The 101155-nt window shown below is 41.0% G+C and overlaps 4 protein-coding genes and 1 pseudogene across 7 annotated transcripts in view; 3 read left to right on the top strand and 2 right to left on the bottom strand.

Moving 5' to 3' along the window:
• Positions 1-17698: 17698 nt before the first annotated feature.
• LOC142109406 (extracellular tyrosine-protein kinase PKDCC-like) lies at positions 17699-31193 on the bottom strand. 3 transcript variants are annotated; one of them, XM_075193585.1, is made up of 7 exons: positions 30615-31193; positions 27654-27776; positions 26221-26492; positions 25267-25346; positions 25094-25195; positions 22433-22612; positions 17699-19519 (listed from the first exon to the last, which is right to left on the bottom strand). In XM_075193585.1, the coding sequence occupies exons 1-7, from the start codon at positions 31158-31160 to the stop codon at positions 19413-19415; spliced, it is 1410 nt and encodes a 469-aa protein (XP_075049686.1). In that variant the 5' UTR covers positions 31161-31193; the 3' UTR covers positions 17699-19412. The 3 variants fall into 3 exon arrangements, with proteins under 3 accessions (XP_075049686.1, XP_075049688.1, XP_075049687.1); XM_075193587.1 differs by lacking the exon at positions 27654-27776; XM_075193586.1 differs by lacking the exons at positions 17699-19519; positions 22433-22612 and adding an exon at positions 24023-24417.
• Positions 31194-32192: 999 nt separating this feature from the next.
• LOC142108837 (cholesterol 24-hydroxylase-like) lies at positions 32193-50306 on the bottom strand (annotated as a pseudogene).
• On the top strand, positions 45487-75676 carry LOC142108836 (cholesterol 24-hydroxylase-like). 2 transcript variants are annotated; one of them, XM_075192747.1, is made up of 15 exons: positions 45487-45509; positions 57262-57339; positions 58147-58228; positions 60560-60630; positions 60859-60945; positions 61119-61257; positions 62556-62666; positions 63708-63864; positions 65226-65288; positions 65475-65547; positions 67355-67439; positions 68221-68331; positions 72676-72764; positions 73677-73743; positions 74428-75676. In XM_075192747.1, exons 2-15 carry the CDS (start codon positions 57290-57292, stop codon positions 74584-74586), a joined length of 1344 nt encoding a protein of 447 aa, XP_075048848.1. In that variant the 5' UTR covers positions 45487-45509; positions 57262-57289; the 3' UTR covers positions 74587-75676. The 2 variants fall into 2 exon arrangements, with proteins under 2 accessions (XP_075048848.1, XP_075048847.1); XM_075192746.1 differs by lacking the exon at positions 45487-45509 and adding an exon at positions 56751-56978.
• Positions 75677-76032: 356 nt separating this feature from the next.
• On the top strand, positions 76033-86165 carry PSMC6 (proteasome 26S subunit, ATPase 6). The gene is made up of 14 exons (XM_075193323.1): positions 76033-76187; positions 78002-78081; positions 79562-79601; positions 79723-79775; positions 80239-80306; positions 80621-80735; positions 80889-80976; positions 82011-82072; positions 82370-82493; positions 82742-82803; positions 83314-83434; positions 83865-83945; positions 84393-84464; positions 85647-86165. Exons 1-14 carry the CDS (start codon positions 76061-76063, stop codon positions 85763-85765), a joined length of 1212 nt encoding a protein of 403 aa, XP_075049424.1. The 5' UTR covers positions 76033-76060; the 3' UTR covers positions 85766-86165.
• A 4143-nt stretch (positions 86166-90308) lies between these two features.
• The window catches only part of STYX (serine/threonine/tyrosine interacting protein), an 11851-nt gene continuing 1004 nt past the window's right edge, over positions 90309-101155 (top strand). Inside the window, exons 1-9 of the mRNA XM_075193273.1 lie at positions 90309-90477; positions 92523-92555; positions 93518-93571; positions 94801-94898; positions 95350-95410; positions 96253-96289; positions 97886-97976; positions 98680-98752; positions 99146-99239. Coding sequence (XP_075049374.1) covers positions 90421-90477; positions 92523-92555; positions 93518-93571; positions 94801-94898; positions 95350-95410; positions 96253-96289; positions 97886-97976; positions 98680-98752; positions 99146-99239 — 598 coding nt within the window. The 5' untranslated portion in view covers positions 90309-90420. The remainder of the gene's footprint in view (positions 90478-92522; positions 92556-93517; positions 93572-94800; positions 94899-95349; positions 95411-96252; positions 96290-97885; positions 97977-98679; positions 98753-99145; positions 99240-101155) is intronic.

Raw genomic sequence — 101155 nt, 5'->3', positions numbered from 1 at the left:
GCAAATTAGAAGTTCTCAAAGGCCCTCTCAATAGGGAATAGGGACACAGTGCTAGACCATTGGAGGCTCAGGGAGGGACCCACCGGATTGGGGTAACGCCGAAAGTAAGAAGAACTCCACCCAAAATAAAATGTTTTTTTTTCCTGTGTGTGTGTGGATTATACATTAACTTCTGAGCAGCTGTAGTCGGTGCACCGATATTTGAATTGTATTAGTATCTCTTTAGTATAAGCTATCTTATACTTTTGTTTAGTGCTCCATTAAGATGTATACATCATCATCATCATTATATATGTACGCCGACTCTTTTGTGTTTTATAATGCGCTCTTGCATCTGAACCTCATTACGGGACAGCGTCTCTCATAATATTTCACAGCAGTATCTGAGATGAAACAATCATCATCATCATTTATTTATATAGCGCCACTAATTCCGCAGCGCTGCACAGAGAACTCATTCACATCAATCCCTGCCCCATTGGAGCTTACAGTCTAAATTCCCTAATATATACACACACACAGACTAGGGTCAATTTTGTTAGCAGCCAATTCACCTATTAGTCTGTTTTTGGTTTGTGGGAGGAAACCGGAGCACATGGAGAAAACCCATGCAAACATGGGGAGAACATACAAACTCATCACAGATAAGGACATGGTCGGGAATTGAACTCATGACCCCAGCGCTGTGAGGCAGAAGTGCTAACCACTGAGCCACCGTGTGCTGCCCCAATTATATTCTTTCATTCTTGGTGATCATTTATTTGCAAATGCCAGGACTGTGCACCCAGCAGGGGTGTTCACCTCCACTCCTCAAGTACCATTAACAGGTCATGTTTTCAGGATTCCTTTAATCATGCACAGGTGTGTCAGTCTATTTTTCAGGTTTCAGTAATTATCCTACCCATTTCTAGAGCCAGAAATCCTGAAAACATGACCTGTTGATGGTACGTGAGCACCGCTGACCTACCACTATGTTTTTGGACGAAAGGAGGAAATGAAGTCAACATGAACAGGGACAAAACATACATACTCCATGCAGATAGTGCCCTGGTGGTAACTACCAGTACTGAGAGGCAGCGATGCTGACCACTGTGCTGCAGTCTACAGCGGGGTGGAGGGGGATTGGGGTATTTATACATTTTGCTGCGCTATTGCTTAAAATTACACAGCTAGTCCTTGATGACTAACCTGCTGGAAACTGCAATAACTTAAGCAGCACAGACTCATTGCAACAATTTATTTTCATTAACTGAATTCCTTCGGGTTGAAGCTAAATTATCATTGTGACAGATCTTTTTTTTTTCCTTTTTATCTTTTATATTAACAAGCTTGCCACAATGATTTCACACTTCGCAACACTCGGCCAAAGATTGTTGTCAAGATAAACTGCATTAATTACATAAGCACTTGTAGATGTAGCCCCTGGGGATGACTTAGGGAGTAGCAGCAGCCGTATCCCACATGTTTAACATCAGAGGAGATTATGGAAATATGCACAGGTAGCAATCCTCCACGAGCCTGGGGACACGTGCTTCAGTAGTATAATAATGTGCAGGATTACTACCTCTCCATTAAAGGGAATCAAATGGGCTATATATATATATATATATATATATATATATATATATATATATATATATATATACATATACATCTGTACTTTATCCCACCGCTCACCCTCTCTATTTCTGTTAATAACACTACCCTCGTTTCTGTCCCTCAAGTTCGATGCCTTGGGGTCATCCTTGATTCCTCCCTCTCCTTCAAGCCTTACGTTCTGTCCCTCTCAAAATCCTGCTACTTCCACCTTCGGAATATATCCAAGATATGTCCCTTTCTCCACATGGATGCTACGAAAACCCTCGGTCACTCGCTTGTAATCTATCACCTTGACTACTGTAACCTCCTTCTCTCTGGCCTACCTGATTCTCACCTTGACCCTCTTAAGTCTATCCTCAATGCTGCTGCCCGCTTAATTTTTCTCTCCCACCGCTCTATCTCTGCTGTCTCCCTCCAACAGTCACTACATTGGCTCCCCATACCCTACAGAATTAAATTTAAACTCCTCATCCTCACCTTTAAAGCTCTTAGTCAATCCTCCCCACCCTACATCTCCAATCTCATCTCTACCTACACTCCTAGCCGCCCCCTCCGCTCTGCCTGTGACCGCCAGCTCACTACTTCACCGATGACCTCTTCTCACTCCCGTCTCCAGGACTTTGCCCGGGCTGCTCCCCAGCTGTGGAACGATCTTCCACATTCCATCAGGTTAGCATCTACTCTCAAAGGCTTCAAGCGTGCCCTTAAGACTCATTTCTTTATTCAAGTCTATCAGTCCTCCTCCAAACTCCCTCCCCCAGTTAGTACCACCATTTTTGTGTCTCCCCTTTCCTTTAGGGTGTAAGCCCTCAGGAGCAGGGCCCTCTTTTCTTGTGTGCTTCTTCTACTATTCCATCACCCCCTGTACCTCTTAGCCTGCTTCCCTAGCCCTATTTTCTTAAGCTTTGGCCTACTTCTCGCTGATTTCTACCATCACTTTCACTCATTGTCCCAGTAATAATTTGATTTGCATTACCATGTTACCTGCATCTGTGTGTATATATTTTTGTTAATTTTTTGTTCTTCCTGTATCATGTTGTGTCATGGCTCACAGTTTTCTGTATATATCATGTACGGCGCTTAGGATGCTGGGGTCAGTGATAGAATCTGTGTGTGGCTAGGTTGGGGTGTATGTTTGAGTGTGTCTGCGTGAGAGAGAAGTTGGCGTTGCTGAAAGTAAAGTAGGATTTGGGAAGTGGGATCCTACAGTTATATCCGGCAATGACCAACATCTAATTCTTATCCAGCAATTCCAAGTCATCAAACAGCCACAAACCATCGTTGACATCCCCTGACTGCCGTAATTTTGGAGATGGTTGAGAATCCTTGGTCTAGCTCGGTGCTTCGAAACTGAACATTTACACATATCGTTGTGTTGTAACATTCTATATAGCTGATACAGAATATTCTATCTATAGAAGAGTATTCATTTATGTGCAGAACATTATGGTGGAGCTCAGGTCCCCATTGCCGGAGTTTGCTCCTGTGCTGCTCCCCCATACTTCGGCAACTCTCCCGTTGCCCGCTCTGATCAGAACAGGGACTTAAGGGGACACATTGCTTACCCTGTTCCACCGGCCCTGGAGTAATGGCTAGTGCTATATTAACCCAATGTTGCACAACAAAATTACTTACATCAAACCCCGGAACAAATCGATGGAACTAAATGCAATTTATTGCCCTCAGCTTTTGGCCTGGCCTGCTTATTATTATTATTATTATTATTAATTTTTATTTATAGGGCGCCACTAGGTATCCGTAGCGCCGTACAGGGACAAACAAAGTTACAATACAAAGGTGAGACAGCACGATACAGTAAACAAAATGCACAGTAACTCCAACTCAAAGCACAACTAGAGGGGCGGGGGAGGGGAGAGGGGAAGGTCCCGCATACGGAGGAGCCCAAGAGGGCACGGAAGGCAGGGAAACCCCCAGAGTGGAGAGGAGGGAGCAAGAGGGAACGGGGAGGAGGAGGGCAAGGCAGCTGGAAAACAGAGTTAAAAGTGGTGAAGACAGGAGGAGAGATGACCCTGCTCAAAGGAGCGTACAATCTAAGGGGTGGGGTAGACAGACAGAGAGACACGAGGGAGGGAGAGAAGGAGGATAAGGGAAGGGGAGTGAAGGGGAAGAGGCAGAAGATCTGGTAGGGAGTTAAGTGGGAGACTGGAAGGCTTTAAGAAAAAGGTGGATTTTTAGAGCCCGTTTGAAACTGGACAGATTAGAGCAGGTTCTGATAGAGGGAGGGAGCTTGTTCCAGTGGAGGGGGGCAGCGCGGGCGAAGTCTTGGATACGCGCATGGGAGGAGGTGATCAGAGGGGAAGAGAGGCGACGGTCATTGGCTGATCGGAGAGGGTGGGAAGGAGCATGAATAGAGATGCTTATGTTTCTGTTGCATGTGACTTGCACCTAAATTCTGCAACATGCAAAACCGTATGGCTCCCATTTTTGCGAACAGACATCATTAGTTGCAGGAAATAGCTGGACCATGCATGTGACCTATCCTGTGAAATGTAATTCTTGGCATGCTGATATCGCCAGCTAGCGAGTCCTAGCCTATGAATGTCAGTCTCTCCTCTCTGCATGCTTGACCTGAGTTTATTCTGTATTTGCACCTATGTTTATTTGGAGAAGCTCTTACAGTGGACTGATATGATTATAGACAGTCACCTGGAGGTCACCACATCTGCTGGAACACTGTTTGGACCAAATAAAAGGTTTGTCCTGTCAATATTTCCCTGCAAGACTTTGTCACCTCATGCAGTGAGAATCGCCCTAAGAGGCTGGTACACAGAGGGGTCACCCTAAAAGGGGCTTTTTCTATGACAGAATAGAAACGACCTATCGCCTGCACACATTGGTGGAGGCCAATTGTGGCACAAACTAATATTCATCTTATTACTTCCTAGTGAATCAATAAGCAGCCGACAAAATGGCTGCCTCCACTGTGGGGAGACAACAGAGAGATTTAAGGTTGTTTGCTATAGTCAGAAAAGTATTCAACCATGTTTCTATTCAAATACTTGTCTAACAAAGCTTTAGTACCAAGGACCATACAGAGGACAAGGGGTTAGTGACTGAAGAAAGATGGTTTCACCATAAGCAAAGGAAGACAGGATTCTTTACTGTAAGGGTAGTTAAACAGTGGAAACCTTATCACATGAGGTGGTTACAGCAAAATTCTTTGTTCAAAGCTGGATTGGATGCATTACTTACAATAAATGGTGTCTGTAGCTATAATTATTAGAGCACATTATGAGATTGACTGATCCAGGGAATTTATCTAATTGACATTTTGGGGGCCAGAAAGGATTCCCCCCCACCGTGAAGCTGAGCTGGGGCAGCTCTTATACTGGGTGTTTTGTTTTGCCTTCCTCTGGGTAAATACACAGTTTATGAAAGGTTGAACTCGATGGATCGGTGTCTTTCTTCAACCTCACTATGTGTCTCAATAATCTGGCCACTAGGGGACCCTGTTCACTAGGAAACAATTGATGATATTTAATTTCAGACATGCCAAACGAGTAGGGTCTGAATAATCTTCAAACACAAGTCCATTTGCGTGCCGTATCTTGCATGAAATCGCTCTGCCCTTTGCGCCAGAACGGGACTTACGCCAGTGAACGCAACTGCACGCAATTCATGGTCGTAAACAAATTACACGTCTGACTGCCTACAAATTGCAGTTGCATTCATTGTCGTATATCCTGTTCTGGAGCAAATAGATTTCACGCAAGATACACCACGAAAATGGATTTACTTACAAAGATGAATCATGTCCTGTAGGCATACATTAAAGATTCTCTGTTACATTTTGCTGTTCCTGAACTTAATTAAGCGATTTTGGTTGTCCTACCCCATCTGATGGCTGATGATTGTGTTCAAGGCTGCCCCCATCCACGCTTTCTCTTATATCACACAAAATGATTTGCTACATTCCATCGCAATATTAGGTTTTAGTCCACAGTCCAAACCCTCTTTGATGTGATTCATGGGTGTATGTGAGATAACGTCAGGTCTGTTAAATCTCACTCAGTGACATTTACGGGAACTCCGCATTACTCTGTGTTTAATGGAAGCTTCTACAAAACATTTTAAAGTCAATTGTTACAAGCATCAGATAACAAGCAGCTCCTAGAGTGTCCAACCTGCAACGCTTTCAGTGAATAACATATTGATGGATGGATTGGAAAGAATTCAAAATATAGTTCCCTAAAATGAAAATATCTCATCATGTAATTGGCAGGACATGAAATGGGAGCAACTGCTTCTCCGAAAAATAATAATGTAGCTAAGAGTAAGGCTACAAAATGCAGATATATACTGGCGCTGGGGCCCTCATACCCTCCCTTGCTGTTTATAACACCGGAGATTGGAAGAGCCATCTTTTAGCCTAAGAACACAGCCATGAATAAAGAATGGTACGAAAACATCCTCTAGGAGCAACTTCTCCCAACCATCCAAGAACAGTTTGGTGATGAACAATGCCTTTTGATAACTAAGTGGCTCGGGGATCAAAACATTGAAATTTTGAGTCCATGGCCAGGAAACTCTCCATACCTTAATCCCATTGAGAACTTGTAGTCGATCCTCAAGAGGTACCTTGAAAAACGCTTGTCCGGAGAAAGAAAAGTAAGCACTACAATCAGTCCTGTGTCATGCCAACAGTAAAGCATTCTGAGACCATTCATGTGTGGGGTGCTTCTCAGCCAAGGGAGTGGGCTCACTCACAATTTTGCCTAAGATCACAGCCAAGAATAAAGAATGGTATCAAAACATCCTCTAAGAGCAACTTTTCCCAACCATCCAAGAACAGTTTGGTGATGAACAATGTCTTTTCCAGCTTGATGGACACCTTACCATAAGGCAAAAGTGATGACTAAGTGGCTCTGGGATCAAAACATTTTAATTGTGGGTCCATGGCCAGGAAACTCCCCAGACCTTAATCCCATTGAGAACTTGTGGTCGATCCTCAAGAGGCCGATGGACAAACAAAAACCCACAAATTCTGACAAACTCCAAGCATTGATTAGGCAAGAATGGGCGTCCATCAGTCAGTATGTGGCCCAGAAGTTGATTGACAGCATGCCAGGGCGAATTGTAGAGGTCTTCAAAAAGAAGGATCAACACTGCAAATATTGACTCTTTGCATAAACTTAATGTAATTGTCAATAAAAGCCTTTGACACTTATGAAATGCTTGTAATTGTACTTCAGTATAACATAGCAACATCTGACAAAAAGGTCTAAAAACACTGAAGCAGCAAACATTGTGAAAACCAATACTTGTGTCATTCTCAAAACTTTTGGCCATGACTGTACATACTATGCAATATACTATATATATATATTAGAAAGGTGGCACACTGCTGCACTTCTTTACCTAAACAGTGGTCATTCTATGGAACAGTCCCAGAAGACTGTGTCGAGGACTCACTGTCCATCCAAAGGCCTCCACATAAGAAGAGAAGATCTGAGCCATGATTGATCATACTCCCCATTGGATACATGTCTCATATAAAGATGCGTTTGACACCTTCCTGCACTAGTTTGACAGATGCCCCACGTCCCTGCTCTGTGCTCAAATTGACTTTGTCTAGTCCCTTAAACTTTAAACGTATCTACAAATGGGCATTTAAAAGTTGGTTGAGCTAAAACACTCTGTGCTGCTGCTCTACCACTCTCTCTGTGTACAGATTGTTCTAACGGCTCCTACGCTATCCCTTGCTTATATCTGTTCATTGTTGAGAAGAATGAATTCAATAGGAGCTAAAGGCAGCTACAAACGAAAGGGACGAGTGTACGGTTATTTTAACTGTAGCCCTAAAAGAAGCAACAAATCATATAATAGTTAAATAAACAAGGTAATAAAAAAAGTAAACCTGTTTTATGTTTCAGAGATGGACTGATCTGACTGATAATTACAGTTACATTAGAGCAGTCAGTGACCAGTGAGTCTCCAGGCTTCTTATCGTAAGAACACCTGGATTTTTGGAGCTTTTCGTGGGTCACAACCTGGCTACGGCCTAGGGGGGGCGAAGTGAAAGGACCATCTACGTTCATAGGAGCATAAATCCTGCAGAAGACAAGGACACCATTATCATAATCGTTATTGATTTCATAAAGATTGGACATGTTTTATAGTCCTGGACAGAGGTACAAGATAGCACAAGGTGATAGAAAGAGACCTGTTTAAAAAATACTTCGACTGGGGTCCAAACATCTGAGAAGATTTAAGGAGAACAAAGAAAAACTTTGTTTAAAATGCTTTATAAGATACATATTTATACACGTGAAGGGGACAAATGAATATTGCATGCCATCATGTGTCGTACCAACACGTCATGATTTCTCGTTAGAGATATTGTGTTGCAGTTACTGAAAACAAAGATACATACTCATAGGCAATCCGAGGGGGGGGGGGTTCCTAGTGCCTGGAAACCCCCTCCCTCCGGGGGTACTGTATGCTTGAGGTGGCTGGACCCTGCCCCAGGACCAGACACTTTGTAGCTTGTGTGCAGATCGTTTCTGTCTGCACTGTTCACAGCCATCTCTCCCCAACAAGGATTGAAAGCAACAAGAACGGGTAGGAGAGAGCAGGACAGTCTGCCAACTGTTCTGACACACTCATCAGGACTTTGTCCTGATTGCAGGGACAGTTGGGAGGTATGTCCCGCTTCATATGGCTCTGCTCGAAAAGGGTGAGCTGTGTGCCCCTAACAGTAGTACAGGCAGCATTGCCCGTGTATATGATGGGGCTAGGAAGAGTTGGAGAGCAGGCAAACACTGTCTAAAATTATAGCCACACCCTAAAACATGCTGGTCACGCCCACTGGCGGTGTGGCATGGAAACCCCTCTCTACAAATCCTGCATTTGCCCCTGATGCTGTGAAGTATTAGGATGTTAGAAGCCGTGCTTGGTCATAGAACTCTGCTTTGTATAAGGATTCTGTGATCGATTGCTGCATGCGGTACGGGCTGCGCTTCCCGATTAATGTCTGTTTTAGATACATTTTCTGGGAGGAGAAAGGAGTGAAGTGGAGAAGCTGCAAGTATTGTTCAAACACAGTGTATGAGTGATTGTGAAGTATATTAGTTTTGCCACTCTTTTGCATTGATGGGGAATGTTCTAACGTGGCCACCGTACTGAAAGATATTATCTCTTGTGAGTCAGAGAGTGATAAAGTTAAGGATATCTTTTGCAGCTCTTTAAACAGTTATTCACACCGCTCATGTACTATAAAGATATTTATCTATGCAAGATGCCAGGAATTAGAAATGTGTAGGTTTAACTCTTTATTCCGTACATGTCTCATAATATCTCCCAACTCCATTCTGCACAAGATCTACGTCTCTCTTCCACTCTCATCACATCCTCCCATTCCACAGGATTTTTTCCGGGCTGCACCCACTTTGTGGAATTCCCTCCCTCGCACTGTAAGACTTTCCTCTAGTCTTCAAACCTTCAAGCGTTCTCTGAAAACCCACCTCTTCAGACAAGGTTATAATATTCCTCAACCACCATCTTAATTTCCCTAGATTACCCTATTACCACCCTCTACACAGCTAACGCAAGACAACAACCCTCTGACCAACATTGCCACACACACAGCCCACTCAATACTTTTACCTTTGCATTCTAGCTGGTCCGTTGTGCAATATGATGTAGCACGTGCCCTTGTGTTTCAAACTCCCATTGTCCTATAGATTGTAAGCTTACGAGCAGGGTTCTCTTACCTCTCTGTCTATGTATTACCCAGTATTGTCTTATTAATGTTTGTTCCCAATTGTAAAGCGCTACGGAATCTGCTGGCGTTATATAAATAAATGTTGGTGATGATGATGATGATGTGGTCAGTGGCAGTGCAAATTGGAAGGAGTAATAGCAGAGCTTATTTATTCCGGTTGTCTATTTTTTATACAGGGTGCTCTGCAGTCACAATTGGTTAATAAAAGACTGTAGCGTACGTTGTAGGCAGGTTGGAAGCCAGTTTTAGTCTCTACCTACGATACATTCACCATCAGCAGTTTTCTACATACTGTGTTCATATCTGGAAGGTACATTGAATGTTCCAAGAACACAAAATAAATAGATGTAATTAAATCTTCGAGTCTGTGTAATGATTCATGTGAGGACACACTATGCTCAGAGCAAAAGTGATCTTATCCAAATTATGCATGAATTCCTTATCTGATTACCTGTGGTTTATGTACAGCTAGAAACTTAATAACACGGAGATGACAGAGGCGCAGGGGAAAGTTTCCTAACGACGCTGAAAACGGACCTGTTGGTGTTTTTCTTCTAGCTTGTAACACTTTTATAAAATGCTGCTGATATGTTTTTTTACAGACGTGTCATTTTCTTTGATTAAATGTATTGTTTTAACTTTTTACTGAGATTGAGGATAATGTGCGCACCTTTTGAAGGTTAGGGGGCCGCCCATGTGACCTCTGAAATGTGTGAGATTGGCCATTTCTGTTCTATGCGCTAATTCTGATCAGTTTCATTGTATTAAATTGTTTCTGTAGTTCCCTGCATGAAAGAAAAACAAATAGATCTGGATTTTTTCAAGTGAAAAAAAAAATCACAAAGGTCTAAATGTTTTTTGTTGTTGTCGCTTTATATACTTTATTGCGACCTCTTTGAACAAATGTTGTCATTTATCTCTTATTGTTTGTAAAGCCCTTTGTGGGAAGTGTCACAGTCCATCACTGTGATTTGCAAACAAATGGGCCTTGAGCACATAGAGGTAGCAGATCCTGTGGTTATCTCGCACTATTTGCAGGACTTTGTATCTCTCTTGTTTGCTGCAGAGATCATCTATGTGTACAGTGGGGACAGGTCCTAAGCTGACTGCAAACAGATCTAATCACCTATACCAACACAGGGTTACATAACTGACACAGCTGCATGTCCAAAAATAATGCAACCCGTCTATAAACTAAATCTACCCACACCAGCGCCAATCCTGCAAAACGGAGGCAGCTAAAGTAGATAGATTTGGCCATTCGGCACGCTGAGGGGAGCAGCCAAATAACCCTGAAGCCTGTTAGTGCAATTATAAGATTAACAGTAATGTGCACAGATTAATGATCCGGGCTATTTTGATAATTCTTGAGCACCGAGACTGTCCAAAAAAAGTCATTTGAAAAACAACAGCATGACATTTCATGGCAAGTCACCTCCCTGCTCAACTCTAAATTTGTCCACGGAATTTTAAAATTGCCCACCCCCTGCAGCTCAATATGGTTTTTCGAAGATGAAGTGGTTTAGTGGTTAGCACTTCTGCCTCTCAGCACTGGGGTCATGAGTTTGATTTCCGACCACGGCCTTATCTGTGAGGAGTTTGTATGTTCTCCCCGTGTTTGCGTGGGTTTCCTCCGGGTGCTCCGGTTTCCTCCCACACTCCAAAAACATACTGGTAGGTTAATTGGCTGCTATCAAAATTGACACTAGTCTGTGTTTCGGTGTGTGTGTGTGTATGTTAGGGTATTTAGACTGTAAGCTCCAATGGGGCAGGGACTGACATGAGTGAGTTCTCTAGACAGCGCTGCGGAATTAGTGGCGCTATATAAATAAACGATGATGACGATGAATCTTATCTCTAAGGACCATAATCTATAAAACAGCTGTCATAACAAGAGCAGCCAGTAGATGGCAGCATATAAATCCACTTTGTAGATGAGTGAAGTTTTCAAAACTGTTCCGCTCTATATTCATCTCATTCTACATTTGGTTGTAAAATTTCTCACTTGCTGACTGTGTATAATGGCTTTAAGTTCCCAGTCCTAGTCTAAACCCACCACATAGCCAAATGAATTGTCTGTCCTCCCAACTCTGTTCATAGACTATAAATTCTGCAAAATGCAAGTCTACAAAACACAGAGCAGGTTGGCCATATGCAGAATGGCAAAGCAACCGGGGAACGCATAGGTTATATGGCCAGAACTTCAGTCCTTCAGTTCTCCCGCAAAGCTCGTTAAGCAAAAACAGTCGGAGCAACTTTCTTCATCTCTAGTCCAATCACTGAGTGTATCAGTATCCTAAAACGGCCACACGTGTATTCCTTGTACTGTCTCTGTTCAAACGTCATGCTGGGAATTGTAGTTTCACAACAGCTGGTGATCCACAAGTTGCTCAAGCCTAATATAGATTCTATTTACTGATGAGCCTGCAGATTATGTGCTCCCATAATGCCAATGTAAATGAATTATCTCTGTGAATGAAACCTTTAAATGCATCCTGATAAGGGAGATAGATGAGTAATGTGTTGTTATCTCTTGGGGTAATGACACAAAATGTGTCCTATAGCCTGCAGCCCCCCCACCTTGCCCAGCAGGTATTCTCCCAAGACAAAAGCTCCCCCTCCCCGTCACCTTCCTATTTAATACCACTAATGTATATTCAGTGAATTAATTAAGGCACTTCCCAATTCATGTGCTAAGCAGTGAGTGTAATGAATTCTCTCAATAGTATCTTTCAGTACTTTCTCATTACAAAGTAAATTGGTTTGTAAAGGATATAATCAAACCTCAGAATAATAGTTAACCTTTTGCTGATTGAGCAGTGAAGTAAAACAATAGGGATTGAATTAACAAATTAAACAATACAGGACTACAGAATTAACAGTGTGTTTTGTTCCATCACATGAATGGCACATAAGTAGCGTATCTACTTGATATGACATAGCTTGTCCCAAATCTTCAGAGGTTGTCCTCGAAAGTGTCCCTATTTTTCACAATTGACCAACTGCACAGTATAAATCCCTATTATTCTGTATGCTGATTTTCCCACTAACTGTTATTAATTTCTAGACTTTATAAGTTAATATGTTTTGGGTAGGAGTATCCCACATGCTTAAAAAAATATTTTATAATGAAGTTTAGCAAACGTCATTATGAGAATTTCAGTTTATCAAGGCCGAGCCTTAACCTGCGGACCACAGCTTGTTCCTACTTCATTGTCAGAGTTGTTTGTTATAACTTGTAACAATTGTATAAAATGCTGCTGATATGTTATTACAGATAGGTGCCTCTTCTGTGATTAATATATTGTTTTATCATATTACTGAGATTAAGGCTAATGTGCAGATTTTGGAAATTAGAGGGCCACATCTTGTGGCCCCTGAAGTGTATCAGATTGCCCATCGCTGAAAATAATTTTAAAACGTTGGCAACCGTGCATTTGGTGTCCTATTACGATAATACCCATGTTTATGGTACCCACACATTGTATTGGGGTATTTGTGGGGATGGGGCATTGCAGATGATTGGAGGAGCGATGAAAGTTTTTTTAATAGTGCAGAGCTTTTCCATTTAAATTTTCTTCATTATGTATTGTAAAATGTTGTTTGTAGACTATGCTAGGATTATATACTATATGCATATTATTTATATGCTTTGGATATCTAATAAAGTGGGATAGGGTCTCTACTAATATTGGACACTCACAGCGCTGGGGTCATGAGTTCAATTCCCAACCATGGCCTTATCTGTGTGCAGTTTGTATGTTCTCTCTGTGTTTGCGTGGGTTTCCTCCGGGTGCTCCGGTTTCCTCTTACACTCCCATAACATATTGGTAGGTTAATTGGCTGCTGACAAAATTGATCCTAGTCTGTGTGTGTGTCTGTGTGTGTGTGTGTTAGACTGTGTGCTCTAGTGGGGCAGGGACTGATGTGAATGACAAATATTCTTTGTACAGCGCTGCGGAATTGGTGTCGCTATATAAATGGTGGGTATGTTTAACCACTCACTGAAACATTCATAATTCGAGCATCAAATAATCAATAAGAGCATTTTAACAATTACATTGTAATATACAGCAAGACCCACACCTCCAAATCACAGCGCACGTGTCTACTCTACTCCTGCGTTCTGGGGAGTTCTCCCAGAATCCTGGAAGAGCAGGGAACCTCCTGGATACCGCCCGCATTCCTAGTGTGATTTACATCATCACCGACCCACCCCTGCTGCGCAAATACTCAAATTGCTGCATTGCGGACTGGTGGGCACTGCCATCAGGACGCAAATCACGTCACCACTCCCCCTGCACTCGCCACTTCGCCCAAAACTAGGAAGTATACCCACCCAATCATTATTTACCTACCCTTGTCCTTCCCAGATATGCAATGCTGGGTTAACACCGTTACAACATAGTGACAATAAGCCCTTCTTCCAATTTTTATACCACAAGGGGGGCGATGGTGAGGGTAAGTGCTATAATCCAGGACTTCTCCAATCCCACCCACCAGCGGGCAATGACAGCTGCGCGCTAAACACCCACCAGTTACAATGTATCCATCATACACTGGGGGTCTCTATCAGGACAGTCCCGCTGTGTAGCAATCTTACTCTGGAATACAGAATGCTTGGGGGGCGGGCATCCCGATCTTCTCAACCAGGTGCGACCAGCTGAAGGTGGGCCTGTTGTTGCTGTGGGGCAACAGTGTTAACCCAGCAGGACTTCTCACTAGACTCTTTCCTCCTTCCCAAGATTTTCCTGTGCAACTGAGTTTAAAGGGCCATAGCCAACGCCTATTGCTGACAATTTATTGAACAAGTATCACCCCCCCCCCCCCAATTGTTAGTAAACACCTACGTACAGACAAAAAAATCCTGTTTTGTTTTTTAAAAGGACATACGCTATTCAGAATGGCGTGACGTAAATATGTATAGAAAAGTGAATTGCAATGAAATATAATTTAAAGGAGATGCCCCTGATATATTTTTTAGTTAAAGTTGGTTGCAAGATATAACATTATCAGCTTCTAAGCAGCACTAAGACCTCGTACCCACTGGCGTTAATGACAGCGCTAGTAAAACGCATTGTGGAACGCTACAGTGAGCTCCAAACGCGAGTAAAAACACTAGCAACAAATGCTGCAACATTGTTGCAACAAAGTAACAGTCATTTTGGCTGCCTGCCATGTATTATTGTAGTGAATAAGGAACGGGTAAGTTATAGTAATTGTTTTGTATCTTATCATACTGATTTGATACATGGCAGCTAGATTCTCCAGGTTTGTTTAGGAACAATTGTAATAAATATATATTTTTCCTAGCAAATTGCAGAAAAAAGTTAATAATAATATTATGTGAATAGTCAATGTTTTTGCAAAGTTCCGTTTAATAAGTTTGGTAAGTATTAAAAGTTTTTACTATTATTAATAATAATTCACATATGCTGGAGCAGCTCAGTCTGGTCTGCCACACTGAAATAGAATAGTTTTAAATTGAGAACGCCAAGTACCACCAACAACGGAGGGTCTGTCTAGTGGAACACTGGCTCATACTGGTTTATGTTGGCGACAGTGGTTTTGCAGAAGTGCTGTCCTGGAACTGATAATGATGTTTCCTGCGCCAACGTAGAACGTTTAGTAAAAATAAAGAGGCACTTGGCTATTTGTCTGCCGAGAGGACGGCCAATTGTATTGTATATATAAAGAAAATAATTGCAATTAAGGAAATCGTCAGGACATAGTTTATAAATAAAGACAGTTACATAGTAGCAGATGTCAGCGTTTGGAGGGAAGGGAGACTGGTTAGTTTCACTGCATCTCTGATAGCTACAACCCTTCCAGGATGGGAACCGATGAGTGAAATGGGATTTTCTGAGAAATAATATTGTTCTTCCTAAAACCTTATTTAGAACATACTTGAAAACTTCTGTTCCCTGGAGGTGCAAATGTAGAAGGGACTTGGCGCCACCAATGGCATCATTGTGGGTCCGCCCACAAGACAAACTACCGCAATTTCATCATTGCATTGCGCAGGGGTGGAGGGTGACATAATGACATCATAGCAAAGTTGCCCATAAAAAGGGAAGTTGCACCTAAGTTCAAACGATGTTTAATTTGAAATGTGCAGACAGATTTAGAGTTGGACAGATTTAGAGTTGAGGGGGTGTGTCCTAACTCACTTCTAAATTGCATTTTAAAAATAAAGCTGATCAGTATTTGGGAAGCTACATGCAAAAGCAGCCAGTATTCTCCTTACATGGAAATAAATTAATTAATTTGCTCCCCTTGCAGTGCAACATGGATTGCCCAGGAGCAAATTTTTACCTTTTTTTTTTTTTTGCTGTGCTTCTAACTGCAATTAAGGTCCTCCTGTATGTCAGCTATGGCAGCAAATAATATTTTGAGATGTTTCTTCATTGTGCGGGGGAGGGGGGACATAATGACATCATAGCAAAGTTGCCCCCAAAAGCAAAGTTGAACCTAGGCCAAAGGATGCTAAATTTAAAATGTTCAGACAGATTTAGAGTTGAACAGATTTAGAGTTGGACAGATTTGGAGAGAAGGGGCCTGTCCTAGCTCAACTCTAAATTGCATTTTAAAAATAGAGCTGTCCAGTATACCAAATACTTGATAGCTTATTTGTACACTGAAATTTAAAGTTGATATTTGTGTGCTACATGAAAAACAGACAGTGTTTAATGTATGTGCAAAACAGAAAACTAATTTGCACCCCTTGCATTGTTACATGGTTTTGTCCAGGAGACTACTTACTCAATTTTTTTACTTAACTTACCTTAATGAATCAGACCCTATAGACATCAATATAACAGCCTCTCTCAGTGGCCAAATTACCCCAAATGCAGAATATTTGCCTGCCATAAAAAAGCAAAGAAGTGAACAAGCATCTCTCTGTTCTACAGAAATAAAGCTACAGATCACATAGGGGCTATTTCATAGTATGGTGTTATATACAACAATATGTTGTGTCCCTCAGGAACAAATCAGATGTCAGCTAACATTGAAAAAACTGCTAGAAAAAAGGTAGCTGCAATCTGATTGGTTGCTATGGGTTAAAGCATTCAAACGACTAAATGTTTCTGGAAAAAGTACCTAATTATGCGGATTTCTGCATAATGATCCTGATATAAATGTCACAACTTGTGAGCTCTGCTGAAGGCCTTGATTAAGTCTGTATAATAGATTTGCATGCAAGTACTTGAACAGCCTCCAGTAATTAAATAAGATTAAAGTATTAAATGATAGCCTCAGACACTGGCAATAATTAGTAGTGTATCCAAATACTTTCCAACTGTTCCTATAACCAAGTTCAGTAAACATACCAGGATGGAGCTTGTAGTCCTTGAATGTCTACCTATGACTTCTTCTACCAAAGTGTCCCAGTAAACTATTTTAAGATGTTACTATGTAACCATGGCTGATATAGTTCCTCTATTCAACTGTAATATGTGGTCAGCCCCCCCCCCCCCCCCCCCGAACTAATCCTAACCCCCAGACAAAAAAACAAACAGACACGTTCAAAACATTTGCTTACCACCCCAATGGGATGGGTTGGCTAGGTGGGACTGTAGTCAAGCACCCTGCAAATCAGGTCATGCTTGCCTACTTTCCTGGGAGACTCCCACATTTTGGGCCACCCTCCAGGATCCCACCTATCTTTCTTGAAAAGGGACGGGTTATTGATTACACGATTTACATTATCAGGCTGCGTCACATGGCTCCTGATGACGTGATTCATGTAATCATAACTCCGTCCCTGCTACACCATGCAACGCTCCTGTCATTGGCCAGAAGGGAGTTTCAAAAAGTAGGCAAGTATGCTAAAGGTACACTTTAATTCACCCCAACCTTACAGCCCAGTTAAAAATTTCTAACAAGCCTCTTAGTAATGAACCAGCAACATCTGTTCATTTATCGTCTTTACACAGCTATACAACCCTGTTTATCCCTCAGTGGTTTGCCCCCAACTCTCCTTATTTTCAAAATTGGCAACCTTGCCAGTTGGCAAATCCTGGATTACTCCGGTCGTTCCTATAAATTTCCCAATGTCTTTAAACTGGGTTTACTGAAATAAAGTTTATTTTACCATCGATAATTTAATTTAGACGATGTTAATTAAGTTACAACCTGACATAGGAAAAAGAAACAAAAGTGGACTAGCGGGAAGTACGATGAGAACAGCAATGTGGTCTGTGCACTAGGAAAAGCAATTAAACACATTCTATAATTGTGCCAGAATTTCCCCTTTAGAAGACTTGCCAACTTGAAAAAGTCACCCTTTAGGTAACATTTTCCATATAATTATCACCGATACTATAAAAATGAGAAGAAAGAAATAAGTTTTTGAACAACATGTTTTTTTATTGCAATACCAAATATAAATATTGTTACAGGGAACATCTTTCATTGAAAGTACATTTTCCACCTATAAGGCATTAAGATAACATATAAGATAATAAGATAACTACACATACTGGAGATGTAATATATAATGTACACAAGGGAAACTAGTGCTAGTTTAATTTATTTTTTCTTTAAGCAGAGTTTGCAGTTTTGACTTCTGTGCAGGAATTTAATTTAATTTTCCAGACGACTCCAAAATATACGTTGCGCCAATACCTCATTGACGCCAGCAACGTTATTTCCCCCAGAGAGCAAAATAAAATGCCAAGGCATATAATTAAAACACCTTCTTTTCAGCAGCTGTGTACCCAGGAATTGTTGGGGTGTGTTCTTAAAAGTTCTGCTGCCTGAGACGAAGTACACAACTAAGGGTTAATTACTAGCAAAGTGTGAAGCAGCGGTAACCTCTGAGCCTTCACCAGCGGCCCCCAGCTCCGTCCTGTTTTATTGCTAGATGTGTTGTTATAGCTTGTAACACTTGTATAAAAAGCTGCTGATGTTATTACAGACAGGTGTCTCTTTCTTTGTATGTATTGTTTTATGTATGTATTATATTAAATTATGTATGTATTATATGTATTGTTTTAGTTATTACTGAGATTAAGGGTGGCCCCTGATGTGTATAAATTTTCTTATCGCTGATCTAGTGCAAGTAAGACAGTGGGCGTTGATGGCTGGATAGTTGCTATTTGTTACTAAGAAAAAATATTTAGATTCAAAATATGTTGTATTTGATGGGATTTGTCATCACATAAATCATATATGGATTTTTTTTTGTAGCATTTAAAGAAAGAGATCTTTTATCTTCTAAGATTCTTAATTTATTGTGCAATAACTCTATAATAAACTCACTATAGCACTGTTTTCCCCTGTGCTTGTGTCACGCAATGAGGGTTATTCTCAAAAGTGGTCGGATATCACGGTAATTTCTCTTTAATGTAAAGAAGAAAAAAAAAAATCAAATGTCATTAATTTACACCTTGTTTCCTGTTTATCAAATTGAAATGAATAAACATGAAAGGATTTGGTGGAGTCTAAAATGTGACATTATTTCCTGACATATTGATCATTGTATTGTAAAAAAACTAAATCTGCCAATCTGTTTGGAAATGAGATGGGATAAATAATCATCATCATTTATTTATATAGCGCCACTAATTCCGCAGCGCTGTACAGAGAACTCATTCACATCAGTCCCTGCCCCATTGGAGCTTACAGTCTAAATTCCCTAATATAGAAACACACTCACACACAGACACAGACAGACAGAGAGGGAGAGACTAGGGTCAATTTTGAAAGCAGCCAATTAACCTACCAGTATGTTTTTTGGAGTGTGGGAGGAAACCGGAGTACCAGGAGGAAACCCACGCAAACACAGGGAGAAATTACAAACTCCACACAGGTAAAGCCATGGTCGGGAATCGAACTCATGACCCCAGTGCTGTGAGGCAGAAGTGCTAACCACTAGTCCACTGTGCTGCCCAAAATATTGACTTTACGATCTTTTTTGAGAAAATCCCTTTTTGAAATGCAGCAGTAAATTATGGTTTATGGTCACACAAGACCTTTACGCTCTGGACCCTCTATGCCATAGGCATAAAATAATATAATATTTAAAGGAGCGATCTCCCCATTAGTCTGTGGACTGAGTGATACTTCATCCTGTGAAGTTTTCGCTGTTACTCGATCGTTTCATATAGACACAGGAACTCTCGTCTGGGACCAGCTGGGCTGAATTCTTTGTGAATGAAGCAAGATACCGACCTGTGAATAACACAACGCAGCGTCACACTCAGAACTGGGAGTAATTACATTTACAGGTAGGGGAATGAAATTGTGTTTGTGTATTTTTTCGTAATATTGTGCTCTAAACAATGTGATTTTTTTTCCTTCTTTTTCTCTTGAGATAATTTATACCCTCCATTGAATGAGGACATATATATAATACTATTTGTGCTATTTCTGTATTTATTTCTACCCCATATTCTGTAACATCATATCACTATTTCATATTGTTATATTGTCTCCACCTATGTTAATGAGTAGAAAATTGGGTGAGGTTTGGTTAACGCCACAATAGAATATCACCTTTAAAGTAAACACATTGAGTTTGATTCATTAAGGAAAGTAAGGCAAAAAAATGAGTACGTTTTCTCCTGGACAAAACCATGTTACAACGCAAGGGGTGCACATTAGTTTATTATTTTGCACATAAGTTAAATACTGGCTGTTTTTTCATGTAGCACACAAATACTTGATAGCTTTATGTTTACATTGAAATTCAAAGTTGATCTAGGACAAGCCCTACCACAACTATAAATCTGTCCCCACATTTTACATTTACCCCCCCCCCCCCTCCAATGTAACATGGTTTCGCCAAGGTGCAAAGTTACTCTCTTTTTTTTGTTTTCTTTCCCTTGATGAACCAGGCCCATTATGTGGACATTGTTACATTGTCCATTTTAAAGAAAGAGGAAAATTATATTGTCTGAAAAGTATAAAAATGTAAATTTTCTCAAGAAAGCACATAAAAAATGTTTTTTTAAGGAAAAAAAAACAGAGAAATTACTTGATTACAATATTATTTGATAATAATAATAATAATAATTAGGATAATATATCCCGTTCTGTAAATCTTAAGCATATTTGAAGTTACAGAGAAATTCCGTGACTACAAGTTGTGACTATAGGTCATGTAAATCCCAGGTGACCCCTATAATCTGTAATAATTTACGGTATTGGACGTGGATTCTGTATAATAAGGCACAACTTGCCCTAATAAAGATATGACATCAGATCTCACACGTTTTTAAGCAATGACAATAGACAATTGTGTATATTACTGCTACTGTTGGAAAAAATAATAATTCTGGTTTTATGTTAATGTTCACCCAATTTTGGTACAAGCCTGCCCCGTATAATTTGCACCAGCTACAGAGCAGGTGTAAGTGCCGACTGATAGTGATGACTACACCGATGTGTATAATACCCAGATTCAAGTGGAAATGTATCTCGAGATCCGCTTGTATGTGAATACGAGAAGTTACGTGCGGGTTTTCAGACGCAAGATGCGTTCACATTGCGCTGAATTATGAATCAGGCCCTGAGCGAGCAAACTGTTACTAAACACTCATTAACCTCTTGTCTGAATAAGTTCTATAAAAAAGCTATTCTAAGCACAAAGAGACTGGATCCGTGCCCTAAGATCGCTATCAGTGCATTACAGGGAATATATCTATTTTCCTTCCTTTCCTGAATAACCCCAACGATGGGGACAAAAGGCATATGAAATACATTCCAGTATTCTGCGCTGAGCAGTTATCCAAAGATTAAAAAGTGTATACAATGAATTCTCAGCTATTGTCAACACTTGAAGCCCTGTGCCACATTAAGTGTTGGCATCCAATAAAAGCCTTTTTTTAAATCTAATCAAAAGGTCCCCCTGACAGGCTGCATTTATCTGCAAGAGCCATCATACACCCAATATATAACAGGGAAGATAGGTGGGCAAGATACAGATCTTAAGAGCAGGTCTGAGAACTTCAGCCACAATTAAATAAGAATGTGCAGAATTTCGGAACACGGAGACCTTGTAGAATGAGGTTGGCCATCAACCGCAAAACTAAAAAGGGAATTGGGGTAAAATGAAACTAAATGTAGACCCTAGATAGACCACAAACTGCTTTAAGAAGAAAAAATTATTTTGTAACTCTTAAAAATCATTTAAATGTAGATGGGGATGCTGAGGAGTAATTTTTAAACATAATTTAGTAGAGTTTCAGAATGTTCAGCAGCTTCACTATATTCTGCAATATGATTTGTTTGTCTGTTTACAAATTACCTTTTTCATAAAAAGCCAATCACAGCAAAGTGCCGTTGTTATGATCATTTTTGTTACGTGAAATTCTAATATACCTTGTATGATTAGCAGGAAGCATCTTGGTAGATGCATTATACAAATATAAGCAGTATGGTGGCTAGGTGGTTAGCACTTCTGCCTTACAGTACTGGGGTCATGAGTTAAATTCCCGACCATGGCCTTATCTGTGTGGAGTTTGTATGTTCTCCCCGTGTTTGCGTGTGTTTCCTCCGGGTGCTCCGGTTTCCTCCCCAGGGGCAAACGCAGAATTTGTAGAGGGGGGTTTCTACACCACATCGCCAGTGGGCGTGACCAGCATGCATGGGGGCGTGGCTATAATTTTAGACAGTGCTTGGCTGCTCTCCAACTCTTCCTATACCCATAATATACATGGGCAATGCTGCGTGCACTACTGTTAGGCGCACGCAGGTCTCCCTTTTCATGCAGAGCCGTGTGAAGCGGGGGCAGGGTCCAGCCACCTCAATTATACAGTGCCCCAGGCTTGGAGGGGGGTTTCCAGGCACTAGGAACCCCCTTCCCCTTGGTTTGCCTATGCTCCCATACTCAAAAACCATATTGGTAGGTTAATTGGCTGCTATCAAAATTGACCCTAGTCTCTCTCAGTCTGCATGTGTGTGTTAGGGAATTTAGACTGTAAACCCCAAAATGGGGCAGGGACTGATTTGAGTGAGTTCTCTGTACAGCGCTGCGGAATTAGTGGCGCTATATAAATAAATGGTAATAATACCTTTAATTTATTGTACAGCTTTCAGACTGATAAAATCAGGGACCTTTACTGAAAGTTACAGGATACTCACCGGTCCACGTCCTTTGCTGGCCAATTACAAAGTTCCGACAATGCGGGCGACTGTTACAAAGCTCCGCAGCCTCAGTGGGGTCATGAACGGACAACAAACATCCCTGGTAGCTGTATGAGGGCCAGCAGCTGAAATCTTCATCAGTTTCATTAATCCGGAACCCTTGCAGTACGGTATAATCTGGGATACAAAAGCACAATTTCCATTAGGTTCGTTTATGAAGGCAACATCGACCAATCAGATATCTGCTTCATTACTCAAACTTCCACTGTACTGATCAAAGCTTGTTGGTATGGGTTACTGCATTGCATCATGCTAGTAAATCACCCTCAATATTTAGGCAAAGCGATTGCTTCAGATTTATCAACCAAAACTACTCCAACCAGTGGTCGAAGTGGTAATTTTGAAATGGCGGCATGAAAAATGTAATGGGAATGTGATGAATGGAATGTGATAGTGTTACAATGTGGCAGTAGGAGAAGTGAAAGTATGACATACCCCGGTATACCCCCCATTTCCACCACTGATTCCCACTATATATTTCGCACATACAAAGAAAATATTTCTTCCCATTAAATTTAAGCAATACCTGTATGTATGATACATTTTGTCTCTCTTTTTCCGCTAAGAATAAAATGTACAGTCATGGCCAAAAGTTTTGAGACTGACAGAAATATTATTTTTCACAGTCTGCTGCCTCAATTTTATTATGGAAATTTGCATATACTTCAGAATGTCATGAAGAGTGATCAGATGAATTGCAATTAATTTCAAAGTCCCTCTTTGCCATGACAATGAACTTTATCCCGAAAACAACATTTCCACTGCATTTCAGCCCTGCCACAAAAGGACCAGCTGACATCAGATCAGTGATTCTCTCGTTAACATGAGTGTTGACAAGGACAAGGCTGGAGATCACTCTGTCATGCTGATAGAGTTAGAATAACAGACTGGAAGCTTCAAAAGGAGGGTGGTGCTTGAAATCATTGTTCTTCCTCATTTAACCATGGTTAACTGCAAGGAAATACATGCAGTCATCATTGGTTTGCACAAAAAGGGCTTCACATGCAAGGATATTGCTGTAAGTAAGATTGCACCTAAACCAACCACTTATCGGAACATCAAAAACTTCAAGGAGACAGGTTCAATAGTTGTGAAGAAGGCTTCAGGACGCCCAAGAACATCCAGCAAGCGCCAGGACCATCTCCTAAATTTGATTCAGCTGCGGGATCGGGCACCACCAGTGCAGAGCTTGTTCAGGAATGGCAGCAGGCAGTTGTGAGTGCATCTGCATGCACAGTGAGGCGAAGACATTTGGAGGATGACCTGGTGTCAAGAAGGCCAGCAAAGAAGCCGCTTCTCTCCAGTAAAAACATCAGGGACAGACTGATAATCTGCAAAAGGTACAGGGATTGGACTGCTGAGAACTGGGGTAAAGTCATTTTCTCTGATGAATCCCCTTTCAGATTGTTTGGGGTATCTGGAAAAACGCTTGTCCGGAGAAAGAAAAGTGAGCACTACAATCAGTCCTGTGTCATGCCAACAGTAAAGCATTCTGAGACCATTCATGTGTGGGGTGCTTCTCAGCCAAGGGAGTGGGCTCACTCACAATTTTGCCTAAGAACACAGCCATGAATAAAGAATGGTATCAAAACATCCTCTAAGAGCAACTTTTCCCAACCATCCAAGAACAGTTTGGTGATGAACAATGCCTTTTCCAGCATGATGGACACCTTACCATAAGGCAAAAGTGATAACTAAGTGGCTCGGGGATCAAAACATTTTAATTGTGGGTCCATGGCCAGGAAACTCCCCAGACTTTAATCCGATTGAGAACTTGTGCTCAATCCTCAAGAGGCTGGTGGACAAACAAAACCCACAAATTCTGACAAACTCCAAGCATTGATTAGGTAAGAATGGGCGGCCATTATTCAGTATGTGGCCCAGAAGTTGATTGACAGCATGCCAGGGCGAATTGCAGAGGTCTTCAAAGAAAAAATTTACAATTTTGAATAAACTTAATGTAATTGTCAATAAAAGCCTTTGACACTTATGAAATGCTTGTTATATTACTTCATTATACCATAGCAACATCTGACAAAAAGGTCTAAAAACACTGAAGCAGCAAACTTTGTGAAAACCAATACTTGTGTCATTCTCAAAACTTTTGGCCATGACTGTATTCTGCAAGTCTACACAATACATTTTGAGATAAAAATGCAATGAAACATATGCCAAAATACTATGTCACAAAATTTAACATACATGCAGCACCAGATCAAAATCTTTATGTTGCAATCATATAGACTGCTTGGTACAAATACTGTTGCAGAATAAAATTAAACATTTGTGTAGCAGTATATCTGTCTAGGAACAAAGTTATTTATATGCTGGCAAAGTACATAATAGATATTATACCCTCATATTCATATTGTAGCATAAAAGTAACTTTGCCATAACAATATATGAGTTGCAACATTACAAGTATTCTGAAATCTATTTTTGAGAATGTTTTTTCTCCAGCAAAAATAAATTTGTGTTACAAACCGCTAATTAGTATCAATATTTATATTTTCAGCAATAAAATGGATTATGTGACGTGTGCAAAATAACTATACAAAAGGCGGGGATCAGTCTTTTCTGGGACACTGTGTAACTCACCTTTCAGGGCGTGTGACTGACTGTGGTTCATTCCCGACTTGTATAAATCCAACACATCTTCAAACGCCTTCAGGGTCTCGTTGATCCCAAAGCGTAAATCACCTGCAATAGAAGCTCGATGAATGGGCGGAAACATACAACACTCAGACACAGACGACTGTTCTGTCTAATACCTGTTGCGTTCATGATCTCCTGGAGCAAAGGTCGAAGGGCAGGAGGTGAGGCGTGAGGCAGGAGGTACGTGAAGAAAAATCTGAAACATGAGATGAGAAATCTACGTTCCTTATTTAAGAAATGATTAAAAAGAAAAACCTGACATTGAAATTACCACCAAAACCTGTGCGTATTATAGCAGCCATATTGTGGGCTGAATCACTGATCATGAAAAGATTCACTAGGAGCTTGTATCAACAATGAGGCACGAGGCACTGGTGATATCACTGGGGGTGGGACGTGAAATGTCTCACAGATGTCACTGGTGAATTGATAGGCTAAATATTGGTTCAGCACCAATATTGGATGCCCCCATTTTGCTTAGCTTGTGGGGTTTTTAAGTGTTGCCGATAGCAACCAATCAGATTCTAAGGGGCATATTCAATTGTCGGGAAATCCCGCCGCGGAAAAACTATTACCGTTAATACGGTAATAGTTAGCTGGATTTCAGCTCGCGGCTCAGGGAGCTGCGAGCTGAAATCCAGCGAGTAAATTACCGTATTAACTGTTTTAACGGTAAACTGCGGGATTTTCTGCGTTTCCGCCGACAATTGAATATGCCCCTAAGTATCATTTTCTAGAATGTTATGGATAACTTATAGCTAGAATCTGATTGGTTGCTATGGGCAACGCCTCCACTTTTACACCAAAACTCACCAGATGCCATTTACCAAGGTGGTAAAAGTTCTGTGTGATTGGACAAAATAAATGCTACACCTCCAAGTTTTCTCCCAGTAGTAAATGATCCGTATTGGCTCTCCCAAACTGATTCCTTAGAGGGTACAGTGTAAATCGAAAAAGGTGAGTCATTTATCAGCAACATCTGCGAAATGTCAGCCGTTTCATTTGTAGTAAGGACCCCAAACTACTAAAGCTGAAGCCCCTAACCGTCCTTTGTCAACTCCCAATGTTACCTGTATGCGTTGTAGAGATTCCTCTTCTCGTTGGACCCTGTACAGGCCCCGGTAACTGAACACTGGACGGCGAATGTCCTGGCGGGAAAGGTGAGGGCGCAGTCTGCATCTGCTTGACACGGCAGCTCATCGCTGGTAGCGTCGTCCATGTCTGTCACTTTCAGGCTCCCGTTCACCAAGACGAACTGCCTGGGCTGGAAATCCAGGAGGGCAACGGATCCTATGGGGGAGTGCGCCAAATAATGCAGCAACTGCACCAGCTCTAAGCAGATCTGTCCACGGATGAGAGAGGTATAAGACATATACCAATATATAGCAATGTAAAATAAATTCTAAATAAAAATATATTTACAAAAATACTTTAAAAAAAAAATTATTTTAAAATGATTCACAATTGAAAAAATGCTTTATATGAATAATAAAGCATTTTTTTCCCCATCAAATATCTTCTGCTATCGCCATCCTGAGATGGCGACAGCAGAAGAAGGATGGTCGGGATGTACGTACCGCTGCCATCCCTGTTACATCGGCTTCCCGTGCAATCTTATCACCGGCAGGGTGTTAAACCCTGGATAGAAATGGAGAAGCTCTATCACCAGAGAAAATAACGTCTGAGATCGGGCTTTTCTCCCTTTGATAAATAGAGCCCATAGTCTCACATTCATCATCAGATATTTTTATAGCGCTACTAATTCCGCAGCGCTGTACAGAGAACTCACTCACATCAGTCCCTGCCCCATTGGAGCTTACAGTCTAAATTCCCTAACATACACACACACATACACACACACACACACACACACATACACACACAGACAGAGACTAGGGTCAATTTGATAGCAGCCAATTAACCTACCAGTATGTTTTTGGAATGTGGGAGGAAACCGGAGCACCCGGAGGAAACCCACGCATACACTGGGAGAACCTACAAACACCACACAGATAAGGCCATGGTCGGGAATCAAACTCATGACCCCAGTGCTGTGAGGCAGAAGTGCTAACGGTATAAAATGATACAATGCCATCCTAGGCACAGGGCGCCATTAATGAGGATTTTGATCTGCGCCTTGGCCATTTTGCTCCTAAATGGAGCCCTCTTTGGGTGATCTCTGACCTTTTTACGGTGCCATTTAAATAAACAGATCTCAGATGTCCCCTGTGATTGAGTGATGGAGCTGTGAACTGTACATGACAGGGCATCTCCTGTGTCTCTGGGGAGGGGACGCTGGGTTACACAGCCTGTTTGCACAGACCACTATGGTAATGCCTTTTGCTGTGGGAATTCCAGATCCATTAACCGTTTCCCAGCTGGAGAGAGATGCATTGAGCTGTCAAGCCACAGGTAGCATCCAGCTTCCAGTTACTCGCTGGTTAATCTCACCACCCCTGGAAATCCACTGTTACAATCTATTGTTTGCTTTTTTTTTTCTTACTTTAAATCTCTCTTCCCAGGGGGTCTGGAGTAGCTGAATCATCTCAAGGGGAGACCCAAGTTCCAACATAGCTGTGACCCTGATGTCAGAGGCTACGCTATTATCATAGCACTGTCCATGTAACTGTGGGGGGGAAAAAGGAGAAATTTAATTACAAAACACATGCTGACTGCAGGGTTTCAGACATAATTAGCAATTTAGAAATTCCATTAGTGAACTGGTCACCTAGGCATAGTGAAAGCAGCCAATCTGTGGGTTGCAACAATATTAATAAGAATCAATATACTACAAATTTAATGACAGTATTCAGTGATGTCACTATTTTCCTGGTGAAGCGATAGGCTGTGTACTGGTACGGACTATATATTGTCTGCATCCACTGTGTTAGGCTGGGTACACACTACAGAAAATCTCTCCCGATAAGATATCGTTAACGATTTTACCAACGACTGAAAGTCCCGATACACGTTGCAAACGATTTACCTTCAGATCTGTGCTCTTCATCTGTCATAACCAAGACACTGCAAAAACCTCAATTCATGCGCTTATCATCTCCCGCATTGACTATTGCAATTCCCTCCTTACTGGTCTTCCCCAAAACAGACTCAAACCCCTACAATCTATTTTGCACGCTGCGGCAAAATTGATTTTCCTTGCAAATCGTTATTCCTCTGCTGAATCAAATACTTTTACTAACCTACAAGACCATCAACAAAGCTGCACCAACATACATCTCCTCTGTTGTCTCAAACTATCTCCCAACTCGGCAACTCCATTCTGCACAAGATCTGCGTCTCACATCCACCCTCATTACATCCTCCCATTCCCGGTTACAGGACTTTATTCGGGCTGCACCCACTTTATGGAATTCTCTCCCTCGTACAATAAGACTCTCTTCTGGTCTACAAACTTTCAAGCGTTTTCTGAAAACCCACCTCTTCAGACAAGTTTATAATATTCCTCAACCACCTTCTTAACCTCACTACATTACCCTGTTGCCATCCGTTACACAATTTCACACAAGACAACTACCCCCTGACCAACATTGTTGTGTGATAGGATTATTTAGCTTATGAGTCACTTTTACCTTTGCAGTCTGGCTGGGCCGAAATGCAAAATGTAGACTTAACCTCATGTATCAAACTCCCATTGTCCCATAGATTGTAAGCTTGCGAGCAGGGCCTTCTCACCTCCTTGTCTGTTTTACCCAGTTTGTTTATTAGTTTACTGTGTTTGTACCCAATTGTAAAGCGCTACAGAATATGTTGGCGCTATATAAATAAATGATGATGATGACCTGTGCTCTTCATCTGTCATAACCATCGGCTGAAAAAAGATTGTGACCCTGCACACTCCATAGAGGTCTATGCACACTGCCAGTCCTGAGCATGTACACACTGCAGGAATTTGAAACAACATCGTTCCATCGTTGAACAAGATTTTTAGTCCGGTTTAAAAATGAAATCAGACGATACAATGTTGGAGCTTACACACTAAAGTGATTTCGGGCCGAAAGATCGTTAATCCTGTAATTGGACCGATAATGGGCTGAAAACCCTGAAGTGTGTACCCAGCTTTACATTGTTATTGTATGCAGATAATCCATAAAACCTTTTAACAATTGCTATTTAGGGTTTATGCAGATGATGGCAGATGTTTATTGCATTGTCCAGTAATCTACATCATTGTGTATTGTGCTGGTCTATTCATAGATTGTGTTTGCTCACATCTTACTGTCTACATTACAACAGCATGATTGCAAAGGAAATTTACTAGCAATCATAAAACATTGTCTTTCCATAAGAAAACAAATGATAGTTGACAACCTGTAATTTCTGACAACCACTGACAGTACTTAATCTTGGCAAAACTAAATGTTTTGGGTATAAACATGACTATGCCCCTATTTTCTGTTCTGGGACCCCCTATACTTAATGTAAGTAAGGCGTATTTTTACCACTATTACCAAAATCACTTTACACTTTGAAAACAGGCACAAGCGCTTTGTTTCATAAAGTCACATATTAACTTTTGATACAGTGAAATAATCTATATAGGGGCTGTCCAGTTTCCACGTCTGCAGGGGCCAAACACTGCTCAAAAAATGGAGCCACAAAAAAGTCTTTGAAGGTCTGCAGTCCTGATCTGTGTAACAATTGTAGTCTTAATGATAGAACAGGACAAGATTCGGGAGGACTGAGAAGGGAATTTGGGAGGCTGCAGAAGGCCAGGTATTTTGATGAGTTGGCAGAGCTCACATTTCGGGAAAGCGGTGCCCTGTTGTAGAATGTAACACATGCAAAACAGCCAGGCCCCATGTTTATCTAAGGAGTTGAAGAGAAGTGAGATCAGGTAGAGATGACGGCTCTGAGATTCTGATGACTACTGGGGCAATCTGAGGTCATTTAACATCTCTATGGCTCTGTCCAGCTGCAAGGATAAAGTCTGTTGTATTTACAGCCCTGCCTCAGGCTACCCGTGGGGGCTAAGCTGGGGGGAGAGATACAGTATTACTGATGGGTTAGTGAACCTCAGCAACTAATTATCTCACTCTTATTGTTCATGACGTTTAATTAATGTGGCACTTTGATGGGTTGGATTTTTCAGGTCTTTAGGTTACATGAATATCCCAATTGTTTAATTTAAAATGATGGAAAATAGGAAGTTAGCAGAATGATCTAGCCAGGCTACACAATTGTACAATACACAATCTGAGTGTTCCTCTTAAGAAAGTAATCCCCTTTATCTGTTGTGATTAGTTTACTAGACCTGTCAGACATACACTGATATATCTTACACAGCATTTTATACTGGATGGATTTAATTTGGCCCTTTCATTCCTGGAGAAAATAAAGTTTTCTAAGAGAACTCTGTTCCTGAACAGTATTTCTTACAGGAACCGTGCCTGCCACTAATTCATCCTGGTACCATTTAGTTCTGAACAGAAAACAAATGTCCTACCTGGATGATGCCTGGACAACGCAGGATCTGCAACAGAGCGATCTCCTTTTGCAGTTTATAGGTGGCCAGTCTGTGGCACCCGCCACGGTCTCCATACCGATCCACGCAACTTTTCATGTCGTTGCCTTCAGCGTGAATAGACTTTAGGGCAACTGTTTTGCCGTTGACTAAAATTCCCTTCAGAACTATTTTGGTAAAACCGGACCCGATATAATCAATTTCTGTGACGTGGGAGAGATCCTTGCAGGTCAATGTCCCCGATGCCTCACTCCTATCCACGGGGACCTGTAGGTCCATCTCTGGTTCCATGAATCTCAGCACATCCACCTCCTCTGGGGTTGTAAATTTAATCCCCAATAAAGTCTTATAAAAGAAGACCAAGTTTTTGTGCCTCTCCATAATTTCTCTTCTTATTCCCCAGCTGGGGTGAGACCGTACAAGTGACTTGTACTTGTCATTATAGGAACATCTTCCATGGGATGAAAACTTTAGAAACACCACAATCAATATTAGAGCAAATCCAGAGCATATAATGTGTCCTCTCATTGTGCTGTTCTGGGCAGCTTCTCACCTCTGGCCTTTTACTGTAAATGAGTTAATTAGGAGAGGGCTGCCTGTCCCTGTTTGGCTAATGGGTGGGTTAATAGGACTGGTGAACACCCACTGAGGGGTGTCTACTGCATCCTCTACCTGACCTCATCCTGCAAGAGCTGTACCATTAAGCTCTCTGCTGCCATCTAGTGGAATATATACATGTATGCAACAGTCAGGTTTGATGGTGATTGTACAGTAACATTCCTTTCTGCCCTAACAGACAAACAATACATACAAACATTTGTACAATCATCACACACATACAATGTTTCCAACTATTTGAAGGGAAAAAATGTCAGCTCTGTTACAAGGCTTCATACAAAGTCTGCTCGGTCAGGCAGGATATTTATCACTTATCTTCAAATATAAAACTATAGATAGGATAATATAATATTAATCATTTAGTACAAGCTTATAGAAATATAAACTTAGTGTCTATATGAGTTTACGTCAGTGAAATAATTTTACATATATAAGTAAGAGAGAGGCTTGATTTTTGTTCCAAATAATTTGGGACTTTTGGAAAAGTTACCTTCTGCAGATACAAAGCTTTGTTAGATACACTTTTTAGCAGAATATATCTAACATTACCTGCAGTGTAACATTTTCTGTCTTCGGAGTAACAGCTTCACCTCTTCCACTGTTTACAATCGCTGCTTTCAACATTATCCAACATTTTTGTACAAACATATGGGGGAATTCAATTGCCATTTTTCTTTGCACCTCTATGAGGTGTGTGAAAAAATGAACGGAGATTCCAGCCATAACATTAGCTCTGCAGACGTTCCGGAGACACCTTTCGCCAAATTGAAAATCCCCAATACAGTAGGCTGTAACTGGGGTTAATTAATTACCAGAGTTCTGCAGTACAATACAATATTGGGACTATACGGGTGAGGTTCTCTTGGAAAGGATTCTTTGCAGTAAAGGCATTGACAAGGTGAAATATATCACTAGTGTTGCAAATAACGACCCAGAAAGCAGTTGGAAACATTTTCAAATTTAATGTACAGAATTAGGAGAGTCTGGCTTCAATTCCTCACAGAGGGTGTTAGTATATCCAATGAGTAATTTATACAACAAAACAAAAACATTAAAAAGTAATCAAGGTACCACAGCATTAAATCACACCGATCATGATCATGAATAGAGTAAGTAAGCAGGGTTTTTATTTTTTTAAGAGAACTTTTTGTTTCTTTACTGCTTTACTCGGGATCTCAGTCGACACCTCACCCCGTCCATGGGACGCAGAGTTCCTGTATCCAGAATTTTAAGTGTCTGACCCTCCACCAGCTGAAATTCAAATCTCTGCAGCAGTTTCGCCATTACGACTTTAGCCTCCATCTGTATGCAAGGAAGAAAATTGTCAGAGAATATCACTAGCACAATCCCTCAGCCTTTATTTTCAAAAAGTATTGTATAACTTGAGCTTAGTTCTGACTGTATTCAAACTGATGTAGATTGCAAGATGAGTTTTGATTTGAATCTGAGTGTAAGTACGCTCTAAACGTTACTTGCCGTATGCACAATATAAAATCACATCAGAACACATAAAAAATATTTATATTATCCAATAAATGAACAACCCATAACAGTATAATAAGTAATAAAAATATGGAATTTTTTTTATTATTTTGATTTACATTAAATTTATAAATAAAGATGCTTTCTCCTACTGCCTTCATTGTAAACACTATCACATTTCAGTCATTTTCCATACTGCCACTTCTAAATTTCTACTTTGACCACTGGTACATACAGTATCTTACTCATACTTGCCAACTCTCCCGCAATGTCCGTGAGCCTCCTAAAATCCGGGTCGGTCTCCCAGACTCCCGGGAGAGCAGGCAAGTCTCCCGCATCCCACAATTCCCTGGCCAAAATAACACGATTTGCGGTGAATCGCGTCATTTTGGCCCCGCGACAAAATTACATTTCCGTCGTGGGGGCGGGGCCAAAATGACGTGATTTACCTTGCTCCCCCCCTCCAGCCCTCTAGTCACACCCCTCAGGGCCATCTTAACAACATTATGGGCCCCTGGGCACAGCAGTGCACTGGGGCCCCTAGATATAGATATAGATATATAGATGTATACAGATATAGATATAGATATATAGATGTATACAGATATAGATATAGATATATAGATGTATACAGATACAGATATATAGAGATAGAGATAGATAGATGTACTTGCTCAGTGACCCTTGAAGGTTTTTTTTGCAGGTTTTTTTCTTTTGCAGGATTATTTATTCTCATTAAGAGCCGTGCCTATGGGGCCCCCTTGCCTGTGGGGCCCCTGGGCAGCTGCCCATCGTGCCCAATGAAAAAGATGGCCCTGACGCCCCTCTCCCGGACTGCACTGCCAGAAAGTAGGCAAGTATGATCTTACTTACATACACATGTTCTGCATCTGATCCCCCCTTGCTGTATATTGCCTTCGTACACCTGTCCCTTTCCTCTCCCGTTCTGTTCCCCAAGACATAGGCAGTCGTGACTGTCACTTGCTTTCAGACATATATTGCCTGCATTGCGTTTGTTACCTTTGTTTTGATATCTTATTTTTAGGATAAATGTCTCTACATAGTGTAACTACAATTGGTTTCTTAGTGACCTGTCATTGTCCACTGTGCTATAAAACTGCGGGTAACTAGGTGAGATGAATGGAGTAAGAGAGGTGTGAGATGTATCTGCTGCACAAGACTCTTAGAGAGACACAATGGACCAGCAGGAACAGTATAATATACGTACCTGAGCGAAGACTTGTCCTATACAAGAACGAGGCCCGAGGGAAAATGGGAAATAGGTAAAGTGCTGCCTGTTGGATAAAATAGAAACAAAATAAATTCAATCTAATAATAGACATTTATTGATGAGTTAAACATTATTTCGCTGTAGTGTCAGAAACATGTCGCTTGTCCTATGGCGCAGTGAGCTCTTTAGTTTTTCTAATGGCGCGCTCAGTCGCGAGCACTGCGCTATAGGCACTTGTACCTGCGTAAGTGCTTTCTTTACTATTACTTCCGACTAAGCACACTGAGTGACGTGCGTGCGCTCGTTGATCTGTTTATAAATCTGCTGCCAGTCCCCTGACCTTCGATTAGTCCGATGATTTTAACTTTTTAAATTCCAATTTCACACCAGTAGTTGAATAACTCACGTCGGGGAGTCACGACTGAATCTGTCTGGATTGAAGGTGAGTGGATCGGGGAAGAACTGCTCCATCCTCCCTGTGATATAAGTGTTGGCCTGTGGGGAAGCGGAGATAATAGGTTATCTGAGATATTATAGCACAGAAACGCCAGGATATGATGGTCTTATAAAAACTGCTTGATAGCAGAAAAAAAAATAATCCATGTTGCGATGTGAGAGGTGCAAATGGATTTTTTGTTTTGTATGCAGAGAAAATACTGGCCGCATTTACAGGTAACACACAGATACTGTACTGTTCTACTTATACTGTGATTTAGAGTTGAGCCAGAGTAGATTTAGAGTTGAGCCAGAGTAGATTTAGAGTTGAGCCAGGACACATCCCACTCCCAACTTTAAATCTGTCCACACAAGTTTTGTGTTGCCACTCACCCCCCGCCCCCAGCCACCAGAAAGAGAAATTTCGGGTCCTGGTACAGCAACTTCTTGGGGCCCATCCATAGCCATTGAAGGGGGCGAGGTCATAAAAGGTTGGTGGCTCCTCCCACTACACAGGCAGGACCAGGCCCCGGTATTTTGTACCTGCCCCTTGCACCCTCACGGCACCCCTGTCAGTCACCATTCATAGTCCCAAAAACCCCTGCCCAGGGCAGATATGCACAGGCTTAAAATTTCATATGGGGAGTGGCTATGACACTGCTGCCGCTACAGCCAATAAGAAACAGCAGCGTTACAGCCGTCATCCAATAGAAACACAGGACAGTATCACATGACTCTGATCACCACTTGTGTTAGTATATAGAGGTCAGAAATATTACAACATTTATTCTGAGACCTACTAGCACGGGTGTGTTTTTTGGAATCCTGACACCTTCAACATAAAGCTCTTCCTCTGTTAATCGGGAGGTCCCTGGGACACTGGGGTACAATCTCAGGGTCTCTTTCAGTACCTGTGGAGACAGTGGAAATTGAAGTTAAATTTAATGTAAAAATTAGTTTTGATATGTTGCAATAGTTTGGATGTCAGAAGAACTGATTTACTCAGAAAATCATGTATACTTTGCTCACTGTCTTATTTTTGTATAAAATACACATGATCATTCTGCCATGGAAACACAAATTGCGCAATTGCAGCTCCCTATGTAGACACATCTTCCATTTACAAAAGTGGAGACTGGGGGGCACTCGGCATACTATGAAACAAGCATCTTTTTCAAACGCAATTTACGTCCACATTTTTTAAATAAATTGCTTTTAACTAACTAACTAACACTTTCCCATAATGCAACGTTCCTGCGTGCCGCATATGCCATTCTGTGACGTCATGCTCCACTTTTTGCACAATTGCATGTTTTTACGGGAACCATATGAAAATCAACATGGCTGCATCGATGGAGATTGCAACATTTCACGTCAGACATGGACCGTGGGTATGCGTGCACTAGTGTTCTTCTGTGAACTAGGAAAGTTCCTCCATACAACCTCAGCCAACTGCTTGCCTCTGCCCAATCCAGCCTGCCCGTTACTCCATACCCACGGCCGGTCTACTGCCCTCATTCATGTTCTTACGCAAGTCCGTCTGTGTGCCGTATCTTGCGTGAAATAGCTCTACACATGCTGATAAAATGACCTTATGCTAATGAATGCAATTGCATTCATGTCCCAATGCAAATGACACGACTTCCTACAACTTGAAGGGCGCAACGGGAGAGGGAATGGGAGGATGAACGTAGGCTATGCAGTAAGGGCGTGCCGAGGGCATTCTGAGGCAGATGCGGGCGATTCAAGGTCTGGGTTTTCTCACAGGGCGGGTGATGACCGACACGGCAACGTCTTCAACGTTTCAAATATAAACGCATCTTGAGATCCTCTTTGATTTGAATATGGGTGGAAATAACTTCTATGGGGTTTTTTTTAACCACAAGTTGCCTACAGGTTGTTTTCAGACTTGAGTCATGCCTATACTGTATATGTTATACTGTAAAGGGCAGCACAGTGGCTCAGTGGTTAGCACTTCTGCCTCACAGCGCTGGAGTCATGAGTTCAATTCCCAACCATGGTCTTATCTGTGTGGAGTTTGTATGTTCTCCCCGTGTTTGCGTGGGTTTCCTCTGGGTGCTCTGGTTTCCTCCCACACTCCAAAAACATACTGGTAGGTTAACTGGCTGCTATCAAAATTGACCCTAGTCTCTGTCTGTGTGTGTGTGTTAGGGAATTTAGACTATAAGCTCCAATGGGGCAGGGACTGATGTGAGTGAATTCTCTGTACAGCGCTGCGGAATTAGTGGCGCTATATAAATAAATGATGATGATGATGATATGTTTATGTAATCTCAGCTACTACACGGTGATGGGGCCACATTATCCAAACCAAACTTTAGAACAGTGAAAAGGAGATTTTGCAGAAACAGATTTCTATTCTTAAAGATACTGATCATAGTATAAAGTGACGCCAGACACCAACAGCTATATGTCAGATTCTTCCATCGGTCTCACACATCCCCAGCACAAAGAAAGCTTTTAGTATTGGAGTGGAGATGCCCCAAATGCAGACACTTACAGGCGGACGTGAGACGCTGCTTCTGGACTTGGTGGCATCCTGAGACATTTTGCAGTATAATAATAATATTTAGAAACACAATGTTACATACTCCCATACAAGGACATAGTCAAGCTCTGCAACTTTGTAACTTTGTCATTTTATTACCCTGTATAAGATTAATAAAAGTAATCACAAGCTTCTCTTGTACTCTTTATGTTTCCTTGTTACTTTGTGTTCTTTATATTATTTATAATTTAGTTGTTTAATAAAATAAAATACTGTTTATTTAACAACTAAATTAAAATATTTGAAAAAACAAACAAAAATGACCAAGTAGTTTATTTTTAAAAGCTGATAAACCTCCAATAGTACAAAGAATTCCGATAAAATAATGAATATTGTACCCCCCCCCCTTATTTTTATTTTCCTGTTTCATGTTTGTATTGTGTTTTTTGTTTTTCCCTCGCAGAAATTATGGAGAATATTAGGACGTCCTTTCTGCTTCTTTCACTGGATAAAGAGGAGAATGTGTTTCATATAAAATGATTGTGTATCTAGTATATAACTGAAATTCCCCTTTTCTTGGGCATTTGATTTACCCTGATCCGGTATTAACATTCTTAATATTGGATATAAATAATCTTCATATAATGCGCAAGACGATAGTAACTCATATCTTTATTGCTGCAAGAATGTTAATGTTCCCAGTTTATCCAACTACTAAATACTAATGTAACATATTAACAAATGATGCTAGTGTCTGCATAGAAGCAAATAGTTTATCAGGAGCAACTGTAAAAATGCATTTTATGTACAGTAGACAATCAGAGCATCCTCAGTAGCAGTAAGAAAGAAGTAATAATACCACTATATAGGTCATTGGTACGGCCTCATCTAGAATACTGTGTTCAGTTCTGGAGGCCATATCTCCAGAAGGATATAAATACATTAGAGACTGTACAAAGAAGGGCGACTAAAATGGTGCATGGTCTACAGCACAAAACTTACCAGGAAAGACTAAAAGATCTTAATATGTATAGTTTGGAGCAGAGAAGGGAAAGGGGGACATGATGGACACTTTCATATATATCAAGGGTTATAACAAGGTGCAGGAGGGAAACATTCTACAAAGGAAGAGAAGTATTACAACACGAGGACATGTACTGACACTGGGGGGAAGAGAAGTATTAGAACACGAGGACATGCACTAACACTGGGGGGAAGAGAAGTATTAGAACACAAGGACATGTACTGACACTGGGGGGAAGAGAAGTATTAGAACACGCGGACATGTACTGACACTGGAGGGAAGAGAAGTATTAGAACACAAGGACATGTACTGACACTGGGGGGAAGAGAAGTATTAGAACACGAGGACATGTACTGACACTGGGGGGAAGAGAAGTATTAGAACACGAGGACATGTACTGACACTGGAGGGAAGAGAAGTATTAGAACACAAGGACATGTACTGACACTGGGGGGAAGAGAAGTATTAGAACACGAGGACATGCACTAACACTGGGGGGGAAGAGAAGTATTAGAACACGAGGACATGCACTGACACTGGGGGGAAGAGAAGTATTAGAACACAAGGACATGTACTGACACTGGGGGGTAAGAGAAGTATTAGAACACAAGGACATGTACTGACACTGGGGGGAAGAGAAGTATTAGAACACAAGGACATGTACTGACACTGGGGGGAAGAGAAGTATTAGAACACGAGGACATGTACTGACACTGGGGGGAAGAGAAGTATTAGAACACGAGGACATGCACTAACACTGGGGGGGAAGAGAAGTATTAGAACACGAGGACATGCACTGACACTGGGGGGAAGAGAAGTATTAGAACACAAGGACATGTACTGACACTGGGGGGTAAGAGAAGTATTAGAACACAAGGACATGTACTGACACTGGGGGGAAGAGAAGTATTAGAACACGAGGACATGTACTGACACTGGGGGGAAGAGAAGTATTAGAACACGAGGACATGTACTGACACTGGAGGGAAGAGAAGTATTAGAACACGAGGACATGTACTGACACTGGGGGGAAGAGAAGTATTAGAACACGAGGACATGTACTGACACTGGGGGGAAGAGAAGTATTAGAACACGAGGACATGTACTGACACTGGGGGGAAGAGAAGTATTAGAACACGAGGACATGCACTGACACTGGGGGGAAGAGAGGTATTAGAACACGAGGACATGCACTGACACTGGGGGGAAGAAAAGTATTAGAACACGAGGACATGTACTGACACTGGGGGGGAGAGAAGTATTAGAACACAAGGACATGTACTGACCATGGGGGGGAAGAGAAGTATTAGAACACGAGGACATGTACTGACACTGGGGGGGAGAGAAGTATTAGAACACAAGGACATGTACTGACACTGGGGGGGAAGAGAAGTATTAGAACACGAGGACATGCACTGACACTGGGGGGAAGAGAAGTATTAGAACATGAGGACATGTACTGACACTGGGGGGGAAGAGAAGTATTAGAACACGAGGACATGCACTGACACTGGAGGGAAGAGAAGTATTAGAACACGAGGACATGCACTGACACTGGGGGGAAGAGAAGTATTAGAACAGGAGGACATGTACTGACACTGGGGGGAAGAGAAGTATTAGAACACGAGGACATGCACTGACACTGGGGAGAAGTAGGTTCAGGGGAAATGTGAGGAAAAACTACTTCACAGAAAGGGTAGTGGATAAGTGGAATAGCCTCTATCAGAGGTGGTAGAGGATAATACAATAGAGCAATTTAAACATGCTTGGGATAGACATAAGGATATCCGTACAAAGAACTGAGTATCAAATAGGGTTTGAGGTGATCATAGGTTAAAAAAGGGCAGACTAGATGCTCCAAGTGGTTCTTATCTGCCGTCAAATTCTATGTTTCTATTACCTGCTAGAGTATAAATACGAGAAATGCAGCCTTCATGTATACCACATCTACAGAACAGGGGCTGCTCTATCAGTCATTGTATCTATATTGTTTGTTTTATTACTTTTTTATTGTACATTTATCACTCTGTGTTCTCTAAAATCTCAACAGAAACCAAGGGCTAGATTTACTAAACTGTGGATTTTCAAAAGTAGAGATGTTGCCTATAGCAACCAATCAGATTCTAGCTTTCATTTAGTTAGTGCATTCTACAAAATGACAGATAGAATCTGATTGGTTGCTATAGGCAACATCGCCACTTTTTCAAACCCGTAGTAAATATACCCCCAAATGTTTTTTAAAAAAGTTATTCCCCCAATATAATCAGAGTTTGTTCTGGTCCAAATGTTTACAAGCCCCTCTTTAGAGGCCTGCGCTGGGCTTTGGTGCATGTAAGGATAGAATTGTTATTTTATTTATGGTCCATAAAACGGTTGTAGGTTTCCATGTATCGTGCATTGGTTTAAGTCCCTTCTTATCCCTAGTTCTCCGTACTAATAACAGTCATAGGAGCTTACCTGGGACATGTAGTGCAGCTGGCTAAGATCGTTGTACTCAATGTCTCCTTTGGAACCAATGACCTCATCCACTTCCGCCTGAGCCCTGTCCATCAACACAAAAATATACTGACTGCCCTGTTATGTAAACATGATTTACTTTTATTACAAAAATATTATCTCTTAAGATGCAATATTTATTTTTCTACTCTGTGTGACAATAGTTTTCAGAGTGTAATAGCTGAAAAATGCAACACACTTGGTATAAATACCATTGGAGTAATGATTCGACCTTTACAGGACTCAAGGTCATGCGCAGTTTGTGCTATAGAATGTAAATCTGTGCAGCTCTTACAATCTGTGGCATTATATCCTGCTCTGTGATACATGTTGTCCTTTGTTCTTTGTACCCATATACAGTCATTCTCAAATCGGACAGACGCTGGGGGGACAATTTGCAGCATTTGCTGGGATGATGTAGAATGGAAATATTGTTATTTTGGAGATTATACAGAAGTATAAATAGCTGCTGCTGATGATGACGACATGTGATAGACACGTCTGAGCTCGGTATAATGAACAAAGCACAAACATGCTAGTTATAGGGATCATTGATCCCTCTGTAGAGTCCATCGCATGGACAGTAGTTTAACTGCATGGACACGGGGCCTGATTCCTTAAGGAACATAAATGCCAATACGTGCCGTATGTGGCGTATAATCACACTGCGCATGCCCAAGACTAGACTATACACCAGTGACCGCAAGAATATCCAAATTCTCTTTGAGCTCAAAGGACCCTTACAACACCCTACAATTTCATGGGTGGAACCGGAAGGAGACTGAACGTTTGCACAAAGTCAATGTACAGTAAGGATGTGCCAATCTCGACTGCACGCAGCAGTGTCTGATCCAAGCTACAGGCATCTCTCAGGTACGTGGTTTTCATTTGTATCACAGCTATAAATCTGGTGTAAGTGCCGATTACTAGTGATGACGGCTGTGTATGCAGCTATAACATGTGTTTACAATCAGGAGCAACTGTAAAAATGCATTTTATGTACAGTGGACATTAATAACATTCTAATAAATGTATTTTATGGAGACTTTTTATTTTCAATGGTTTGTCATTAATGACTATATTATTAACAGGTGACATTAACAGTTTTTTCTTTATATTTTGTGCATTCGTTTGTGACTTTATATTCCACATATGTATTGGACGCAGCCTGCGGTATATTGTCTGTTAGAGCAGAGCGCACCTTATTCATCAACAGACTTCAGATCCGCTCCTTATTGAATACGTTCGTGCGTATGCCCGATTTACATGCGTTTTAAAAAACGCAAAATACGTTCATATTGCGTGTCTTAATGGATCAGGCCCTGAATGTGCCGGTATTCCATTCATACACTGCCCAGTCTGTGGGTATGGTCTCTCCTTCCAGCATAACAACCAATGCTTAAATTAATCTTCATTTACATTTCACTGCATGGTAAACGGACAGAGTTCAGATCATGCTAATCTATTAGCGTAGGGTAGACAACCAATGTATTTGTGGTGGAACAATTATTATTATTATCATAGATCTGTAAAGCGACACAGTGCTCCGCTGCACCGAACTTCAAATATGAGGGGGGAATTCTAAGGGACTTGTAGTTCCATAGCAACTACAGGTAGCCTATGACTACACAGTGTATATAACTACTTGATAAAGAAATGCACATTGACTCACTTTTTCAGTATCTCTGGATGTCGTCCCAGTTCCTGGACAGCAAACGCTAACTGATTGGCGGTTGTTTCCTGACCTAAAGAATACAATATTATATTATAATAAGAGGGCACATCAGACTCCAGTCTTGCTTAATTTCAATTAATTCATTTAAATAATTAATGAATTTAAATTATAAAAATGTAAATAATAATAATAATAATAATTAATTTAAATAATAGCATAGACAGCTACAGGGAGGTGAGGGGAGCACAGCAATAGCCAAAGCCCTCGTTCCCCTGCTGTGCTAACAAAAGAGCACCCAGAGGCCTCTTTTGAGCATTAGTAGGACGAGGGCCCCGGGAAGTTAGAACGGGCCCCTACCCAAATTTTGTATCAGCTAGTCTAAGAGAAAAGGAGAAGAATAAATGGCTCAATGGCGCCACCTAGAGGCCATAGCCACATACATATCCCACAGGAAGAGAATATTTCTGGACCGTTTATAACAATCATCATCATCAACATTTATTTATATAGCGCCAGCAAATTCCATAGCATTTTAGAATTGGGAACAAGCATTAATATAGCAATACTGGGTAATACATACAGACAGAGAGGTAAGAGGGCCCTGCTCGCAAGCTTACAATCTATGGGACAATGGGAGTTTGAAACACAAGGGCATGTGCTACATCATATTGCACACTGGACCAGCTAGAAGGCAAAGGTAAAAAGTATTGAGTGGGCTGTGTGTGTAGCAATGTTGGTCAGAGGGTTGTTGTCTTGTGTTAGTTGTGTAGAGGGTGGTAATAGGGGAGTTTAAGATGCTGGTTGAGGAATATTATAAGCTTGTGTGAAGAGGTGGGTTTTCAGAGAACACTTGAAGGTTTGAAGACTAGAAGAAAGTCTTACTGTGCGAGGGAGGGAATTCCACAAAGTGGGTGCAGCCTGGAAAAAGTCCTGTAACCGTGATTGGGAGGATGTGATGAGAGTGGAAGAGAGACGCAGATCTTGTGCAGAACAGAGGTGTCGAGTTGGGAGATATTTTGAGACAAGTGAGGAAATGTATGTCGGTGTAATTTTGTTGACGGCCTTGTATGTTAGTAGAAGAATGAGAGTTTTTCCAAAAAGTCATGCAACAAATAGTTAATAATGTGTTATCAGTATTGCCAAATACAAACCAGCTATGAAGAAAGTGACAAAGTTGTCTATCATGACCTCAATGTCATTGTCATTTTCCAGGGCTGTGAAAAGAGGAAGCAGATATCACAGTATTACTCACATGACCGATACGAGGTTACAATGTATCTATTGTGGAGAAGAGATTAAACTAAACTTAAATAAATGAAAGAAAAGTACAGAAAGAGGGGACTTCTAGACCGCTGGCCTCCGCCTTTTATAAAATTGCTGTTTTAACTATTACCAGCAAATTGGTGAAAATCAGCCATTAGTAAATAAAACGAAACACGGATTGATACATTTACCCCATGAAGTAATAACAGGCTTTGTAAAGTTATTCCTGTTCTCCAAGTATGTACTAATCTGTAGAATATTTAAATATGTATCAGATAAGAGGTATTTAGTACAGGACAATGTCCTGCAGATTTCTACAGGTTTTAGTAAACTAATAATCTGTAAAAATTATTTGTATGTATATAACATTGGCATAATGGAATTATCAGAGTATTTGTTAGGTTTATTAATGGATGAGAATAATTCCATTTATACAGACACCCACCGGCTCCTCTGAGAATCTGTGTCAATATATCCACAGGGACCTCCGCTCCCTCTTCAACCATCCTCCGTCTCTTCTCGATACATTCCTTCCCTGTTTTACGGAGCAGGAGGACAGAGTCCCGAATTTCTTGGATGAGTTTTTGTTTTGAAGGAAGAAACTTTACATAAAAATAGAAGAGTTGGGTTAATTAAGACATTTTTAAAGCACAGTTACTCTCCACCTAATCCATACCATGAACTTGGTCGGCCCTCATACAAGTAACCAGGAGTCAAATGGTTGTGTAAAGGCCTCCGCACATCCACGGCAAGGGCAAATTTATAAATCATTACAAAGCTCCCTGTAGCAAAAGATGTTCTCAGCAAAATATATCTGTTAAGGATAAAACCTGAAGGGCCTCATTTATTAAGCGCAGAACTGTCAAGATTATCGCGGCAGGATGACGGCATTTGCAGAGGAGCAAAAGATTTCACTAGCTGGAGGAAGGAATTGGGCAGAGTGAGGGCGATTCCTGCAAAGTACAGAGGAGACCAGTGCTCTCCCCCTTGTAGACAATAGCAAGATATAGCGACCACTGCTGGCTGAAAGAGGGTACTGCATCTACCAATACCATTGCAGAATCAATACCTGCAAATTTATAAGAAGCTTCTACCCTATAATCTCTAGGTGAGGACAGAAAAGAAAATATAGAAACAATTATCATATTATACTCATACTATATATATATATATATATATATATATATATATATATATATATATATATATATATACTTTGTCAGAGGCACATGCTAAGCCATAAACATTTATTCAATCGCAATCTCTTATATCTGCACCGACCTTTGCCAATGGGTTTCTCATCTCAATCATTCCTTTCATAGTCATGAGAATGGCCCGTGGGAACGGAGTCTGGTCGTCGTGTAGGGTGTTAAGGTCCATGTCAAACGCCACCTGTGGAATTCACATAATAACACAGGTGATGTCTGCTAACAGCTTTAAATTAAATCAATAGACATATTCCTAGTCTCCGTTGCATGCTCTACTCTAATTCTAGCCGCAAACTACAAATATTCGTAGGTTACATTGCTCTGTATATTGTTAATATAATATATAGTACAGTATATGTTTAATAATTTATAAGTGTGAAATTTGGTTCTTATTTAGATCCAAGACAAGGAAACCTGAATGTTCTTAGGACAACGGCCACTAACGCCTGAAGCTGGGTACACACTACACTGTTTTCATCCAATAATCGTCTCAAACAGCCGACATACGACCGCTCGTTCAAAAGTCGGGTCAGTGTGTGTAGTGACACGATGGTCGAAAGTCTGCCCAAATGGACGATTATCGCCTCATTTGGTTGGTCATACCGTTTAATATTTTCGTTCCAATCTCGTTTCCGCTGTGTAGTGTGTATAAACTTCCGACCAATCCACAACAGTGAGTAGGAAATTACAGTCATTGATCACGACAACATGGCTGTAAAAAGTCGCTAAAGGGACGTCCGCTCTTCCCTTTATCGTCCTAAACAATGCTAGTGTGTATGCAGTCCATGGACCGAGCGATCGGACCATCGATCGCATGTAAAATTGCTCGGCATAAAAAGTTGGTCGAAATTTCTGTAGTGTGTACCCAGCTTAAGGGGGCAGATCAGAACAAGGGAGTGGTATTCACAAGCATCGACTGCATGGAATTAGCTGCGTGTGAGTACTTAAAGTAATAATTACAAAACACTAGTAATAGTGATACCTACAGCCGCACAGCATTACCCCACATCTGGAGCAAGTTGTGTTGTTAGAAATATAGTTATATAAGCAAATTTAGACAAGAAATGAGGTGGGTAGCTACAGATGGGCAAAATGTGAACCTCGTTTTTGAGGCATCCATAGACCACGTGCACCCACCTTGGCGATCACATCCAGAGTCACTCTATTCAGCAAGTCGTGCATTTTAAATTCTGATTTCTGCTCGGCCTTCTCTGTGAATCTCCCCATTAGCTCCTCCGCCTTCTCGTTGAATGTTCCCAACAAACCCGCCAGGTACCTACACCAGAAGGACAACATTAATGAAATATTCCGTGTTCCTATCAGTATACTGCCTCCTAGTGGTAGGAAATGTGTAAAGCGAGGAAGGAGAAAATTAGCAGCAAGCACAAGCTGGATCCATTATCCATATGTTTGTTTATTAAAAGGCTCCTGCAACAATGCATGAAGAGGGTTATGAGGCAACTTGAGGCAGGACTTACAGCAAATTTGAGGGGCAGCAATGTGAAAGGAAATCATTTAAAAAAAAAAAAAAATTTGTTAATGCAAAAGTTTAATTGTTGGTAGATCAACTCAAAATAACAGTATTTGTCTTTCATGGTGACAGATCTAAGAAGTGACATTAATGTATGAGCTTATTATACTTACAATCGGCTGAACGCTGGATCCATGATCCTTCGCTGCTTGTGCCAATGGTCATGATCTCTGTCAGTCAATAATCCCTTTTCCCATGAACCTAACATAATACAATAGAATTATAGAAATATTTGACAATAACGGAACTAAACGACGACTCATTTTAAGGTGTTTAGATCATCTGATAGTAGCAAAAATTGCTTAATTAACCCACTAATAAACCTAAAGTATAAAATGTATTTTCTGGGGTAGTTATAATCTAAAGTGCGGCCATAAACATAAATGTAAGTATTTTATTGTCAGATCCCGCGCCAACACCAGCATGATGCCTGAATAACTGCATGTCTGTGGACCAAAGCTGTGCAGGGTATAAGTGTGTACTCACTTTCTTTCTTTCATAGTTCCATATAGACTGTAATAGCGCCCCCAGTGGCAAAATTATCATGAAAAATGCTAAGCTAACGCCTTGATTTAGCAAACCATAACTTATGAACAAAACATTTCTCCCACATGGGAGACCTCTTATTTAATTTATCAAGCATGGTTATAGAAAACACGTTACTTTTTAAATTATTTAAAGCTGTACTACCGCCTAATGAAATATTATACTAAGGTTTCCCCCCCCCAAACCGGAGCCAGGCTATTATTATATGGCGGCGGAGGGAGGTGTAAGACCGGATGACCAATAATAAACCGCAATCTCTTGACTGCAGTTTGTGATTGGTTCTTTCGTTCCCCCCCCCCCCCCCGGAGCTGTGGGAGAGTGGGAGAGACCAGGGAGATCTGTTATTTGTGGCTCCCAGCTGCTTTACTTACCTGACACCAAACAAGTTGAATATATCTTCATAAAATGTGTCCTTTGGGTGCTTGGTTGACATCAGGAGTTCCTAAAAAAAATATATTTGTGTATTCAAGACTATTCTGACATTGTTACACAAACATTACCTGACTTACTACACACAATGCTACAAAAGTTGTACGGTGAAAGGTAAGTGAGAGATTAATGTTTTTATCCTTTATTTAAATTACACAGGGGCAGAAGTGTCACCAATGATACATTTTTAAAGAATTTCTGACTAAAGCAGCATTTTTAAAAGTAAAATAAAGAAATGGAGTGCTAGGTATATCATTGGCATTGTCTCGTCTCCTCCAGCTTACTGGAGCTCCCTCTAGTGATCAGGTTGTGGCTACGGTAATAGAAACCAAAAGGAAGCCTGTGATTGGTTAACAGTACAGGCTGCCTCCTATTGGTTGCTATAACAGCAGTCGTGGCTCTGATCAGTAGAGGGAGCTTCAGTAAGCTGGAGGAGATTGCTTCATGCTCCCAATATATTCCTATGGGTACCCCAAATGTACAGATAAGTCCCTTGTTTGACTCTTTAAGCTATGGACTTGTTTTATTGGTCATGTTTTCTCTCAAATTTCCCCTATTAATAATAGATTAATCCCCCTCCCCACCAAATAATAATCATTATCCACACATTAATGATTTAATAAATGAAATTCACTAAGAAGGCAGCACAATTCTCTTTATGGCAACCTATATAAATGTTCTATGCTGTATGAAAAAATGCCTTTCTCCTATCAGACCAATTACCAGCATCTTATCCCATTGCTCTGTTCTTTCTCTAATACCAAACCAGCAAAACTATTTTGTCCCATTTTGTATTTTGGTGGCGGAAGAGGGGTGTGAGGACTAATCTCATACTCGTACTTATAGACGGATTTTTTTTTTTTAAAGTGTATGTTATTTTTCAGAAAGAAAATTCCTGAAATACACTCCATTCTGTGCACTTAAGCAAGTACTTTACATCATCTATATAGAGACGTTTGCTTCTGTTGCCAAATGACGTGACACCAAGTGGAGTACAGCTGTTTCCAAGGTGCCCAGCAGAGGAGATGTGTGACATATCTAAGGCACAAAAGACACACTGGGTGATGTAAAGGTCTTGCTGAAAAGCACAGAAATAAACCACAAAGATAAATAATTTTAATCAAAGTCGCAGAAGGGTAGGTACTAGCCAATGAATGAAAGTCTTCTGAAGGTGTAGGAATGGATTGACCTCTTGGCAAGAAATCATATGAAATTGGTGATTAATTTAATGCCATTTACCTTTATTCCATCGGGGCTAGCACAAACGATGGCGACTTTGTGTAAGCCATTGATTCTTATTACTGGTCCGTACTTTAACACCCTATATAAAAAAGATATCAACATAAAGGAACATTAATAGGTTATTACTCTGAGTTCATTATTGTCCTGGATTTAATAGTTTAATGTAACTAACTCGATGTGCTTTAAATAGACAGTAAACCCTATAACATTAGTTTAATGTATGCATAGATTCTCCTTTTATAAAGTTAGAATGTTTGACCTGGTTTCATTCAGCGGTAAAAACACTTCCACAAAATTCAAGTTGCCAAATCAATTCTAAAATGACATTTATGATCTGTTAGTAAATGATACAATTTCTTATTCACCAGAGCAGCTCTATTTACTCAGGGTGAAATCAGGAACCAATGGGGAATAAAATAAACTGCCTAAACCTCACCCCTATACATAAACCCCGCCCCAATCGGCACAATCACGCCCACATCCTGACAAGCCCCACCCACTATTGCCATATGTCTGAGATGCTGACTTGTGCTACGTATATCAGCGCTAGGTTATCAGGCTACTTGTGTTGCACTTTGAAGGCCAGTTAAAGAAAAACACAGCCATGACCATCTCTTTGTATAAGAGTAACAAGATTTAAGGAGCCAACCAATGTATTATTTATGGGATCTCTCACTTACCAGTCCAGGAAACAATCATAGACAATTTCATTGTTGTCAGTCAGTTTCTTTAGTGTTGAAAAATGACCTAAAATGAAGCTGTAAAACATGAAATACTTGATGTTATGTAAATAATAAACAGAAGGAATTCTATTATCACATTATTTAGATCCTAGTGATGTTAACCGGCAGCTTATTAGAAATGAACAACACATAAACACCTAATACTATAATCATTAATACAATTATGTGTTTTTTAAAAAAAAAATATGTAATTTTTTTTTTAACAATACATACATAAATTAAGATGTTCTTAATCATACTTGCCAACTCTCCCTGAATGTCAGGGAGGACTCCCTGAAATAGGGGTGATCTCCCTCACTCCCTGAAGAGTCTGGCATTCTCCCTGATGCTGAGCCAGTACAAGACATGGTTGGCTTCGCCATCCGTGGTATGATGACACAGTTCAGAAATTGTGTCCTATGTCCATGTATTGATGCCTAAGGAGGTGGCCATTTTCATGGAGACCGAGATTTAATAAAGATTCTGCATTAATCACACTTTACTATTCAATGGGAAAAATAATTGATATTAATACAGAAAGATAATTATGTAATATTAGGGCCTCGTTTAGAGTTAAGAGCAAATCCACCTGAAGGTGTCGTGCAAGAAGTGCAAATACATTTTATTTTTGCATGCAGGGAAACGCTGACTGCTGCATGAAGCACACAAACACTGCTCAGCTTGATATTCACACTGCGTTTTAGAGTTGAGATAGGACACACTCCCTCCCAATTCTAAATCTGTCCCACATGAAGTCGAAAATGGTTCCACCAAGGTGCAAATTTGTACCTTGCAGCCGGGTCTACTCCTGTAGCTACACGAGGCTCTAGATTTATTACCTGATTGTATTGTCTAGAAAAATAATAATAAAAAATAGTAAAATTAAATTGTCCTAAATAAATTCACAAAGGTATTTTAGCGGTGACATATGCAATGTAAAACACAGAGTGTAACATAGTATCTGTTTAGATTATATTATGTGCAGACTCCTCACCTGTCTCTGGGGGGTCCCGGGATGTGGTCATACTTCATGTGGATGTACTGGATGTAAGCGCAGTAGAGAAGGAGGCTGACGGCTGCCAGGCCCAGTAGGAGCAGGAAGGCCCATGAGATGAGAGTCCACAGCCCCATAGTGACTGACAGAGGTCCACACACAGCAGTGTCAGTCTGAGCTCATTTATATAAGGGCTGTGGAGAGTCTTATCTGCAACCAGGAAGTGTCCTGTATCAGGGAAGGGGAGTGTTAGCTCTGCTTAGTCACTCTGGTACAGTACCAGAGTGGTACTATAGTGGTACTATAGGGCTCAGTAAGCAAAGTTTAAGACTGTCCGTAATGCATGTATAATAACCCGTGCAAGTCTCTCTTTGAGGTTCACATGCAGACTGGAAATCTCTCTCTCTCTTCCCTCTCTCTCTCCCCCCTCTCTCCTTCTCTCTCCCCCTCTCTCTCCCCCCCCCCCCCTCTCTCTACCTCCTCTCTCTCCCCCCTCCTCTCTCTCCCCTCCTCTCTCTCCCCCCCTCCTCTCTCTCCCCCCCCCCCTCTCTCTCTCCTCTCCCCCCTCTCTCTCTCCCCCCCCCTCTCTCTCCCCCTCCTCTCTCTCTCTCCTCTCCCCCCTCTCTCTCTCTCTCCCCCCCTATCTCTCCCCCTCCTCTCTCTCTCCCTCTCCCCCTCTCTCTCTCTCTCTCCCTCTCCCCCCCCCCCCTATCTCTCCCTCCTCTCTCTCCCTCTCTTCTCCCCCCTCTCCCTCTCTTCTTCCCCCTCTAGTGTGAACTGTGTTCCCTATTTACCGGCAGCCTAGCGCTGCCTATGGACAGAGGAAGTGCTATGTGCGTGCAGGTAGCCCTTCCACGGGTGAGGGATCCAGCGAAGCCGGAGAGGCCTCAGGGGCATCCCTTCGAAAATGACGGATAATGTCATCCTAAGATAGCGTTACCTTCTGCGACATGCAAAGTCCTTTGTGTATTTTGCGACTGACATTTTATTTATGGAGGAAGCCCTTTAATACATATCTCTCCTTAGAGACTTTTGTTTTTGTATCTCTTGTGTAAATGAAATTGAGGAGGACGTGAAAATGAGGAAGATGGGTAGCACTGTGGCTCAGTGGTTAGCACTTCTTCCTCACAGCGCTGGGTCATGAGTTCAATTCCCAACCACGTGTTTGCGTGGGTTTCCTCCGGGTGCTCCGGTTTCCTCCCACACCCCAAAAACATACTGGTAGGTTAATTGGCTGCTATCAAAATTGACCCTATTCTCTCTCTCTCTCTCTCTCTCTCTCTCTCTGTATATTAGGGAATTTAGACTGTAAGCTCCAATGGGGCAGGGACTGATGTGAATGAGTTCTCTGTACAGCGCTGTGGAATTAGTGGCTTTATATAAATAAATGGTGATGATGATGATACATATCAAGAGACAATGTTCTGTGCAGTTAGTCACTCATAAAAGAGAAGGACCATTTTTTTAGCATTCATTACAACAAAGTCACATTTAAGAACGCTGTCTATTGGAGGGGTATTATATTGAGCACGTTGCGCTACCCGGTGCAAGAGACACCACCATTCACTTCAGCTACTGTATCATAAATCAGCAAATCAAGTTATTCACCAAACCAAGAAAAATAAAATGTTGACAACAGCGAGTGACCAGTCTTCCCATCAAGGCTGCCCGTTTCACCCGTAGAAACGTTTGATATCAAAGTATCGTAACGATTTATTGGTGAACTTTACAACATTAAACAGAAGCATCATTCATTTGTCTTTAAATCTATGATGCGGAACATCTGTATATTGCAATACGTGATCATGATATTGTATCATTTTAAAATGTTAAATGTTGTTTAGGATTTATTATCACATCACGGACTATTGTCTGACTCACACAGGTAATCTGTCCTTGCACATCTCCAGGTCACATGGGAGAGAACGCTTTCTACAGCCGATACCTTGAAAGGCAAGCTATACATTTGTAGGTGGGGCTTAGTTACTCTTCAGTATTATACCAGGTCCCTATGGGTCCAACGCAGTGACTCAGCAGCATATTAAAGAGACACTAACACAAATAGTATAGAACCATAACGTTATTATGTAACACACGCACTGACTGTTGCTTTGATATATAGACCGGCCTGTTCCATAAAACAACGGCGATAATTTATCAATTGCAAAAAAAATGTGTCCACACAACACATTTTATTTCTGTAAAGCGCCAATTTGCCGGCCTCACCCGTACCTAGGGGCCCATCCACATTCTGCTCTTGGGAAACGCCTCCGTAAAACCGTTCTGCACCTAAATCATTCCTTCTATCGCTACTGGACATCATAGTGAACGCAATGTGCATTTGTTGTAAAACGCAAGCAAATCGGGTAAACGTACGCCCCAACTCAACAAGGGACGGATCACGGGTGTAGGTCCGCTCTCCTCTGATACACAGCACACTGCAGGATACGTCCAATACCTATATATAAAATCGCAAAAGAATACACAGAAAAAAACAACTATCTAATGTCACCTGTTAACAATATAGGCATTAATGATAAAATGTGACAGCCAGATCACATGATCGCAGGGGGAATGAATACTCCACCCCTGCGATCGCATCCTGGTGCCTGACTGTCACGGTGACAGCCAGGCTGAAGACGGAGTAGCGGAGACCAGCGGGGCCCCAGGTAAGTCTGTGCTGCGCTGTTGTACTGGGCCCGGTACAACAGTACCCCCCGTACCCCCCTGATGGCGGCCCTGCTTACACCCGACCTGTAGCTGGTGCAAGAGATACGGCTGAAAAATAAGTACCTTAGACATGCCCAAAGCTTGGATCGGACGCTGCTGCGTGCGCTTGCGATTGGCCCTTACTGTACAATGACTACGTGCATACGCCCCTTCTACGCTCTGTTCCGTCCCTGAGATCGCAGGCTGTAGTAAGTGTCCTTTGTGCTCAAAGATGAATTGAACACGGCTGCGTTCTGTGGCATATGGTCCAGGATCTGGGCAACATACAAACTCCACACGGATAAGGCCATACCACCTCCACCACCATGACCACAGTCGTAAATCAAACTCATGACCCCAGCACTGTCATGGAGAAATGCTAACCACTGAGCCACCCAGCAAACCCTGGCATGCCTAAAATGTTTGGGTATGCTGGCGCTTGCAGAGTGCCCACCTGCAAAAGATACAGTAAAATAAACACACACACACACACACAGTGTGTCATTAAACATAACACACCCTCATTCACCAATCTGACATGACATGATCCGCGAGGAGCCGCAATGCTATTAGTCAGAGTGTGGGATATTGGTTAGAAGTGGTGATACATAACTTGATACAATGTATCTCACTGATAGAATGTAGCACAGCAGTGTAAAATCAATGGGAAAGCATGGAAAAGTCATGTGACTTGCTGTATGCTACGTAAATGACCCCTAGTGGAGTTTGTTTTTACTAAAAAAGGGCTAATGTGATGTCAACCACAGCAACCAATCAACAATTAGCTTTGAATGAGCGTCTAGTAGAAGTCAGACAATAAAACAAATGTCTGGTTGCTATGGGAGGATATTAGCATTTTACACTAGCCATTAAAACAAAGATAATCTCAGTTATATGACAACCACACACCTTGTATTCCTGCATTCTGCTGAGATGAAAGTTCAAAGCTAACATAATAAACTGTACATCTGCCATTTATGTCCATACATGTCTACAAATTTCAAAGCTATGATGACAAACTGTACAATTTCCATTTATGTCCTTAATTGTCTATAAATATCTATATCCACTCCAGGCAGCTTTACTAATTAAAACTTTAATCATGGTATCATCGTGTCACCTAAAGAGAAAATAAAACTATAGTATAAATCAAAGTTAAAATGGATAAGTTATCCCCAAAACATCTATTTAAATATAACTGATTTCACTAGTAAAAAATGAGATATTTTATTTTTATAATATTGTTTTGCAATGACACTCTTGTTTATTGCTAATAGTATCTATAGTAATAATAATAATTAATTATTCAATACATTGGGTACAGGCAGATTGGAAACAACCATCCGTCCATATGTTGCAAACAGTCAGGAATAGAATCTGGCATGTTTGCCGGATGGAGTTTATGACTTATAACATGCGTCATATGGAGGTGCAATAAAGCATGAAAAGTCGCATTTTCAATATATAATGTTATTAATTATAAACATGAATACAAAATACAAATTAAATTAATATTTGTATTTAATTAGACAATTAAATACAAATGTTTTTTCCCCCCTCTAAAAATCAAATGGGAAATGACAAGTAATTAACGCGTATAGACGGCCGCAACTTGATATAATATATCGGCCATGCTACTGATTGAAATGCTGTCAGCTGGAGCGATCGATACACAATCAGCCAATCAGAAGTGACTAGATAGTGCTGCTGGTGTCATCTTTGCGTATCATTGCAACGGTCCAGCACCTGCAAAGGATACGCCTTCTAAAAGGGGTATCCGCAGACGTGTCGACATTTAATTGTGTCACAATTATGTGATCACACCCTTACTGCACAACTCTAAATGTACCTCTCTATGGGGGGTATTCAATTGTTAGCGAGACGGGTGAAAATCCCGTGCTCGAAAAATATTACCGTTAATACGGCAAACTACTCGCTGAAATCCAGCGAGTAAATTGCCGTATTAACGGTATTTACGCACAATCTACCGTATTAACGGTAATATTTTTTCGAGTGCGGGATTTTCACCCGTCTCGCTAACAATTGAATACCCCCCTATGTGTGTTATTATAGAAGATATAATTGCGTATGCAAGACTTACTAGTAAATCAGTTATGTCACACTGTGCTGCAACAAACACTATTTATATAATTATGTATTAAATACACATTTGTCTTATCTTTCTTATGTCTGGAAAGTCCGCATTTGAATATGCTTGTGTCTTAGGTGGAAGATATAATTAAATACACAAACATGGTAGCGCACTACAGTTGACAAAGGAAATGACATCAGAACATCTCTCCGATAAAGAATTATTTTATTGCATATTTTTCCTCCTGCACCGTTCTTGAGCACAATAACAACACATCAGTTCTCCAAAGCTGACTCACTGATCAGAACAGTCCCCCTGTCTCTTTCCCCGTCTAGCTTCATGTCAGGCTGGGTTGTTTGTGCCTCTGACCTCTCACTGCTCCTCTCAGACGCTCTCTCACTGGCCTGCTAGTACATAACTTTACCAAGACAAGTTCTGGGGTCAAAATGTATCAAGCTGTGTGTTTCCGGCGGGTTTGAAAAATGGAGATGTTGCCTAAAGCAACCAATGAGATTCTAGGGCCTGATTCATTAAGGATCTTAACTGAAGAAACTTCTTTTTTCAATCTCCTGGACAAAACCATGTTACAATGCAAGGGGTGCAAATTACTATTCTGTTTTGCACATAAGTTAAATACTGACTGTTTTTTCATGAAGCACACAAATATCAACTTTAAATTTCAGTGAACAAATAAGCTATCAAGTATTTGTGTGCTACATGAAAAAACAGTCAGTATTTAACTTATGTGCAAAACAGAATACTAATTTGCACCCCTTGCATTGTAACATGGTTTTGTCCATGAGACTGAAATAAGAAGTTTCTTCAGTTAAGATCCTTAATGAATCAGGCCCCTAGACATCATTTATTTAGTATATTCTACAAAATGATAACTAGAATCTGATTGGTTGCTATAGGCAACATCTTCACTTTACAAACCCGCCGGAAACTCTCAACTTGATACATTTAGGCCCCGAGTCTCTATCTTGAATCTTTTGCTGGTTTGCACTTGTCTCTCTGCATCTAACACTATCTCTGGCCCCGATATCTCTCGGTTGGCTTTGGGACTGAGGGCCCTAATGTTGAATCCAGATATATATTTTTCCAAAAGGTTTACACTTTAAGTTGAGGTTGGAGGAGACACTCAAAATTACATCCCGGACCTCTATGGGGACAGCAGCATTGGGCAATATATTAAGCTGTAGGATGGTGTTACTGGTCTTCGTGAATGGGATCTCCCCGGCTTCCCAGGATTCCCTCACTAATGAAAGTGCCACACGCATGGCAATTTCTCCATTCGCCGGCAGCGAGTGCTTTGTGGAGTAGGGGGGTATTCGACGGGTCTCCTAGAGCAGCCCCAGCATGGTAAATGCCATTTGCAGAGATACATAACCAGGAACCAGAGGGGACTTTTAATTGCTCTGTTACCATCACTACACTCTCACCTGCCCCAGAGATAATTCCCTTCCATGACACGTCACAAACATCCATCCAGAGGGAGCGTTACATATGGGGACTAAGTCACAGAAAAACGTTATTAATTATGCTGAAACACATTACGATTGCTAAATATTAAATGGTAAAATAGTATTACTAACCCTGTGTAATCTGCTTTTTCTGAATGCATTATCTTTATTGCAGTGTAATTAGTGCAAATTGGCAAATTTTAATATTCTAAATTTGATCAGTTTCGTTATATAAAAAAAACTAACAACTTTCAGTATAATGGAACAAAACATTCTGAATGTATTCATGTAAAAACCACCTTATTATATTATTTACATTGAGTGCCTAGGACTCCAGCCAGCAGAAGGGGGAGGGGGGGGGGGTCTAACAAGGGGCTTGTAGCACTGTATTATCTGGACTGTGGCACAGACTAATCTCCATGACACTCCCCTTCCCCTGACTTCCTGGTTGGAGAGAAGACTCAGTCACTTGTACACAGCGGTGAGACCTGCAGCACAGACACCCGAGCTCAGAGCTGACACTGCTGTGTGTCAGTCACTATGGGGCTGTGGGCTCTCATCTTATGGGCCTTATTGCTGCTACTGGGCCTGGCAGCCATCAGCTTCCTACTGTACTGCGCTTACATCCAGTACATCCACATGAAGTACGACCACATCCCGGGACCCCCCAGGGACAGGTGAGGGGTCTGCTCCCAGCATTATATGGGAATAACCCCATTTGTAATGTATCACCCCGAACTGAGCAACAATGTGGCAAACATACATTGTGGTATACCCATGTCTTTTCTCCAAACAATATGTTTTGCACCCTCATGCAGCTTTGATTTTGACCCCATGTTTAAGATGCTTATGTTAAAATTATAGACTATCTATCTCATATATTATATATATATATATATATATATATATATATATACACACACACTTTTTATTAATGAATGTATTAATTTATGCTTGCAGCTTTCTTCTGGGTAATGCTCGCACTGTGATGAAGTCATTGAAGGACAACAACTTGGTACATGAACTGTTTCTGCAATGGTAAGTCCGGTTTCCCCTTAAAGAAATATTATAATTATATATTATCATTTATATTAGGGAATTTGTGTCACGGGATTAATTGATCAACCAGTAGTACCACTTGTTTTATAAGTAATAATGTAGTTATGCCATACCTCCCAACATTTCAAAAAGCCTGAGATACTCTGAAACCTCACCCATGTTATACCGAGGCCACTCCCCATTTGCCCGTGAATTGGGACATTCCCCCCCTAAATAGGGACTGTTGGGTGCAGGGACGGCCCTGGAATCTTTGTGTAGTCCCAGAAGTATTATAACCGCCTGTAGATTATATCCTTCTATTCTAAATAGCGATCTCTTGTAGCTATCATCATCATCAGTTATTTATATAGCGCCACTAATTCCGCAGCGCTGTACAGAGAACTCATTCACATCAGTCCCTGCCCCATTGGAGCTTACAGTCTAACTTCCCTAACATACACACATACACAGAGAGAGACTAGGGTCAATTTGGTGGCAGCCAATTAACCTACCAGTATGTTTTTGGAGTGTGGGAGGAAACCGGAGCACCCGGAGGAAACCCACGCAGACACAGGGAGAACATACAAACTCCACACAGGTAAGGCCATGGTCAGGAATTGAACTCATGACCCCAGCACTGTGAGGCAGAAGTGCTAACCACTAGGCCACTGTGCTGCCCATGTGCTAACATGTTTGTAAGAAAATAACACTTAAAACAGGAAAAGAATACAGCACCAAAAATATAATTTAGGATGGAATATCACCAATAAACTGCTCTGGTGTTTTACAATTCTGTTTACTTCTCAGGGCTCAGACATACGGTCCTGTGGTACGAATTTACGTTCAACACAATGTGCTGATACTAATCACCAGCCCTGATGCGGTAAAGGTATTGTATGACAATTACATTATTGTATGTATAAACACTACGGGCATGAATCATCAAGGAACGCAGACTGAACGCAACTTGCATTTAAAAAAATTGCACATAATTTGCAACGCACGTCCGCCTGTATTCAAGCACAAGGATCTAAAGAAACGTTTCCATTTGAATCCGGGTCTAAGTGTGTTCTGGTTGTACGTTACTTGACTTATGCAGACAGATAGAACAGACTACAGGATACGCAGATGCATATGTACAATATAAAGTCCTCACCGAACTCATGAAAAAAATAAATTCATTAACACCTCTTAATACTATAATCATTAATAAAAATACATAAAAAAAACATTTTTTTATATATATTATTTTACATCAAATACATATATCAGGATGTTATTAATGCCTGCTGTACATAAAGTACATTTTTAAAGCTTATCTTAATTGCAAACACATGTTCTAGCATGCATCCGTATCAGTCATCACTATCAGTCGGCAGATATACCAGACCTGTAGCTGGAGCAAGTGATATGACAGAAAATCACGTACCTGAGAGATGCCCAGAGCTTGAATCGGCTGGATATTCGTGCGCTCGGCCTCGGCACGCCCTCACTGTACATCATGTATATTAGTCTTAGTCCTTTCCTTCTCCACCCGTTCCACCTTTCAAATCGTAGGCAGTCGTTTGGACATGAATTGTATGCAGTTACGGTTACTGGCGTAAGTCTCGTTTTGGCGCATACACAGAGATTTTAGGCAATATACGGCACACAAATGGACTTACGTTTCTTCATGAATCAGGCCCTAGAAGAGTAATTATTCATTTAAACTGATTCTTAAACATCAATATTTGTATTACATTTTTAATGAATTTAAGTGTACAGAAAGTGCCAAAAAACATTTTATGGACATATTAACACTTGTAGAGATCTGGGGGTAAATGTATCAAGCTGTGAGTTTCTGGCGGGTTTGAAAAGTGGAGATGTTGCCTGTAGCAACCAATCAGATTCTAGTTTCAGATTCCATTTATTTAGTAAATTCTACACAATGATAACTAGAATCTGATTGGTTGCTATAGGCAACATCTCCACTTTTTCAAACCCGTGGGAAACCCGCAGCTTGATACATTTATCCTCTAGTCTTGCCATGATGGTAGTGATTCTGACAGATTGATATTTAGCGGGATTATCCAGTTGGCAGATTGATATTGAGGAAAGTCTTCGCCATTCTTGATATATTCATGCCAACTCATCCATTTCATTAGAGGTGAGGAGGCTGCAGATGAACACGGCATTCCTAGTGTTTCCATCTCAAAACTGAGCTGCACCTTTGAAATTATTTTATTAAGAGTTGGAGGTATCAGATTTTTCCAATATTGAGCAATTGCTGTCCTGGTGGTTATTAGAATGTGACCAGGAATATATCTATCACAGTGTAGGACTTTAGTGGGGTGGTGGTGTAGCAGTATTTGCCTCCGAAGGTTCTGGATTGCTGGGCAATTCCAAAATATATGGATAATGTCTCCCACTTCATTGCAATGGCGCTAGCAGAGCTTAGTGTGTGAGGGCCACATTTATGGAATCGTGTAGGCATTAGATAAAGCCTGATAATCAATTTTAAAGGCGTTTTTTTTTTTAAAATGTTTTAATCTATTTTTAAAAGTTTATTTTTGTTACAAATGAAACTAAAATTCAGTTCCACAGCGTATGCACTTGACAGCTGATACATGGGCATAGCTGCATAGACAGATAAGCTCAGATAAGCAATAAGTAAAGTATTGTTCAGCCGACACAGCGATTTGTGCCAAACTTATCGTCCCGACTAAGGGGTCTGTTGATAACTAGACCCCAGAGTTCTGCCCAGCAAGCGATTAATATAGCGGACCCTCTTCTTCACGGGCCATCTACAAAGTGAATTGTGGGGCAAAGGCTGCTCTGAGCATCTGGTTAATACGTTTATATATTATATTACAATATGATAATATTAACATCGACAAATAAACATTGTTTACATGCTCATAAAAAAAACAAAAACAAAAAAGAAATCTCTTTACTCCCTACATCTCTGAATAAAATAAATAAGAAGTAATAAGGTGACCCAAGTCTGCTCTGTAAAATTAAATGGTTTCCAATTGTTCGGAAGCCGGGCAAGGTCCTACCATCCACTTTCCTGGGATAATTCCTGGGAACATCATATGATCTTAATTTGCTGATAAAGGATATGTAATTTTTATATGTAAAGAATTCTTATAGTGATATAAGAATCTTTAAACCTGACTGTTGACTGTACGCTGATATTCATATTCATATCTTTAAGAAGTATTTTGCATTCAATTTGCAGGAAATCTTGATGTCACCTAAAATAACAAAGGACAAGGTCTACAAGCATGCGTTCAGTCTTTTCGACGTAAGGTTGGTATCTCTCTGTTCTGCACAGCACTTGGAATGCCAAAACGGTCTCCATAATCAGTTAATTTTCCTTTGGTGTCAGTTAGTTTTCCTTGTTAGTTATTTTCACTTGTTATTTATGAAGTTACACTCTAGACCTAATTTCCCAATGGGAAATCCGGCTCTAGTGGGTTCTAATTCTCTACCATGCCGTTTTTTGCTCACATATGTTGATTGAATTGCCCATTTCAGGTTTATGGGAAACGGTTTGCTGACAGATCGAGATTATGATCATTGGCACAATCAGAGAAGAGTTATGGATCCGGCCTTTAGCAGAACGTAAGTTCAGATGCTCAGTTTCAGAATATCAGCTATATAACATAACTAATTATCCAGCTATATACTGACCCTTCTTATAAAAATATTAATCATCACGTGGATGAATTTCCCCTTGAAGGCGGTAGCCATATCACACAGCTATGCACTATTGCAATGATATTTCTTATCTCCAGGTACTTGATGGGGTTAATGGGGACCTTTAATGAAAAAGCAGAGGAGCTAATGGAGAGACTGTTAGAAAAGGCAGAAGAGAAATGTCAATTTTCAATGCACGAAATGATGAGCAAGGTGACGCTGGATGTAATTGCCAAGGTAATTCTGCTAAATGTATTACATTACTGTGATGCCAAGAGGTTAGGGCAGGCAGCTAGCAAGATTGCCTGTGCCCAGGTAAGAGGTCAGGGCAGGCAGCTAGCAAGATTGTCTGTGCCCAGGTAAGAGGTCAGGGCAGGCAGCTAGCAAGATTGTCTGTGCCCAGGTAAGAGGTCAGGGCAGGCAGCTAGGAACATTGTCTGTGCCCAGGTAAGAGGTCAGGGCAGACAACTAGCAAGATTGTCTGTGCCCAGGTAAGAGGTCAGGGCAGGCAGCTAAGAACATAGTCTGTGCCCAGGTAAGAGGTCAGGGCAGGCAGCTAGCAACATTGTCTGTGCCCAGGTAAGAGGTCAGGGCAGGCAGCTACGAACATTGTCTGTGCCCAGGTAAGAGGTCAGGGCAGTCAGCTAGCAACATTGTCTGTGCCCAGGCAGGAGGTCAGGGCAGGCAGCTAGCAAGATTGTCTGTGCCCAGGCAGGATGTCAGAGCAGGCAGCTAGCAAGATTGTCTGTGCCCTGGTAAGAGGTCAGGGCAGACGGCAAACAATAGAACTAGGTCCAGAATCCCAATGGAGGTGAGAGCAGCCTGAAAGCAGAAAACAAACTAACACAGGTGGTGAGAGCTATAGCTGCCTGCACTAATTTAGGTACAGTCAGCCATTCAGAATTGCTCCTCAATGTGGTGCTGGGGTTGGTGCCACACACAGCAATTTAAAAGCTGACATTTTGAACAAGCCACTTGCAAGTGCCACATTCTTAAGCCAACATAAAACAGTTCAGCAAAGGATGCAAAAACAGCAGAAAAAAACAAAACACGTTATGCCATCTAGTGCTGTGTGCAAGGGGACTTATAGCCTTGGGCTTCACGCACAAGGAGATCAATGTTGTACATGAAACTTAGTCAATCTGTGGATCTGCAGCAGATTCCGAGTCACTGGCAGTGCATGCTGGGACTTGTAGTTCCACTGCAGCTGGAGAACCACAAGCTGACTAAACATGTTGACTTCTATTTAACTTTTTGCCTACATCATGTGACTAACGATAATTTTGATGTAAAAAAACAAACCACATTATCACTACTATATAATAATGTAATTCTATATAATGAATGGAGATGCACTATGCTAAGTAATTTGCATTGTAAGACATGTGTAAATTTCAAAATAAGTTAAAAATTATTTAAAGTTGGCATTATTGCTTACTGTGGGCTTTTTTTTTATATGATTTCATTTTTGGGGGGTTCGGGAGGTCATTAAACTAATGGCCCTAATCTTGGATTACCAAATTTCTGAATTTCAGGTTGCATTTGGAATGGATCTGAACTCTCTACGGAATGATCAGACCCCTTTCCCGCGGGCCATCTCACTGATCATGAGGGGTCTAGCGGAAACACGGAATCCTCTGGCAAAGGTTTGTGACCATCATGTGATGATACCCTCTGATTTTATAACAAGCAATACAACATAAAAGCACATTAGGTACATGTATAAATGTTAATTTTCAGGGCAAAACTAGGTTGTAAAGACTGGTCCGAGGTCAGGTGCAGATTGTGAACTTAAAGTGGCCCTGGACTATATTCTGAAAGTGGCCTTGTGTTGGGAAGAAAAAGGGAAGGGGAGGCATCATCATCATCACCATCACCATTTATTTATATAGCACCAGCAAATTCCGTAGCGCTTTACAATTGGGAACAAACATTAATAAAACAATACTGGGTAATACATACAGACAGAGAGCTAAGAGAACCCTGCTCACAAGCTTACAATCTATAGGACAATGGGAGTTTGAAACACAAGGGCACGTGCTACATCATATTGCACACTGGACCAGCTAGAATGCAAAGGTAAAAGTACTGAGTGGGTTGTGTGTGTGGCAATGTTGGTCAAAGGGCTGTTGTCTTGTGTTAGCTGTGTAGAGGGTGGTAATAGGGTAACCTAGGGAGACTAAGATGGTGGTTGAGGAATATCATTACAATTACAATAAGGTGGCTGCCTAGTTTATTGCTGATTTAAGTGTATAGAAAGAGGCAGTCAGATCAGGGCAGGAAATTATTGGAGAGAGAAGTAGTTTTAGTGAAGATGAGAAGTGGGATCGGGTCTAGAGCATTTAGGTATCGCTATGTGGATGTGGAGCTGAGTCTAGGGTGCATGTGGTAAGTTGAGGCTGAAGGAAAAAAGATTGTGATCAAAGAGCAGAAAGGCCGAGTCGAATAAACAATAGAGCAGAAGCGAAGGAAGACAAGGTCACAGTGGATGAGAGATGATGTCCATTGGGAGACACCTAAGGAGGAAGTAGTGACAATTACTCTCCAATTTTACTACGATTCTTATCTTACAATCTCTTTATTAAAGTTAAACTGAACTCGCCGGCTTGCATCTTTTGTACGTACGGAATTAGTAAAATGTGAAAGGACATAGCTAAGTTTAGACCCTCTTGTCATTATCTCAACAGTTCACCCCAGGAAAACGAGCTTTTATCCGGGATGTCCGGGACAGTGTAAGGCTGCTGCGTCAGACGGGGAAGGATTGTATAGAAAGGAGACAGAAGCAGATCGAAGACGGAGAAGAGATTCCAGTAGACATTCTGTCACAGATCCTCAAGGGGGCAGGTACACATAAAAAGACATTTTCAGCATAATCACCTGTGGTCTTCAGGACTGGAGCTACCACTAGGCAAACCTTGGTGATTGCCTATGGTACCGGTGTTTAGGGGATGCCTAAATCACTGAATGAGAGATATAATGTTACTACCCTACTACTATCACCATTCGGGTCCAGCTGTTGACATGGAGCAGCAACAGCCGCCAGCTTCTTACCTGTAAAGCTGCCGACTGCTTCTCCTCCGTGATGGTACTGGGCGCTGGGCCACAGGGGGAGGCAGAAAAACGGCCTCTCCCCTGATGCACATACGGTAAGAAGTGTGGGTGGGGTTTCACCTGAGCGGGTGGGGAAGGGTGCCCGGGCCACCTGCGTAGCCCTGGCTGTCTTTTTGGTAGACTAATTACAAATAATGACTATGGGTCTGATTCGTCAAACACGTATCAGCCGATTTTGAGCATATCGTATGCAAAATCACTCTGCGCATGCCCAGAAACGGGACATGAAACTGAACACAGCCCTGTCCACTCCGCCTGCGAGCGCAAAGAACACTCTCGACGGTCTACAATTTCAGGGACAGAACAGGGCGGTGAAGCGGCGTTTGGCTGTAGTCAATGTACAGTAAGGGCGTGCCAAACTCGAGCGCACGCAGCCAGATCCGAATCCAGCTCTGAGCATCGCAAAGTTACTAGTTTTTCTGCCGTATCTCTTGCTCCAGTTACAGGACTAGTCTAAGTCCTGATCAGTAGTGATGACAGTCTTGTATGCATGCTATAACATGTGTTTGAAAACAGCCGCAACTGTAAAATTGTATTTTATATTTAATAGACATTAACTGCATACTAATAAATGTATTTCAAGGGGGAAAAAAACACCTTTTTTTAGTGTTTTATCATTAATGCCGATATTATTAACAGGTGACATCAATTCCATATATATTTTTTTTTTCTGTGTGTTCTTTTGTGACTGTATATTCCACCTAGGTATTGGACGTATCCTGCAGTGTTGTGTCTAGTACAGCACAGCAGACCTGCACCCAAATCCATCAGCGCACGTATTCGTTCCTTGATGAACTTGGGAGCGCGCAGCGCAGATTTTGCGTTCAGTATGCGTTCTTGGACGAATCAGGCCTAATGTGTTTTAGGGAAAATTTGCAGGATGTTTGCCAAGGAATTTAGAGTCTGCAAAGAGTAACTATCACCTACAAATAGCAACTTGTATACATCCTGGGTGTCAGATAGAATCGTGTGTGTTCAGGTTCCCCATTTCTGATGTGCCCTAATCAGATGCCTAGTTTGTACTGACCAGATATATCTGCTGCCAATTAGGGGTAAAGAAAAATGATTTTCTTTCTTCTTTTGTATCTTTACAGCTTTGGAAGAATCTTGTGACATGGAAAGTTTGCTGGATAATTTTGTCACTTTTTTCATTGCAGGTGCGTATAAAGTTTATTTTATATTAACAAACTATTGGTTCTTATTATCCTTACTGCGTATTATTAAGCTGTCAGTCACTGTAAGTTATTAATAGATATATTTACTATGGTAACTGTCTCGCATGTAATCCGCTGTGCTGTGTCTCTGGAACTGATTTGATTTGTTGATTTGAATTCTTTTTCTAGGCCAAGAAACAACAGCCAATCAGTTGTCCTTCGCTGTAATGGAAATGACGCGGAATCCGGAGGTATTGGCGAGGTCAGTTGGCTAATTACATTTAATCACTCGTCTAAATAGTCTCTCAGCTCTTGTATGATAAGACAGCAATGATAATGGGATAGGATATCGCTGTGCAGCCTATGGCTTACACTGAAACACACACTAATCTAAATCTATGTTAAAGGACATTTTCAGTATTGTTCTGTTGGGTACATTTTTACCGTTGCTTTATTTCAGTGATGTAAAGACATCTGAAAGTCCCAGCGGGGTACAGGGGCAAAGGCAGGATTTCTATAGAGAGGTTTCCATGCTATGCCACCATTGGGCATGGGGGGTGTCTATAATTTTAAACAGTGCTGGGTTGCTCTCCAACTCTTCCTATCCCCATTATATACACAGGGCAAGCCACCTCAAGCATACAGTGCCCCTGGCTGGGAGGGGGTTTCCAGGCACCAAGAAACCCCTCCTGGGTGTGCCCCCTGGGGTAACTATTGGGGACTAAGCCCAGGCACTTTAGTGAAACATTTAAAACACTTATCCGTGGGCTCGGTTTGGAGCTGATAAAGAGTTGGCCGCAATTGCGTTCCAAATCGCAGGCGTCTACTGCGTTCATGAAAAAAGTCACAATTGCAGGCATATATAATCCGCAACTATAGCAAGAATACCAGCGGCACATGCACTTGGTTTGTGCCAAACATGCGGTACGTACAATTACACCCATGTTTAGAATAATTTGTTTTGTTTGCAAAATACGTATTCGCTATAAGGCATCAATAATACTACAAAAACCTATAATAAAGGAACAACAACTCTCCATCTCTCATATGAAAAAAAAATTGCTTAGACGCGCATACAAAGCAGGATATCTGAACATGTAACGAAGAAAGCACCAATCAGCTTCAGCAGAGCATTCGCAATCAGCCAATCACAAACGGTTCACTGTTCACAATTGCGCAAACCTTACTGTATCGGGCTTCATCAGAACGCCAATTTCCTCTCCCGTTACGCTACTTCAGAGGCAAGCAGGCCTAAGTGCCAGAATCATGCAAATCTGCACAGGCGCGTATCATCATCATCATCAACATTTATTTATATAGCGCCAGCAAATTCTGTATCGCTTTACAATTGGGAACAAACATTAATAAAACAATACTGGGTAATACATACAGACAGAGAGGTAAGAGAACCCTGCTTGCAAGCTTACAATCTATCTATAGGACAATGGGAGTTTGAAACACAAGGGCACGTGCTACATCATATTGCACATTGGACCAACTAGAATGCAAAGGTAAAAGTATTGAGTGGGCTGTGTGTGTAGCAGTATTGGTCAGAGGGTTGTTGTCTTGTGTTAGCTGTGTAGAGGGTGATAATAGGGTAAGCTAGGGAGATTAAGATGGTGGTTGAGGAATATTATAAGCTTGTCTGAAGAGGTGGGTTTTCAGAGAACGCTTGAAGGTTTGGAGACTAGAGGAAAGTCTTACTGTGCGAGGGAGGGAATTCCACAAAGTGGGTGCACCCCGAAAAAAGTCCTGTAACCGAGAATGGGAGGATGTGATGAGAGTGGAAGAGAGACGCAGATCTTGTGCAGAACGGAGGTGTCGAGTCGGCGTATTTGGACAACCACTTTTCCTTGCATGCGCAGAGTGATTTCACTCAAGATACGCTCCGCAAATTGCCGTAGTACTCACTCTGCATCAGCCCCTTATTGTGCTTAATTATTTCCAGGTATTTATTTTTTTACAAATGGGATGTGTATGAGATTTAGCACCATGGAGAGCTAATTAATTAATTTGATAGTATTTGTTTTTTTGTAAATGAATGAAAATATATATTTATCTCCCTGAAGAGTCCAAGCTGAAGTAGATGAAGTGATTGGTTTGAAAAGAGATATTGAATATGAAGATCTGAACAAGCTACAGTACTTGTCCCAGGTATATCTGCATATAAAACTGTACTATCATTAAAGAGTGGTATAATCCTAGATGTGTACATTATAATGTACATCAGACAATCAGCGTGCACACCTCGCACATTCACACCTCGCACTCAATACGGTCTTTCTTGTATTGTCATTTTTTAAAGGCCAAAACTTACAATATATACAGTATGAAAGTAAATACTTTGTTTATTTTTACCACTATTTTTTGCTTTTATTAAAAGTCAATTTTAGTGGTGTTTTAGACAGTGCAGTGCTAATACAGGACAAAAAGCTGAAATAGCAAAGCATAAAATATCAATTAAGCTTAATTTAACATCACTTGTTATGGACCTGTGTGTACATACAGTAATATGTATTCATGATATCTATAGCACCACTGCACATGTTATACCCTCCTGAGCAGCTGTCAGTAAAGGAATGGGACAGATAGGATGCTAGATACATTTCCTTAAGTATAAGCACAATATTCATTTAAGTTATATTAAGATACAGAATATGATATATGTGAAATAATACCTTTACCTGGTCTTTAACAATCTGCAATGCTCCCTCTTTCCGTTAAACTGTTTTCTTCATAGCAAGAATCATGTTAGACATAACTTAACGTGATTTATTTTGGGAATGAGGATTCTGTATAAATTAGTGATAATATATTTAATGGCTTTATGGCCTAGCTGAATAGGGACAGACTGCAAGTTTACTCAGGTGTGTTCTTCAGGTATGTTTCTATTAGGAAATAAACCTAAAAAAATACAATTTCTACCTTTACTTAGGTCCTGAAAGAGACGTTACGCTTATACCCCACAGCCCCTGGCACTTCCCGGGTTCTGGACAATGAAATGGTGATTGAAGGATTCTGCATTCCTCCTTCTGTCTCCTTAGTGGTGAGTTACAATAATCCAGGTGGGCAACTCTCAGTGCACAGGAACCTGTCTCTAACAGAGGGATTTCTGTGGCTAATCTATAAATGGGTTATTCTATAAGGACATAACCTACTGGAAATAAAAAAACTCCAATATCATTAAGTCTAACCCATAAATACCCAGTACTAGCCATGTATTGTGTTTAAAATAAAATAAGGAATTGTTCAATGGGTGCAAAAGAACAGTAGTTCTCCATCATGATCTGTGTGTATTTAGCAGCGATCATGATAAATAACTGATATTGAAGTTAAGTTTGCATTGTATATACTGTATATTTGTTACATTTCTAAGGGTGCTGATGTTTGTGAACAAGCTAATTACCCTTCTATCCCTTTTTATGAACATGCATATTAGCTGGTTTTTGTATTTGATTTTCTAATTACAAAATATGTTCAATATTTGTTACATATGAAAAGTACTTTACTGTTCTGAAGAATGTTTTCACTGATGCAGGCTATTAGCTGTGGGGTACACTGATGCAGGCTATTAGCTGTGGGGTACACTGATGCAGACTATTAGCTGTGGGGAACACTGATGCAGGCTATTAGCTGTGGGGTACACTGATGCAGGCTATTAGCTGTGGGGTACACTGATGCAGGCTATTAGCTGTGGGTACACTGATGCAGACTATTAGCTGTGGGTACACTGATGCAGACTATTAGCTGTGGGGTACACTGATGCAGGCTATTAGCTGTGGGGTACACTGATGCAGACTATTAGCTGTGGGTACACTGATGCAGACTATTAGCTGTGGGTACACTGATGCAGGCTATTAGCTGTGGGGTACACTGATGCAGACTATTAGCTGTGGGGTACACTGATGCAGGCTATTAGCTGTGGGGTACACTGATGCAGGCTATTAGCTGTCGGGTACAGTGATGCAGGCTATTAGCTGTGGGGTACACTGATGCAGGCTATTAGCTGTGGGGTACACTGATGCAGGCTATTAGCTGTGGGTACACTGATGCAGACTATTAGCTGTGGGTACACTGATGCAGGCTATTAGCTGTGGGTACACTGATGCAGGCTATTAGCTGTGGGTACACTGATGCAGGCTATTAGCTGTGGGTACACTGATGCAGACTATTAGCTGTGGGGTACACTGATGCAGGCTATTACCTGTGGGGTACACTGATGCAGGCTATTAGCTGTCGGGTACACTGATGCAGACTATTAGCTGTGGGTACACTGATGCAGGCTATTAGCTGTGGGTACACTGATGCAGACTATTAGCTGTGGGGTACACTGATGCAGACTATTAGCTGTCGGGTACACTGATGCAGACTATTAGCTGTGGGTACCCTGATGCAGGCTATTAGCTGTGGGTACACTGATGCAGACTATTAGCTGTCGGGTACACTGATGCAGACTATTAGCTGTGGGTACACTGATGCAGGTTATTAGCTGTGGGGTACACTGATGCAGGTTATTAGCTGTGGGTACACTGATGCAGACTATTAGCTGTGGGGTACACTGATGCAGACTATTAGCTGTGGGGTACACTGATGCAGACTATTAGCTGTGGGTACACTGATGCAGACTATTAGCTGTGGGTACACTGATGCAGACTATTAGCTGTGGGTACACTGATGCAGGCTATTAGCTGTGGGGTACACTGATGCAGGTTATTAGCTGTGGGTACACTGATGCAGGCTATTAGCTGTGGGTACACTGATGCAGGCTATTAGCTGTGGGTACACTGATGCAGACTATTAGCTGTGGGTACACTGATGCAGACTATTAGCTGTGGGGTACACTGATGCAGGCTATTAGCTGTGGGTACACTGATGCAGGCTATTAGCTGTGGGGTACACTGATGCAGGCTATTAGCTGTGGGTACACTGATGCAGACTATTAGCTGTCGGGTACACTGATGCAGGCTATTAGCTGTGGGGTACACTGATGCAGACTATTAGCTGTGGGTACACTGATGCAGACTATTAGCTGTGGGTACACTGATGCAGGCTATTAGCTGTCGGGTACACTGATGCAGACTATTAGCTGTGGGTACACTGATGCAGACTATTAGCTGTGGGTACACTGATGCAGGCTATTAGCTGTCGGGTACACTGATGCAGGCTATTAGCTGTGGGTACATTGATGCAGGCTATTAGCTGTCGGGTACACTGATGCAGGCTATTAGCTGTGGGTACACTGATGCAGGTTATTAGCTGTGGGGTACACTGATGCAGGCTATTAGCTGTAGGGTACACTGATTCAGGCTATTAGCTGTGGGTACACTGATTCAGGCTATTAGCTCTGGGTACACTGATGCAGGCTATTAGCTGTGGGTACACTGATGCAGACTATTAGCTGTCGGGTACACTGATGCAGACTATTAGCTGTCGGGTACACTGATGCAGGCTATTAGCTGTGGGTACACTGATGCAGGCTATTAGCTGTCGGGTACACTGATGCAGGCTATTAGCTGTGGGTACACTGATGCAGACTATTAGCTGTCGGGTACACTGATGCAGACTATTAGCTGTGGGGTACACTGATGCAGGCTATTAGCTGTGGGTACACTGATGCAGGTTATTAGCTGTCGGGTACACTGATGCAGGTTATTAGCTGTCGGGTACACTGATGCAGACTATTAGCTGTGGGGTACACTGATGCAGGCTATTAGCTGTGGGTACACTGATGCAGGCTATTAGCTGTGGGGTACACTGATGCAGGCTATTAGCTGTGGGTACACTGATGCAGACTATTAGCTGTCGGGTACACTGATGCAGGCTATTAGCTGTGGGGTACACTGATGCAGACTATTAGCTGTGGGTACACTGATGCAGACTATTAGCTGTCGGGTACACTGATGCAGACTATTAGCTGTCGGGTACACTGATGCAGGCTATTAGCTGTGGGTACACTGATGCAGGCTATTAGCTGTCGGGTACACTGATGCAGGCTATTAGCTGTGGGTACACTGATGCAGACTATTAGCTGTCGGGTACACTGATGCAGACTATTAGCTGTGGGGTACACTGATGCAGGCTATTAGCTGTGGGTACACTGATGCAGGTTATTAGCTGTCGGGTACACTGATGCAGGTTATTAGCTGTCGGGTACACTGATGCAGGCTATTAGCTGTGGGTACACTGATGCAGGCTATTAGCTGTGGGTACACTGATTCAGGCTATTAGCTCTGGGTACACTGATGCAGGCTATTAGCTGTCAGGTACAGTGATGCAGGCTATTAGCTGTCGGGTACACTGATGCAGGTTATTAGCTGTCGGGTACACTGATGCAGGATATTAGCTGTGGGTACACTGATGCAGGCTATTAGCTGTGGGTACACTGATGCAGGCTATTAGCTGTGGGTACATTGATGCAGGCTATTAGCTGTCGGGTACACTGATGCAGACTATTAGCTGTGGGTACACTGATGCAGGCTATTAGCTGTGGGTACACTGATGCAGGCTATTAGCTGTGGGTACATTGATGCAGGCTATTAGCTGTCGGGTACACTGATGCAGGTTTTTATCAGCTGTCGGGTACAGTGATGCAGGCTATTAGCTGTGGGTACACTGATGCAGGCTATTAGCTGTCGGGTACACTGATGCAGGATATTAGCTGTGGGTACACTGATGCAGGCTATTAGCTGTGGGTACACTGATGCAGGCTATTAGCTGTGGGTACATTGATGCAGGTTATTAGCTGTCAGGTACACTGATGCAGGCTATTAGCTGTGGGTACACTGATGCAGGCTATTAGCTGTCAGGTACACTGATGCAGACTATTAGCTGTGGGTACACTGATGCAGGCTATTAGCTGTCGGGTACACTGATGCAGGCTATTAGCTGTCAGGTACACTGATGCAGACTATTAGCTGTGGGTACACTGATGCAGGCTATTAGCTGTGGGTACACTGATGCAGGCTATTAGCTGTGGGTACATTGATGCAGGCTATTAGCTGTCGGGTACACTGATGCAGGTTTTTATCAGCTGTCGGGTACAGTGATGCAGGCTATTAGCTGTCGGGTACATATTGTAGATTTCTATGCATGTTTAAAGTTGGCTGCCAGGGTCGGATATTCGTAGCAACTGGGCTGTCAGGACTTAGGAGTGTAACCGTCAAGGAAAAATAACTTTTCAAACAATAGTTATTTTTATAGTTACAATTAAAATGCTGTAAAAGATTTATCATAAAAACAAAAAACAAAATTCAGATTGCAGACCCCCCCCCTTTGAAGTCAATGGAACTCATAGAGAACTACATATGTAATTCTAAGTGATGTTTATATTTCTATTTATTTCGTCATCAAGTCACAGCTGACATTACCTCTTGTATCATCCTCTCTGCAGTTTAACTCATACGTTTTTGGAAGGATGGAGCAGTTTTTCAAAGATCCCCTCACGTTTAACCCGGAAAGATTTAGCCCTGATGCCCAGAAGTAAATATTTGTGTTGTCACTGCTAAATTAACGTAATATTTTGTGTTAATGTATATTCCAATATATATATATATATATATATATGGCATATAACAGGGCAGGAAACTATTGTCTAAAACAGCCAGATAATTATGTAGTGCCGTTGAGTATTTGCGAAAGTCCAGCACATTTGCAATTCCAATGGTTTTCTCACGCTGCAGCTGCTGTGTTAGTTAGTATAGTTGCAGGTTAAACCACTATTTGTTGTCCTTTACATCGGGGTACAGAAATCAGATCGTACTATCGTAGTCTCCCCTGCAGCTCCCTGGACTGACTTCCGTACAGCAACTGCCTCTGGGTGCTCCAGTTTCCTCCCAGAATCCAAAAACATACTGGTAGGATAATTGGACCCCAGTCTGTAAGGTAAATGTATCAAGCTGAGAGTTTGAAAAGTGTAGATGTTGCCTATAGCAACCAATCAGATTCTAGCTATCATTTATTTAGTGTATTCTACAAAATTATAACTAGAATCTGATTGGTTGCTATAGGCAACATCTCCTCTTTTCAAACCCACTGGAAGCTCGCAGCTTGATACATTTATCCCTACGTGTGTTAATGTTAAGGAGTTTAGACTGTAAGCTCCAACAGTCATGATTTGAATAATTACATATCATCTGCACAGTGCTGTATAATATGATTGGCGCTATATAAAAAGCAATAATACATTTTAGCCCTTTAACATTTATACAACACTCAGACACTGTATGAATTAAATCCTTGCTTAGATGAACTTACAATCTCAACATCTGCCTCTGCTACAGCCATTGCTATATATGTTTAAATATTCTAAAGTATGAAAATGTTTACATACATTACACTGGATCTATGGATACTTACAGCATTGGGTATTAATATGTATGATTTCCCCTACAGACCATACTTCACGTACTTTCCATTTTCCCTTGGCCCCAGATCTTGTATTGGACAAGTGTTTTCACAGGTAAGAATGTATCAATTCGAAAACCTACATTCTGTAGGGACCGAGGTGAATGTCAGATTCTTTGTTTATAGCAATAGTTAAACCAGTTTTTTGCATTACCTCTTTCATACATTCCCAGAGTGGTTTTATCATAGTCCCTTATTCTCCAAAGCATTTCAATGGGTCTATTTCCATTATTTTATCCCACAAAAAAGTCACCAGACACCGTTTTTTGTTGTTCTTGTGCATTACGTCAAGTGTTCAGGTCAGTATAGAAGTAAATGTTTTAGTAATGCAAAAACGACACACTATGCAGCTTATTTTGTTCTGCTATGGTGGCTCAGTGGTTAGCACTTCTGCCCTACAGCTCTGGGGTCATGAGTTCAATTCCCGACCATGGCCTTATCTGTAAGGACTTTCTTTGCATGTTATCCCCGTGTTTACGTGGGTTTCCTCTGGGTGCTCCGGTTTCCTCCCACACTCCAAAAACATACTGGTAGGTTAATTGGCTGCTAACAAATTAACCCTAGTCTGTGTGTGTGTGTGTTAGGGAATTTAGACTGTAAGCCCCAATGGGGCAGGAACTGATGTGAGTGAGTTCTCTGTACAGCACTGCAGAATTAGTGGCGCTATATAAATAAATGGTAATAATAATCATACGTAATCCACTAAAAATTCAATGTAATTGTCTTCCTTGTTTAACAGATGGAGGCTAAAGTGGTTATGACAAAACTCTTACAAAGATTTGAGTTTCAGCTGACAGAGGGGCAAAGTTTTGACATAATAGATACCGGAACTCTGCGGCCAAAGGACGGCGTGATCTGCAGACTGAGGCTTCGATCAAACAAGAAAGAAACGAAATAGACATAGTCAATTATTATATCGAGTAGCTGCTAATAGTAAAATGCAGGCAAATTCAAGTCCCGCTTTTCGGTTAAGTACGCCTATTTTCTGCCGTATCACTCGTACCAGCTACAGGGCAGGTGTAAGTGCCCACTGATAATTAAAACAACACATATGTGAGCCATTAGCTAGCAAAGAACATGTGTATGTACGGAAGATTGACAATATAAATGCATTGTATGTACAGCATTGAAAGCATCTTGGTCGTTAACACATGCAAATAAATAGAAAAAGGTAATTTAAATGACACAGATTATCTAGACCTTTCTCTATTTATTTGCAGGTGGCCATGTATTCTGTAAATGTAAAATTTATTATACTAGTAGACGCAACAGAGGACAGGCAAACAGTGGGCAAATACTAAAAAACATAAATGGTTGCTCAACTCTGTAGGTCCTTTAAATTAATAGTCTGTAACTCGTGGGGATTTCTGATCGTGACCCCCACCCCATTTTTTGCAGCCACATCTCCCACTGTTTGATAATTCAGTATGTTAGACATTAATCAACCAGCCAGCCTACGGAATATGTTGGCGCTATATAAATAGATGATGATGATAATGATATGACAGCATTACCCTATGCATCCCATTCAGAATCCCCCACAATGGGCTATTCTAGGTCACTTAGCAGATGAAACTGATATTCCGAGATTAGACGGAACGCTGTCGCCAGTCCAGACAGCAGTGGTCAGAAAGCTATTTTACAGCAATGAATACATATTTTCACTTTCTTGTCTTACCATTGCTCAGGACAATTTGTTTGGTCCCGTTCTTTTAATAGGATTCCTGGACATGAGTCACTTAGTTTATATGTTATATTAAAAAAAAAATTACCTACTTGTGCATAAATAACAATTTTGCATAAACAAAATATTGAACATATATCTGAAATGGATTGTCGGCTCGCTAACCAACCAAAACATTCCCAGATAAAAGGACAAACTAGTTTTGACTCACTGCCTATCTTTTAATAGCATGTTTATTCCTGCTGTTTCCTTGTCTATCTTTTTGTATTCTCCATGTCACAATAAAAAATATTTTTGAAAAAAAAAAGTGAAACATTAATCCAAAATATTACCTACTGGGGGCATTGCGTTTCACCTGATCCAAGGGGTACCCCAATGTGTGCAGCAGTCTGACCAGGGCGGCATGACAAAGCGACTGTGGTCAGCAGCCTATTAGGAACATTTTAAAAGACAAAAATGCAGCTTGCCCAGTGACCCTGCCCAAGGTAGCCCACTATGGGTCCAGCCCCTGATTGGTATAATTCCAGTTTACCTAGAAGACAGTGACCTGAGATGTCCCGAGCTGCAGTACCAGGTCCCAGCAGAGAGGGCGCTGTGACCACAGCTCGCACTTAGTGTCAGAGCGGCCGCTCTGGCCTGTGCTGAGCTATGAGGGGCGGAGCCTCGGTTCCCTCCTCCCCCGGCGGCCATGGCCCTTCCCGGCATTCCCTATGAGCAGCGGCTTCTCATCATGGCGGACCCGCGGGAGAAGGCGCTGCAGGACTACAGGAAGAAGCTGCTGGAGCACAAGGAGATAGACGGGCGGCTGAAGGAATGTGAGTGGCGGAGGGTGAGGCGGGGGAGCCGGGCATAGGGGGAGGAGCCGGAGCGGCAGACGGCTCCGGACACAAGTCGCTTTGTCATGCCGGCCTGTGAGGGGGGGCTGAGGCCGGGCTGGGCCTGTGCGGTTATCGCGGTGCTGCCCTCAGCCCGGGGACATCCTGCCGGAGCGGGGGCTGTATACCGGGGTAGGCTGCTGGGTGGCGACCAGTGTCCTCACCCGGAGCCAGTGCCCCGTCATATCCCCTTGTGTATATTCCGATCCCCCTGTACTAAATATAATACACTATAGGGGTACATAATATACCCCCTGTGTATCCTGATCTCCCTGTACTGTATATAATACACCATAAGGAGGTACATAATAATACCCCCTTGTGTATTTTGATCTCCCTGTATTGTACATAATAACCCTCCCCCTGTGTATCCTGCATTGCTCTATTATATGTACTATGATACACCACACAGGGCACATAATACTCCCTGTGTAACCTGATCTCCCTTGTACTGTGTGTACTACACTATAGGGGTACATAATACCCTACTGTGTATCCTGATCTCCATGTACTATATATAATACAAGATAGGAGTTACATAATAACCTCCCTCTGTATCCTGATCTCCCTTGTACTGTGTTTACTACAGTATAGGGGTACATAATACTCTACTGTGTATCCTGATATCCCTGTACTATATATATATATATATATATATATATATATATATATATATATATATATATAAATACACCGTAGGGGTACATAATAATACCCTCCTGGTATATCCTGATTCCCCTGTACTATATATAATACAACATAGAGATTACACAATATCTCACCTGTCCTGTGTATAATACACCATAGGGTGCACACATTAATACTCTCCCTGTGTATTCTGATACCTGTACTGTGTGCAGATCCTATATAATACACCATAGTGGGGTGCCCACACTCGTTTCTCCCTGTTTATACGAAGCATCTGTACTAGGACACATTATTTGCACTGTCACCTTCTTCCTATCTTAAAGAATATACTATATTATAAAGCATTATTGAGGTTGCACAATGTATGTACTAAGCTCCTATACTATAATACACTGTAGGGGAACATACAATAATTCCCTCACTCTGTCCAGATCACCTGTACTATTATATGCCATGAAGGATGCTTCCATCCAGACCTCCTTAATATATTGGGGAGAGAATAATAATCTTTATGATAATACATAGTTGGGATGACAGGGCCCAGTCCTGTGATACATGATAACCACTGACAGTGCATAAATCTGACATCACTGCTATAACTCAATCCTCCTCTAGTCTTAATGTTTTAGATCCAGAGCGTTGTTTCATCAAGTTTATGAAATGTTTACTTTGTGTTTTCAAGATTTGATAGTTGACAAATAATGTTGCTTATGTTGACAGTACTGATAGCAAATCATTTAATATATAGCTTTAAATACTTGTTACACTCTTTACATTACACGCTACAGAGTGATTTGCTTGGGACTTTTGTATTGCATTTTAGCCCACTAGAAGCCTTGTTGATGGATTGTTTCCACTTGTTATATTTTGTTGATATGTGAGTATTCAATAGATTAGTATTTTATTATGCAGATGTTAACTGTTCACATAGTGTAATTTTTGGTTTCAGTCTAAATACTGTACTTTTGATACTGCGCAGTATCAAGTGATATTTGTAGGTTTTGTTTAAATCATTGTATCGAACAGGACACTTCAATAATTTACTATTTAGAATTATAAATTCATATATTTTGTGTTCTAAAAAGTAGTTTGGATTTTATTTTCAGTGAGAGAGCAGTTAAAGGAACTCACTAAACAATATGAAAAATCGGAAAATGACCTGAAGGCTCTACAAAGCGTGGGGCAGGTGAGCACTAAACATTGTTCATAAAGTTACTTTATAGACTCCTCCTGGCCTTTCCTTCCACAGTGCATCAAGATTCCTTACTGTTATAGTCCCCTTTTTTTTAATATTAGCTAGATTAAGAATGTTCCTTTTAAAGGGGAGCCCTATTTACTCCAGCAGTTGGTGCCATCTTGCTGCAAATTCAATTGTCACCAAACACTTTGTCATCATAATATGTTACAAATCGCGTTCTACTCAGTGGGACCAGAACTCTCATAGCAGATTGAGATCGTGAAGGAGATTTGCTGCTCTGAGCAAATGAGTTACCAGTAACATAGATTGTTTTCTAACTTGTGAAAGCTACAGCTTAGTGCCAGACCTTAGAAAAATACTTTTCTAATATATTTAAAAACCATTGGTGAAAAGTCCTCTTTAAAGTGTGAATGACCTGTCCTCCTTCATTACATTGCCTAATATTTAAGGTCTGAAATGAGTCTACAGAAGGCCACTTGTGGCTGCAATCAGCCATTTGGCAGAACATTTGCTTTTTACTTAAGTCCATTTAGCGAAGTATTTTCAGAAGTTTGCAGAAATCCCCGCTGCCTATGTCCCTATTTTCAAACGTTGACACAATTTATACTGTTTGTTTCTTGTTTAATATGTTGTGTAGTTTCTGCGTTCACGTACTGAGATTATTGGGCTGTCAGCTCTTTAAGAGAACTGTTTATATTGCCTGGTGGTCTGTGCCAAAATATTACAGAACTGGATGCTTTTTGGGGGGGTTTTTCTTTCAAAAACTTATCCAGTGTTTGTCATATAAATATAATTAATGTATAGCGATCAATAATTTGGGCAGCATGGTGGCGTAGTGGTTAGCACATCTGCCTTACAGCACTGGGGTCATGAGTTCAATTCCCGACCATGGCCTTATCTGTGAGGAGTTTGTATGTTCTCCCTGTGTTTGCGTGGGTTTCCTCCGGGTGCTCTGGTTTCCTCCCACACTCCAAAAACATACTGGTAGGTTAATTGGCTGCTAACAAATTGACCCTAGACTGTCTGTCTCTCTCTGTCTGTGTGTGTGTGTTAGGGAATTTAGACTGTGAGCCCCAATGGGGCAGGGACTGATGTGAGTGCGTTCTCTGTACAGCGCTGCGGAATTAGTGGCGCTATATAAATAAATGATGATGATGATGATAATCCAGGCCTGGACAACCTGTGGCTCTCCAGCTGTTGTGAAACTACAAACCCCAGCATGCTTTGCCAGTTGGTAGCCAGTCACTAGCTGGCAAGGTATGCTGGGACTTGTAGTTTCACAACACCTGAGCGCCACACCGGTTGTCAAGGCCTGATGTATTAAAAGTCCCCTTCTCCATTAGATTACATGTTGTTTATTTAAGCCGTCACCCTACCTACTTTGTTTTAGTGTTCATGTACAAGGATTTGTATTGTATTTCTCAAACACCTTTTTTATACAGTACTTATGTTTCTGAATTATTTCCAGATTGTTGGTGAAGTCCTTAAACAGCTGACAGAAGAAAAATGTAAGTACTGTTGTTGCTGTGGTCTATTCTATATTGCATCAATTGTATGTGGGTGCATCCATGTGTATACAGTCTCCCCTTCCGAAGACATTTCATTCACACTTAACTTGTATGATTTCAGTCATTGTTAAAGCAACAAATGGACCAAGATATGTTGTCGGGTGCCGTCGCCAGGTAATTTACATTTATTTTAGTTATCTTATTTTTTTATTTTTCTGTATAAGTTTGTGATGCACAGTTATTTATAAATGTGTTAACTGCAATAATAATCAGAGTCTTAAAGTATTGTTTGTTTTTTGTTTTTTTTGTCCATTTCATCACAACAGCTGAAGATGTTTTTTGTTGGTGTTTAGGAACCTGTCACTGGGTTCTTTGTTGTTTTATTGCAGTGCAACATAATTGCTTGTGTACTGTATAGATGGCAAAAAAAACAAGGCGGGGGATATCTCTAATGGTTCTTTAGGAAGCCGTCGCATACTTTCCTCTCAAGGCACTGTGTGGCAAAGCAACCTGGGCTCATCCTACATGTGGACAACATTTGAATTCCGACTTGCTGCCAATTATTTTTCCTGTTCCTGTTTACATATCCTATTGGGAACGTGCCTGAAAATATTTGTTTTTCTTTCTTTGATCCTAGCTTGACAAGAGTAAGCTGAAGCCCGGGACAAGAGTTGCTTTAGACATGACGACTCTCACGATCATGCGGTAAGCTGCCGGTCTCACGATAGAGCTTTCACTTGTACGTTTGCTATTTGGGTCTATGTGCAGAGATCTCGGCATTGCAAGACGGGCAGCAATACTTCAACATAGACAAGTGTGTGCTAACTTTGACACTTATACAATTAAAACAGCCGGGTCCAGTGCTGCGTAATGGGCTGGTATAGTTTTGTCTCGTAACCGCACTCGCCTCCCTTTTATCGGCATCACTTGTGTCTCTCCCAGGAACTAGTATAGTGACCACGGCTTTTATATACTCTTATAGTTTAACCGGAAATCATTATGATCTCATTTTGTTCCAGCTACTTGCCACGAGAAGTGGATCCCCTTGTGTATAACATGTCCCACGAGGACCCCGGGGATGTGTCCTATTCTGAAATTGGAGGTCTGTCTGAACAGATCCGAGAACTCAGAGAGGTATGTGAGTGATAATAAATGTAAGGACTGTATATTTCTATAGAAATCCACATTTTGTGCGGCCTGTGGCTGACAGTTCAGGTCATACATTGTTACACAGTAGAAGTATGACTGCAGCCAATCAGATTCTCAGTATGTTCTTTCTATTAACAGGTCATTGAGCTTCCTCTCACAAACCCAGAGCTGTTCCAGCGGGTAGGAATTATACCCCCGAAGGGTTGTCTGCTATACGGCCCCCCAGGTCCGTGTCTATTTAATGATTATCTACACTAGATGTGTTTTGTGCGCCGATTACATAGACTCAATCAGAAATTTGTAAAGTAAATTATTTAATACCTGTTGCTATTTTCATACCGAGAAAGTGGAGAACATGGAGTTGTTTGACTTTCTTTTGTGAAAAAGTGTCAGGATTGCAATGGAGCACTGTGCACGCATTAGACAGGAGAATAGCCAGTGTTACAAAACTGAATTCAGAGAAAGTAATGCTTAATAAATACGGGTTTTTAGTATTTCTATGCAAATTAAATATTTGCTTGTCAGGATGCTGCTGGTCATTGGTGTTTCAGCTTTTATGCTGCGGCCAACTCCCCTCCCCCTGCTTTCTGCAGCTGTTGCGTTACCAGGGATTACTATTGTCAACCAAGGTTTGGTGGAGTCTAGGCTCCCTCTATTTATATAGACATACTAAGACAGGAGCATCACAACAAAATAGTAAATATAAGTCAAGATTTTTATTTTTTATTTTCATAAAACAAAATGTGATTTGTTTCCCCCCCCCCCTTCCCCAAACATTAGCCTGTTTGTAATGCAATCCTAAAGACCTAGTTGACTTATCAATTTTACGTTTTGATTAATCAGTAAATGTGCTTAGCTATTTATGCCCTCTTCTGTTAGCTTTGCAGAAGTGAATTTTCAGGAGTGCCAATCTCCATAATCCTACATTTAAATTGGCTTTAACATCTTATTGCTGTATTGCACCTTGTACAGGCGGATCTCTGCTAAGACTATACATACCTTTATATATCCATACAGGCTATTAGCAACTTAGTGGGTTATGATTGTGTTTCCTTTGTCTGCTGTTGTTTTTAATTTGATTGGGTGCACCAGAATATCATGTCACTCCCGAATAATTGCATTGCCCTGCCCCCTGTGGTCCTGAGTGTAATTGTTTGTACCGATCAGTCTGCTGAACTAGGCTTCAGTTACAATATTTTAAAATACAGATCCTAAGATGCTTTAAATGATTTCCGTTTAACTTATTCCTTTATCCTCAAGGTACCGGAAAAACACTCTTAGCAAGAGCTGTTGCCAGCCAGTTGGATTGCAATTTCCTAAAGGTAACCAAAATGTCTTTATTGTTCCTAAATGATATGTAAATAATTGCTTTTTTTTAATATCTATGTACTATAGGCTTTATTGGATAATTGTGTAACTATGGCCAACCGGTTATGCTTCTGCAATCTCAGCTTGTTTTAAAGTGGAGGCAGATATTGTTTTATCTGACTAAATATTCGTTAGATGCGACCTATCCATTCACTGGTAACATATGTCCTCACAGAGGCATGATAATCTGTGTCTTGACTGACAGATCCACTTTAATTGCCGTTTTGTTTTTGTCTTTTGTGTTACTCCAGGTTGTATCTAGTTCAATTGTAGACAAATACATTGGTGAAAGTGCCAGACTCATTAGAGAAATGTTCAACTACGCCAGGGATCACCAACCATGCATCATCTTTATGGATGAAATCGATGCCATAGGTGAGGAGAATCTATATGTGGTCCTAACCTTTAGGAAGAGAAAACTGCATAATCCATCTATTTTTAGTTTAGATGTTCACCAACATGATGGCACATGGATCCATCATTTTAGTACTTTAATAGGTTCATTTTGATTCAGATTTTGTGTACAATGAACTTGTGAATTCCTGCAAAAATCTAAATTTTTTAGTGACTCGTGGCTTATTTAATAGCCAGGCTTGACCAGTCTGTTCTTGTTAACTCTTCAGGTGGTCGGCGGTTTTCTGAGGGCACTTCAGCCGATCGAGAAATTCAGAGAACTCTAATGGAGGTATGTTTGGGGTTTGTGCGTACATTGGGGGGTGTGATATATTTTTCTTTGTTTGTGACGAGTCAGAACATTTGTAAGTTAACACAGTAGTCGGATATTTCAGCTCTGCCATCTCCTGTATGCTCATGTTAGGTCATTTGGAGTGGTAACTGGGTTCTTAATGGTAACGCACAGTAGTGGTAATGTGCTTCTCTAAAAATTGATGCAGGACCCCTGTGACAAAGTCCCTTCTATATGGGAAAAAAAGAGTTCATCCAACTTTCAACAAAAAGAAAACATACATTACATGTGCACTGTTGTTGTAGGCTCCCTGAGCATAGATAAATACTGACATAAAATCCCCCAATTGCCAAACTGCACAGCACGACCTGTCAGCCGTTAAAGGACAAGACTTATTGTGAACACCATAATGTCTAAACGTGATAGTTGTCAGGAGCTGTCAGTACCTGTTAATTGTTCTTTGATCGGTACCCTGTGTAGGATCTTGACGAGTTTTGTTTTTTTTGCTAGTTGTTGAATCAAATGGATGGATTTGATACCCTGCACAGAGTCAAAATGATCATGGCTACTAACCGACCAGACACACTAGACCCGGCCTTGCTACGCCCAGGGAGACTGGACCGGAAAATTCGTAAGTGTCTTGTGATATTTTGATATTTAACCTTAACCAATTGATGACCAGAAGGCTTTGCCCCTTCATGCCAGAGCAAGCTTCACTTCTTGGAATGTGTCCCTTTTAAATGAAACACTTTATAATGGGTTTTATATTGTGTTTTTATGTCTGGGACAGATGGTTAGGTTTTGGTAGCAAATTAAAATAAATATATTTCTATGTTATAAGCATTACATGGGAAAAGAGAGACATTTTTTTTTTGCCTTAACTTATTAACCCCAATCATGTAATTGAATAGTTTCCAGCGTACTCTTAAGTACAGCAATGGTCAAATGTGTTCCTAGCTATTCTGCCTGATGGGACATAGATAATGTTACTTATCTAGTAACGATAAACGTACAGTGGTTGGCAAGTGTTGATATTTGTATTTTCTCTGTTTATTTTGCAGATATTGAATTGCCCAATGAGCAGGCCAGATTAGATATTTTGAAGATTCACGCTGGTCCCATTACTAAACATGGTGAAATAGGTAAAAAAAAAATAAAAAAAAAAATGACTTTAAAGTCATGTCAGCTAAACTGTTGATGAATATTTAACATAGAAGAGTATTTGTGCACTGCAGCATGAACAGTGAATATGGGACAAATGTAATTTACTTCTGTCCAAGAATATATATCGCAGTTTGAGTGAATTGGGCAGCGACATGAAGGCAGAAAATGAGGGACAAAAAAATACTGTAATATTAAATGTGCACAAATTGGAGTTATTTGGAAGCTATATATTGGAATTCTCAAATAGAAGTTGTTACTACTTTCTCGCACAATAAAATACATTCACACACTTATTTGTGCTGAGACACACACACACGTGAACTCATGACCCCAGCGCTGTGAGGCAGAAGTGCTAACCACTTGGCCACTGTGGGTATCCTGTTTCATATAAAGACGTCGTTTCTCTCGTTTTATTTTTTGATTAGATTATGAAGCCATCGTGAAGCTTTCAGATGGGTTCAACGGAGCAGATCTCAGAAATGTCTGTACTGAAGCTGGTAAGGGATCGTTTCTACTAAAAGTCTGTACATTGCAGTGTAATGTATGGTCTCATGAATACAATTTTGTTGTCCACGCTGTACGCTTATAGAAGCATTGTTCAGATTGCACGTAGATTGGATAAATACAAGGAAATGCACTTTTGCATTGTTCGGAATCCGGGGTAAAGAATCACCTTTACGATTCCCATTACTTGACTGCTTGATTCCGTTAATGGGCACCGCTCAATGTATATACTGGTAGGGCAGATACCCATAACAAGACTGCTGTTTTCTCCATGGCATGAACATATTGCACTGATGTCGAGCACAGCTTCAGAAGGAATCTACCCTGACTATATGCTACTCCAGCTTTAATCACGTGTGCATTGCTATTACGTAGCTGCTTGTATATTGGAGAAAACACCTGGTGGTACTGTTTTGTTTTCTTTATGGTTCGTAATACCCAGAAACTAAAGATATCTACAAGATACATGCCTGGCTTTCCTGAGAACCCAAAAAATAAAATTACTTGGGTTAAAAGTAATTACCAGTGAATCACACATTGCGCGCATGAAGGTGCAGCTCAGTGTCTGTTACTTTTACCTGTATAAACATTTCATTTGGGATTTATCGAGTTTACTGTATGCTAAAAGACCCAAAAGGAGAAGGTGCAATTGTAACCTGTTCCTGAAACTACAGAGACTACTACTACTACTACTACTACTTTAGTGCTACTGATGACTCCTTCCTCTCATTTACATATAGGTAAATAAATAAACAAGTATACCCTTAGGAACTAATAATAAGTGATATAATCTGCTCTCTTCTATAAATTATATGGATATTGGAAGTCACAAAGGAAGTTCTGTAACCATATAAAATTATACAGGTGACAGAAGTTCGAGGTGACCTCTAATCAGTAATTTGGGGCACATTATTTCTTATAATAAACAAGTTTATTTTCTAATGAAACTGGGCTCACTGTTTATACATATATAAACATTGCTTATGTATTCTAACTATTATGGTGGTGGTTTTATATACTATTTGAAAATATGGGCTTGATGATTCATAACACGTTCTGTGTCGCTGAGAACATACACTAGGAGCCATTCGCAACATGTCTGCTTCCATGGTGGAGGTATGTGTACTTTAAGTATATTCTTGTTATGTAACCCGTCTTTGTTCTGGTTGTTACAGGGATGTTTGCTATTCGTGCAGATCATGATTTCGTTGTCCAGGAAGACTTCATGAAAGCTGTCCGCAAAGTTGCTGATTCCAAGAAACTGGAGTCTAAACTAGATTATAAACCGGTCTAATACAGATACAGACTGCATGGGTGATATGTGACTTACAGCAGAGGTTTATCTGTTTCTCTAGACTATGGTTGTCATTAAAAGTATATATAACATCGTCCGAATTATTAGTTTGATAAATTCTGGAACGAGTCTGCTACAGAAATGGTTTCTGTATTAACACAAGCCCTTATATTTTTTTTTTTTTTTTTTTTTTGGGAGAGCCTGTTTAGAAAAGATTTGCATTGTAAAAATATTTACTGACTGAACAGGTTAGAAAAGCTGAGAAGTAATAAAACATAGCAGATTCCAAGAAAGTTACTGTGTTTCGTAAGAAGTATTTTATATCGAATGCCTTTTTGTCCTTTTTTTTTTTTTTTTTTTTTTTTTCTTTCCAAGGTAAATAAACCATGTTTAAATCGGGTGTTGTCCTTGGCTGAGTTGTGAGCATCAGATCATTGAAACATTCATGAATGATCCTTTCAGATATGTTATGCCTGTTTATACGGGGGTGGGCCGCTACTGAAAATTGGGGATATCTTGTAATTTGTGCTAAACAGGACAGAACTACCAGTTTATATTGTTTATTTCATCAATAACCAGTAGAGAAATCATTGAGGTAGACTTTTACTTCCTCTCCTTCAGTTTGCAGCCCCCAATCTTCTGTGGCCTTAGACATCTGGCTACAAGAGTACTCTCTTTGGCATGTGGACTAAGAAGTTGTTGCTGGTAAATTTTCCGTTAGTGAATATCCTATGCCAGAGCTGCGGTATATCCACTTGCACAAGTATTGTGGAACTAGAGCAGCGCTCAGTGTAACTGGTTATTTTCCCCAGAATCCCCCTCTCCTTATAGCACTGTGAATTATGTTATAAGGCTATACACTGGGAAACCTGTATAAGAGACTGCACTTTGAATCACAGTAGTAGTGGACTAATGGGAATAAATGAGGGACACCTTGTGTCAGTGTGAAGCATTCAATTAAGTAAACTACATTGTGTCAGGGTCATGTATAGAAATGCTGGATTGCACTGGTATTGCTGCAAAAGGAAACCTCAGTGACATTGAAACGAACAATGGTTGTGCATATGGCAGAAGTTTCTGTGACCAAGACAGCTGGACCTGCTAATGTTTCACACGCAAATGGTGTGTAAGGTGATGTCAGCGTGGAACAACAAAGGAGATTTATCATCATCCATGGTTTTAAGATCTGTTAATTCAAAGTACTAAGTGAATCAGATGCGCAGCTGCATCTCAACTGACTGATAAGTCAGATTGCAGGAGTTCCATAATAGGTTGAACTTGATGGACTGGAGTCTTTTTTTCAACCTCATCAATTATGTTACTATGTTAATACAAAAAATTAAAAAAAGGCTGGCATTAAAGGCCACCTAAATCTGCAGATCCCAATATCAGTCACTTGCAGTCCATTATCTCATCACACCTGGCAATGGTTGTGCTAACCAAACTCACTGAGTGCTGCTCTCCAACACTAAGTGGTACAGAGGGTTCTGTAATCTGGGAGCCATTTTTCTGGCCTGGTTTAAGTGAAATCAAAGTTACAAAGCAAGCTCAGAGGTAATCGTTAATTAACCATCGCTGAGGGGTGTCTTCTAGGACATGTGTCCCCCCATCTACCTGCATGTGTCTTGATCATCAACTGATCTCAATTTGGCCTTTATAGGATGTTCTGGAATTATGCCCAAAACAGTGTTTTCTATCCCCAACAACAGGTACGAGCGGAGTCCATTTGGTGTGGAATCGTCAACTATATAGCGCCACCAGTTCTGCAGGGCTGTAAATTATAAATCTATATTCCCTAACCCCCCCCCCAACACGTACACACTCGTTAATTTGCTGTTGACAATATTAACCAATAAGAATTTTTGGGTGTGTGGGAGAAAATCAGAACCAGGCATTAACCACACACAAGTAAGGGCTTGAGCAGGAATTGAATTCTTGATCCTAGTGCTGTCAGACAGCAATGCTAGACACTCGGCCCCTGTGCTACTTTGGCATGATGCTACCTACCACCTGCACAACTCCAGATGGTGGTAGACTCCATGCCATGGCAGATAATGCCTGCAAATAGATGCCCAACACTTCATTACATGATAATGGTGTTTCCATTTATTTATTCTTTCCTCTCCCCTGACTTTGAAGTGGACCAGTCCGCTGTGGATACAGCCATGCATGAGGATGTAGGCTAGCCATTCACTAGGAATGAATGCATTATGTAAATATTCAAGTGATTTCATTGGTCACTAACAAATTGATAGAGCTGCATACTGGTTCAAGCCACAAAACGTAAGACTCCATCCAATGTACTTCAGTGACAGGTCCCCTTCAGTTGCAAATATATTATGCCCAAAAAAAGTAATTTGGAAAATACAAGCGATGTCCTTGAAGGTTCGGTCCAGAAAATTGAAAGCACATTGAATTGTGACAAGTCTGCCCTGATAATGCTTTCTGATGTATTACACTCGTGTCAGCCTTCTGCATTCTCACCCAGCCCAACATCTGTAAAATTTACTAGTCCTCTGTGTTGTAGAGCTCTTCATTGTCACATGTAGCACAGGATGAACTGTTCTGCATTCAGGATTTTTATATATTCACATATTAAAACTGGCGATTTTGTGTAGCACTGAAAATAATTGAGTTTAAAGAGTAAGGGGTATATTTACTAAACTGAAAAAGTGGAGATGTTGCCTATAGCAGCCAATCAGATTCTAGTTATTTATTTAGTACATTCTACAAAATGACAGAATCTGATTGGTTGCTATAGGCAACATCTCCACTTTTTCAAACCCGCAGTTTAGTAAATATGCTCCTAAGTTGCAAAAGGGCTGCTTGCACTGTTTGTAAGTAAACCTTTAAAAAAGGTTATTTATTAATAGAGATGAGCAAAATTTCACACAATTCAAGCCTTGCATTAGGAAATGCGGAACAAGGCGAATATTTTGCTGAAATGTGAGATATGGCTGCAAGTAAAGGGGGAGCAGAGCACCAAAGATTAGAAAATCCACAGAAGTGCAACATGATGTCACCAGGCAACGGAGGGCACCAACCATTTTACATGCATTTTTAAATTCAGGGCAGCATGGTAAAGGAGCAGGGATGTGCATTTCATGTTTGCATTCCGGATGGACTATAAAGAACTTTGTACGCTGTCAACATATGTGTGATAAGGAACGCAATGCTAAATCAGGACTATTAAGCAGTTCCATTGATGCTTTCCAAATATTTTTTTATGGGCAGCACAGTGGCTTAGTACTTCTGCCTCACAGCACTGCGGTCATGAGCTCGATTCCTGACCATGGCCTTGTCTGTGGGGAGTTTGTATGTTCTCTCTGTTTGCGTGGGTTTCCTCTGGCTAGTCCAGTTTCCTCCCACACACCAAATACATACTAGTAGTTAATTGGCTGCTTTCAAATTGACCCTAATCTATCTAGAGAATTTAGACTGTAAGCTCCAAAGGGGCAGGGACTGATGTGAGTTCTCGCTGTACAGCGCTGCGGAATTAGTGGCGCTATATAAATATCTGGTGATGATGATGATGAGGCTTGGTGGGGAGTGTGGCCTCATTTGCTGTCAGTTGGGGGGAGGGGTGTAATCAATTCATGACAACACAAAATATGGAGTTTTCCCTTGAATGACCAGAGTAATACAACAGATTGCTATAATATAAAGAGGGAATGTGTTGTGTAATGGGTTAGTATTAAAGCTACTGTCAGTTTCAAAGACAACCTGGGACAGCTGACAACTGATATGAATGATGTATTAAAGTTATCAACAAGTAGATCAGTTTCATAGAAGGAATTCCCTGCATGAAAAATTGACATTTACCACGCTGCTACAAATAAAGTACTTTACAGCTATTGTAAAACATTACATTAGAAAACATGCATTGTATAATACATATATTGTAATAGATTGTTATAATATATTTTGTATAATACCAGTAATGGAAGTGGGGGTGTATAGAGTGATATGCCATTTCTCCTATCAAGCTCATTGTAGAACTATCAAATTTTATTTACTTACATTTTTCAATACTGTCACTTGTGAATTTCCACATTGACCACTGATACATATCGGTACATTGTAAAATACATTGTGATACATTACTTTATAATGCATACATTACAATATATACCATTATATATAACATACATTATGATATATTACAACAATACATTGTGTGCATTCACAAAAACAATGAAGTAATTTAGCAACAGAAGGAATTACTAGGGTATAAAACCATAGATTCCTTTGTCTCCACTTAACATCCATAACCTGGTGGATCGTACCATGTTGTGAACTACAATTCCCATCATGCTTTGTCATTCACTATAAGGCTGGCCTTGATGGGAATTGTAGTCCATGTGCAGCTGACATAACACGGGCAGTTCGGAGTAGGGAGAACTCTCTGGTGAGGATGAGAATGGTCTATAGTAGGTATCTGTGACATTCTACATCTACACACATACAGATACATTGTATCAGCGATAGAAATAACACGGTTTCTGGGCGGGACGTGTGACGTCGCACGACGCGCTGCCTTGTGACGTGCGCGGCGCCGCTCATGAAGTCTCGGCGGGGACGCGCCGCTCGGTGTGTAGAGCGCAGCATGGCTCGTGCTGTGACCCCCGGCCTGACAGAGTGACCGCGCGCACAGCATGGACGGCCTCGCGCTGGAGTTTCCCGCCCTGCCCCCGTGCAAGGAGGATGGTGAGGTGAGAGAGGGCCCGGGGCCCCCAGCCCAATATTACCTGCTGTATACTGACAGCACAGAGACCTGTGCCTAATATTACCTGCTGTATACTGACCGCATAGAGACCTGTGCATGGTATCACCTGCTGTATACTGACAGCATAGAGAGCTGTGCCTGGTATCACCTGCTGTATACTGACAGCATAGAGAGCTGTGCCTGGTATCACCTGATGTACACTGACAGCATAGAGAGCTGTGCATGGTATCACCTGCTGTACACTGACAGCATAGAGAGCTGTGCCTGGTATCACCTGATGTACACTGACAGCATAGAGACCTGTGCATGGTATCACCTGCTGTATACTGACAGCATAGAGAGCTGTGCCTGGTATCACCTGCTGTACACTGACAGCATAGAGAGCTGTGCCTGGTATCACCTGCTGTACACTGACAGCATAGAGAGCTGTGCCTGGTATCACCTGCTGTACACTGACAGCATAGAGAGCTGTGCCTGGTATCACCTGCTGTACACTGACAGCATAGAGAGCTGTGCCTGGTATCACCTGATGTACACTGACAGCATAGAGAGCTGTGCCTGGTATCACCTGATGTACACTGACAGCATAGAGACCTGTGCCTGGTATTACCTGCTGTACACTGACAGCATAGAGAGATCTGTGCCTGGTATCACCTGATGTACACTGACAGCATAGAGAGAGCTGTGCATGGTATCACCTGATGTACACTGACAGCATAGAGAGCTGTGCCTGGTATTACCTGCTGTATACTGACAGCATAGAGAGAGCTGTGCCTGGTATTACCTGCTGTACACTGACAGCATAGAGAGATCTGTGCCTGGTATCACCTGATGTACACTGACAGCATAGAGAGAGCTGTGCATGGTATCACCTGATGTACACTGACAGCATAGAGACCTGTGCCTGGTATCACCTGCTGTATACTGACAGCATAGTGAGACCTGTGCCTGGTATCACCTGATGTACACTGACAGCATAGAGACCTGTGCCTGGTATTACCTGCTGTATACTGACAGCATAGAGACCTGTGCCTGGTATTACCTGCTGTATACTGACAGCATAGAGAGATCTATGCCTGATATGACCTACTGTCATAGAGTTTCTGGCCCAGTGCAAAGCATTATTATTTACTATTACTATATTACACATGTATTGTATCCGCTCCGACGACAGTGGCAGGTGGGGACTTTGGCTGGGGCGGTGCACCTGTCATACCATAACGTAGGTGTCCTAAGGCGAGTTCAGGGAGGACAGAAACCTCCCGTGTAGCAGAAGGGAAATTGAAGCAGTTTTATTGTCATATATTTGCTGTGTCACAGCAGAGTATTCTTATCATTGTAACTTCTGGAAGTTTTTTTTTGTTTTTTTGCATTTGATTGACACACAATGTAACAAAATGTTTTTGTTTTTTTATTTACTTATTTTCTTGTTACCACCTTAATGTGTTTTGCTTCCTGGGTTCAGTCACATGGGGGATTGATTTGCATTTGTCTGGTTTTCCTTATTTGTGTAAACAATGGCTGTCTTGTAAAATGAGTGGTTGTTTTATACTATTATACATTATGAGTTTATTACAGTGAGAAAGGTGCCCCCCCCCCCCCCACACACACTTGTATTTAAAAACAAATATCTTATTTTAGTGATTCATTTAGTGAATAATGTTATCATGAAAAATATAAACCACTATTTGTTTTCTTGTTGGAAGTTTTTCTATATGTATGCACTTGTGCAATATTATACCCACCCCATCATTTCTTTCATATTCTGGCTATTCTATCCTATAGGTTGTAGGCAGGGCCCTCTTTCTATACCCATCTTGTTTTAATGCTGTGTTCCCAATTGTAAAGCGCAGTAAATATTCTGGTGCTATGTGAATGTTAATAATAATTTATTTTCACAGCATTGAGCCCTTTCTCCGTCACCTGCTCTCTTTACACTCCTGAGCTCTGTCTCCATAGTCTTCACTATGTAGTTTATCCTGTTTTCTTCAGTCTTTGCAATTTCTCTAATAGTGTTTTCTTGTTACTCAGGACTGGAGTTACCCGATGAGAAGGGAGATGCAGGTATGTGTCATTTCTCTATATAAAAGGAAACCCGATCCAGTGTACATTGTGAAGAACTGGTTTTCTGAAGAGGGACAGAAATGTTTTTATACAAGACCACGTGTCTCATTAAGTGTGGCCAGGGAAATGTTACTGGTGTAATCTCTTACATGCTGCTCATCACATTTTCTTTAATATTTGCACGTATAAGGTGGGTTCCTTTCTGTCCTATTGCACGCAAAGTACATTATGACACAATTCCCCCTAAATGTATTTTTTTCAGTAGTCTCTATTAACTCTATACTTTGATGACGTTAACAGAACAGGCACAGTAGCTATATATAATAAATAGGCTCTACCATACAATACAGTAACCTGCCTCAAACATCGAGTGAACCGTAAAAAAGTTTTGTAGGATCAGGTCGCTGGGTCATCGGCTATGTGTCTCTAAGAGATGTTGTTTGTGAATTTAGCATATCAATGTTAAGGATAGTGACTTCTGGAAAACTACCAATATGTTAAAATAAGTTTGGTAAGCTGTAAAAGGTTCTGGGGAGAATGTCCATTTAGAGGCTGATATTAAAAAAAAAAAAAAAAAAAAAATTTGCTCGGCAGCTTTGCCCTGATACATTGCTTCCTTAATTGCTTGTGCTAGCCGTTCGATCACAAAGTGGATAATAGACAGGGTGCAGTTAATACCTCCTGAACGGAAAGGAGGCACAAATGTTACCTGGACAGTAGACCAGCCGTGTAATGCTCGACCTGCTTTACAAAATGTGTCTTCATGTAAAAACAATATCTGGGTAATGATCTGGTGTAAAGTAGAAGATTTGTATTTGGGAAGTTTGCATTGTGAGCGTGTTTGTCTGAACATCATCATATTGTAAGAGCTCAACAGACGTCCTTAATGTGTTTGTTTTGTCTGTGGGCTGTTCATTTTTGTCATCTGTAATAAACTGGTGTTTTTCTTTTCTTTGACCCAGGAAATTTTACCTGGCTTATTTTTGGGTCCGTACTCTGCAGCAATGAAAAGCAAGGTATGCAATTATTTTTTGTGGGGGAAATTAACTTTTAATTAGTATTAATATGTTAAAGCTGCAATGCCACCTAATTCCACCACCGAGTCAGTCCTGGTGATATCAATAGAGCACGACCTGGAACCTGACTGCCTATAGCTGAATGGAGGAGCCTAGACTTCCTAAGTGAGCGACGGAAATGCTGTGATGTCGTCAACGATTCCCTCTAGTGTAGAAGAGATTTGTCAGCACTATGTGGAACTGACTGCGGCATGTCAGCTGCTATTGGATCCAGGTTACACTGAACCTATAAGTGTTGACAGTGCGGGGGAAACCGATTCCCTGGTTAGAAGTACATGCTGGGGGGGGGGAATTAAAATGTAAATTTATGTAAACATATAAAAATTTCAAATAGAACTGTATTTTTAGGCCCTTTAGCTTTCACACAGTACAGACATTTGGTATACCATACTCAGGAGAACTATTGATTACCGTGGGAAGTTTTTGGTGTTGTACTAACTATCTAAAAAGTAACCTTGGCAAGAATGGTCACAAAGATATAACATACCCCTGGTCATAAATGAGTTAAAAGTCGGGAAACAGCAAGACAAGTCCTGGGAAGTGACAGCATCAGGTTTTGTGTATGATAGCCTGACAACTTCTAGCCAAAGGGGTTTAGTTGTCTATTGGGGTGTTTTTCAGGTATACCAAACATCAAGGGGTACCTTTGCTAAAACTTCTAAAAAGGGAAAGTGGAGGGTGTTGCCCATAGCAACAATTCAGTTTCTATCTGTCCTTTTCTGGAATGTATCAGATAAATGGTAGCTAGAATCTGGTTGCTATGGGCAACACCTCCTCTTTTCCTTTTAGAAGTTTTAGTAAATCATACCCCCATGTCTGTTTCCCTTTTTATTTAGACCTGATGACTCAGATCATTAAAATTGTTTAAATTCCTTTATTTATACACCTTTTGGGGCAGGGGTGGTGTTGCTCTTTAACTGGTTTACTCCACTTTATAACAACCACAGATTACGTATTAGGTTCGATCTGATAATTTAAATGTAATGCTGGCCACACACAGGAAGAATGCTAGAAATCTTGCTGCCACTGTATATATTGATTACCTATAAGTAAAACAGGATGTTATTGCTATATAACTACATGCAAGTAATGTATTACTAGCTCTCTTGCACCATAAGACTGGCTTAACCAATGAATTGGTGTAATACTTATTTTATTTTCTCCCGCAGCTGTCAATACTTCAGAAATATGGTATAACGCACATAATCTGCATACGGCAAAGCATTGAAGCAAATTTTATTAAACCAAACTTTCAACACTTGTTTCGGTAAGTAAAAAATATTTCTTGTGTAATTTTGTTACTTTTAATTGTCATAGTTCATTGGTGGTCTAATTTACTTTGTAAATTGATACAATTGAATAAAATTTCTACCATGGTCACTGTTTATAATGCTGGTATTAGAGCATGTGTGATGTTATAAGGTGGAACCAATAAATCATAATGCATTGGAAATACCTGATGGTAAGCAATGTGCAGTGCTATAATGGAACTGATATTGTGTTCCCCCTGTCTTATTACCCAAGGGAACTGGTTCACTGCTGTTAATACAGGTTTTAATTTGAGACCTATATTACCCTACCAAAGAAGAACATGCAAACAAAATTGTAACACAAAATGTACATTTAATAAAAATATTTTGCTTCTCCGCCAAATGGTAAACCAGAAATTGTCTTCCATGTCTCATGTTTCCTAACTTATTTATTCTTTTGGTTTACAGATATTTAGTGCTGGATTTTGCAGACAACCCCATTGAAAACATAATACGTTTTTTTGCTACAGTAAGTGTTGCGTTTTCCCCACTGCTGTATATTGAACATGACTTATGAGGAAATGCAATAGGCATCAGGATACCATGTTCTGTTTATACTTTTTGTTTACATTTATAGTAGCAACACTGAAGTTTTATTCATCTATATCTGATCACGATTAGAGGCAAATTGGATCAGGATTGCATTGCACAAAACCGTATCGCTATTCAATATCAGAATATGGAATTGCTATTCTAAGGAGCTGCCGTATAAATGTCTCCGTGTGTGTGTGGGGGGGGGGGGGGGTGGGTATGTAGACATACAGTAAACATTAGGGGGGGGGGGGATTCAGTTGGTAGCTATGAGCCGCTGTGCATCACCACCATGTCAGGCTGCGCTCCTTATTTGGTGCTATGGTACCCTAACATCACATTTTCCTGCGCACTTCCATTTAGAGCATGGAAAAATCTGTGATGTTACATCATATCGGAGTACCTTCCCGTCTGCTCCAAAAGCACTCCACTGTACGTAGCTAGCAATTTAATCCCCCCTCTAAAGATACATACTGAATAGATCCGGAGACATGTGGTGTGACACTGGTTGGTATAATACTTCACAAACATTTGAAGTCAATATTGAATCTACTATGTGTGTGTGGTTTGTGGAAGGAGAGATGAGTCCTTTGTTATACCTGTGTAATAGGGGTGTAAAGGTCTGGCTTGATTTAGGAAGGTGAATGCACTTGGACAATCATTATTGTTACTCATAGTTTTGCTGACAAATATTTATCTACTGCACACACTGACAATCTGTTTCATCCAGTTCTACTGTAATTGTAACTCTTTCTCATGCTCCTCTTTTTCCTTTTGCAGTCAAAGGAATTCATTGATGGATGTTTACAGGCTGGAGGTAATTATTTCATTATATCTCATGTCTGTGGTACTAGAACATTCAGAGGTACAGGACATAAAACACATTGCAGCATTAAGTGTATGGGAACTTGCCATAATCTATAGTCATGACCTTGGTGCCAATCTATAGGATGTTTATGCTAACATAAAACTAGTTAAAAAGCTCTTTCTGTTAATAGCCACTATTCGTTTAAATCTAATTATGGGAAACTACATCTGTGCCCCAGGATACCGTTTGCCATAACATGTCCAATAGACACTCTCCAATAGACTCATTGTAATGTTAGTTCTGTGTTGGCTGCTCACAGTTCAGTAGTACATGACCAGAATGACCATTTTCTATGTTTTACTACTGATCAAGGAGAGGCACCTTTTTCAAATGTATAAATTATTCAGGCAATTTATAAGACCAGATTCCTTTAGGGAGATCCACCATGCAGTTTGACACCAATTTACAACAAGAACCATGTTACTGAATTATCCTGGAAACTGAGACGATCAGCATAAAGGCAGTGTTCAAGTGTCTTAGCTTAATAATGTGATTTGCATGGTAATATGTACAGTTTTTACCATTTTTATTTAATGTAGCACAATCAGAGGTTCTAGCTGGTCTGAAAATGAATGGAAATGAAATCAAATAACTGATTACTTCCGAATGATTTTGAGCTTTGTAGCTAATTTCAGCAGTCTTTTACTGATTGACTATACACCGAAGATGTGCTAATGATGCAGAAAAAATCCATCACACAAAATAAATACCAGGCTGTAATAGAAAGTTAGGGTACGGTTGAACAACATGGTTATTTAATGCAATACGTGTTTTCAGAAAACTCCAATTTTAGATATAGTTGGCTTTCAGGTTATTTCCCCTCCAGAATGAACTTGTTCTGAGATGTTTAAAGCATAACCATCACCTCTACACATAGGCTGCCATTTTGTCGGCTGGATCATCTGAGGATGCAGCCTAACCAGTCACTGGGGACCAGTGACATCACTGAGGATGCAGCCTAACCAGTCACTGGGGACCAGTGACATCACTGAGGATGCAGCCTAACCAGTCACTGGGGACCAGTGACTTCACTGAGGATGCAGCCTAACCAGTCACTGGGGACCAGTGACTTCACTGAGGATGCAGCCTAACCAGTCACTGGGGACCAGTGACATCACTGAGGATGCAGCCTAACCAGTCACTGGGGACCAGTGACATCACTGAGGATGCAGCCTAACCAGTCACTGGGGACCAGTGACTTCACTGAGGATGCAGCCTAACCAGTCACTGGGGACCAGTGACTTCACTGAGGATGCAGCCTAACCAGTCACTGGGGACCAGTGACCTTACTGAAGTCATAATCATGCTTCCGATATCACTGGTTCTCGGGGAAATTGACAGGCTGCAGCCGCATAAATGTCTACATTCCCCCTCCCAACTATGTGTGGGCGACATAGCGATCTATAAAACGTCCATATTGCTGCATGATGTTGCAGATCTTGATCAATTCTAATGGGTTCTACAAAAATAATTAGATTTTTGGGGGAGGGGACAATTCTCCATTGTTGTAATGTTTGTATTTTGTTTGTTTTTTCTACTTTGCAGGAAAAGTTCTCATCCATGGGAACGCAGGGATCTCTAGGAGTGCTGCCTTGGTTATTGCATACATTATGGAAACATTTGGATTAAAATACAGGTGATTGGGGGAGGGGGGGTGGGACAGTCTGTTTAGATAGATTTGTTTTGTTAATGTTTTACACATTTTCATGTTTAATATGAAGGGTGTACACAGAAAAGTTCAAGTACTTAACATAAGTTTCATTTTGATTTACCTGTACTTTAATTAAACACTGAATTGGGAAATACTTTCTCCACAAAGACTGTCCCCAACAGCATTTTCTGGGGCTAGCCTGGGAAGAGGAGGGGGGGATGAGACAAGGCTCAGAAGTCTATTAGGAACATTTTAAAGGAAAAAATGCAGGTGGCCCAGCCATCCCCTGACCATGCCTGGCATGGCGGTCAGTGAATTACTAGCACCTCTTCTAATCTCTGGCGTGAAGCTGGACAGTGGATCTACAGGACTTTTGTTCTGCACGCTCCTGCTAATGTCTGTTATACAGCTGTAGTATGTACACCTTAGAGACATCGCCTTCTCCCACTTGTCTAGAGATGGGCGGACAGTTTTAACCAATCAGTGAGTCAAATGGCAATGAAAAGATTTTCATGCTATTTAATACCACTTGGATCAAATGTTTTCAGGAACGGTGTTCCTTTTAAATCCTTCTAAAGCAGCTTTATAATAATCATACCAAATGTATTAATTTTGTGTTCTGGCTGGTATGGACTATAGAAATCATAAGATAAGAGATGCTAAGGATAACCTCTCCTCTCATTCTAAGGGATGCTTTCACGTACGTTCAGGAACGGAGGTTCTGCATTAATCCTAATGCTGGATTTGTTCATCAACTTCAGGTATTAAGCATCTTGAGAACCAGTGACATCACTGAGACAGGAAGTGTTAACAGAGGGCTATAAAATATATAACTCATAATGCATCATTTTACAGTTCTTGTACTCGCAAAGTGTATTCAGAAGATAACCCCCAAAACACTCTTCTATAGTGAAACACACAATGCAGCCACGATAAAACAGAACACTTTGTGCTATTCTGATCCATGTCACATGCTCCACCCAATGTTACGTCACTCGCTTACAATCTGTTGCTCTCACCTAGACAAGAACACGCTGAAAAAGCAGTTGTTAAAGAATCTAGCATTTTGTTTTATCCTTTTTAATGTTGACATGATTCTCGGTGTCTGTCTGCATTGTGATTTTTTTTCTTTTTTTTTTTTCTTCTGTATGTAGGAATATGAAGCCATCTATCTAGCAAAATTAACCATTAAAACGATGTCTCCTCTGCAGTTAGGGAGGACCTTGTCTTTACAATCTGGTGCTGCAGGTAAGGATATTTTACATTTGGTTGTGTAATGTGTGAAAACCGTGTCCAAGCAAATGAAACAGGTTAGGAGGCTCAAGCTGAATTCTGATCAAATGGGTTATAACGAGGCATGAAATTCTATTTCAGTGGGGTCAACGTAGAGCCATGACTTGTTATAGTACAGGCCGGACCATCCTGTGGCTCTCCGGGTATTGTGAAACTACAAGTCCCAGCATGCCCTGCCAGCTATTTACTGGCTGTCTACTGGCAAAGCATGCTGGGGCTTCACAAAACCTGGAGAGACACAGGTTGGCCTGGCCTGTTATAGAGTTAAATGAAATGATGACCCCAAACAATAACTTGAATCAGAATCACAAGAAATATTTTGATATTTTGGTAGCCCTTGAGGACTGGTTTGCCCACCTCTGCTCTACAACAGTTCATGTTTTTAGGATTTCTGTCTGTAGAAACAGCTGGGATAATTACTGACCCAGGCAAATAGATTAACTCCGCTGTGCATGATTAAAGAAATCCTAAAAACATGAACTGTTGATGACCCTTGAGGATTGGTTTGCCCACCTCTGTTGTAGAGGGTGATATTACCAGATAAATTGGGCTTGGATGAAACCTTGGAACTGCAAATCCCAGCGTGGTTTGTAATTCCATAAGCTGTAGAGCTGTAGGTTGTCTACCTCTAGTCTAGCGCACACTCACTATTTGTTTGCAGAAATGTGTCATTATCCTAGAAATAACAGAAGTCTGTCTTCCAGCCACTGACGTGTGACTAATGTAAATCAGCTGTTCTCATTATCAGCAGTGCATTGACGGCAACCTGGTACACTTCATGGGTGGCCCTCTAACCTTCCAAAGGGCCGCACAATAGCCTTAATCGCTGTAATAAAACAATACCCTTGATCAAAACGTAAAAACATATCCACAATCATTTTAAACAGGAGTCACACCCTATAACCATCCTATGAGCCCTGAACCATTCAGTTGATTTGAGCAAAATGTAAACAATTGTCATTAACAAATATCAAACTTGGTACTTTATTTTTGCTATATTTGTAGTTTGGTTCCAGCTCGTTGCTGCCTACAAACCCTCCCTTTCACTAACACTGCTAATTTCAGAAGCTTGCCTAGGTAGGACTCCTTCCTATAAGTCTAGGATGATTCATATACAGACAAAAGTATGTAGACCCCCTTCTAATTAGTGTTTATAATACAGCCATGCAATCTCCATGCTCACTTATTAGCAGTAGAATGGGCTGTACTGAAGAGCTCAGTGACTGTCAACGTGACACTGTCAAATAATGCCACCTTTCCAACAAGTCAGTTCATCAAATTTCTGCACTGCTAGAGCTGTACTGGTCAACTGTAAGTGCTGGGATTGTGGACAAATCACTCCTCAGCATTTGTCAGCATGACAGATGAATCCTTGTGTAGTGTATGCTAGGAAAACACTTCCTGAACAAATGCATGCTGTAAAGTCTGGTGGAGGAGGGATAATGATCTGGTACTGTTTTTATGTTGTGGTCCGAACCCCTTCGTTCCAGTGAATAGAAATATTAATGTTACAGCAGATAATGAGACTAGAAAATTGTGTGCTTCCAACTTTGTGGTAAGGTTCCTGTTTCAGCAGGACAATGCCCCGTGCACAAAGTGAGCTCCATCAAAAGGTGGTATCCAGAGTTTGGTGCGGAAGAACTTGACTGGCCTGCATAGAGCCCATTAGGATGAATTGGACCAGTGACTGTGAGCCGGGCATTTTCACCCAACCTCCGTGCTCTTTTGTTTGAATGGATGCGAATCCCCACAGCCATGTTCTGTGGGGAACACCTTCACAGAAGAGTCTATAGCAGCAAAGGAACCAAATCCACAATGATGCTCATGATTTTGGAGTGAGATCTTCAACAAGCACATATTGATGTGATGTT

The sequence above is a fragment of the Mixophyes fleayi genome, chromosome 12 (genome assembly GCF_038048845.1).
Source record: "Mixophyes fleayi isolate aMixFle1 chromosome 12, aMixFle1.hap1, whole genome shotgun sequence".
NCBI lineage: Eukaryota > Metazoa > Chordata > Amphibia > Anura > Limnodynastidae > Mixophyes > Mixophyes fleayi.
This window is presented reverse-complemented; position numbering and strand designations above follow the sequence as displayed.

Coding starts and splice junctions, on each gene's coding strand:
- LOC142109406 (XM_075193585.1), bottom strand. CDS start 31,160: ATGAGAGGACACATTATATGCTCTGGATTTGCTCTAATATTGATTGTG. Junction 26,493..27,653: donor CCTGGGAAGAGAGATTTAAA/GTAAGAAAAAAA, acceptor ATCCGTGGACAG/ATCTGCTTAGAGCTGGTGCA. Junction 19,520..22,432: donor CCAGCAAAGGACGTGGACCG/GTGAGTATCCTG, acceptor TGTTATTCACAG/GTCGGTATCTTGCTTCATTC.
- LOC142108836 (XM_075192746.1), top strand. CDS start 56,842: ATGGGGCTGTGGGCTCTCATCTTATGGGCCTTATTGCTGCTACTGGGC. Junction 56,979..57,261: donor CCGGGACCCCCCAGGGACAG/GTGAGGGGTCTG, acceptor TTATGCTTGCAG/CTTTCTTCTGGGTAATGCTC. Junction 60,946..61,118: donor GATCCGGCCTTTAGCAGAAC/GTAAGTTCAGAT, acceptor TCTTATCTCCAG/GTACTTGATGGGGTTAATGG.
- PSMC6 (XM_075193323.1), top strand. CDS start 76,061: ATGGCCCTTCCCGGCATTCCCTATGAGCAGCGGCTTCTCATCATGGCG. Junction 79,602..79,722: donor ACAGCTGACAGAAGAAAAAT/GTAAGTACTGTT, acceptor GTATGATTTCAG/TCATTGTTAAAGCAACAAAT. Junction 80,736..80,888: donor AGATCCGAGAACTCAGAGAG/GTATGTGAGTGA, acceptor TTCTATTAACAG/GTCATTGAGCTTCCTCTCAC.